The sequence below is a fragment of the Trachinotus anak genome, unplaced genomic scaffold (assembly GCF_046630095.1).
Source record: "Trachinotus anak isolate AG129_WGS33_773 ecotype Australia unplaced genomic scaffold, CSIRO_AGI_Tana_v1 ptg000008l, whole genome shotgun sequence".
NCBI lineage: Eukaryota > Metazoa > Chordata > Actinopteri > Carangiformes > Carangidae > Trachinotus > Trachinotus anak.
Genome location: NW_027273859.1, coordinates 12,830,707 through 12,974,885, shown reverse-complemented (window position 1 = coordinate 12,974,885; position 144,179 = coordinate 12,830,707). Strand labels below are relative to the sequence as shown.

General features: G+C 41.7%; 1 protein-coding gene and 1 long non-coding RNA gene across 18 annotated transcripts; both read right to left on the bottom strand.

The window, feature by feature from the left end:
- Window positions 1-9,120: 9,120 nt before the first annotated feature.
- On the bottom strand, window positions 9,121-48,138 carry LOC139623981 (uncharacterized). The gene is made up of 4 exons (XR_011691625.1): window positions 47,807-48,138; window positions 33,229-33,331; window positions 13,814-13,912; window positions 9,121-9,460 (listed from the first exon to the last, which is right to left on the bottom strand). It is a non-coding gene; the product is annotated as an uncharacterized lncRNA (long non-coding RNA).
- A 9,786-nt stretch (window positions 48,139-57,924) lies between these two features.
- mef2cb (myocyte enhancer factor 2cb) lies at window positions 57,925-129,051 on the bottom strand. 17 transcript variants are annotated; one of them, XM_071482687.1, is made up of 12 exons: window positions 128,926-129,051; window positions 128,771-128,818; window positions 120,599-120,728; window positions 96,564-96,791; window positions 86,884-87,087; window positions 70,382-70,519; window positions 67,607-67,796; window positions 66,780-66,827; window positions 61,282-61,454; window positions 59,687-59,816; window positions 59,151-59,286; window positions 57,925-58,841 (listed from the first exon to the last, which is right to left on the bottom strand). In XM_071482687.1, exons 4-12 carry the CDS (start codon window positions 96,615-96,617, stop codon window positions 58,493-58,495), a joined length of 1,422 nt encoding a protein of 473 aa, XP_071338788.1. In that variant the 5' UTR covers window positions 96,618-96,791; window positions 120,599-120,728; window positions 128,771-128,818; window positions 128,926-129,051; the 3' UTR covers window positions 57,925-58,492. The 17 variants fall into 17 exon arrangements, with proteins under 17 accessions (XP_071338788.1, XP_071338784.1, XP_071338786.1 ...); XM_071482683.1 differs by lacking the exon at window positions 70,382-70,519 and adding an exon at window positions 70,712-70,855 and having other exon boundaries at window positions 128,926-129,025; XM_071482685.1 differs by lacking the exon at window positions 70,382-70,519 and adding an exon at window positions 70,712-70,855 and having other exon boundaries at window positions 67,607-67,793; window positions 128,771-129,036.
- Between the last annotated feature and the right edge of the window lie 15,128 nt (window positions 129,052-144,179).

The window sequence follows — 144,179 nt, the reverse complement described above, 5'->3', positions numbered from 1 at the left end:
ACACATATTATTTTGAGACTTTTTTGTAATACAGGATTTTATAATTTTTTTTTCCTCAGTTTAGATGCACACCTGCAAAGATACAGAAACAACATTTCTCCCCATTTCTTTACGATTTGAGAAATCGTGAAGTTACAAAAAAAATATAACATTTTTGTGCACTCCATAATTTTGCACATTAGGACAAATATTACAGATGAAAGATGACTTTTAATGTCTGTCTTGAGGACACACAGACCCCACATCTCCCACCCCCTTTCCACTTACAAAAAAATGTTGAATTGTGCATGGAATTTGGCAAGAGGGATTGTCTACGTGTGTGTTGAGGTGGAGGGGTGGGGGTTTAAGATGAACAGTGGAATGACAACTCCCTGAAAGTTCTCAGGGAAGTGCTTGTGTCTGGCCATGGAGCAGGCAGCTGATTTGGGATAGGGTGTTAGCATAACAAAGGGCCTGAGCCTGTGAACTTGGGGCACCTTTCGACCCTGGCGCTCTGGGGATGAATAGTCCCTGGGCCTCCCCATAGAGCACCCCCATGGCTATCCTGATCGTGGCTAAATTGTTAATCAGGGTAATTTAATATAGTTTTCAATATGCCTCATCTCTCATCGGGAAAGCATTCACCGCCTTCTCGCCTTCCCGCCTAAAAAAAAGGCCCCTCTATTCAAACAGGCGAGACAGGCAGCTGCAGGTCTTAAAGGCTTCTCATTTGAAATGTTCGAACATCGACAACATGAAGGCCTCAGCCCAGTGTTCGTGCATGTGTGTTGCATATGTATTTGCTGTGTGTGCGTGTGCACTGGTATGAGCCACTCCTCTGTCTTTCCTCCAAACAAGAACATGGAAGACTATTCATGCATGTGTAAATCTGGAGTCTGGACACACATACTGAAATACACACTTACTGAATGACAGTGTATAGGTGAGAAAGAAGACAATGGCAGAGACAACATCTGTGTGCAATATCAAATGTGTACTTTGGCCTGCACTTAGAAAACGAGAAAATGAGACAGCGTCTTTAAGCTTTGACATGACAGACAATCTCTGGCTCTTTTCCTCTCTAACCTGGATCGGAGTGAGGTCACTGGGAGCAGTAACTCTTAGTCTTAGGACAGATGACGTCAGATCTCCTGGTGGCATCGTCCAGCAGCTGAGGTGAGTCATCAGACTCTGGGCCCTAGTTCTAGGTAGTGTGAGTTGGAAACACCCATCCACCCACACACACACAATCATACACTCTCACACATGCACGCACCTAAGGCCTGGGTCCTGACTCTACTGTCTATAAATACATACTGTAATCGAGGATGACTCAGACACTTCATGGCTCTCTGTGGGGAGGCAGAAGATGGAGAGGGGAGGACAAGGAGTCTGTAGGAACAATGGAAGAAAGCTAGCAAGACCCTGTGTTAGTGTGTACATTTTAGAGCCAAGCTATGAGAGAGGGCATGGTGGCAGAAAATGGAGGACAAAGAACATGATGTATTGAAACAGGCGATATTGATTAAGAATGCAACATGGCAGTCCGTTATTGTGAGCACATTACTGAGACCAACAAGTATGAATAACATAAGAGGTAAAAAGAGAAGAAATGCATCTTAAAAAATGGGTTGCATTTGATCTCTATTTTTGCATGTTTACAGCTTTGTAATTATAAACCACTATATTATGCTTTGTTACCTTTTTTAATAAATATGATTTTTTTTCCCTGCCATTGACACATCTATGAAGTGTTCCCAAGGTGTGACAGCCAATGAAGAAAGGATGCTAATAGATAATATATTGATGTAATTGATGATACAATAATAATATATTGATATCACTGATGGTACAATAATAGTTACACAAATTTTGAATGATCGCTTGTTGTGGCTGATTTATTAATCTCAAATATCTCCACTCTTCAAAAATTTCTCACCTTTTCAGTTACTGATAAGATGTGCGTTCACAACCTTTCTTTTAAACTTTTCTTTCCCTGGTCGGATAATCACTGTTGGCATGTAGACAATAGAACAGCATATTGATGCCAGAGTGCACACACGTATGTGCAAACACTAGCTAATTAGCATAACACCGAGCCATGAGCAGGCCATGTGCTAAAACAGACACTATGAGGAGTCTCAGGCCAGCAGACCGTGTTCCCTTGTGGGCCGTTGAATAAAAGTGGCCTGCTCTTGTGTACTCTGTCTAAGGCTGTATGTTAATTTTTATTCTGTGTGACTAGATGATAATTTATGATTAAATCTCCAGACTGCACCCCCAAACCCAAAATCCAGACATGTGTCTATGGGAACCAAGGACCCTAAGTCAACATTACACCAGACATATTCACATCACCCACACAAGACAGTTACACTCAGTTAACTTAAGTAAAATAAACCGGGGCATAATTTTAATCAGAGATTATTCTATTCTTTAACATCAACACTCATTGCAGCAATGTTCTCCAGAGCATTTTTACACTAAATAAACAGTATTTATGTGGTTTATTGTATTGATTAATTTATTTTAACAGAAAAGAAAATTCTCAAACTACTCATTGACATCATATCTCTAAAGTACGGCCTCCTTTTATATCTCCTCTGAAAGTCACTTACTGCTACGTACATGCCTGTGGTCCCAAGTATCGAAGTTTGGATGTCACACTGTTTGTTGTGCTGCTAGTATGACAGGAAATAGAATTTATCAACATGGAAACAAAGGTATTATAGGCCCCTGGGGGGACAGGGTCTAACTGGGGTCAGGACTGTGGGGCCTTGTCTAGACGGCCTGCTTTTGTGGTTGCAGGGTTTCACCCTCTATCTCACCCTTTCAAAAGGAGAACTTGACTCGTGTCTAGCTGCCGTGGGACTCAGAAACAAGGAGGGACACATGGAGACAGGGACTGATGAGACAGTGGGTCAGCAATGGACTTGGTAAGCTTTTAGTGGAGAGACTGACTATTTGAATATTTTGGGGTAATAAAACACCAAGGGGATTTTGAAATTGCATTTTTCATGTCATTTTTTATTTTTACCACAGCTCATTTGTGATTACTCTAATCCTGTGAATTCTTTTTTAATTATTAGGTTTTCTTTTTCACAGCATGGATTCACCACAAAATGAACCTGGCTGACTTCAGGTCTTCCTTCAAGGCTTAACTCGCTTCATAACTTCTGCATGGGTGCGCGTCACTCCAAACTGTTCCTAATACAGAAAATATCTTGTCATAAGGATTTAAAAACCAACCAATGACAATTCTAATACGCAGAAACACGAAAACACCCATTAAATGCCAAATTCAAATCAATCCCTCCTATTCTCTTAGCCGCTGTCTCAGTGCATGTGGAGGGTACAGGGGTGCTGCTGCGGGGCATGGAATAATTGAAAGGCTGAAGAAGAATACTGCTTGTTTAAACCAACCAGCTGGCAGTGAGGGCATGATGGGAAAACAAAGCCGGAGCCCCAGGAGTGGGTGACACGACATCACTAATGGTGGAGCAGAGAAGAACACTGCCTCTGTTTTGTTACCCCTAGTCCTTGTGACAACCAGCAGGTTGAAGATACTACACAGTGCAATTCAAGAATTTAAATCTGAAGTTTGCACAGCTGAACTGAGTTGGTTCACCAGGATCTAACAGGACTCTCCTGGGTGCTAGTTATTTTCTTTTTTATTATGGAAACACAGTATATTGCCAAACATCTGTGCAATTTAAAAATCTGTATCGAGGAAAATTTGGCTCAAAATGTGATTAATTTGTATTTCGATGCCATGATGGTTTCATAAGTGTTTGTGTAAATTGAATTCCATATTTTCACCACTGATATGGTTTTCAAGCTGCCTCAAATATATGATAAAAGGGCAGAAGGAGCACATATGGATTCATTTGCCACTGCACATGTAACAGAACCTCTTTATTTCCTCACTTCCATCCTCGTACAGTACCTATACACTGTAAATACACATAGCTGTGGCCAGTAAGTGGGTAGGTGAGAGCACAGATTGTAGAGAGTGCAAATAACCCATTCTATTTAAGCAATATTGAAAATCTGTGATGTTCCCTGAGACCCTTCCATTTCACACATCTGTTGTTTTTTTCTTCCTATGGATGGTAGTTTGACACAATATATCTCAGAGGTATAAGCTACAGCAGCTGTGAATTCCCTCAAAGCAAATCACCAGGCATGTCTTTCTCTTATTGACCCACATAAGGAATTCCCACCCACCACCTGCAAGACGGCGGCTCATTTTAGCCAGCAATAAATATCATGTTACATATCAATAAACCCATCAGAGAGGAGGGTAGAAATAGCAGGGAGGAAAAGGGGTTAGATTGAAAGGGGGATGGCTGTGGGGAATGAGAGAGGGCAGAGGTGGGAGAACGAAGAGAGAGAGAGAGAGAGGGAGCTAGAAGAAAGTGAAGGCTGCTCGTCTGTTTCGACCCTGTGGTCTTGTGCCTCCTGGGATAGCCGAATACTCTGTCAAGATCCCACACTTCAAAATCAATCACTCTCGACTGGGCACAAAGACAAAGACACACATGTGCACGCACACTCACGCAACCAAGCGCACATTCGCACAGCATCTTACAGGCAGTGTCTTCTGTCCTTGTCTTGCTTCAACAAGGCAACCTCAGCATGTCACGGCAGTGTGTGATTGCGGGCCGTTGTGATGTGATGTGATGATTATAGAGGAAGAGGGGAGGACGTCAGATCACCAACATTCCCCAAACTTAGGAGGACACACTGAGATGCTTTTGGGTTATATTACCTGTTCCATGAGCCAATCATGGAACAGGTAATATAACCCAAAAGCATCTCAGATGCAGAGGACATCTCTGTGATTCCTAACCAAGGACACATGTACACCAGGCGGTGTTGCCAGGGGGCACTCAATCCATTTGCAAAAAAAAAAAAAAAACACAACAGAAAATCAACAACAACAAAAAGGGTAGCTTATTTTCATAAATGATTGAAATATAGAGTTAAAAGTAATGGATAAACAGTTAGCCAAAAGTATTGGATAAATGGTGGCAAAGCTAAAAGTTCTTGACTAAACTGACGTAAACATTGACAGTTACATAATAATGCTGAAAGGATGCTTGAGTTCATCTGACAGGCCTGTGGAGGAATGGGAACCACGCACGGTAAGTTATTTTGGCTGATGTATCTGATACAGACTGAAAAGCAAAAAGGAAAAAAAAAAACTGTTTATCTGTGACAAGATTTTCATCTAAAAACTTCTGCTTTTTCAGAAAAGTCCTTTTCACCTCCACCAACCTTGAATAGTATAATCAAACTCCAGTTTCTAGCTCCTGATTTTGGTTGTGATCTTAAACATGCTGCTTTTAACACATCCCTCTATTGTACTTTACAGTACTCGAACACTATGCAGCAAGCAGCCACTGTGGTTCCCAGATCTTCTGAGGGAATAACCAGAGAGTTTAACACACACCAAATGAAGTTCCAGTAAGACCTCATTTTTCTCACTGAAGTTTCCAGACTTGGAGTTCTGTATCTTGTCGTCTGTTGGGATCACTGGGTGGATAGTACTTGTGAATCTTCTCCCAAACAAAATAAGATAACACAAAGTCCTGCTATCTGTAGATAAAAGTAAAATACTGTGCCGTCTAGTGGAAAAAAAGAGGAGGGAGACAAAAGAAGGAGCCAGAATGTTCTATCATATAATGGAGTTTAGAAGTTTTATTCTTTACTTTTCCTCACCAGCAGCTACCAAGGTCATGTTCATGGGCCAAAAAACACCTTGATGTAAAAAAGAGATTTTCAAAGCTGTGCGTCAATAGCAGAATTCTTACATTTATTTTTTACTGCCTTCAGGAGATCAATCCTGAGTAAGTGCCACGTAAAGTCACCTGAGATCTTTGTGGTTTCCAAATGCTCTTGGCTCAATTCAATTGTACTGAAAGATGTAGACAGCTGCATTATTATATCAGGAAGACCTATTCAGGCTGTGATCCATGCCTCCACATGTTTAAAACTGTCTCTATTGGATTTCACTACACATTCATCCACCAGCTGGGTAATACAATATATAATATCTGTGGTGAATATTCTCATTCTCCAGATAATTGATAAAGTATTTGTGTGTCTGTAGAGTATAAGTAACCTTAGGAATGGTTTTGCACGTTTTTCAGCCCAGGATCTGAATGAGAAATGTATCCCTGTTAGAACCCAGGCTCATTACAACATATTACTATTCTTGTCATGAAGAAAACAGAAACAGGTTTGCAACTTATTTTGGGCTCTGGCTAAGAATTTAACAAACCATGATCCTAACAATTTCCAGCTGTCTAGAAACTTAAATAGTTGAATTACAGTAATTATTTTGATTAAAAATAATGTAAGCTTGGCCTAAATAATGCAAACTTGTATTTCTACTCTGTGTAATGTGTGCATGTTTGTGTAAACTGACAAAGCTCACAGAAAACTGGTCTGTGACCTATATATTGTGTCCTGATTCAAACCTCAGTGCTTGTGTGAACATGAAAACAATGGCTTTGCAATGGTGTGATGTGCTTTCATAGAAAGAGATCGAGGCCACCACTCCTGTGGATATAAAAGTCAAAGAAGCATTTCAGCACTTGTGAGAGAAATGGTTTATTCAAAATAGTGCTCCAGCAGCTTTGTTATGGTGTAGATAGAAATAACATACAGACCACCGCATTCTGTTTTCATTGTGAAAAATGAAATCCTTACTAAATAAAACTACATTTGCACACAGTAAGATAAGGATTTCCTGCTGATGTTTGACCTTTTCCATGACCTCAAACCCACATAATGACACAGTATATGTACTGTATACACAGTAGTTATTATACTGTTTGTCCATAAACATCTGTGTACAGGATTCAGGCTCGACTGGTAAAACAGGACTCTGTAAACACCAACAAAGGGATAGAAATAAATTTTAACAGAATTCACTCTACAATAGAGGGGTTCCCAATCTACGGATCTGTGCCTGTGATTATGTGATGATTATGTGACTATACACAAAACTTTTTTTCTATAATCTTTACTTCTTTTAGACCTCTTGAGCCCTAAAGGGCCAAAAATAATTCCAATAAGTCAATCACAGTTAAACTCCTACAACCTATGTCAAGGGGTCACAAGTGAAAATGATTGGAAAAACCACTGACCTACTACATTACAGTATACATTACAAAGGCTTGTTGAGCTTATTCACCATAAGCTCAAGGTCAGTGTTTGTGACTCAGGCCACACCTACAAACTGTGAAACATTAACCAATGTATAATAAGTTTCTGCGTGTGCTCTAATAATTATTTTAGTATTCAAGTGTGTAATGGAAATGTTTGCCCTTTCATAGACATTTCATGACTGCCCAAAATGACATGATCATTAAGATTTAATGAGATAGAAATGAAAAAATGCTAATATAATTTATTAGCAAGAAATTTGATTTGGTGGGAATCTGAAACCTAAGGAAAAAGAAATTGAGATTGTGCAGCTGCGTCATGAACGACCTGTAAGCAAATACTCTCACCATATTCTTGTCAGTGGAGGTTCAGTCTTATACTGCATTTTGTAGGCACAACCTTGTCTGTTGTAACTACTTTTATCTGGATGGAAGTGACCTTTGTAGGGAAGGAATGCAATTTAAACCAAAAACACACAACAATTTATATATTCATTATATAGCTAATTGTTACCGTATATTTTCCACTTTAAACAGTCCCACCAGCACCAGGAATGACTGGATGTCTTGCACAAGACTTCATGTTACATCCTTCAAGTTGATGCCAAGACAAGTTGGAGCTATTTTAGTTCTCCTGAGACACTTTTTTTTTGTTGTTGATGTTTCTTTATTTTGCTAGTTACCTGTAGATGTGACACTGCTGGCTCCAGGGCATCCTTTGTCTCATCACAAAAGCCAACGGCAGTTGATACAAACATCATTGGACACTCTTGGAATACACACCATCTCACCTGTCACACTGTAACAATCACATCGACAACTTGGTGCAAACATGAGGTGCAAAAATGTACACAGACACAGCCATCAGCTTGGATTCCTGTCCCATACGACCACTGATGTATGTGTTTGTGCGAGCGTGCCTGTGTGTACGTGTGTGTTTGTCATAGTCTACGGTGTGTGTGAGTGGCTGTCTGTCTGTGAAGGGATAGGTGGAGGCTATCTTTCATCTCTCGCTGTGATCAGGTATTCTACATGATATGATATGATGATACAGGCCCAATTAAGGGATGGGGTTGTGTGAAAAATGTGATGACAGGGCAAGCGGAAGACTAGACTGTGATCTGACATCTGAGAAGGAGAGAAAGACAAGGGAGACAGAGGGAGCAAAAGAGAGAGAGAGGGAGCAAAAGAATGGGTAAGGGTGGGGGGAGGATGGGGAGGAGGGGTGGGACAGACGGGACTGAAAGACGGTTGTAGGAAAGAAGGGAAGAGTGATGCTGGTAAAGGAAATGAAGATGGGGTAAGCGTGAGAAAAATAGTGAAAATGAATGTTAAGTAGGGAGGGACAGAGAATTAATATGATTAGGAAGGAGAAGGGGAAATGGAGAGGCACATAAAGATGAATGGAGGGCGATGAAGGATAGAAGAGGGAGAAAAATTAGCCTTTTTTCCCATAAGAAATAATTTGTCAGAAGAAGTTACTACTTCCTACATTTGATCCTTCTTGTTGTAGTGTGAAACGAACTATAGGGAAACTTTGACGAGGAAATAAAAATCAGATTGTATGATTTCTCTTTCAAAAACATAAACCTGATAGATAGATTCATTCTACTTATCAATTATTGTTTCATATTTTGCACATAGAGTTACATTTGATTTGAAAGACACACAGTGGCACACCAAACAGTGCACACAGTGGAATCGAAGTGATTTTAAACAGGGAGGCTTCTGTCTGAAAACTGTTTCCTCCACGTTTCGTAAGTCTGTCTGAATAAACTACAACTGTGTCAGGTGTACGATTTTGATCGGAACGCGTGGTGCTTTGATCACACTGCCAGCTTTTATCAGCATGCGCACTCTTTTCACAACTAAATGGGACCCAATTATGTCAAGCACATTGTTCTTTACCTGGGGTGCCAAAGCACTGCACAGAAAGGAGGAAATAACTCACACTTAAAAACATCACTTGAAGAGAAAGAAATGGCTTTTATTTAGCTGTCAAAATATATACTTGTTAGACTCAATCAATTACATGAATTAAACACAAGTTTCAATGTGCAGAATATTTTCATCAAATTTTTGGAGGTATTTAAAATATATAGATTGATGCCTAAGGTCACAGTGGGTGTTGGGATTACTATTTTCAGGTCATTGTGAAGGACAGTTTGGTCAACAATCTTATTTAACCAGTTGTGAGAAATACACAAATGAACAGTACAGTGCAGGTCCAAGTGTTGTAGAGTGTGTGAGATTAATGAGCGGGCATCTTGTAGCTCCTCTCCAGTTGATCAGGATGACTCATTCACCTGAAAAACAGAAATATAAAAAATAATTAAAACAATTCAAAGACCAGAAATCTCATCTGATAATTTATTACATTGCATTACTTCAAAGCTTTATGGAAAACTTTAGAAACATGTCACCACCACCACCAAACAGCAAATTTGTTCTAGGAAAATACAGATAAGTTTAGTTTGCAATTAACATAACACTTCATCTAATATTCCAAGCTAATAGGGTCAAGCTGACACCTTACAGTAGCCTGTTAGTTCCACTTTATCCACAACAAACACATAAACTCTGTGTGTAAAGTTTGCCAATGCTACAGCATAGGGGACTGCACTTGTTTGTAGAGTTTCATCACATCCCAATGCAAAATCCTTGAATGAAAGGAGTTCAGTAAGTTGTGAGTTCCCAGTGTACTTGAAGGCGACAAAGGCCTTAACAATAGCTGCTGACATTAGTCCCCCTCATATCACACTGAACTTTCGTCCCATTGTTCCCCCTGCACTTCTCACATGTATTGTCTTACATGATATCCTTAGAACCTGATAAGACGCCCGCTGAAGGTTTTTGTAGCTGAGGACACAGGCCTGGGAGTGTCTCAGGGTTACAGCTGCTTATTATTCTCTAATAGAAGAGACTGGGAGACTGTAGGGTCCAGGGAACGCCTTATCGGATCCCCTTTACACCCAGCCTAACCTGGGTTACCTGCACCTCCAGCCCTTCCTCCATTACTCCCGCCATACCTGACACTCCCTTCCTCCAGACAGACATTATGGTATTACATTACCAAGAAACTATAGAGCTCGTTGACAAGCATGGGAGGTATTCTGGGGCCCAATGTGAATGTATAGGCTGTACAGAACAGCTGGGGTCATTTGAGAAAGTAAGGATGCCTGACTAATTCAGTTATATCTTCAGTGTATGGTGTCATTGTCTGCATCAGACAACAAAGACCGAGCAGTACGTCACTTTAGGATCCCATGATTTCAACTGGGGTGCTTCAGTTTAATGTATTTGTTGATTTATCTTGTCTGACACTTGAAATGTCTTAAAAGGGGATGAGTCCCTTGCAAGTTGCTATAAGTCAGCAACTCCCCTATGTTTTTTCACAATGCACAAAAGCACTATTTTGGCCAGGCTTTCTTCTACAACAAATTTCTCTGATGTTTGGCTGACAGTACAGAACAGTTCGGGGTTGGCAGGGGGTCCCTGGGCCATCAACAGCCAAACTCAGCCAAACTCCAAAAGATGAAGGGAGGTGGATTCGACAATTCAAGCACACCACCATGCATGCTCAGAGCACCTCAAGGGCACATGCTGTCTGCCTGGCCTGCCTGTCTATCTGTGGCAGCTGATCTTAGTCAAAGCTACATGTGCCTCTCTTTGCATCCTCCTCGTCTTCTCTGCTGACACTGCAGTTTAATGCCTATATGATGTCCGCAGTGTGTGTGTGTGTGTGTGTGTGTACATGTGCATGCGGGTCCAGAGCTTTGCTGGTATTCCTCAGTATCTCTGATATTTTGGTTACATCAGACAAAGCATTTGATAGTCACCAACTGGACAGACAGATCATAACTCGACGTTTATCAGGTAAATAAAATAGCTGCAACAATTGCTCTTTAGGGGTTGATCATGTTTTAAGCAAGCGGCATTGGCCGTGCATTAGTCAGTGATGTGAAAGCAGATGTTTTGCCTTGGACAGTTAAGGAAATAACTTCCATTCAGGACACTCATGCTATATTTGACCTCTTAACTTTTACAATTTACATACATTACATCTCCTAAATTTCTGAAAACCTGATTGTTTGGCATGGGAGTAAAACCCAACCTAAACCACATCAGTGGTATTATAGTTAAAGGTTATATTTGATAACAACACTAGGATATACTTTATACAAGAGCTATGAAAATCATCTCATCTTTTCTACATCTCTTGGCCTAAGCTTATGGGAGCTGTGGACTTTTTAGTTTGCTTTGTCATTGGCATCCTTGAACCTCTGAAATGGAAAACTGTGGAAAATTGCGCTTTAACTCTAACTAACTAACTAACTAACTCTAACACTAACGTGCATCTGAAACTATAGAAAATGTCCTGAAGCATTTTGATGCCTAAAAAAACGTTTTACATCATTCAAAATAGTGTTTCATCCTTTTTTTCCTCCTACATTTTCTCCAGCAGCCTCTCAGCTGTGAGGTTGCATATTTCACACCTTTTACAGCCAGTTAGCATGAGCCTGGAAATGTCCAGCCTCTCTTGCTTGGTTTCATTTGATAGGGCAGACGCCTGTCTTCAAGCTAGAATAATTGACAGACTCAGTAGCCAATAGCAGCACTTTCTCTGACTAAAATAATAGCTTCTTCTTTTTTTTTTTTTTTTTTGCTTAGGTGTGCCTGATCTGATCTGATCTGATTGGATCTTTGCAGGATGACCTCCAGTTTGTAGTCTGTAAGCTCAGAAAAACAAGCATACCTGATGATAGGCAGCTGGACGGAGAAACAATGTTTGAATTGTGTGTGATGCAAATAAAGATGCTTGATAGTCTGCAATGGGTTTCACATCACAGTATTCATAACTTGGAATACTTTTGTGAAAAAAACTTTAATTCTTCTTTTTTTTTTGAACTGGGGACCCTTGCAGACAAAAGGACTATAAATAATTGAGGAATGGAAAGACACGGTGCTGATAAATGTGAATGAATTATACTTATGTGCTTGTGGTTACTGAAAATGAACTGAATAGTTGAATTTTAGCGACTCTGACTGATCTAACCAGGCATAGTCTGTCAGTATTGATAAAAGTTTAAGCAATTACACCTTTGAAAAAAGTCATGTACGAGACACAAGAAAGATCACTGTAAACAAAGCAGGGCATACGCAAGAAAGAACAGTTGCAAAACTGGGAACTTTCATATAATGTTCACTGAGACTGTTCATATCTTCACTTGTTTATTCCACTCAAACCTGACCACTTAGCTCCTCACCTAGAACCTGCTTCTTCTGACTTACATACAGCCCATGATACCTGTACTGCAAGATGCTACTTATATTGTTGTTACACACAAGATGCCTTACACAACCCGTCTCAGTGAAGTAAAATTATAGGTGTGAACCTAGAGTCATCTTTTACAAAGGGGGCATGGCATAGATTTTGTAGTTTTGACCTCAGTGTACTGATGAAAAAACTTTTTTGTCTAGTCTAGTTTGGGGGATTCTTCAATGCCACTAGACCCAGATTTTTCCAGACCAGATCCGCAAACATGGATAAATGCTCTCCACCACAGTGCGCATTTATGTGGAAAAATACAGGAATTTTTGGGAGTGGTCTCCCCTCATCCACAAAAGAGGATTTCATGTCAGCGTGTCCTTTGGGAAATTGACAAAGGCAGAAAGTAGTGCCTGGTGTTGCCCCAAGTCTGATAACAGGGTGCAGAAGTAGTATGCCTTGCTCTCCTTCTGCTAACTACTCCCAATAGACTGCAGTCAGATGCCTCCACTCTCCATGAGGAGGCAACTGATGCTGCTGCTGATCTGCAGAGAATAAGACTTGACTGAAGCCTTTCTGTTGTGGAAGAGACTATTTATACAGACTCTGTGCCAGAGAAACATGATGCATACACATGCATGCACATGTGTACACGTTCAAACACGTGCTTGCACTATGTGTAACACTGCTTCATTTACATTGTATAATCTGGGACTGGGTAGGTTTGGACATATACCACTGTACATACAGATTCCAAAAAACAGACTGGGGGCAATAAATAGACACACATGCGCAAAGATATGACTGACACACACACAAACACATATCCCTGCCATCCGATTCTCTCCTTCTCCTTCGTTCTCTATCTATCTGTGTCCATGCTTCTGAACCTTGGGGAGACACATTCTTTTTCATCTGTCAGTACGGATGGAAACAGACATGTTCAAAACACACAACAATGGCCGCCCCAGCACCGAGGAGGCTCTATGTTTTGTATGCTTGAAGCACTGCATTATCTCCTAAGTGTCTTGCAACCCCAGTATAGTAAATAATGGATGTTCCCCTTCCTTCTGAAAAACCCCTTTTTCACTTCAGGGACCAGTCACGGTTTACCTGTATAAATGCCCTTTCTGTGTCTTTGGAGAAATGGATAGCACTAAAGGATGTGGGTCAGACGATTTCATTAGCACAGCTTTTCTCTCTGTGTCTTCTTCAATCAGCCGTTTGACAGAAGCAATGTCACTCAAAATGTCTTACAGACACTTTCATATAGAATTCTCTGAGAAAAAGAATGCAGAGCCTGCTGATCCATAGCAGGGAAATGGTGAAATATAGCCCATATAACAAGAGGGCAGAAACAGTAATGCTTGAAAGGAGAGAACGCAGTCACCTCTGAGATCAGCTGAATATCCTTGACATCTTTGGCCTGGGGACTCCAGTCATTATGCCATTTGTTTCTGGGTCACGATGTATGAGGTCTCCATCCAACCTAAAAACACAGAATAGGCATAATGTTTAGTGTTGTAGATGTATGTATACACATGTACTCTGGAGAAACATGCAAGGTATACATATCTATATACACATTTTACAGACACCGCATGGAATCAGACTTTATTAAAGGATGACAGTCATGTCTGTCTTATTGGGCATTGCTTTTTGATCTACTTCTTTTGCTATGCTTTGTACAGTTAAGCAAAACAGTAAATACAATTACACAGGGCTATAGTGTGCCAGTACATAACTAAGTCTCTTTGGTCTCCCTCCCCCATTCATGCAGAGGTTACATCGAAAGAGTTTCAGCTATTGTGAATTATTTACTTGATTCACTGTTCCGCCCTTTAACCCCTCAGCAAATGTGCAGGCAGTTGGGGTTAAAAATACTCTCCCATTGGAGCTGAGTTTGACTCCACATACATGTGTGTGTGTGCGTCAGTTTGTGTGTATGTGTGCATGTGTGTGGGCAGGGATGTGGGTTTAAAATATAAAACAGTATATAACCCATGACACATAAGGCACCTTCCATTCTCTCTCTCTGTCTCTCTCTCTCTTTCTCCCTCTCTTTTACAGACACACACACACACACACACACACACACAGGAACTCATCAGAGCATCATTATGTGGGTAGTTTCTGAGTGAGAATCCAGGCCGTCCCAGATGGGATTATTATAACACAGCTTGATCTGTGCAAGAGCTAGGAGTGTGATTGTGCGAGTCTCTGTGTGTGAGTGAGTGTTAGTGTGTGTGCATGTTTGTGAGACAGTGAGTCCTGACCTGTGCTTCATGACCCAAGTGAATGTGAGGGTGCACCTCTCTGTCTGTGAAAGTATAAAATATATTGTATAGTACAAGCATGAAACTGTGCCATGCTGAACCATTAGCGAGAAGGTGTTTTCCTTGACAACTGTGTCAAACTACACAAACTGGCTTACATTCACTTACAAGAAAGGATGTACGCAGTGGACATATTCATGCTGAGCATCTGAATCGAAGGCTGAAATAAAGGTGTCTGAGCATGTCTGTCTAACAGCAAACTGATTGAGGCTGCAGCAGCTCCTCGTCTGAGTGAGTGAATATTAATGTCACAGAGATATGTGGGCTTTAATGGATCTGCACACACACACACACACACACACACACACACACACACACACATACACACACACACGCACACACACACACCGACACCAACTCTACTTGGCCATGTTGCCGTGGTATGTCCCTGGCATGCAGCAGTGTTGTCATGGATACCCCCAGACACATCCGCCATCCCATAAGCGGGGGGATGCTGAGTGCCTCAGAGGGGCTGGCGCCGGTCCCCCTCACCCCTCCAAACCCTCAACCCCTATTCTCCATCCCCTTCCCCCCAAAACTGAATCCCTGTCCCTTATTCTGCCTGAAAACCTGCTCAGCCTCAATAAGGCTTTCTGCTCTCTCAACTGGGCAGGCCTGGGAGCAAACAGCAGCCTAGTGTTGGGGTCTTCCTTACTCTCAAGTGGAATGAAACGTAACCTCGACACGATGGAGAGAGAGATATAGACAGAGAATACCACGCCAGTACCAGTTTAATTCTTGTCTCAGAAAAGCTAAAAGAGATGTTGAACAGGGAAAATAATTGACACTTGGTTTGTGTATATATGTGTGTGGGTGTGTGTGTGTGTTAGCCCTCAGGGCTATGGTTAAGCCTGTAGTTCATCCTGAACTGATCCTTTTCATTAGCCATTATCAATAATTCAACATTGCACTTGCTTTAATGGTTTAATGTGGGCAAACCCTCAATCCACACACATCCACACTAACACAAACACACTCACACACTCTACTTAATAGCACTCAGTCTCTTGGCCTGCGCCCAATGTCACTGAGGTGAATATAGACGTGTAAACGTGCACATAACACAGTCAGTGCACCTAAAGCTTTCAAAGGTAAAATACCTATCAATCAGAAACCCCATTTTGCCCTACCAGGCAGGCATAGGATCCCTTGATTTAGAGAAGAAACCATTTATTATTTCCCTACAAAAGTCTGCTTTAGTGTATATCAAGTTATATTTGCAATAAAAAGGCATATCAAATCCTCTACTCTGAGATGAGGAAATGAAAGGGTTAATCTTTTATGACGTGTCCCCTCCCATCCGTGCTCTCTTTTGCCCTCCCTTTCATATTCTCCAGCATGGCTGTGCTCACTGCCTGCACATATGCTGAAAAAAATAATCCTCTTTGATTGGAAGGCTAATTTGAAGTGTCAATTATTCTTATGCAAATTAAGGTACAGTTTCTCACGTCTGAAATGGGTTGGGGGCACAGATGGGTGCATGTGTGTTTGTGCATGTGCGCTCACAAATCTCCCTCCAAATACATACAGCACCATTCCATCCCCCCTTCCAACTCTTCATCTATACCTCTTAGGGAAGAAAGCTGACATACAAAGACAGCCAGGCATAATAGGACGAGGAAATTTGCATGCACATTGTCTACACTGAACGGCAAACAGATCATAAATTGAGAGCACAATGCCAAAACAGTAACAAAGGTGTAGAACTGCAAGTCAGCGCCTAAAACATTCGACAATACAGAGGCATGGTTCTGTGTTGTAATGTAAATAATTAAATGATGTTGGGTAAACAGGAACACAACAAGAGCTTGGCTGTATCATGGGAAGCATTGTGGGCCGACAAAACAATTTACTAAGGCTTTTGTCACCTAAACACCTCTCAGCAACGTTCTCTTTTGCTATTGCCATACCAGAGGTGCAAGCAAGAAACATAATCCTAGTGTCTGTACAGAGAGAGACGTACGAGAAGATCCTGTTTAAAGAAAAAGGGAGTAGAATGAGGGAGAAATTGAGAGCAACAGCATGTGCCTAAAAGCATAATTTCGTGTCTAAGTATTATATGTGAATGAGTGCACGCTCCTCTTTATGGTTATTAAAGCCCCGGACTCAAATCTGAGTCTGGATGAGAGATTTAGACTGACAAAGAGAAACAAAGTGAGGATGAAAAAGGAGAAAGAAAAAAAAGACTCAGACACACAGAGGACTCTACAAATAGAGCCTGTTGTCTGACCCTCTCAGCTGATGTGGTGATTCAAGTAAAAAAAAAAAAAAAAAAAGGCTTTTCAGGCCCAAAACAGGATCAAACAACCTGCTGTAGAGTCTGGTTACACCATAACAATGGCTTACATTCACTCTCAGCCTCAACACACAAGCTTTTACCTCAAAGAGTGTGGAGGGAGAGAATAAGTCTGGTGTGGAGGGTGGGTGCACGCGGGTATGGAGGGAAGTATAGCGATATCTTAGACGATAATGGTGTTCAACAGATTAGATGGTATCAGCCTACCATGTTTGTTTTCAACTGTCGGCTTCTGCAGCTCTACTGAGATCTATGGTCAACCCTGCAGGCACTCTCAATCTCAAGGAAACCTTTAGATATTGCGGGCAAAAGTGAAGCACTCTGATAGCATTCAAAACTCTTAGATAAAGACAACTGGTGAAGAGAGAGCAGCTGAGGACAGATCATTGTCTACCAAATGAAATGCTGAGACATCTTTTAAACCTGCAAACCTTTTTCACAATCAGTTACTGTCTGACTGATCGCATAGAGCATGATGATGATGGACTTTTAATTGACTGGTGGAAGAATAAGTCGGCTTTTTACACTTCCAGTCATTAGCTCAGGATTTGAAACTCTGACATATTGACGGATTCCTAAAGGTATCACATAGCCAACTACAACAGCGGTCCCTGTAAGCTTCTCTGTCCACAGCAGACAATCTGATTAATCACAGACCCACAATAGACAGCTACTATCTGCTAACCGTCTAAGACCCTGCTTCTCAAGCAATGAACAGCGGCCCTGGCAATTTGTATTTGTTTTGCATTGGTTCAGTAGCTCTGGAGAAATTAGTATGCAGTCAGGGATGGGAGAGCTTGTCAAGATCAGGGGGAAATCTCTACCCACCCACTGGGTGGATCTACATTCATGAACAAGGTTGACAAGAAAGCTGACTAGTGTAAAGACAAGGAGCAAATAAAATGGTGGAGAACACCCTGAATATTCTTTTTCATATGAGTGCACCGAGAACACCTTCATAGACAGCACTGTTCCCTATCTGTCTGTCTTGTATGTCTGCTCAACTGTCAAGACACTCACTCTCTCTTTTTCTTTTTCACAACCTCTAGCCCCTTTCCTCTTTTCCAAAATTATGTGTCATGCACGTCACACTGCTAAGGCCAGTCCTTTTGAGGGTGTTCTGCTGGACCATAGAGCGAATAAACATCCATGTCAGGAGAAAGCGATCTGGGGCCCTTCTCTGACTGAGCCCGAGCTCTCCTGGGAAACACACAGCTCATACAATGGATAGAGGAGGCCTTTTGTTGAGTCTCTGGGAGCTGCAGGGCTAGCTCTGGATCAAACAGGGGTGTGTGTGTGTGTGTGTGTACATTTCAGCATCTCACACACGCATGCACTCACACATACACAAGTAAACCGCACGAACACACGAAAACACACACACACCTACGCCCACACATACACACACACACACACACACACACACACACACACACACACACACACACACACACACACACACACACTGAATCACAGACTTTCCCCATCTTCCCAAACTCAGTGTGACTAAGTAAACTTCTTCACCCTTTTGCAGTAGTTACCGAGAGCAGGGAGATGAATTTGAAAAAGCCAGCAGGAGAAGAGACAAGAGACAAAGAGGAGAATGGTGACGTAAATCTGTGCTGGACTGATTTAAACTGGTTTAGTGTCAGTCTAAAGGGGGTTTCTGTTGTACTATATACAAATCACAGTTCAAAGCCTGTGGCTGGGCTCCCTCCCGGGGTCCAAGGCAGGGAAATCCTGGAGGAAAGTGTCTAGTGCATGTGGGTAGCCTGTGTGTGTGGCACAGTTGTTTATTACATAGGCTCGAGACATTCCTCAAATATATGATCTAATATTGGCATGCGATGAGGGGGGAGGAGCTGCTGTTTGCACAGTGAATGCACACTATATACACATTTCTTAAATGTGTAGCACTATCAACTGTTATTTTACCATTGTCTAAAAACTGTGTTTATCATTGCTGGGTGTTATGAGCAAATATGGTGACAAAGCAGACAGTAGAATACAAAACTGCTACAGTTTCTCCCCTTATCCCAGCAGGCATTTTAATAAATTTCCATTCGAGCCACTGCCTTGCTCCTGGCCGTCTGCTCCTCGTGTAGGATCTATGGGAATTCTCCTCACAGAAATGAACTCACACCGTCTGACCCTATTCATCCCCAAGACTGCACTTTCCCTGGGACTCCCCCTTTTCCAGTCCCCCGGTTTCCCACAGACCCCCTCTCTCCCTCTCTCTCTCTTTGCGTCCCCCCCTTCTTTTTCCCTACCTTCCCACTGCCCCCTCCCCTCCCAAGTCTCTGCCTTGCTTTCAACTCCAATTTTGGGCACAATGAAGTTGTTCTGGCTGACAGTTTGGCCAGTAGAATAAGTGTTGTTTGAGCCTGCTGTGTGGCCCTGTAGTGGGCCCATTCTCCCCCTCGCCGGCTCAGTTACCAAGAGCCTTGTTGGTGGGACACGGAAGCCATCCGTCCCCACGCTCCCACCCTGACCCAAACGATTAGCCTCAAACCGCACTCAGGCTCACCTGCGCCTCCTCTTTAAACGCTGGTGTGCATGCATGGACATATGCACACACAAACACACTTAAAGCTGCTTATTATCTAATCCTCCACTTTACAATGAATAAACTTCTACCAAATTACTTTTTTGAGAATGCATAAAATCTTCAGACTTTCTCCCATCATGTTCTTCCTAGTGTCATGAGTTCATGTGGTTCTGTCCCATATTGCATCTGTTATGGTGCAGTCGCTGCTACACCAAAGCCAGGTTGGCCTGATTTACTCAGTTACTCCGTGTCTTGTAGGACGTGTCAGAAAGGATTCTGTATTGGGGTCAGCTGGAAAGACAAAGCCTGCAGCCCTCTCTCCTCTGTCGCTCTCAGTAAGCATCAACCAGCCTCCCTTGTCCCCCACCCCAGCCCCCCCCCCAACCCACTCCCTCTGTTTCTTCTCCACTTTTCTGTTTCTCTGTTCCCATGAGTTATCAAACAAATATAAAAATCCACACTATAAATATTCTTCTTGTGTGTATCAATTCTAACATGTACACACACAAAAGCAACACACACACACACACACACAGAAGCCATGACATGAGAAAGTGGCTGGGAGAGGCCCTGATGGGGGGACCATATGTCCAGGCGTTGTATATCAGTCGGCTCACCCCCAGCGCTCTGCCAGACCACCATAACTTAGTTTGTCTTCAGCACAAAGTTTGGTCCAAGCTTGGCTGGGTTCATTAGGAACCTATTCTCTGGAGCCAATGAAGCTCAACAGACCTCCAACAAAGGAGCTAATCACACCCACGGCTGCTGCTCTCTCTCTTTTCCTCACCTTCACTCTGTTTCTAAAAACTTGGTCTGTGCCGTTTCCACGAAATCTCACGAAATAAAACCAAATGTATGTAATCAGACCACACCAAACTATAGAAACTATCAACTACAATTTAAGAAATAAAGCACAATCTGTAGATGTAGAGCACGAAGAATAAATAATTACAGCAAAAGAGCTGCAGGACAGCTAAATGATGACACAAAAGTGCAATTGTACAACCTTTTCCTTCATTTGTGTCATGGCAGTCTATGGTATAGAAACATGGATAATTGTGTCTCCATTGAATATTCGCACCTGCAACTGTTTGTGCATGTGAGTGGACTTACAAAGTGTCATGTTCTCACCTGACAGACACTTTGCTGTCTCAGATGTGAGTGCTAGTGGGATGCGGTGTGTAGAGTGTACGCCTACCTAGAACATGTTGTGTGTGTGTATGTGTGTGTGTGTGTGTGTGTCTATGAGTGCATGCAGGATGTGGTGCACTGACAATGGAGAGCCCCAGGCAGCTGAATACTTGAAATGACCTTGAACCTCAGCATTCTCCATTCCCATGGCTGCAGGGACGGTGAGCATGTCTGTATGTTTGTGCTTGTGTGTGTGTGTGTGTGTGTGTGTGTTTGAGAAGAAGAACAATGAGGCTTGGTACTTTGTCTGTGCACATAATAGCTCCTCCAGAATTCACAGACAGTCAGGGTCAAAATATTTCCAAATAATTTATATTGAATAACGTAGGTGAGATTTTATGGCCATGAAATTTATAAAAAAAAAAAAAAGTTAGAACTGTTGTATCCTGTAACAAGAGAGACATTTTAAGACATGTTTTCAGATTATTGTCCTCATTAGGATAGACCTCATGTGTTTGTAATATCTCACCACATCAGACTGAGCTATCCACTGTCACGTGTGTGGCCCTCTACCTCCCAGCCTGCAGTGACTGTATTTGCTCACCCTGCATCCAGCAGAGCAAGAGACTAGTTCCATACTATGTCCCCTACTGTGCACACAGGGCTACAGGCAAGCATGAACATGGCTGATCTGGACATGGCTCAAACACACAGAACTGTTCACACAGGATGGTCCCAGAGCATACAAACACACATACAAACAGACACACACTTTTGTGCACACTGATGAAGAGGACTTGGTGGGTTAAGAATGGCGACGGGGGGCAGGGATGGCGAAGGGAGACCCAGCGAGGGGTGGTAAAGGCCATGTCACTGGGCCCTGCTTGGACACAAATGTCAGCAGCATGAATGCCTGCACACGGGGACCCAGTGGTGTGAGAGTACAGGAGATGATCAAGAGGAAACAGATAAAGAGGAGAGGAACAGACATTACAACCTTAAAACAAATGGAGCTACCTAAGGAGATAAAAGCTTAACAATGTAAAAAAAAAAACATATTTTGAGACCTGGTTTTAAGGTTTTAAATTCTTTTACATCAAATATTCGGGATTTAAACAAGACCAAACTGAAAGATGTAACACAGTGCAGGACACAGGCTGTGTCTTTTCATCTTTCATGTTTTGTGTGGTTTCAGAAGGGCACAAAGAGTTGTCAGAATATGATAAAAGCAACCTCTTTCCATGCAACTTATCTGAACACTGGTGGAATATTAATTGATCTGACACTCCTCATTAAAACAAAGCTGTTTGCAACATCAACACATGTGGTATTTTTTCCCCAAAACTTCACCCTACAGCCAGACGTATTACACAAACAGATGCAATAGAGTGTGCACCCCTCCCTCTCATGCCCTATGTTACCATCTCTGCTCCCCATCCATTAGATGTTGAACATTTCAACTTTCAAAGTGGAGAGCGAACACAATGCCCTCTGCAGCCTGAAAACACTGAATACATTATAAGCATTTTGCACTTGAATATTCTAACAGATACAAACATACAAGCACACATACAGTATACACTGAGATGCAGAGGAAAATATCACTTTTTTTCTCTCTTTGAAAGGTCAAAACACAACCCTGAACCATTCTGAGGCACTCTGAAGACAAACAAAACACTTCTACCCATGCACTCAGTGTTAAAAGAGATAAAATCCACTTTAAAGCTCCTCAGGTAACAACAGAAAGTATACATAATGTGACACATTTTCTATTCATCCATGCATTAGTGAAGAGGCTCCTATAGACAGTGCACGTGGACTGTAAAACCAGTAGCCTTGGATTTCATGTACCATGTCATAAAAATGTGTTTGTGCTTTTTTTTATATAGGTACAAACACCACGTGAGATTTAACTTGAAAATTGAAACTACAAATATATATACACTAATAAAAAGGCACACAAACTAATACTGTCATTAGGTTACACACAGCCAAACAGACAAAATTACATTAGCAATACCAAGCTTAGGATAATTAAGGGGCAAAATCATATATTATAATAAATAGAATAATCTATTTCAATTTTAGCTTCGGAGGAAGGATGAATGATGTATTCTCAATGTGGTGTTGACTTCAGCTCTGCAGTATTACATTTAATGAGGGTCTTAATGCTCTTATGAAGACAAAGGTTTTACAAGCGAAAAAGCAAAGAAAACATCTATTGCGCACAAAGAAGGAGCATAGATTATGGTATTTATAGAATTTCTTTTCTCTATTCATGTTACTGTATAGGCTATAGTAATGGCTGTCAACACAGAGAACATGGCACTAAACAAAATGGCATTATATTAGCCATGTTGTCAAGGTTAATGCAGGTCACTTTTCTATTCATCTAAAATTGCACTCTTCATTCAAAAAAAATAATTGGTGACATAACAAATGAACACAACTAAATTCTATTACTAGAAAAAATTCATTCACACAATTCAAAATATTCATTTGGCTTCTACGTAGCATGTGATCATGTGGTTGGCTGAGTCTGATGTCAACTGCTGAGAGGGAAGCTGCTCATGGAAATACAAAAAGGGTTTGTAAAATATAATGGTTGAACAAGTTTAACTGAATCATACGGTGAAGGTTAGGTCATTGGGATTTATAAAGAGATTGTGTCTAAGTACAACCACTACAATACATACGGCGATGCTGCTTTTCTTGTCAGCTTACTTTAATTTTTACATAGTTTTCATAGTTGATTACCTAAATTAATTGTTAAACACAATTGGGATATTGTCAGCGAGTTTAGTTGATCGGATCACTTATTACTTCAAATGCCGTATTTCAGCATTTCAGAAAAGTAAAAAATATGAATAACTGTAAGAAACTATTATCTTTTGAAGAAAAAGTTTTCACAGATTATGTAACAAATTGTGTTCAACATTACATTGTATTATGTTTCATGGAATAAAGGTAAATGCGATTGAAATACACACACACACACACACACACACACACACACACACACACACACACACACACGTACAATCTCCAGATGGCTATACTGTAGAGTGTGAATGCCCTGGCAAACACAGCAACAATGAATTCCCTGAACCCAAACCCGAGGCCATCTTCCGCTCAGCATGCACTGTCTTCAGGAAAAAAAAATCCTACATCCTGACTTGTATTACAATTTTTCCATTCTCCCCTTTCCTTCATTTCCCTTTGTTTCCTCCATTTCCAGCCTCTGCCTGGAGTCACAGCAAAGTTCCTTAGTGAAAGCAGTGTGTTCTACTCATCACCGACACTTTTACAGATCCTCAGCCAGACAGTGGTGATTTGTGCCTGTGTTAAGGCAGAACAACTCCTTGCCTCTTTCACGATATAGATTGCTGCCATTATCTGGAGCTATTCCTCTAGCTGACACAAAAAAAGAAGAAGAAAACATCAGGGGTGGTGGGGATGAAGGAATTTCACCAAACAGCAGTATGAATTGCTGATGGGACCTGAGTGACAATTTGATATGCAATTGCAAGGGTCAGTCACAGAGACACTGTCATGTCAGATTCCCATTGTGTGGGGCCAATCTTTAATGGGTACAATGCGTTGACTGAGGATAGTTTTCAATTGAGAAAGTCCAATCAGCATCACATCATTTTTGGTGGTGTAGCTGATGGGGACCATATCGGAGTGGGAGGGGATTTACTTTGGTTAATATATATCTGCAAGTACATGTATACACCCATTCAAACACAACACACTTTTTACATTGAGCCAGAACCTTTGACTGTAGCGGAACCTGACTAATATTCCAACTAACGTGGAGTGAATGTGGCGGAAATGCAAATTCAGCACTGTCCTCTTTCACATTGAGGAATGAAATCAAATCTTTTGTAGCCGCTGGGCATTGAGGGTGGGAAAAACAGCGAGGCGAGAGGGTTCTTTGGGTCACTTGTTTGGGCAGTGAATGAGCCAGTGCCCAAGCGGGAACGATGGTGTGCCAGTGGTGTGCTCTCTGCTAATTGATTGCCGCTACCCACAAGAGCATAATGTATTCTATTGTGATCATCCTTGGCCCATGTTCATTAAGCCAGGAAGCAGCGTGATCTTTTCTTTTTGTCTCGCTCCTGCCCCCCTTTTCTCTCCCCTGCTCCTCTCATTCCCCCTCCCAGTCCCCTGTTTCTCCTCTTCTCTCTGCCTCTCGCTCTCTCCTGCTCTGGATGGGAAAGGTGATGCAAAGATGGTATGACAGGCAAAGCATCCCTCACCATCCCACATGCAAAAACGGAGAGGAACAAAGGACAGATGGAGGGAATAGAGTAGGTGGCTGGTAAGATGATGAAGGAAGGAAGTATGGATGAAAGGATGAGAGGAAAAGACGGGGAAGAGAGCTGATGGCGGAGAAGATAGAAGGATATGGAAACAAGATGGTGGGGGAAGAAGACACAATGAAAGTGTGGAAAAAAAAGATGAGGATCAGAGAAGCCCCTCTCGCCATCTCCCTCCATCCCTCTCTTTTTCTCCACTCCGCCCCCCTCCCACCCAATCCTTTGCTCTAGTCAGGTTCCCACCCGCTCCTGCTCTCCCCCACACCTCTTCTTTTTACCCCCCACCTGCCCATCTTGCCCCTTTTTTACCCACCTCCCTTCCCCACTTCTGCTACTCACCCCATCTCTGGTTCGCCTCTTAATGAGAGCTAGCGGGACAATAGCACCATTGTTGCCCGTGTTTGGGAACCCTGGACTGAAACAATCGTTGTTTACCCAAGCAGTGGCACAGCCTGGACCCTCGCCTTCATTACAGCCGGGCCAAGTCTGATTAAGTCTGTTCCACAAGTGCTACAATAAGCCACTGAGCTGGCCACTACCATTCATCCACTCTCCTCCATCCTCCATCTCTTTCTCCAACACTTCCTCCTGTGTCTCTCTTCTGCAGTCATAATTTCGAACTGGATTCTCTCTGTATATTCTCGTCCTTGCTTGTAGATGCTCCCCCTCTGATTTACATATCATTCATCCTCAATCACCAGGAGAATCAGATTTACTATAGGAGTGGTACAAGACAGAAAGATAGAACAAAATGCAAAAAGAAACAGAGAGGAGATGGAGTGTAAATGACAAAGTAAGTGTCTAAAAATCATTAGTTGAATATGATCTATTTTCAAAATGACCTTCATAATCTAGGACAAAGCTAATTTCTTTATTTCTTTATTCCCACAAGGGTTGAACATGCTGCAGGCAGTGACAATATGACTGACTGCAAGAAATAAGAAAAAACTCTCTTAACATAATGGTCTCAGATCATAAAAAAATTGGCATGGAGGTAGTGTTATCAAGCTGATGCTTGTGGCAGAGACGCACTGAATCAGTGGATTGAAAGCCTTTTCACTCAACCATATCCCTCAGCTCTGTGGCTTGTAACAGAAGTATGCTACCAGCATTATGCAAAACAGCATCATGAATATGCGTAATTAGGTGGGACTGGTGTAATTTTTCTGGGTTATGGGATGTGACATTTGTGGGGCAGGAGCATACATCAGCGTAAGCACGACTGACAAATGCATAATCCCTTTCTCTGCAATGAGGCATTTTACACTTTGCAACACAAAATATACTGTTTGCATTCATACACTTAACAGCCGAATGCAAGAATGCACAAAATCATCCAGATGAACATCCACACATACACAGGCAAACATCCGTACAGTCACACATGCATAGACATGCACAGATGGACATGTATGCAAAAGCACTGTGCATATGGCACCAAGAGAAATCTGTGCATTTGAACACAGACATAAACTCGAGATCAAAGTCCAATTGTTTTAAAAGCTGTGTACGAGTAACACATCAACAGAGAGACAGATAGTCAGAGTACATTTGTGTTTACTCTTGGAAAAGGAGAAAATAAAGGTAAATCTATGTCTAAAAGTAGAAGACATGAGAATATCAAAGGGGCACAATTACTAGGTAATAATGGAGGAAACCTGAAATAAATAAAAAATAAAATAAAATATGGCCCAGCCTTGGAAGGCAGAAGGACACAAAGGCTGCTATTGCCAAGCAACAAGGTTAAAAGAGGACTGCTACGCATGAATGTTTAACATAATATGCTACTAGATATCAGTTGGTAAGTAGCTTTAGACGTTGTTGTTAGTGAGCAGGAAACACAGCACAGTTGATGAGCAAGTCTCAGCAAATTTCCCTCCACACTTAACTACACTGTTGAGAAATACCTGGAAGATTCTTTGCTTCCATTTTTTTACATCATTGAATTACTGAGCATCTATTATAGCCTGATATATAGAACGTTTTTTCCCTTTCTTTTTTTTTTTTTTGCATTAGTATTCAATTTAGATGAACCTTCAAAAGAACTGAACATATGAGTGCACAAATAAGGACAGACACATGGGCATAGGTACACTGACAAAAGCATCTATTAATAATTGGATCATATTCTTACACAACCAGACACACACACATATGCGCGCACACTATCAACACACCTCTCTAGCTCTTCAGAGAGAGCCAATTTATAGATACTGTACTGAACCCCCCCTCACCACCTCTCGTCTCTCTCTTTGCCTTGCCATGCCCCTTTCCCTTTCCCCATTCACCCATACAGACGTACACACGTGCACACACACACACACATACACACACACAGGCACGCACAGCACCCTGCACAATCCACCACCCTGCCACACATACCGAAGGGGAGGACACATCCCTCATAGCACCCAGGAAATTAACTTGACATTTGATGCAGACAGAAAAAATATATTTCAGTGGGGGGAGGAAAAAAAAAAACAAAGTGTACCAAAGCAGAGATAGCATAAACCCATCCCTTGTTCACCCTTCTCCACCCCACCCCCCTTAAGCCCAGGGACGCATTCGAGGGGGATTTCAGCGATCTGCATTGCAGACGCCACTGGGTGCCCACGGAAAAATGAGCTTCATCTTTTGCCTGTCCTTCTCAGTGTATGCTGTCTGTCCCTCTTTGTTTCCATCCTTCATGATGCCGGCACTCCATTTTCATATCCACTTCCCCTCCCTTGTTTGTGCCTTTCTGTTTGGGAGGAAGTTGAAAAAAAAATAATAATAAAAATATATATATATATATATATATATTGGAGTATTGGAGGATCATTTGATGGTGCATGCGTATGAAATTAAGGCAACACCCTTTAAGCCACTCCTATCGAATACAAAATTTCATTTTGTGAGGATGAGGGTGTTTTAAATTACTGCTGTCGTGCCATTTATTTCAGTTTAGCATTTATCCTGGCCACTGATACACACTAATATCCCTTTGTTGAGTTATTACATTTAAACGGCTCTGTAAATCTGGGTTAATCACTCCACATTTTACAATCAATTGAGAAAAGAAGCAATAAACATCCAGTGGTTGTAATTTTGTACAAAGCAATAACAACAGTCGCTCCTGTTACGCATATTGCGGTGCACCTACAATTTCATGTGAGCAGACTAGAAAATCAAGTGCAGTGTGATCTTGCATATGTTTGATAAGATTAACGATCGCATCAAAGGCCTCGTGGTAACCTCGGCATGGAGCCCAAACACCACAAGCGAGAGCAGGCCACAATTAATACATCATTATGCACTGCTACAGTTTATACCCATGAACACACACAACACACAGCAAGACCGCCGACCAGCTAGTGTCTGTCTCAATATCCCCTGCATTAGACATGCAGGAATGTTAACATCATTATGCACAATTGTGAATGTCTGTCTGAGCCCTCCCCCTTTTCTCCCCTACCATATTGTGTCTGCGGTTTAGTCCACTTGTATGTGTGTGTGTGTGTGTGTGTGTGTGTATGTGTGTGTGTAGTGTCTGACAGAGGGCGGCATTATTTAAATATGATTTTTTGTGCATGCAAGTTGAGACAAATTACTTATTGTTGTATGGCTATGAGACTCTGAGAATGTGATATTGTTAAACCATGTCTACATTAATATCAGCATTTTGTCGAGGGAAGTGATGCTGCGTGAATTAATTTCATGGAAAAAAATATGTGCTTTGCAAAATGATTCAATTTATGTATAAGGATTTTATTGAATCATTTTAGAATTTTTCTACGAATTAGGATTGAGTGAAAATTTTGAATTAATTTGTGATGAAACACACTGGCATATTTTATAACACACACACACACGCACACACACACACACACACTTTAGACACTGTTGTATAATGAATTATAAAAGTAATTATATATAATTTAAGATGGAAGCAAAGTGGCTTTTAACTTTTAAGTACTCAAGTGAATCTTTTTGCAGTCTATGCTGATGCATTTGTGATAATGCAGTAGCCCTACTAGTGCTTTAAATATCCATGGTGAGAACCAAATCAAATATCAAGTAAAATAATACAAGCATATTTTTCTTTTTTTTAGGCCTAGAGGAAAATTGAGGCTGACCTGCGTTGTCATTACCTAATCCCCCAGTAACTGAACATAATTATGAAAATGTCACATGTTGGATAAAGCTGTTTTTACTGGGCGGGCGAGTAGCAGAGGTGTGACTTTCATTAGCGTTGCTATTACTAATATCTGCTCTGCATTTCTCTGCCGTCAAAATATTGCATCATCCAAACACACACACACACACACACACACACACACACACACACACACACACACATACATACATACTGCAATGCTGTTAACAGCTACTGTGTCTTAGAAACCCCTCTGTAATGAACACCATGCACTTTGTTGCACTAAAACATAAATAAATAAATGAATAGATAAATAAAGCACAGTTTCAATCAAAAAGGAAACGATACAAAGCTACACATTATTCAGGAATTGCGGGTAAACAGATCTACCCAGTATTTGTAAGCTGAGAAAATTCTACAAAGTCTCGAGAAGAGATTTAGAATCAGATTCAAAACCAATATACATTCAGTTATCTGCCACAACTTCAAGGAAGATTGTCCAGCAAGTGTTGTATACAAAGTCCTCTGCTTATTCAAACTCTCCTCCTGCCACCTTGCTATTCCTTGCTGCCAGCGATTTGCATTCATTTGCATGATTTTACGATGTGCATATCCTTTGTTCTGACTGTATGATGATGCAGAAGAAACCCTCCCTACGCAGCGCTATTAAACAGCCCGCTGAAAGCTACTTGGATATTAAATGGAAAAAAAACAACTAGTTTTATCTGTTTTAATTATAAATTGATAAGACGAGATTTCCACAAATACCAGTCTCATCCCCGGTGCACCCATGATAATATGGTGCATCAGCATGAGGGGGGAAAAAGATGAGTATGTTCTAGTTTTGTGGAATTTTTGAACAACCATGGAAAGGACATATTGTGCTATCGCTAAGAGGCATGAGCATCTGCAATATATAGCATGGGGAAAGGATTGCATCCAAGCATGAAATATGGAATTACTTGACAAATAGGAAATAGGAAAAATTATAGAGGAAAACTAAATCACTAAAAAGAAAAAAATATCTTTCACATATTTTACAATATTTTCATAAAAAAATGTATTATTTTCTCCCTCAGTTGCCTTTCTGGTTTTAGTCATCATTTATAATTGTTTGCTATTGTATTACCTGATCATAAAGAATTAAGCCTTTGCATTTACAAAGCAATCTCTACTGTGCAAAACTGTCATTTTGACATTTGTGAGTGGACCCACTGCAAAGCTTTCCTCTATGCTGGCATCTTTTGTTCCCTGTTGTTGTTTTATCTGTGCACACAACATGCGCACACACACACTCACACAAACACACTGATGCTTTAGCACTCCTTAATCATGCAGACACAAGCAGACGACTTCATTAATCGCTGTGGGCTAGCACTGATGATACAGAAGCCGGCCTACAAGACTGGAGGGTTTATATTCACAAATATGGGCGCCACACTATAAGTACTTACTCCCGCTGGCGCCCTAATAGCAAGCAGCTGTACAGCAAATATGCATGTCTAACAGATGATTATGAGTATAGCATAGGAAATGAGGTGATGCAATGTAAACAAACTGTAGAGCAAACATTGTTGGTTTCTGTGGGTGCTTATCTTCATATTCAGCAAATAGTACTGAGGCAAAATTTACAGTATAAATGTTTTGTGTTTGTCTGAGCTGTGGAAATATTAATCATGCCCATAGAATTTTTAATATTGAGAAAAAGAGCTAGTGTGCAGGAGAGAGGAATGTAACTATCCAAAAAAAAAAAAATTGTTGTCCTCATTTCAAATGGAAACATTTCCTGATATTGTCAAAGTACATCTGCATCTGCACAGTCGGAAAGCTTTCCTTGTTTCCTGTTTCAGCTTCATGCCCTGCCATATTCTGTAAACAGGCAATGGCTGATGGGCGTTTAGATGTTACTTGTAAAAAAAAAAACAACTATCTTTCAAACTAAATAATTCAAACTCAGATATAGAGGTCTGATGACCCTAACACACTTTAAGGCTGGGCTTTAAGCTTAGAGCGAGGTCTATCTAAGGTGATCATTTTGTATGTAGAGAAATGTTTGCAAACATCCTCAACAGAGCTTATGTTTACTCTCACTCATTGGATCATCTGGTGAAAACTCTTACCATTGAAACGTTCAGCAAAGTGTGCCATGTTTAAAGCTGTTTACCCTCCTCCATGATGCGGTGACACAATTCTGAAGTCTCAGGTAACAACCTCTTTTTTCTCAAAGGGCCAATGGTTTTCACTTTACCCCCATAACATCTTTGGTTGCCCTGATTAACACTATCATGACACTATCACAAAAAAGCAGTAACTCCTAAATGCTGAGCTGATGTTATGTTGAACAATACATATACAGTAAATACAAAACGACGCCAATATTAAAGTTAGAAGTAACTGAATTTGATCCAGTGATATGGTGGCGAAAGTCTTAATACTATACAGAAAAGTAATTTATGGAAATGTACTGCAGAGACTGCCATAATACACCATCTCTCTGTGGTATAGTCTAGATGGCTACACTCTTCAGCGCTGACTTCTCCTACCTAGTGACTTGCCCTGCCCTTCTAATTGGCCCTTCTGAGCAGTCCACCAAATGTGTGTGAGTATTGGGAGTAATTAGGACGAGTAACACCACTGCACACTGATGCCCATGGGCACTGACATACCACCTCACTTCTTCACCCCCTTATTTTTTTTCTTTTTTTTTTTTTTTTTTTTTAGCAACACCAAGATATAAACTTTTAACACTTAACACAGAACATGTAAAGTCATTGGGCTTATTTTCATTTAGTTTAAGTTTGTCACTGTGTGTGGGATATAGTTTTTAACCATCAAGAGTATAAGCATGGCATAGGTATCAACTGCTACTGTATATTTTCTGCTGACAGTGACATGTCAATCACTGTAGCTAGTTATGCACGATGTTTACACCTAATATCCCAACACTTTGCCTGCTGTCTTTCAAGAGGTCACCTAGACATAAGAGGAATGGTGTCAAAGCTGAAATGAAGACAGCACAGATGGAAATCTGCCGTTGCTGCCAGCTAATATAATAAATATTTTCCTGTCACGAGAGTAAGCTCAGCTCATTAAAATGTTTGTCTCTCTTCAACAACATAAAATGTCATGTCTAATAATGGCTGGGGGTCTAATTGATAGAGCAAGATGCCCTGCACGCAATGCAAGCAATGCCATGCAGAGCGGAGGGCAATTACTGTTACTGCATGGATATCAATGGCCAGAGGAAATTTTTGAAATCACTTCCTGGTTGTAGCTCTTGTTGGTGTGTGTGTGTTGTGTTGTTGTGATGATGAACAGTGAACAGTAACCTCTGTTTCCCCTGTGCTTCTTGTCTTTGGTATGGACCACAGGGCAAAGGATGGGTCATGGGATTTCATATCGCCCACAATCACATCGCCTGAGCTGCCTTCAAACCACTGTTATTCTGTTTACTGTGTCCTCTGGACCACTACTAACATCTATGCCTTTTTCCAACACACACATAGGCTAACTTTGCCGCAGGCAAACAGACACACACATCAACAGAGATGGGCACAGAGGGGAAAAAACACTCAGTCAAAACCCCTGCCAACAAAGAAATTTAGCTATTTTTGACAAAATTTCCGACACTTTGTATAAAATTTTCAATATAGAGTGTTGGAAATTCATAAATAAATATCAAAAGCTTTAGGAAATCACATTCACTGTGCTGAGTAAATAATTAGAGCAAAAATAATTTGTGATTTGAAAAAAGGAATGAAAATAAAATATCAGTAATTCAAAGCCTTTGTAGAGTGAATTTCACTGAAATGTTTAGTCCTTAAATTAACAGAGGTCTCGGACAATCCATTAACTGGGGAAAATGCAGTTTGGGAGTGATTGGACTAAATTTAAGTTTTTTCTGCCAGGTACAAAAATGGATAGGAGGCATGGTACATGCATAGTGCCATCGCATCTAGCCTGTATAGGCTAATGCTACACACACACACACACACACACACACACACACACATTTTGGTTTATTAACCCAAGCTCACCTCATGTGGGTCCAGTGGAGGGCAAAATCTCAGAGATTTCATGTTGACCTCTTCTTTTTGCTGCCTGCAGTCCTCCACAGCTCCCTTTCTCCATCACTGAAGCCTTAGAAGACACACACACACACACACACAGGCAGGGAGTGAGTATATTTACCAAGAGGTAACCTTTACATGTTGAATAACTCTTCTTGAGCAAATCACAATTAACATGTTCCCTCTAAAAAGAAAGCAAGGAAAGCAAATGCACAGTTATACGGTAGCAGAAGGAAACAGAGGTATCATTTCCCATAGCTAAGTTTACTTGCAGGAATTCAAATTGGCAATAACTTTGTGCAAATGTCGTCTCAACCTTTACACTTTGCCACAAATAGCAAGTCAAACTTGGGACCTTTATGGCACATGAGCAGCTGGTTTATGCATCACTTGAAGGTCATGCGAGTTGTGTTTTTTTTTTCATACTGGAAAATATTAATAAGAGGTTTTGTTTAAATGTTAACCTAGGAGTCTAAATTTGATTTATTGACGTATAGATACTTAAATATCTCATAATAAAACTGATAATTGTGGTTTAAGTATTGAATTCTTCCAGAATTCTGGTGTGTGCTAACACTGTTTCAGCAGCCATGCTGTTGAACCCAGCCACCCTTGACCTCTCACTCCTCCTTTCACTGGTGGGTAAGCCGGTCAAATGTCAAATGTGAAGACTAAAGAACAAGGCCATTTGAGGTCAAAGGTAACCATTATAGATTGCAGCAGTTTATGGTTAGTTTGAGACCTAATTGTTGAGACCTAAATGTGGTGGTGACTCATTAGGAGCATATATACTGAACATACTGCACATAGTTTCCTTCTTCTGGTCTCTTCCCTGCTGTGCTCCCAAGTGATTGTGAGGCTCTTCTGGCACGTCAGTCTCAAACTGACAGATGCCACATGTTATCAGAGCTTCATATCAGAGCACACGCATACATAACCACACACTTGCACTTGCACTGTCAGGATGCTGCATGGCAATAATCAATAATACAACCACACAAGATTCTTATGATTTCATTCCCAATTTTATTGATGTTTTTATTTCATCAAATACAAACTACAAAAATGCATTAAAGTCAGGAATCGTGTAAAAACACATGAATGTCAGACAGCCATCACCTATATATGCAATTAGCACGTCAGGAAACAAAAGAAGAAGCAATAAAAACAGTTAGGATATCTTTATACAGGGAATAGTTCTCATACTCCCCATTGCATGTTCAAGGCTGTTGTGAGTATGTCTTGCGGTTGTGTGACAAACCAATGTGTGTGTGTGTGTGTGTGTGTGTGTGTTTGCCTGTATGTGTGTCTCTAGCCCTACGGCAGGGTTTAGGGTAACTATACCGCACTGCCCCCCCCACCTTCACCCCGTTCCCTTTGCGGCTTGTGTGGCTTGTCTCATCCCATCTCCCTCCTGCTCCTCTATCTTCCTCCTCCGCTCTGCCACCCCACCCCACCCCCGCTATCCCCACCACTACTCTGCTTCTCTGCCTACATGTGTGTGCAGGGTGGGTGGGGGTGGTGGGGGTACACCGGCGACGACAGTGCCAAGAATCAACCCCCTGGTTTCTCTGAAGCTGCAGTGTGGTGATGCAGACGATGTTAAATCTTATGCAAATTGCACATGTATACATATCACATGCAATCACACACACACACACACACACATACACATATGTGATACAAGATAACATAAAGAGGAACATATAGAAGACCTACAAGGATTGTTATTATACGGTTTAAAAATAGAAATCATATTTAACTGAGCTGCACTGATTTGAAATGTAGTATAAGAACATTAAAACTAGAAAAACTATATTGATCTTGACTTATAGGATGCTGTACTGACTATGCCTCACATTCTCACATTGTGTGACTCGTCACCAATTGCACCTACCTATATGACAAAAAGAAGTATTCATAGAACAAAAGCATTTCCTTTACGAGAGGTGTGTCTACTCTCCACCCCGGTGGCTTACAGTGTTTCATTATCCAAAGTCGAGGTCTGCTTTGCCACCCAGCTCCCCCATGCTGCCTGTCTCATTTCCTACCGGTAACAATCCATTAGCCAACGCCAGGCTCAGACACGCAGCCGTTTAATTATTCTCACTTCTTTGGCAGCACGCCGGGGCGTACCACTCATCAGAGGAAACAGGGAGTTAGGGAAGGAGAACAGCTGATATTGTATACGTACTTTATGCATGTAAAAAGGGACAACAGGCTGACTATGCAAGGAGACACGGCTCACACAGACATAATTTCCACGTACCCCTTCACACACTTCTAGTATACAAACACACTGGCTTCCAGATGAATACGTACACTGCGATCTCTACAGAAGCAAATTTACACACCAACGACCAGTTTCAGCAAAAACTCTAATTGTGACAATATAGTCAAATACTTCAGATAACCATACTTTCCTAAATGGGGGAATTTGTGTGTGTGTGTGTGTGTGTGTGTGTGTGTGTGTGTGTGGATGCAAGAAAAATGAGGACGATGTGTGGTATAATTCTTCTTGAATAATTTCCTGTGCATTCTTCTTCATGCTATGCCTCAGGAGCACTTCAGGATGAAAGGGAATGCTAATGCTGTGTCTGTATCTCACTGAACAATGTGTGTTTGTGCACTGTATGTGTGTACGTGTGTGTGCATGTGTGTGTGTGTGTGTGTGTGTGTGTGTGTGTGTGTGTGTGCCGCCTCACTAACCACATTTATGATAATTAACAGATAGGAGAGGTCAGCCACAGTATGTGTATGTGACAGTGAGAGTGAGTAAGAGAGGAGACAGAAAAAGATAGGGACAACAGTACTGATTTACATACACTGGCGATATTGCCATCGACTTCCTTTCTTCGCTCTAAAGCATTTGTATTGTCATTTTTGGATGTAACAGTTTTAGGAAAGGTGCCAGCTATACTCTCACAAAAAGAGCAAGTTTTATCAGTAAGTGTTCACAGGAGGTGGGATTGAGCACCATTATTCTTACGGTTCATGTAATGTACACTGACACATTTGTGACATATACAATGTGCTTACTTTTATTTCTGTGATAGCTGGGACTTTAAAGTGGTGAGCTCTGGTTTAATTTACTGTTTAACACTGTAAATTAACACGTACACAGATGCAACTTGAAATACTTATGTATGCTGTGTGTCCCATTACAATGTTTTCTCAAACTGAAGTCGGTAAAAGCCAACATACATATCATTTCTCAGGCTAAAAATACATAGAAATGGTCTATTGAAATTCTCTAAACATTAGCAAATACCAGTTTAGATCTAATGAGCATGGCGCTAGTTTTAGCGCACCTACCCAATAAACGGCGAGCGATAAAAAGCTTAATGCTGGCTGATCTCGAAGGTGACAGTAATCGAGCGAATTAATACATGCAAATGAAATGCTCAGCATGCATAGCTAGTGTTGACAGTAACTGAATAATTGACTTTCAGAGCTCTGTGTTCTTGGCCACATACCGCACAGAAATTTGTATGCATTAATGTGTATGCATGTGCATGTCTATGCCAGCGGACATTTTAAGTCTACCCTCCTCACACTCTCACTACTGCCAAACGCCTTAAGATGGTGGCACCTTGAGGCAGAGAGAGACACTCATAGAGAAAGCCAACCTCCTCCTCCCTTTCCCCCTTCTTCCACCTCGGGTCCTCACGACAACACAGGACAGGCCCCCCTTCCTAACCCTTAGCCCCCCTAATAAATATTTAATTCACCCCTCTCTAATAAGGATATTAGGCGAGTACACCCCAGCCCTGGCATATATGCATGAGTCCTTTCTCATCAAATTTACATAAAAGGGCCAGATGCTAATGCGAGCGTAGCAACTACTGCTCACTATTCTATATGCGCTGGTACTAGCTCCCTAGTCCGAGAGCCCATATAATTTAATTGCCGAACAGCATATATTTTTCAAACAGTTCCCCGTATTCAAATTGCATCTAGGCCTCAATACCATGCTTTACAAAGAGCCGAAAGACGGGCATATTTTAATTGTAGTGGCGGCACGTCTTCAGTATTTATGCTTATTTAATGTTTTCTGAAGATCTTCCCCCTTTACAAACCCATACATAATACAGATGTGCTTATGCATAATATGAAAAAAAAGAAAACATCTGGGTGTTCGGACAGTGAAATCGAGGACGTTGCATTTTATAGAGGCAGAGCTTGTTCAAACATTAATTACCATTTCAACAATAAGAGCCAATTAAGGTTTGGAAACTGAATTATGCTGATAGTATTAAGAGTTTCCTAATGGGAAATTGAGAGTCAATGCAGTGAGAAACAATTAGCATTATATTTTAGAAGCAAGTACCTTGATATTGACAGATCCTGTACATATATTGAGTGTATTGTATAGAAAAAAATAATGTCCAGCCCACTTAAATGTAAAGTATTGCGTATAGCACATTGAGACTGAGTGCCACGATTTTTGTAATTAATAGGGAATGAATAATGCAGTGACATGAAATATATTATTTACATCCTTTCATCTTCGAGGAAGATTCAAAGCATATTTCAGATGCAATTATACTAATTTATTTATAGTGCATAGTATTTGCATAATCAAAAGCCAGCGGTGCACAGATATCCTCAAAGCCAGGCTGACAGCCAGCTTTAGACCTGTAGTACAAAAATAGCATTTATGTACACAGCCTTATTGTGCACTGCTGCTGCCACAGTATTGATATCTAACAATGAAAGTATATTGTACTAGCTGGTAGCATTATTATAACAATTTAGGTACGAAGTGTACAATATGGCACTTGCATTGTATTCTACCCAAAGTCATAGAACTTTTGCAGTTAGATTTTGTATTGAAATAAAAGCAGCATATGTTGACTGCAAATATCATCAAATGACAATTTGTATTTTAAATCTTAAATTTTGGAGTATTAAAGACATCATTATCAGATCACACAAAATTGCTGTACACATTGTGATTCAACAAATTATTTTAACAATAACAATAATCTGTGCTCACTTAAAAAAAAAACACTGATAAAAGACAACCACTATATTATCTTAATAATGTGTACAGATTATCATGACTATATATATATATATATATATATATATATATATATATATATATATATATATATATATATCTCAAATAATAAAATGGCCAATTATTACCCCCAAATCCAAATAGTTACAACATTGTAGGATAGGTTGACATATCTAATAATCTCCTTGTTTGATCTTTTGTTATTCTTGGCTCTAGATTGAGCCTTTTCTTTCCAAACAGTGATCAGGTTCTGTGGTTAATGCTAAAATATTAGAGAAATGTTGGGGGTTGTTGTGGCAGACTACCAAGCATACTTATGGAGCTCTTAGATTAATAAGACAGGTTTGGGCAAAACATGGACTGAGGTGTTAGCAGTATCAATTTTGGGAAAACCAAATTTTCACCTTACTTCAGTTTTACATGTTGCAATTGTCAGTTTGATGGACAATTAAGGGAATAACAACAAGCTCACCATTTTAAATAGGCTAACTATATTTATAGAGACTCATAAAATTAGTCTTAGAGCATCTATGTCAGGAAAGTAATGTTTCACTGACAAATTACCTGACACCCATTTTTCACTTAGTGGTCACAAGTTTCACTTTCATTTTGTATTAGTTGATATGATTATTTGATAGAAATTATTTAAATACCACAAGAACTGAGTAACCTCATCATGCCAGGTAACAATGAATCTACGCCATACAGACAACACAACTCTACCACTTTCAAACACAATCACATTATGCCACATGTGGAATAGATCTTTGACAATAGGTAACAGGGCAAGGTGTCTGTCCAACATGTCGGCCATGCATATCTATGCAGTTAGCCAAAGGGGAGGGCCATACAGCGTGGCAGAGCACAGCATGCCCGCTGCTCCCCACAAGACGCTCAAGTGGCCATGCATGATGTCATTAAAAAGGGCCCAACCATGACATTCCTCAGTGGATTATTGGCAAGTTATGGCTGGCTGGTCTGTTATGGTGTGAGATTGATCAGATCCCACTTAATTGGGAATGACACCATTAATAAAGCCAATGACACCTATTTGGTTTTTGTGTGTCATTGTGTGTGTTGAATGTACAATCTCAGACTCTGTTTTGCCTTTTATATAAACCACAGCCTCAGACTCTCACAGTTCATTAAGCAGGTAGATTAACGTTATGACTTCAATTTTTAGAGGAAACAAGAGCAACTTTTACTGAGTCAATTAACCAATGATGCGGCGGTTACTTGGCAGGAAACCCATTTGAACACTATAATATATGTCTACATTGACAGAGAGTAGGTGGCATTCTAGCTTCTTGCATAGAGCACACATGCACTGTCACACCAACACACACACTCACAGAAACCAGGAACCTGTCCTGCATTGGCAGGGGCTGATGCTGCCATGCGCACGGTGATCTCACTTACCGTTGCCGTGGCGACACCAACCAGAGGGAAAAGCCTTGCTGTGTGTGCGCATGCGCGTATGTGTGAGTGTGTGCCTGTGATTGTGACAGCAGCTTGAGCTGGAGGAAGAGGAGGAGGAGGAGGAGGAGGAGAAGGAGAAGGAGAAGGAGGGCCTGCAGGAATTCACGTTGTGCCTGGCTTGTTTAAGGTTTATGCCTCATTCACTTACCACCTTTTACCAGGGGAAATACTGAACTGGCCCTTTCAATTATCAAGGCAATAAATTCAGCATGGCTGTGTCTTTAAAAAACACACCAGTGCTTTAATAGGAAAAGGGACAGCATAAAGGTGTGTGTCAATTAATTTGTGTAAGCTATATCATGAGACACAGACAAACAGGAGGGAAAACATGCAGGGCTTCATGCATACATTGCTCAAACACGGATAAGCATACAGACACATGCAAGCATGTATACAGCATTCGTTCATGAAAGCTCCACCACTACTGGCACACCAGTACTCTTATGTCTCTTTAGACAAACAGCCAAACTAAACTGCCCTACTACCAGCTGGTATTGTTGAATTCTATTAGTGATGAAGAGCTAACTCAGACTATAGGGGTCATCTGCTCATCAATGGGTGACGGTGGCCTAGGCTTGCTCCGCAGCCATGAATGCACTGAATTCATTACTCCTGGTGCACAGATGGTGTCTGGCTGCCTGTCTCAAGTTCAAGTTCATGTCCAGGAGACACGCACACACACACACACACAGGGAAGGAGAGAGATATGGCCCAAGCCAGACAGACAGACGTTGTTGACTGAGACACAGCTATTGTTCCCTTTCATTAACATGATGTAGTAGCCTCACTAGCTATCCAAGATGCCTAGGTCAGTTAATTGCGGAGACAAACGCACAGAGAAAAACATACACGCATGCAAACACAGACATACATATGTAGATGCACATGAAGCGTCTAACCCCATCATAAGCCTCAGCAGCATGGAAACAGCCCTGCATATCTGCTCAGTGAACCTGGATATAATAGTTTTGACTGTAGCTGAAGATGAGGTTTCATTGTAGCTCAGAATATGACAGCACTTCCTACTGACAAAGAAGCCATATATCTCAATACTTTGTTATTGCAAAAACAATTTGGGAGTGGGCCACAATGAGCAACAAAAAATACAGCCATGCAACACATATATTAACAAATGGCACCTGTACAACGACTATATTCACAGCCTTCACCTGGGCCGACACATATTATAAACCTGCTACTGCACCTGCCATACACATCACACAGAAAGCACATGAAAACCCCGGGCACGCTCACATAAAATATGCTGATTGCCCGTCCAATGAATATGAAAACACCTTCCATGGTCGCCATGGTTTTGTTACTCAACAAATCACGTGACAACAATGGCTGTGGCGCACTGTATGTGTGAGCGCAGAAGAAGGGCACAGCCAAGCGCATAGTCCCCATTTAGAGGAGGAAGGAAAGGGGTCTGTCACCACCCATTTCTACATGCATAGTCAAATCACACGCCTGTATTTTATACATATATATGGAAATGGGGCCCAGTGGAATGAATGGCAGGTTCCGTTCTTTTTCAGCAATGTGCTTATATGGCAGGAACACTTCTATTAATAATATAAAAGCATGCTTTTGGCCACCTCACACATTAGAAAACACGACTCATCCTCATTTATAGAGATACAGCATTTACATAACATCAATGCACCTTTGCACTATCAGGTAAGTGTGGACTTTAGATACGGAGGCCACATCGTCATCACAGATAGAGAATACAGTTCATTATTTTAAGGACTCATGGCAGCAGTGGTTGTCAGTGTTCATAAAAAGCACTAATGTGAACCAAATTGGTGAGATTTACTCAGTCTCTGGAGACAGGCAGGCAGTAAAGGCCGTGCAATCCTCCAATGCAGCCCAGGAAAACTGAAAGTGGCTGAGAACGGACATGTATGCAAGAGTGTTTTGCAGCTGTTTGAGACATGTGATACTGCTCTCTCCTGGCAACACTACATCTCAGCATTGAATTGCATACCCTATTGACTGAGTGGACCTCTTTTATTTGATGCATTCAATGATGGACCTAGAGGAACGAATAAAACCTGAATACATCCTAGTTTATCTTGTGCATGCTAACATTAGCCTCTTACCCTGTTAAAATATATTGAATTTGATAAATATAGGATTCAATATTAATATACAAGGGCACATTTTGTCTCAATTTCTTGTCTACATGAAGACCTCGTGAAATGAGCCACTGTTCAAGAAAAAGCTTGTGGAAAAAACATAATGTAAAAGAAGCATAGTGGATGTGCGGACATTTGGTGAATGATATGGACACTCAGTGAATAATATGAGCTGGTGGCTTAGTTACAGATCCTAAGGTTTTTTCCTACTCTGAATTGACATTTAATGTTGCCCCCAGACTTGAAAACAGTGTTCCCTTTCATAAAGCTAGACAACGATTTCAATCGACTTAACTGGGGACAATAAGACTTGTTTTATTCACCGCTGCTCTGGCCAAATTGTGTTCTCAAATTTTCTTTCGGGCAAACGACCTGGTATTGTATGCCGTCTTTGACAGGGGCAAGGAACAAGAGACACTAGTTTTGTCTGACGGTGTGAGAAAGTCAGCAAGAGACCTTTTCACCAAAGGCAGTGTTGAATGCAGCCACTGTGGCTCTGTTTAACACTGCACTTGAATAATCCTCAGTTGCAAAATAGCAGATTTCTAAACATATGCTGATCTTGAACAAGCCTATAACTTGATCAGATATTTTGAAACCTGAAAAAATAAATAAAATAAAATAAAATAAACACACAATACACACTTTGAACCAGGATACAATGAGGATAAAATTAACCTTGTGTCATTTAAATGCTCGGGCCTGCTTTAAACACATGGCCTACACCAGAAACAGCCTATCATCTGACAGATCCAGCAGATAGTCACTGAGTGGACAACAGTCACCTATAGCTGTGTTTATGGGCTGAAAATGCTCAAAACTGTGCAACTCAGCTATAAACAAAACTTCTTATTACAGTGTCATTTTTAGGTACCCGAAGAATGCATCCCTATTAGTATATATATATATATATATATATATATATATGTGTGTGTGTGTGTGTGTGTGAGAGAGAGAGAGAGAGAGAGAGAGAGAGAGGGAGAGAGAGTGTGTGTGTATAGGGCTTCATGCATGCGTATAATTTTAAATGACCCTTTGATTTGTCTTTAAAGTAGCCTACCCTGTCATATTCCATGTTTCATACCACACTTTCATATTGTCTATAGCCTCCTGATAATATAATCTATACAACCTTAATCTCAAAACGGTCTCCCTTCATGGTCAAGTTCAAATGCAAACAATGCACTGTGATGTCACCCATTCAGATGCCCCAGACTTCTTCATGCAACATTATCTGCGCTATTACTAATTCTCAGGAGAAGTACAACGCCTGGATCTGCGCGCTCAAGTGGGGCCATGCAGGATTACAGAGTTGCAGCACATCCCTTTCAAATTCATAAACCCGCATAGTTTTAAGATAATGACCCAAAGTCCTCATTATCAGTACAATTGGCGAGACATTACGCATTCAAGACCGTTACTACTCCAAGTTTAGGAGCGCCGCGTCGGCTGGGGCTGGGAAACGTCGCCTCTTTCTTTGGGGATGCAGATGAGTCTGGTGCACTTGACGTCTTTTCATGACCCCTGTCGCCCCCCCACCCCCCTCCCAGCCCCTCTAGGCCCTCACGGCGCTGTCTGTCATATTGGGCCCGGGCATGGCATTGCCACTTGCCCCACCGAGCGTGGGAATGGGATCGTCCAGTCGTTCACATCTCCTGCACTGCGGTTAACGGAATCAATTAAGCAGACCCGACCCCCCCCAACCCACATCTCCCCAATCCCCTCACTCACTCACTCACTCCCTCCCTCCTCTCCTCCCTCTTCTGCCACCTCCCTCCCTCTCCTAACCCCATTCCCCACCTCTCTCTCGCTCTCTCTCTCTCTCTCTCTCCATTTTTGTCAGTTCAGTATACGTCCTAATTATGAGCCCACTGTTTGGGATGCCGGCGCCGTTTCCTGGCCGGACTCGATCATGCTGAAATAAGAATCATGGAGGCGCACACGTGGGTTTCTAAATGTCACTCTTTCATTCCCGTGAAAAGCTCAAGATGAGCCCATGATGAAATTTCATTCAGATCAAATAAGATTTAAAACCATAGCTCATGTTACAGGATCAAATAGGCAATAAATATTAACATGCAATATGAGGCCTGAAGAGAAGTTCACTGTGTGTGTGTGTGTGTGTGTGTGTGTGTGTCAGAGAGAGATTGAGTGTGTGTCTGTGTACATGTTTAAATGTGGATGAGTGCGCGCTTGCACCTGTGTATAACACTAATGTGCATTATGCTTCCTGAAAAGGTTATTAATTAAATTAAGGAGTGCACAGACAGAGCTGTCCCTCCCTGGTGAAAACATGTACACTGTGGGGGGAAAAAAAATCACAACATAAATCAGATCAAAATAAACCCAGTTAGATGAGTAACATCTACAATCTCAGGTCCATGATGGGAAAATTGAGTAACATGTCATGAGTCCTCCACAAGTCCTCGACGAGTCTGGAAGTAGTTTTTACTTTCGGTTATCTAGCTTTATGACGAGCAGAACACTCATACAGCTAGATAACCAAAGATAACAACCCACTTCCCAATCTTCAGCAATAATCCACATGTACATTTCTTCTTCCGGTCTCCAAGTTTCCATCTCTCAGAACTCTCATATAAATTCAGTGAAAGTCATCAGTGTCCTTTTTTCGTGTCACATTGTGCTTTATATTCCTTATATTCCCTTTTAGCCGTCGAGGGCCACTATTGCACAGCCTGAGCTGTTACACGCCCGGTGTGAAAAGGCGGCAATTCTTCGAAAAAATGATATATAATCCCAGTGTTAATGTCATATTCACTTGACATTAACCAATATTACTGAGTTGAAGGAGGCCTTGAAAATCGCGGGTAAGGTGCAGTCATCCTTGCACAGGGGCCCTAATTTGCAATGCAAATAGCTTCAATCCCACAAAAGGCTCTTTCGCCTCTATTAAGTCGTTGTGGCAGTAGCAATAGATATCCTGTGAGGCCGGCGGAGAAGAAACACGGTAAAGAAGGGGGGAAATCCGGTTTCCTGTGGAAAGTGCAATAACAGCACAGGGAATTACGACGCAAATGTTTCGGATTATGAAGACAGGAGCTTGCTTTTTGGCCAAAGAGTGTCAAGTTGTCCGTTCACATCCAGAATGTACTTAAGGAAAGATAAAGCCGATGACTCTGAGCCAGAGGGTCCGTTCTGCAGGCTGCATGGTCGGTCGGTCTGAAAAGAGTGGGGGAATAAGGGCCATCCCCAAAAGGATAGGGGGGCTGGGGGTGGCCAAAATATGGACCAACCCCGGTGAGGTCAAAGGCCTCGGACCACGACAATGTAACTGCGGTGATGTCATGAAAGAAAAAATCGCAAATGCACCCTCCTATCCATGCTCAATCTCCATCCATTACACAGCGCGCGTTGGAATAAGTCCGCCTTGCAACGACTAGTCTGCACGCCTCCTCTCACACAGGGATGAAAATGGATGGCAGGGAAACCATATGTTTTTTTTTTTTGGTTTTTTTTTTTTTTTACACAGACTGAGAGCGATTCAACTGCTTTTAATGCAAGATGCGAGCAGAAATAGCAGCAATTAAACAATAAAAATGCAACAACTCAATGAGGAGAGCATCCTGGAGCTGCCTGAGCGCCAGCATCTTCTGTCTATCCACCGAGGGCTACGTTTTCTATTCGCAATAACACGCTTCTCGCTTGCTTAATGCTCTCCCTCCTATGTGAAGCGCCACTGTAGACGTTGAATTGCTCTCACGTAGTCGATTTTGCGTCGAAATCCTGACTGGCTTCTTGTGTGTGTATATTTTTTTTTTTGTCATCGTCGCATCCGAAGCGTAGACTACAATGGTATTCAGGTAGGCTGGCGATGTCGCCTCCCGCGAAATAAAGCCCATGCAAGCGCTGCACCCAGTAGGCTTCGTGTGTCAAGCCGCGCACTTTTCCACAGAAATGTAAGTAGTTAACCGACAGCTCAGCACAAATGGGTCAATATATATAAGATCTTTGTAAGTGAGTCAACAATAACAGGCAGAGGAACATGTGATGGATCATGCGCAGGAGCATACAACTGCAGGTTAACCGAGCCAGTTTGTGGTAGGTTTGTGCGCAACTTTGATTCTGTTCCGACCATAAAACACTCCCCGTTGAGGCAAAAAAAAGTTATCCTCTGACAGTGATTGACTTAATTCATGCGTGTCTGCATGTGAGTGAGAGCGTGCGTGTGCGTGTGTGTGTGGTGGAGGGTGTGGGATTGGAGGGGAGGTGGGGTGGGGGGGGTGGGGGGGGGTGGGGGGGGTGTTGGGGGGTACGACAGGAAAAGTGAACTATCAGGTGGTGACAAATTAAGACCGTATTATTTATCAATGGCATCATCATCATCTTTTTTTTTTTTTTTTTCTTCAGGTGTCCCATTCACTTGCTACAGTTTTAAATCTGGCTCTCAAATTTAGGCTACTCTCCCTTTGTCGGTGGGAGGGGCAAAGCAGAGGTGTTTTAATGAGCAAATGTGAGTCACAAGGCCTGTGCATTTCAATAAGAGATTACTGTAAGCATCAGTTTTCCCATTAAATGCTCACAGTCGCAGCTATTCCATTCTAACACCCCCCCCCCCCCCCCCCCCCCCCCCCCTGCAACATATGACACAAGCTATCAGCCTGGATCTTGTCCTAATGTGACTTGTACGATAAATGCTCAAAATCCACTAATTTGCGCACACACACTGCTGATGTCTTTATTTCTTGTAATGCATCACCAAATTTTCACACATCTACAACCATCCTGCTCTCCCTGCCCCCGATGTGGACTGGATGAATAGTAAACTGTAAGGCCAGCTTGGTATCGTTAAGATCAACATTATAAAGCACACCTCATTAGTGTAAAGGAGGCTTCAGAATAGGCCTCCCACACAGAGGCCACGCTTTAAATGCATCACACCATTTTTTAAACTTACAACCTGCTGATCCTCTTGAAGTTATAATAAGATGTGTTTCCGTGAAGGTTAATGATACAATGCTGAGAAGCCAAAGAATATTAGAAGGGCGCAATTCCATTCGTATTATCAGCGTTTTATCGCTGGAACAAACGATGCTTCCATGCGTAATAACGCACAAATAAACAGGAGAATGAACGCTTTTGTTTTCAAGACATTGTGTGACGATCTTGATGACGTTATTCATTCAATGTAACGTTCGCCTTTTTACGTTTGTTTCAGCACAACAGTTCAACTCTTTTACAGAAGAAAAAACATTGACACAAAATACATTTTTGTGTGATTTGCGGTGTTATAGGTCATTTTTTAAATTTCTCAGAAATTACCTCCAACACATCGCTCCCGAAACCACACTTCTCACACTGCACCTAGTTCACCCAAACTCATACAGACAGTGTCTTCGCCGGTATTGAAATGTGCTTTATGTAGGTCTAATAATAATAATAATAATAATAATAATGATAATCTCAGTCAACACCAGCTTTAAGAAGATGCTCGTTTTTTAAAACCACAGACGCTCTATTGCTTTAGGGATGCTGCCGAATAAACCCTAAAGTGAAATTAATTGCAGAAGGCAGAATATTTAGTTAAGCCGTCTATAAAGTGGAAAAATTGAAAGCATTCATTATTAAAACACACAATCAAAATTTGAATTAAGTTACCGGTCAGTTGTAAAAGGTGCCAAAAAGGTCTAATCAGTGCGCCCTAATTCCAAAGTGTGTGAGGAAACATTCACAGTGACAAACTTCACATTTCCGTCTAAATACGTGGAATCTCTCCACGAATCTTCAGTCCACATCAGCTCTTAACAGACCAACACACATATGCTACCATCTATTTGTCATCGATGTCTCCACATTTAACTCTTATGCTCAGGGAGACCTTTACGCACACGATCGCCGCTGTACGCAGCCCATTAAAGCAGGCACAAAAAGTTACACTTACTTCCTAAAGGTGAGTCAAACCACTGCAATCGACCAGAAAGCGTCCCAGGTCAGGAGAAGAACAAGCGGCGTTCAAGCTGGGTCCGTGTGCAGCGTGATATGGTACATGTTCCCCTCAAATATCCCAGCCGTATTATTTGGTGGGGGGGTCATCACTTTAAAATTGCCGCTAACACTCAGTAGCCTGCATTAGGCGTGCTACAGCTGCTCTGTGCAAAGCATGAGCATATCCCAAGCACATGATAGACGGAGAGAAGGAGAGGGAGGGAGGGACGGGGAGAGGGAGAGAGATGTAGGGAGAGAGACAACTTTCCCATAACGTCTAAGCACCAAATAGAAAAGTGCATGCACAGTTGAGCTCTCAGTGTGCAAGTTTCCACCCCCCTCCCCACCCTCCACCCCTCTTGTTGGTGGTGGGGTGGGATGAGGAGGGGAGGGGTGATGATGATGATGATGAGGAGGGGGGTGCTGGGGAGTGTGTGTGTGTGTGTGTGTGGGGGGGGGGGGGGTAAAGTCCATCCTTCTGTGTGAGGAGAGGACGTGCTCTGAAATTCAAACAAGTTCCCTCGGTTCTTTTGTTGCACGCACGAACTGAGGCAGCATTGTTCGCGGTCTGGCTCGGACCTCTCCCTCCTTTTTTCCCCCTGCCCAGGTTACGAAGTGAGCCTCGCAGTTGGGTGGTAATGAATTTGCTGCAGGCGCTTCGCTAACACGTTTTGACAAACGGAACGCATTTACCGGTTTACAGACAGAGGGGGAAATGATTTGTTACATGCAATTCCCAAACTAAGTCTAGAATGAGGTCAATAATAATAATAATAATAAAACACAGCACGTTAAACTTCACTCCAAATGTTCTGATTGGATCTGATATAGGCCTATACTGGACTTATGAATTCACCTTGCTCCCAGTAGCCTAATAAGAGGTAATCTTATAAGACTCACACGCCCCCTCCCGAACTGGACCCCCCCACACACACACACTAACACACAGCCTATGAGCGAGAAGGGACAAGAAAGATGAGAGGAATTTTTCACATAAAAAAGTTGAGGTGACCTACTTGTCAGTAGCCTAAAAGTAGCCCGTGTCTTCAGCTAATTCTGTTGGTGATGACATAGTTTTGTTTTTTTTTTTTTTGTTTTGTGAATGTGTTAGAGTGCACGACTCTTTCTGCAAATGGAGCGCTTTACTCTGCAAGAACACCGCTTTCCCTCTGTCTCTGGCGCAGGAGCATCAGTCTACCTGATCTGCTGTTTTCACTGGTCTCAATATCTATTTCTTTTTTTTTTTTTTTTTTCGTACAATATTATTTTTCTGAATGTCTCAAAAACGGAAAAGGAAAAAAGAACAAATGTCAGAAAAATCATCATGTGACTTCAAAGACAGCTAACACAACCTCTCTCAGATTACCCCCCACCCCCTTTGCCTAATTGCAGGCGTATCCATTACATTCAACCGGATTCACGTTTTAGTTTAACAGCGAGGGCACGTTCAATGACGTAGACAAGCATATCAGCTACGTGCAGCCATATTTAAATACATCAAGGCAATTAGCGCATCAAAATATGCAAATCCCGCTTACTACATAGTCCTCCCGGCCGCAGTCGGAGTAATTTTCCCCCCAGCCAGTTCTTGGGTGTTTGATTGCCGTTTTGAACGCCAACATAGCCTTTGTTTGTTTGTTTTGTTTTGTTTTTTTTCCAAGAGGCTTCGTTAACGTGAACGGGACAGAAGGGGAGACATGAAGAGAAGGGGAACCGTGGCTCCTGCGTGGAAAACCGCCCATGCGTAATGAGACGACCCGCTCCGCCATTCTCAATTCTCCGACGCCGTTGGCTCTTGTGTGCGTATTATTTTTTAATATTGATGCATATTCAGTGGGTAGATTTGCATTCCACACTTCTCGCTCAGTGTTTATTTCGCCGTATGTTTTTGCATGACTTTGCGCCTGGATAGATGTGAAGCCCTTGTTTAGTCTCTTTCAGCGGCGACATTTATTCCCCTAAAATTTCGCCCTCCACATTCGAATCGCGGGATAATACGACACCGACCGACGGTACCGACGCGATCGTTATGAACTCCCCTCCGATCTGAATGATGTAAATCGTCGATGCCCCTTTGAATACTCATATACAGCACGCATGAACAAAGAGCTCTCTGGTGGGCAAACAATAGAGGAGATTCAGAGGTAACACTGAGGAGGGGACACTTTCAGATCGGGGCTCACAGCAACACAGTCTGTGCGAAAACTAATAACACCAAAAAAAAAAACAAAAAAAAAAAAACCAAGCTCTCCTGGCCAGCTTGCAGGAGCTGCAGTGACGCAGCGCTGACATTTAGGCAACAACTGCTCCTCGAGGGTCCGTGCACGCGCGTCGTGGTGCCAGGCAGGAGCGCGCGCGTGCACGTGCAGTCCAGAGAAGCAGACCTCCAAATTACTGCATGATGTAAGAAATAATAGTGATAATGATAATGATAATGATAATGATAAGACAGGCGTTCCCAGTTGAGCCTCTCAACTTTGTTGTTTTTCCTCCTTTCACAAGAGCGCCGCTGCAGCATCTTCATGATCCTCTGGTCCCAAATCAAACCTTTCGACTCACCTCCAGGTGAACAGAATCCAAATCACGCCGCCGCCGTTATACCCGCTCCGGTGTGTGGTTTTACGCGCGACCTCTCTGTGAAGTTGGTGGGACGTTTTCCAGGAGGGCAAACTTTCCGCTAGCGGCCACCGGGCTACTCCCCCTCGTCATTGAACCTTGCTCTTAAAAACTGCCCGTGGCTCGACACCAGTGGTCAGGCTGGCTCACGTAAAGATATTCAAAGCCACAGGAGTCCGTTACCCCACCTACAGCATGCTGCGCTCCCCACGCCAAAAAGTCACTTTTACTCATTACTTGCTGTAAAATAGGATATTAATGTTAGGATATGACCTCACACAATGCTGTAGGTTGCTCCCCATAGGCGCTTAAATACTCAAATCATCATCCTCTGTTGTATTGGCCACTTTTTCCTACCATCTCCTAAAATGTGTAGGGACTGTACTGAACTGTAGCCCGCATATCTTCAAAAATACAGACAACCTGTCTCCTAAATAACTGTCGATGTATCAATGGTGTTTAGTGTTTCACATTTTGTTACAGACGAAATCAAACGATAATTCTTCCAATAAGGTACAGTTTATTTTAAACGACTGGTCGATGCGAGGGGAAGCGGGGGTTTAGAGGTTGTTTTTAGATGAAAACAAAACCACTGTATCCTCTTATTCTTTCGACTTGTGAGTGTAATCACTAAAAAAAAAAAAAAAAAAAAAAAAAAAAAGAATCAAGATTGAGTTATTCGTTAACAACACTTCTTTCTGGGAAAGGTAGACCTGGCCTTTTATTTGTGAAAACTGTGCATACATGCAGTGAACAGGTCCAGAGGGGACAGCAGTCCGCTGCTGACTGATCCTCATTTGAATCAAGTATAGGAGAGAAACCTTCATGGACAGCGGATTACCCTCCTGTTCCTGCTGATACAATAACGTGAATTTGAATTTAATATAATAGGCTTTTGTGAATATACAGCGTCAGGCTGCGTGTTCCAGTAAAAGAAAAACAACAGCTTTACAAATGACCAAAAAAAAAAAAAAAAAAAAAGATCAGATGATGTGGATGAAAACAGGAACAAACAAAATAAAACACTCTTTAATTGGGCCTATGTTGGAATTTCAACTTTAAAATGCTGTTTTACTGAGATGTGATGTGAACCAATAGCTAGCACGGCCACCAGCTGATTTAATCAGATAGCCAATTCATTTTAAAACCAGGCAAGCAAAATAAGCGTACGCCTAATTTTCTTTTTAGAAACATCAGTGAGCCAAAAATCATATATCAGAAACACGTGTCGTTCCAATTTTAATCCAGGCAGCAGCTTATGATGCAGTTTGTGATAGGAGCAGATGAGGATTGACTGACACTGGTATTTTTAAAGAGGTGTAATGAAACAAAGAACCAGCCAAGCTATTTTTCACTTGCATACCTTTACTAATAAAGAGGAGCGAGGTGTCTCCTGCGCCGCGCACTTAGGACATCGTTCCCCCCTTTCAGTAACAAGGCTTCTACCTATTGTAGAATTACACAACTTTTTGTGTATTATTATTATTATTATTATCATTATTATTATTATGCGATTTATGTTTTTACTTTCATTACATTACAGAGTATCCTTTTTCTTTTTTTTTGTAATCGGATATCAAATGTGTAGATTTAAATGATGAGGGCGGTGGGAGGGGAGGGGTTGGGGGGGCGGTAGTTTATCTTTCACTTACCCTCACCTAAGGGAAAAAAAAAAATGTTGGTGAGGCAGCTGGAAGAGCACATGGCCTTATTTAGGTCTGGTCGATCTACATGAATAGCTTTGGAGACAGAGGATGAGGATGAGGAGGATGAAGGTTGGGCGAGTGTCGCCTAGACGACTAAATGGTGACATCTAGTGGCGATTTTGGAGAAAGTTGATGATGGGGAAAAAAAAAAAAACCTAACCTACCTAACCCCCCCCCCCCCCACCCATCCACCCCAGCCGTCTGAGCTCCCGTGTTTAAAATGACATGCACATGCGCCATCTTGAAAAAGATTACACAGTGAGTAAAACTTAAATACCCACCGCCCAGTTCGAGCAGATGTTTCACCTCACTGACGTCTGATGCTACAAATGCGGCAAATGTAAAATTAAACTGGAGTGAAAGCTCAACGTATTAATGACAGACTTCTTCCATTGTCCGAAGTGGCTTTTATTTGATCTATTTTGGTCCCAGTCCTAAAGTTGTCTAGATTTTTTTAAAATTCGAATTACTGTGCTTGTTTTTTTTTCATATACAGCCCACTCGTTGTTTTGTTTTTAGTTTCTTTTAGTTTTTGTTTTTCTTTTCTTTTTTTTTTTTTGTTCTTTTGACCTTACTCCTTTTATTCGCCTCTTATCTTTAGCTTTCAACAAGACATGGATCAGACTGAAACAACTTGCTTGCCAATTCGAACGGTGACGTGTTTTACATCAGTCTGACCTTTGGAGAAACTGTGAGAACTGTTGTCACAATAGATTATTTCTGACCGATAATAAATGATATTGCATCTACTGTGACTTTATAAGCTTGCTTCACCTCAGGCTACTGGAATTAATCCTTCAAATTCACTAAAACGGTTCCAGGCTTAATGTAATGAAGCAATAGAGTGTGGCCTCATTAAAACCTGCATAAAAAGACATTTTAGAAGAAGTCAAATAGAACTCCCTGCAGGAATGGGGTCCAGATAAATACTACAAACCTGAAAACTCGTTGTTCACAGATCCCCTCTGACTATTAACCCGTTACAGCAATGTCGTGTAAGAGAACGAAAGACTGTTATAATAAAAAGAGAACGAGAATTAAAATGCTGGATTGGAGCCTGTTGTAATTTGAGGCTTCAGAGTGTGAATTAGGATTTCGTTATCTTTGTGCACACAGTTTGCGACGGTACAGGCGTGTTTTTTTTCTTCTTCTTCTTTTTCTTTTGTAGTTACATTAACTGTGAGATCAAATAAAACGCTGCCCGACATATGCAACGTTATAACACGACCTTATGACACTTTTTTTTTTTTTTTTTTTAGCTTTTGCCTTTTTCCTGTTTTTGAGCTTTTTACAAAGAAAAAAAAAATCGAAGAAGATATAGTCTATATAAATGTATTCAATACCTTTTTCGTATCTAAAATCTAACCACCAAATTATAGGCTGCGACTAATTTAAGTGTAACAGTGTTGCTATAAAAAAATCACAATTTAAAACGATTCAAAGAGATCGCCTACAATTAAATAGAGCCTAAATATAGCTACATTTGCTTCATCTCACGGGCGGACCTAAATTTACAACAGCCTGCTTAATTACACTTTTTATCATTTAGTGTAATAAATGGGACGGATGGAATTAAAGAGGACAGGCGTCTCCTCCAGTTCCCACACATGACAGCGATACTGAAACGATGAAGCAGTTGAACGTACGTCACTTCAAGCTCGGTTTGTTTTCCCCAGAGTCAATGTGAAAAGCACCTTTCAGTGATACGAACTTGATATTTCAAAACGGTAAGTTCTTACGTATCCCGAACTCTAACGAAAAAAAAAAAAAAAAAAACATCTTTATTATTATAGCACTATTTTATATATATTAAAAAAAAAAAAAAAAAAGCTGCAATGGGGACAAAAATCGAAAAAGGGCTCGAAAAAGCTCGCTACGGAATTTCAATTATTTAATTATTTATTTCCTTGGACTATTTTTTGTTTGCTCGTTTGTTTTTAATCTTTATCCACAAGTGTTAAGACCTGCACTCAAATGAAACACCTGATGATTTTTAGGCAAAGAAAATTATATGTAGTATGTAGGAAGGAAAAGAGAAATACGAAGGCCTGCAGAGAGACGCATTAAAACCCCTCATGGGGGTGTGTCTAGTTTTTCTAATCAGTGTTTGTACAGTGGCAACGTACTGCAGCTACGTCGTCATCCCGCGATAAATGTGAAACTTCTGTCAATGATTATTGTGTTTTCAAAAATCAGAAATTCGTCATCCACTGCCTTTGTAATTTAATACACAGTTGTTGTAGCTGTGACAAAGCTGCAGTCCAGTTTCTTTGCGCCAGACATCCCCACGATTGTTACACGGAAACCAGAAAAAACAGGAAAGAAATGATGGATTTTAGTGAATGAGCTGTTCCTTTGGTCATCTTTCTTTTCTTTTTCTTTTATTAAGGAGAGAATGACGCATTGAGTAGGCCCATAGATCGTGTGATGTGTGTGTGTGTGTGTGTTAGGAGAATTATTTACATCTTATTTGTAGGAGCAGATCAATGTTTAGATTGTTTGTGAACAGATGTTTGTTTGTCTTGAAGATGTGCACTGTAGCATAAGTTAGAGATGATGCCGATGTAACTTAAGTGAGATAAACCTTGGCTTTAAATGTCAAATAAATGCCTTTTGGATGAATATTTATGTTAAGGTGTCAGATTTATTTTAATACAAAATGGAAAGAAGCAAATGAGAAAATGATTGTCATTATTTTAATGTAATGAATTTATATTGTGTTGAAGTGAAGCTGCTATTTCACCATGACTTCCATTCATGGAAGATTTTCATGTTTATATGTCTTCTTCTCTTTTTCTTTTTTTTTTTTTTGTTTGAATCTGCACAGTATGGAAGTAACCACTGTTTTGGGATGCATGCAGAAACAAGTCAAACACAATGAAATCACACCAAGTCACATCAGGATAACTAAGAAAGCCAGTAACTTTACTGAAATCTCTGCAAAATACAAATAGCCTTTCCCTCCAGCAGAGGAGACTTTTATTTCATCCCCATACGTTTTCACTACATACAGCTGAATCAAGTCCCTTGAATTACAGAGATATGGATTTAATTTAATACCATCTTAGTCTTAAGTGGCGACAAAGGCCAGCTTGTGCCGCTGAAAGCCGCTCTTGCGTTCCAGAAAACATTAGTTCCAAACCTCCCCATTTTCAGGTTTATACAAGCTACATTGATACTACAGACTGACTTTTTAAGCATTTTAACATATTACTCTTTTTTAAAAAAAGAATTCCTTTTCAGCTTTTGAATACAACTTAAATAAACCACAAACACGGTGGAGCAACAAAGAATCCCATGTGAATATTGGGACCTTCAGCAACGGTATGTTACTACACATGGCTGTACAGGTGTATGGTCTCCCCTTTGCACTGCAAGTGACTTATCAAAACATCAGCTGAGGTACTGTTTGGGTCAATTTTGAGGTACCAACATTGAAGTCTACTATAATAATGACAAAGAACAACTGATCAACAGATGATGAATGGCTTCCAATTTAACAAACACAAAAAGAAAAAAAAAAAAACCATACGTTTCTTCATGTCTTTGGTTAGAATTATTGTCAAAACTACAGCACTCTAATTAACCATCAGGACATGATGGCATTATTTCAATCAGTGAGCAAGTAACAAGTGTATAATGTGCTTCGATCAAGCAACAAGCACGCTGTTCACATGATCAGGCCTGAATGATTCTGTTGATTTTCAGTGAATTTTGCATTCAACCTTTTCAATGCAATGCACAGGGAGAGAAACGAGCAAAAAAAAACAGGTAAATAACCAGGGTTGGTGCTGACAGTACAGCTTGATAACTAAATCTACATTTGACTGAAATTGAAATGTGAAACCAATTGTACATTTCAGCAAATTCTTTTATTGTGTTGTTTCAATGCTTGCAAAAACCATAAATGAATGTGAAAATAAAAGTTGAGTTTACAACACAGAAATGCCACTGGCTTTGGTTTCTCCACACTTATGCTGCCTGAAACATCATGTATATTTTTTTCTCAACCTTTTTGTATTGAATTAAAAAAAAAAAAAAAAAGAGAAGAACACCGTTAGAGAGGCTCTGCCCCTGTTTGACTACACAGACTGTATACAGTAACAACAAAGTGAACCTGCATGAAATATGCACATAGAAATATCATAACACTTAAGTGACAGCAGATACGGGAGTGGGAGGCAGAGAGATATGTGGCTAGTTTCATTGTTTAAAAAAGAGAAAATCAAAACAGCTATTTATCTAAAATAAACAATTGTGCTTCTCCCATATACCAGCATGATCAATTTGTCCTTGTGTATCTGACGCTGAACTGTCAGTGACATGTGGTAAATGATGTGGAACCCTGTTTTGAAGAGTGGAACATGAGGAGTCACAGGATGACACAGGATCAATTTTGGTTCAGAAATGATTAGAGATAATTAATCACAATGCACTTGCAAAATTCTATTACACAAATATGATTCAGAGGAAAATTGTACAGATTGAGTCTGGGCTTGAACGGAAGCTAAGACTGCAATGAAGATTTGAGGTGGAACAAAAAATTGATAATGTCCAAAACATGTTTTATGAGAGTAAGTATATCAAATTAGATAATTAAGGTTAGAATGAAATATATGATGCATAAAAATCCATCTAGACATGGACTAAGGGTCGGTCATATCTCCTCATCAGTGTGACAATCATGTACATCATGTGTCAGCGTTTATTCATCCCCGGTTCCAGTCTTGTGACATTTTCCACTAACAGGTTGTTTTTCAGCATTCAGGCCTGCCCTTTCCTCCATCACACAAACCCTGGCAATGCTTTCCAGCTGGTTTTTAAGGTTCGACTAAATACACCCCTGAACAGCACCATTCAGGGCTCAAAAGAAACAAACCAGACAATATGTGCAACTGCACATAGAAACTCCACTAAGAAACCAACAAAAATCATTATTATATATATTTATATATTAGAAAGCTATACACAAGCATGTTAATTTCACAGATTTTTTTTTAAAAGATTCTTAATATTACCATTATTATATATAATTAGAAATACACGTTTAAAAACAAACCTCTACAAAGATAAAACAGTTCAGCAAAGCATTGGATCTCAGTCTGTTTTTCATGGCTTAGGGCCTCAAAGCCCTGTCATTTCCCCTCTGGGTGAACTATCCATCTCTTATTAGCAAAGCTATCAAAAAACACATTCTGGCTTATAGAAACTACAAAAAGCCACAAAAATGCTTTGCATTGTATTCCTTTCATATGAAAATATAAGCAAGTGTATCGTACAATTGTTTTTTATCTTTCCTTTTTTTTTGTTTATTAATACTGAATAGTTAATACTAGATCCAGAGTTTTGTTGATTACACTAATGTAGCTCTTAGATCGAAGGGTGGTCCTTGCTCAGCTCCATTCTTTAAGGGGAGCACTAAAATCATCAAAGGTTCCACACATCTAGCATCAGATTTGCCTGTTTACCTGTACAATCCTTCAAAGGTTGCATAATAGCTTTTTCTTTAGTGAGTAAATAAATCTTGTAATGTCTGGCAACTTTTGACCCCTGCCCTTCCCCCCTTGACCCTCTATTTACATAAATACGTTGAACCTGCAACATGACATCATCTAATGTTAACACACATTTTTGCAAGGGAGAACTGCAGAGAAGGTATATAGCAATGAAACTGACACTGTACACATGTATTGTTTGTCCAACTCAAGTGCTAAGGTGTTTTCCACTGGACACACTCACGCTCATGTTAATGTTTTTTTTTTTTTTCTTTTTTCGTTTTTTTTTTTTATCTCTAGTCACTGATATATCGCTGAGGCAAATTGTAAGTACGTTTTATGAAACAGAGTACCTGACTATTTTTTTTGTTTATTTGTTGATATGCATATATGTACACAGACACACACGTGTAAAGATATATGCATACGTGATTCTTTTTATCCACACACAATACAATTTATGCATAGTTCCCCAACAAAAATACCCCCTGATCCCATCCCAATCAACACCCACCCTCCCAAAACCCCATTATAACACCCCACTGGTTTATATAATGTCAATATGTATAGCACACACACACTCAGCAAAAAGAAAAAAGAAAATAAAAAAAGAAAAAGAAATTACAAACAGATTTTTGAAAAGGGTTGTCCCTTTCCTTTCCTTCAGCGTTAAAGAGATAAAAGGAGAGAGGCCATGGGGTTGGGTGGTGAGTGACTCGTGATATCGAGTGAGAGGAGGAGGGAGCTGACTTGGGGGGCATCGTAACGCTGCGTTGTCGGGGGCTCAGGGCAACTTGGGGCACTGCAGGGGAGAGGACAGAGCTATCATGTCGCCCATCCTTCTGACAGGCGCACCCGTTTGATGGAGGGGCTCTCGCGATCATCCAGGGCGGGCCGGGCCAGTCCCAGAGGTGAGTGGAACTCATTCCTGTGCTCATCACGGTCGCTGCCCTCGTGGGAGCTGCTACAGCTGCTCAGGCTGTCAACAGGGGAGCGTCCCGAGTCCTGGCGGGACGAGGGGTTCTGGGGAGGTGGTACCCCGCCACCGTAGCCCCCCGGTGTGCTGCTGGTGCGATCTCTAGGAGGAGAAACAGGTTCGGACTTGATGTGCAGGCTTTGAGCAGAGGGCAGGGAGAGATTTGAACCCTGACATAAGTGAGAGCTAGAGCAATTTCTGTAGGAAGGAAAGGAAACGCAAGGGGTTACAGAGTTACAGAGCAAGAAACAAAGTGATTTTAAAGTCAGTCTGTCACACGCAAACATGACATGCATCCAAGTACACATACACACATTCATACTCATGAAAACAGGGAGGTGTCATATTTGTGTTGGATCTTCCACATGAAGGTTGAAAACAGTGGAGGACTCTCCAGATTTCTTAGTGTGCCATCTCAAAAAAAAATATTTTCTAGTGATAATTCATGTCCTACATCATGCATCTCACAACAACAATATAACCTCAGATTAAGTCCAGCCCACTCACCCTAGCTGGCTGAGGGCTGAATGCTGCATGTTCTGAAGGTGTTGCTGTTGCCACCCACTCATCGAGCTGAGGTGAAGGGAGCTGCCACTGTTGAAGCCAGACAGGGAGGAGAGATCTGCACTATTCAGGGAATACTCTGCGTACAAACACACAGGAAAAGGAAGAGGAGGAAGTAGATTATAGGTTGTTCAAGGAAGTTCAAACTGAAGTTGTAAAGAGAGTGCATCTCTGATGAAAGCTGCTTCTGTGTCTGTGAGTGTGACAATAGCACCCTCTGCTGTTTGACAGTTGTACAACACTGAAAAAACAGATTTCAAAGGCAACACATTTACTTGAAAATGATTAAAATTATAATTTTTAAGGATGCACAACATCAAGAACAAAACTAGAATTGTTGGGTTATATGGGCATTGTACAGATATTATGTAACTGAAACTGAACAAACATATACAATGTAATTACAAAGATTGTAATTATTCTGTGTTAATGGAAAAATTACAATTTGATATATAAAGAGCACAAACTGTGGTACATACCGGTACCATAAGAAGCAGAGATGGCAGATGGGTAACCACCCATGCCTTGTCCTGGTAGAGTGGGAGTTGCTACTGATACCACTGGGGTGGCCAATGACTGAGCAGACTGAGAGTTGTTTATTCTCTGGTTCTGTGACAGAGGAGGGGAAGACACAGAGAAAAAGAGAGATTGCAGAGGCCTGAGAACATGATATCAACTCCCAGACAAAACAAACAAAAAACTGCAATAAACCAAGAAAGTTTTTTTTTTTTTGATTTTCTTTCATTTCTTTCTTTCACTCAACAGATGCTGGGAGAATGAATGTGATGCCAACTTCTGGGGAAATTAATCACTTGACATGCGGCACGGCTGAACCCTGCCAACCCTATCATTTACCACCCTTTCCAAGGGCCCACTGTCGCTATAGTAACACCATCGGTCTCCACGGCAACGCAGGGTAGCGACGGCAAGGGAGAGGCACTTTACTGTGGCAGAGGGGAGGGTATGGCAGAATATAATGGAGGTTTGATGCAAAATGAAAATGTACTCTTCTGATGCCCTTCAGTTCTACATCCTGATTAATAAATGCTGTGAGCTGTATGTGTACAGCGCAACGCTCTATATGCAGGCGTAAAGAGAAAGGGAATGAAGGGAGGAGTTGATACTCAAGGGCTGAGGCAGAAAAGAGGCCAGGCTGCTCTTACTCTGACACACCACTGGATGGCACTATGTGCCCTCCCAAAATGTCATGTGAGGCGACATTGGTGGTTTCAGCACACTCAGCAACAATAAAGGTGAAGGTTATGCTGGAGTTGGGACCACTTTCCTTAAACTGTATCTGTATCTAGTCGTAATAATCTCAGTAATGATAGAGGTTATACTCAGGTGACAGCACCACTCTCAGTTCTACAAGGCGTATTATGCGCTTGAGAACTACCTAAGCAAGTTTCTGATCAGAAATTATTTAAAGTTTCCGATTCTTAAGACCCTTTTAAGGCGGTTTTGATTTCTAAATTTGAATGGCAGTCTGACTTACCAATAGCAGATCGACATCCTCAGACTGACGGCATTAAAAGGGGAGGGTAATAAATTCAAATTAGTGAGTGTAAATGAGAATAAAGAAGTGCTGGTGGATATAGGGATGGAGGTGCTGTAGGACTGAGGCAACGGAAGCAGAACTAATGTGAAAAGAGGAGGCTAAGAACTATACTAACTAAACACATTTTATTGGAAAGACGGGAAAAAAGAAATATCAGGGCCTTTAGTATAAGCGCCAACATACGCAGACAGACACAGCAGAGGGAATATATCTGACAGCATATCAGACTTGGGCAAAAGAAACTTCTAAAGACAGTTGTTGGTTTAAGAAGCTGCCAAGGCACATGAGAAAACAACAAAAATGTCATAGGCCTAAAGTTAAGCTTATCACAAACATAACCTCATCAACCCAAGTCTGATATGAAGAGATGAAAGCAGCAGAGAGGACATGAAAGGAATTAAACGACAGTAAACAAACCCAAAAGACCCCCTATAGGGAGGAAGATATACATTAGGGAAAAGGGGTGGGGAAAGGAGGAATGATGACTTGAAAACAGGGATAAAAAAAATCACTCACGATGGAGGGCATGTTGTTCTTGGCGCCAGGAGGGATGAGCACACGTAGGTCAGGTTTGCGGTTGTTCATGCCTAAGTTCATGGGTGGGGGAGACTTCGCCTGCATGTTCTTGTTCATGCCACCTGGAGAGACCAGCAGACCAGGTGAGTTGCGATGGTTCCCATATCCATTTCCTGAGAGAGCAAAGAAAGGTTGGGGAGAAAGAGGCAGAAAGACATTAAATATATCACCATTCTTGAGTTGTATTTGAACCAAAGGCGAAGCCACATGTTATTAAACCTGTTTCAAAAGTTTAATGAATCTTGGAAATCCTGCTGTCTATGATGGCGTCGCCTAATTAAGAACTACAGGAATCCATTTTCACCTTCTGCTCATTTTCAGTGTTTCTGTCTCATATCCACTTCCTGTAGTAGAAATTTTATTAGCTCACCAGACTGAGGAGATTTGTAAATGATGGTTCGTGAAAGTGGTATTCGCTGGCAGAGCAGATACTCGAACAGACTACAGACTACTGTTTCTGCCTTTATGATCACCACTGTTTGTTTGGCAGCCATACAATGAAGGCATCCACTTGAAAGGACCTCACCCTCCACCTCTGTCACTGTCAGTTAAGGCTACATGTGCCCTGCAACAGCCAGTGAATAGTGTAAAAACATCTAATTACGGGCAGCAAGACCACAGAGGGATGGGACCCATCATTTGGCCATCAGAGCTAAACACATGAGCGGTTCCTAGAGACAAAGACCCTGCCTTGAGGTTGCCACCAGATCTACATTCCCCTAAGTACAGAGGGCCAAGTGCAGCACCCATTTCTCCCTCAAAAACCGGTGGGGCTAAATCCTAGCAACATCATTAAAAAAATGAGAGTGGAGCATTCTTGCAAGCAACACAGTCTTTGTTTCTAACCCAATCCCGCAGGCTGTTTTTCCCCTTACTTCTCCTTCCTTCTTCCAAGGGGTAGAACACAGGGCACTGTGTGGACGTTCCCACTTGAAAGACAGGCAGGAATTATACGTTAGACATAAATGAATTTCCTAATCATATACTCCAGGGGAAAATGAGTCGCAGATGTCTTCCTGGGCAATTTCCCTCGCTGATCTTTGTTTAATTTGAGAGCGAGGTTTTTGTTGTTTGGAAATGAAAAGTCTCAAAAGCTCAATTTGAACAATCTGAAGAGTAAACGACCGCTAGCGGTGAGAGAAAATGAGGCCGTCTGACAGAAAACAAGAAAAACAGTGTGTGTGACCGCGAGTGTGTGTGTGTTTGTGTCTCTGCTGGCATGTGCAATATGGGACAATGTATAAGTTGATGTTAACTGGCTTGAGTTTGTGTGTTACTGTATGTTTTGCTATATACTATTTTGCATGTGCATGTTCCTCTATGAATATCATTTTTGTGTCACGCTGTAATAGTACGTAAGCACAATATGACTTGAGACTCTATGAGACATGCTGTATGACTGCTTATGTGTGAGCCATGCATATGGATGCACGTGTGTGTTTTGTATTGGACCCTCTTGGTTCCAGTGTCAATCTCACATTAGCAAAGAGGCAGCTGCCTCTTCAGTTTTCCCGCTCTCTCATTCTCATGGCTGGCCCTTTGTGAGATTGAGTGGGTGCATGTGGAGACAGATGAATGAGACCTCACACACACATAAAGCACACACACACAGCACACATACACACACTTTGGTAAATAACCCAGCAGGAAGTACATCAGTGTTTCTGTACAGATGAATAAAAAAAGAGACTGAGCTATAGAGAGACATTAATACACACTTTGGTCAAGATGACACGGGTTTCATCTTGGTGACAGTTAATCAGACATCTGTGTATTGCCACCCTGTGGAGATGGCTGCAGTCCAGTCAATTATGTGCTAGATGACTATGATCATGAGTGGCATAGGCCAGCTCTTAAACACTTCAAAAGTAAAATCACGAGCTAATTAAGCTAATGAAGCAAGAACTGTGACTCAAATCTTTCTATTCTGTAGCTTGATCATCCTGATTTTAGGACAGTTGCATTGAATAGCGGTACAAATACCGCTTGACTACTATATCAGCTGACGACATGATATCCAGACTTCAATTGCACTCTCCTCCTCTAATGCTACTTTGCACGGTGAAACTGTGGCAAAGTCTGGCATCAAACATTTAGAGGAAGTACCAAAATTAAACACAGCCCAACCAGGAGTCTGTTTTGCTGCTGTATTAAAGTAACACATAGAGAACAACATCTGATCTGAGATTCAGATAAACAGCTTTCTGCTATTTCTGAGTTGCTGAGGGGCGGCTGAGGTCAGAGCTGATGGATTGCAATCTGACTCTATAGGTGCCATGGTTATAACCTTCAAGATGCATGTGTTTGACAAGCTCCCCCTGCCCAAGTGTTCGCTCTCTCTCTCTCTCTCTCTCTCTCTCTCTCCCTCTTACACACACACACACACACACACACACAAAGGAGAGGTGTGGTTAAACTCATTTTACTGTTGCTGAACAAATTTCTGATGTCCTGTTGTGGTCTAACAGGCGCACTCCATTCTATTCCCCATACACACACACTCTTCCGTTGCGGTTTGGCCAAATGTGCATTCAACCCTGAATTCTCCAACTGAACCAAGGTGTCACACTCACGCTCACAACTTGTACAGTTGGTGTGAGGTGCTGCCAAGATTAAAACACACATTGTTTGATCTGCTGAACCTGACTTGTCGTCAGTTATTGATGGCGTGCTTTTTAACTTGCACTTCTATGTGATTTTGACCAGGGATGTCTTGAAGATGTACCTTGTATGTAACTCATCTGATGGAATAATTGGTGTGTGATCAAGGTGAGAGGTGACGGGAGTTTCTTGTTAATTCCTCGCAGTGCTTTCGGAGTGCTGATCGGAGAATAGATGACAGCTACATAATTGCACAAATGGAGGTGGGAGGTTTTCACAAGCTGGACTTTGACTTGCTCTGTCTGTCTCCTCACCTCACACTCTCTCCTAGCTAGCGAAGGAGTTGACAGGTTGAAGACATACCGCATATAAATGAAGGAACATACAAACTTCCCACAATATTATATATAACATGATGACTCAGCCTTTCAGTAACATGCACTGTGTGCACTGTACTAAAATTACCTGGGGACCTCTTGTGATTCAAAATTTACCTCCACGACTGGGTTTCCTGCAGCATATTTGCACAGGGTAAACAAAAAGTCTGTGTTTCAATCATATTTACAGGAAATATCCCAATGATTATCTCCAGATATGATTGAAACGTAGCATGTTTTCATGCTAATGCTGCAAAGAAAGGGCACTCTCAAGTTTGCATTTTCTACAGGGGAAATCAAGTACCTGACATGCTTGGCGTTCCAGTCATGGAAACACTGTTGCTAGGGAACTCATAACAAAAATGGACTTTTGTGTATAGAAATGTTTTTTATCTGATTACAACTTCATGATTACGAAAAATTGTACACAAAAAAAAAGTAAGGCTCTCACATGAAATACGTCAAGTTTATGAACAGCTTGTGAAGTATTAGAAAATGTCCACATCAGCCAGCCATTCAATTGGTCATTCATGTACTATTCACCAGCTCATACTGAGTCCCATAGCATCATATAGCTACACAAGTCTACTGAATTTGCACTACAGATTCTGTCCAGTCTCTATTTGCACTGTTACCTTCATCACTGTTCACTTGAAAAAGGAAAAGAAATAAAGCAATCTTTTGAGAAATGGAAAAATATATACAACAGGGACAATTCAATGAAATAACAATTCAGACTAAATTCAAGTTATTATGGTTAAATGTGCTAGGCAATCAGCAGCGGAGGGATTGTGGAGGGAAATGTCAGATTTTTACAGGAATCCTTCCAAACAACAGGAGGACTCCAGGTAATGCTAATCCCATGTGAGTTGGGCTTTAAAAGCTGTCATTTTCTCTCTTTACAGACAGTGGAACCATGACATCTAAGACTCAAAGGAGGTGTTGTGTTTATGTGCACGTCTGAAACACATACACGTACACACATTCAAAGAGACACACATGAGGCCCCCCCCCCGCCCCCCCCCCCCCCCCCCCCCCCCCATTTCACTTACACCACGCCACTTAAGACACTCATACACAGGCCAGACAGCTATTGTACAATCAGCTTATCAAAACATACGGTGAGGAGCAGAGGAACATTAGAACAGTCCTCGTGGTGCCACAGTGGCTGGGCCACCTCACACTGAGTCACTTAGAGGAACATCATTAAAATGGCTGACCAAGTTCACAGAACACTTCCATCTGTGTTCCCCCACTGTTTCTCCTTTTGCACACATGCTTCCACCATCAGTGGATATTCATCACTGGGGTTACCCCCCCCCCCCCCCCCCCCCCTTCTCCTCCACCACGCACACACTCTTTCTCTCTCCCCCTAGATGAGATTTAAGAGAGCTTTGAATGGAATCTTTTAGCTCCCACATGACTCTGTCTCAATGTCGTGTTTTTCGCTGCTGCTGAGCGACGCACAGCTCTCACAGAGTGCCTCTGTTCCTTCAGCACGGTGACACAAAGGCTACATTTGAATCATGCTCTGCAGCACGCCGCCGACAGAACACACGCCACAACAAACGGTCCTGTTGTGTGTGTGTGTGTGTGTGTGTGTGTGTGTGTGTGATGAGTGACCAGACAGAGAAACCAAGCATTGACCCCTTGTGATGGAGCCCTAGGGGCCAGACAAGGCTGCCCAGCTGTGCCCCACTGACCCCCCCCCCCATTCTCCATTTTTACACTCTGCACTGTATGTCAAGGCTGTAAAATTTAACCCTTTAAATGGGAGTTTCTTTGCCATAAACTTGGGCTTGACATGTCCTCAGGGATAAACCCACTGACACACAGAAGCTCACACATAAGATTCCTTACACATGTTCCTCAAACATGGGTCGCTTCTCTCTCCATGGGATCATTATTGCATGGTGAGCCACTCTAAACACTGAATTAGTTTGGTTGTAGACATATGATGGCAATTACTGTGCAGCAAGTTTGTCTGGCAAAACGAGTTCCTCAAAATATGAGCCATGGGTGTTGTCAATTTGAATTTATACCCCAAACCAATCCAGAAATAAAGAAATGGCTCATCGTACAGGGAAACAGAAAGAAATGAACTGTACGTTCAGCATCTCTTATATTTACCTGTCAGTCAGTCTGCTGCTCCAGTATATAGTGCAATTTTATTTCTGTTTCCCCCCCACTTGTTCTAGCGTTTTATAGCTGAATGCAGGCAGGATGTTTCACAGCCCCAGCACTGCGCAAACATTCCCAGATGAACTCCACGACCACTAACATCAACACATCATGGACAAAATCTCCATTTGGGTTTGGGTTACTATTAGTCATGCATTTTATGGCCCAGAGTGGGTGAGTGGGTGCCCTGTGTGTGTGTATGTGTGTGTGTGTGGGTGTATGTGTGTATGTGTGTATGTTAGCAGACATCTGTGTGTGAAAAGAGGAGGCCATTCTTACCAGCACTGGTGCCTGCGCCAGTGGTGAGGTCAGCACCCATGAGGCCACCTGAACGATGGAAGAGAGGCAAGAGCAAACCATTAGAAGATAGACACCCACATTACATCCACTGTGCCTCCTGTCTCTTACCTTGCTGACCTTTCAGAAACTAATTCAATTTAATCACAATCCAGTGCGTGTGGTAGTGTGTGTTTGTGTGTGTTTGTGTGTCAATGCATCATATGTGTTCGGATAAACTGCTTCCCACTCAAACTTTAACACTTTGAGCAACTGGACACTGCCAGTTGATACATTATGCTGCCGTCCAAGAAAAATCACACATTATTATTTTTAAGCCATGTGAGGTGGAAGAGTGGGAGGGTCCAGAACGTGTGCGGTTTGGTGTGGATGCTTCGAGCGCCAAAACTCATATTTAGTTTATGCTGGCGCTTCTAGCATCCAGTTGTAATGACAGGGTAAGGGTGTGGGCAGCAGCCTGAGACCAGAGGGACAGAAAAAGGACTTTGGACAACAATAACAAACCAATAGGCCTGATTTGCTTATGTCACCAGCAACTCAATGCCTATACATAGGGCCAGACATCCCATGTGTAGAATTTCATGCTAAATCAGTGAGACCGTGGGCTGGGATTTAATATGGTATTAAATCATCAACTTACTTTGAGCAAAATACTGAGCAGGCAATAAGTGCCTTTAATGAGCGTAGCTCTCAAAAAATAAATCGAACATTTGATATGTTTGTCTATTAGCACGATGCACACAGCTGAGAAGATAGACAGATGGTATAACAGCGTGTACATGGGTGCATGACTGCAAGTGAGGTCCTACCTGTGTTACCTGCACTGGGGGGTCTGTGTGTAACTCCAGGAGACATGCTGTTTCTCTGTAGGCCATGGTGTGCCAGTGGCAACAGGTTGTGGTTGCCTAGGGAACCACCGGGATGGCTGTAAATGAGATTGTTCTGGTTGCTAACGGGAATGGACACGGACATGTCGTAGTTTGATGGGGGCACGGCCTGCTGAGAAAGGGGGGGGGGGGGGGACACAAGCACGAGTTTGATTAGACTAAAGACACCAACAACTGCAGTGAGTGAATAAAGTGAAACAAGGCCTTCGCGTAAAGGAATGGACACATAAAGAGAGAAAGATATGTGACAATTGAGAAACCCTCCAGGAACACAAAGGCATTTAAAATCCTTTGAGTATCTACAGTGTTACTCCAGAAGCAATCGCACACAAAAGAACAGACTGACACAGCCAAGTTCAAAAGGACAAATGGACAACTAACAATAGACAGCCGTGCATAGCTGAGGAGAACAACTTCTTAGAACAAAGACTAAAAATACAAGACAGTATGGATGGTGCAAGGGAGCATTGCACAAAAACAAAAGGGTTTGCGACTAGAAAACTGAGAGTTACTCAAATTGGCCCCAAGATGATATATGGGCTAGCAATAGTTTGTTATTCCAACTTGATGTAGCATCGGTAGGTTACTTTGGAGGCTACTAATGTCTTTGTGTGAAGGACTCAGGTTTTGCCCCTGACATGTTGTGACATTTGTTATGTGAAGGCAAAAAGTTGACCCGTGGAAATTTTGTGCTGTGACCACTGCCTTTATGTTCCCTGAAATATATTCCTGGTATATTACATTAAAGAAATAAGAAGGCAGTGGTTTACTGGGAATAGAGCCAATGGCATTCCACTGTTCTAAAAGAGCTAAAGATAATTCAGTTTGTCTTCACCTCGCTAAAAAAAAATCAGCAGTATTTCTTGCAAAAGTAGCTTCGAGACTGGACAACTGAATGCAATTAGGAATAATTTATTTTTCTGTCACATGGAGCTAATGCAAAGTGTTTTTAAGTGGCAGAATCAGATCAGTCAGCAGTCTCATCAGGAGCATGAGTAGAGGTAGCTTGCTGACCCCAGGCGTCTAGTTTGTCATGTTTATTGTGTCACTTGGCAGAGGGGCTTAACCTTGGGAGTGCCCTGGAAGTGGCTGATCCTGCATGTTAGCTTTAGGAAGTAGAAAATAGGGCCCTAAATTACTGCCATGTGTCTCAGAGCCATGGAGTGAGCGCATCACAGGGATCATCAGCCTGGCTTACGTGGAAGCGGGATATGTGCCGTAGCACTACTTCGTCCTCTTCAATTTTCTCCCCTTCGCTAATGTTCCTCTTGCAAGCCAGACATTATTTCAAAGTACAGAGCCGGTTACTTTAACCATATTTCATTGTGGGCCTCGGCGTGTTTCGCTTTTTACTGCAACTTTACGCAGGAGTGGGCTAGCCAAAAGCTATGGATGCTTTCTTTTATAACCAGTGAGGGGCTGTCTCTGGTTCTGTTTTATTTTTTGAAGACTTTGAGTAATTTCTTCCATCTTGGATTCCTTGTTGGAGTTTTTTTTTTACCTCATGACTTCTCTGTGCCGTGTTTTCTAAGAGCGGTGGATCTGTGTATGTGTGCACATTTGCGTGTACACACACCCCATAGCTGGGTGTAAGGGCCCCGTCTGTAAGCTGTCCTTAAACTGGTGCCATCCTTCCTGTTTTCACTCATCTTCCTCCTCCGCCTCTCCCCACAGTCCCCTCAACAGTCCCCTGCAATCCAGAGGCTCAGTGCTTGGCAGCCACCCTGACCACACACCGAACTGCCACTTGTTGTGTGCAGAGTGCCCCCCCAGCTCCACCCGACACCACCCCCCGCTGCCCCGCCCCCCCATCTCCACTCAGCTCCGATCCCAAACCCACCCCACCCTACCCCACCACACCACCCCAGCTCACCAACCCCTGCCTTGCTTCTAACCACATCTCCCCTTGCTCCATGCGGCTTACACACTACTGTTCTTCTCTGAATTATCTACTGTGGAATTATGCCTTTCTCTGTAAGACTAGAGCGCTAACCATTCCAATATGGTGCTTTCTGAATGAAGGGCATTCTGGCAGCTGGCTATAGCTCAGATTCTTCAGTGAAATTAACACTGTATAATATAAATGCAGCAGCTAACATGTCTTGAAATATCCACACCCGCTAACAAAGACACCTTTAAAGAGGCTGTTAGCCTACTGAAAATTTTCAGTTATTTCGGAAAGGAGGAGAGATAATTGAATTTGGTGAGGCACGGAGATATGTCTGAGAGTTTGTGAATGTCTGCTGATGTTTCATAGCCACAGTGTCTGTCCTTGTTGTTGCGGGTGACTGAGCGCTGTGTTTTGGTGCAGGAAAAGGAAAAGCACATGCAGACCACACCTCCCCTGGGAGCCAGGCAAGGCATTATGGGTAACGGGTTCAAGGTGGGAACCCAGTATGGTTAAAATTTGTCATGAGCGAAAGTCTGCAATTACTATAGCGAAAATGTCTGCTTGTTATGTCAAATTAGAGGATCGCTCCTCAACTGTAATCAAGAAAAATCAAAGAACTGTAATTTTTTTCATTGTAAGTATACAGTATAATCTCACTCTAGTCTTACTCTCACTCTCACTCTCACTTTGTGTATTTAGTCTGGTGGCAAACAATGGTGGTTAGCCGGGTTAGCTCAAGAGTTACTGGCCAGTCAGCATTTTGTTAGCCTGCTGAGGATGCGGCGTAGTGTCAACCCAGTACTTACAGGTATCTTATGAGTTTTAATCATGTGATCAAACTCCTCGTTAATCTGTTTGTATTTCTCCTCAGTGCGTGGGGTGAGGATGAGAGCAGACTCGAGCTCCGGGCTCTCGCCGCCTTTGTTCTCCTTCTTGCTCAATGCCTGCCAGGTCCCACAACCACACGGAGACGGACGGAGGGAGACACAGATGAAGGGACGGAGAGATGGGTGGTAGGAACACATGACGAACACAAGGAGACAAGGACGAGGCGACAGAAAGCATAGAGGGGGAAACAAGGAAAGAGAGGAAAGAAAGGTGAGAGGAAGGCTCTGGGTTCAATGAGAGGTACTTACACACAGTCTCTGTCTGCTGATCATCAGATCAATGTCCTCGTTTATTTTCCTGTACTTGTCCTCGGACTCGGGGCTGTGGCCGACCGAGTCGTCTGCGTCGGGGTCAGGGCTGTCACAGCCATTTAGGCCCTTCTTTCTCAATGTCTGCAAACAGAGCAGTTGCACAAAATAGTTGAAGGGCTTTGGGGTAGGGAAGAATGACCCAGGTGAACAGCTTTGGAGGGATAAATGGTAATGAACTCTGAGGAGGTACCTTTTAGAATCGATCCTGACAAAAGATGAGTCCAATTAGAGGAAGTTTGGAAAACGTTTTAGGGATTTCTTTAACAGAAGTCATTTTATCTCAAATGAATAGATTGAAGAGATTGAAGTGCTTTTTTCTCTGAGAAAAATGGCTCTGTTTCTGAGAAATTGTTCTCCAAAGGATCTTTAACCTTTTCAATGATTCATTTTGGCAGGCTTCATTCTAACCTCCAACAACATGGGGTGACACAAGGATACACTGGCTGCTTTGTGAACAAGTAAACATGCAGCTAAACATTCAAGATGACAAAAAGGATTCAATCGCATCCAATAACAAACATAACAAATGATCGAACTCTTGACCAAATGACAAATCATGGGACCTTGAAACCTCATAATTACACAGGAAAGGGGGAAGTCATAAAAGTAAAACACATTTTATAACCATAATCATCAGTGGATTGTGAAATAGAATTAAAATACAGTAGAGGTGCTTGAGTTCATGACTGTGGTATATAAATGTGGCAGTTTCTGTTTTGGCCACCTGATGGCCACCTGCCCCCATTAGAGTGGCCAGAAAACAGCAGACAGGCAGAAAAAAAACACACTCTCCACTTGCTCACCACTCCCTTTGAGTGGAAGAGAGACACAGACAAAGAGAATGAGAGATAGAGAGAGAAAGAGAGAGAGAGAGAGAGAGAGAGAGAGCGGGAGAGAGAGAGAGAAGGGGAGAGAGGGAGAGAGCGCAAGCTGCCTTCGTCCTTTTTTAGATATTGTTGACAACCATAACAACAGGGATAAGTTTCAGAGCACATTACTGTGTGTGATAGCACGAGGGTATGTTTGCTTGAGCAAATAGGCAAGTACAGATAGGTGCTGTGTTCATTTGCCTCGTAAAGTGAGAGACAAAGACAGAGTGGGAGAGAAGAAAAGTACAGTAGCTGACAGTTAGAGATCTCATCAAAGGTACCCCCCCCTCCTCCTCCTCCTCCTCCTTACTCCTCTCTACACCCCTCTCACTCTCCTCCTCCCCCCTTCCTTCTCTCCTCCTGGCTTTAATAAAGGGAGATTAGTCTACAGGAGGAATATCACGGGCCTGCTCCTGTCTGTGCAGTCGTCGCTTCACACTGCGCTCTCCTACTTTCATCTGAAGCTCCATATCAGACAGACGTAATTAAATTTACTTTAGCACACCCTGTATTTGATGCTGATCAAGTGTGTGTGTGTGTCTCTCGCTCTCTCCTTCTGTATATGTTGTAGTGTGTGTGTCTTCTGGAGTGAGTGTGTGTGTGTGTGTGTGTGTGTATGTGTGGGAGGGGAAAGAGGGGAATGAATCTGTGTTTGTGTGTGCATGTGTGGGTGTGTGAGAGTGGGTGTTAGCGTCAAGAAGAAAAAAGAAAGAGAGACTGAGCGGGAGAAAGGAGGAAGATAGATGCTAAGATAAGTTAATCTCAGTGAACTTCTTCCTCTCATTTGTTTGTCTCCGTCAGTACTCACTCACGGTAGAGATACGAGTGCTAGCTACTCCATCACAAGCAGCAGCAGAAGTGACAGGGAGCGATCTGCCTGCTTAGAAAACAAATAACAATCCAGTCATCTCTCATGTCAGCACAACAAAGGCCTGTTTTGAGTGTGGTTTTAGTGAACTTAGAGGGCTTCTTTTGTGTGTGTGATAACTGTTTGATTCCTGAGGCGTCTCGTGGCGAGGCAGCTACTGTAAGCGTGTCAACATTTGCTGGCTCTCCTCTTCTTTCTCTGAATCCTCACTTGGCCTCTAGAGTGGAAATCTGGAATTCTGAATTTGAAAGCATCCCTCACATCTTTTGACAGTCTTCAGGAAATCACACCAAACAAATCAACCATGGCGATGCAGGAGATCTGACTTCTAACAGACCTACAGTGAATCAGGCACTCTTGCTTTATCTGAGGTGGATGAGTCAAAAGAACAAAGGGGTTGCAGAGGTTTAGCATGCTGTCTTTTTTGGCAAAGGCGTGAGATGTAAAATATCTGGTATTTCTTTTGTGTAGATTCATTCTGGCCTTGGCGATGCATTATATTGAACTGACAAGAGCTGAACCACTGGCCTTTTTTTGTTCACAAGAGAATGCGTGCAAGGAAAAAAAAAACAACAACTTTTCCTACTTGCACAGATTTCCACCACCTACCACCACCAGCACAGACTGCATGAGAGATTCACTTCCATTCTGGGAAGAATAGCAGCAGGGCATTGCTGGGAGAGGGGGACGAGGGCTGGGGTAAAGGTGACACCCATATGGGGCAACTGAGCTGATGGTCTCACAGGGGGTTGGGCAATGGTTGCATTGGGTGTTGAAGGGTTGCAGGGAGCCAGGGCATGAGTGTTATATGACTTTGAAGCATGTGGCCTAGGCTTAGCTTTCCAGCAGGGCTCAGCACATTGAGGGTGCGGTACAAGGGCACTATGCTGCTCATCCCAGTTATGCCCACCTGTTTAAAGACATCACACCTGTTGCCAAAGGCTGACACACAACCCAACAACCAATCGGATCTGCTGGTGTGCTCATAGACCCATAGAAGGGCCTCTCGCTCTTGCACTCTCCACCTCACCACCCCTGCCCACCCTACTCTTGTCACACTATATATTTTCCCCTTCTCTAATAGCCCATTGCTTTATCTGTGCCCTGAATTTGTTATGGACTTTACAGCTCTGCTGCATAGAGTCATCAACAACTCCAAACAAGGCTTTGAGTTTGTCATCCAGTCACATCATCACTATATAAGACAAATCAAAGATGTACAGTTGGGTCCGAAAGTCTGCAACCACAGTGTCTCAGACTTTTGGGGCAACACTGTATATTTCAAAATGACAGAGAGAATAAAGATCGTTGGAGTTGCTACCCCAATGCTGAAAGACACAGGGGTTTAGGTATGAAGAGCCGGTATGAAAAGAGAGTCTTTGGGGAATATACTAATAGGATGAGGATTAAACAAAAACGCTTTGGAGCCGTTCACTTGTGCCAGGAATTTTATGCACAAAATAGCCACCTAAATTATCATACTTATAGGAAAACAGTCAATTTTTGAAGTAACTAGGATTTTCAGCCTGAGATAAAATGTTCATTAGTTTATTCATGCAAAACTATTGCTGGCATAAAAGGAAAAGCTTTCATACAGCATTATTTAAGTTTATAGTATTTGCATTACTGTTTATAAAAGTAACATTTTCACTATTAATTAATGTTTTGTTTTGGAATTATCAGAATGCCAGACAGTTTATTTTGAAATAAAAAAGGAAACAAACAACAAAATGGAAAAGAAAGATTAAATGTGAACATACCACAAAGTAAGAACCTAGTTGATAAGAGAAAGAGATTGATAGAGAAATTAGAATGAGACAGAAAAATGCTATGAAGCCACGAACTGTACTAAAGTGTGAACATTCACCGCTACAGAGCGTGAGTACAGTAAATATTAGTGACGGGAAGGAGAAAAAGTATGACGACAGAAAAGACTGCAAAAAAGCTGTGTATGCTTGCTTGGCTCTGTGTCTTTCTCTATGGCCCCTTTGGAGGCTTGCTCCTAATTAAACTCCTTCTTCATGATGCTCCCTCATGACTCGACTTGTCACAGGGCCTGTGTGAAGCAGGCGCAGCATAGACACGGCGTCCTACATACTTAGACACCCGTCTCATCAGTACCCTTCAGCTCTGCACCCTCAGCTAGGCTGGCCTGGACTGGGCTAGAGAGGACTACAGTGAGCAAGGCTAAGTAAGGCAACCCTGGGCTAGATTGAGATAGTCAGATGCTATCTCAATGGCTACACTGTTTATTGCTTGGAGTTAAATATTTGAGGTTTCTGATGTTTTAATTGCAGGAAAAAACTCCATCCTTAGTTTGGGGTGTGGGTGATAACTTCACGGAGCTGTTTAGTAAAACTGTGGAGGGTATTTGGGTGTGAGTTCTGGGTGGCCCCAGGGGGTCTGCTAGGGACAGCTGACGCCTGCCCAGAGCTCCTGCCATACCAGGATCCGTCTGCTCGGCATTCTGCCACCCTGCTCACCCTCTCTATCCCTCTATCCGTCTTTCTGCCCCCATCTCTCTGTCTCAGTCTGGTGCTCAGTCTGTCTCTGTCTCCCTACCTCTGTCCTCGTCCCCTCATTTTCTGCAATACTAACACGTTTCAGCAGAAGCTGAGTCAAAACATTGTTGGCTTGATGGGTACATCTTTATTTCTGATAGGCTTAGGCTAGTTGATGGGTTGTGTTTGGAAAATGCTTCATTGCTGACCATTCCCCTCTGCAGTTATCTTGGCAATGGCTGAAGGGTATGACACATTCAATATTGTGTTTATGGCTATTGGCGACAGCCAGGCCAGTGAATGTTTCTCAGTGTCTTCAACCCAGTGGCTGACAGCATTAGTGCAAAAACCCTCTACAAAAACAACCAGTTTATAATAGGCCTTTTATATCTTTGCCAACACTGTATGGTCTTCAGAATACACTCACTATTGTAAGTAAAACCAAGACTTATGAAAGAAGATAGTATATTTCTAAAGGACAAAGGGTTTTCCCCAATAAATTCAGCAGTTTATGGTTTTGCAGTATATTTCAGCAGTTGATGGAAAACAAGTCGCTGACAGACAAGCACAATATAAAAGCATTAATAACTAGGCCACTTATGGTTAATCATGTTTGCTGTGCTGTTAAAATATAATAAAACAGCACTGAAATGAAAAGCTTTTTTCTAGCAGGGTCTCGGCCTCTGTTTGTCACAATATCAAGAGGAGATGGACTGATTCACTTTGACTATCAGAGACACTCCTTGAAGACATGAAATGTACAAACCTGCTTTCAAAGTGTGTGAGCATTTCCCTGGGCTGGGTATGACCACAGGGTGCACTTACAGTTTGCACTAGAGACTTTCCAGAAGCTGGTTTAGGACCCAAAAGTGAATCACAACGGAATTTAAAATGGCTCCTAAATAATTTTTAAGAAAATGTCACTTAAAGCTAGGGGCTGTGATAATTAAATAGCCTTTTTTTTTAATTCACACAATCTACGAAAGTACACAGTTCATTGTCATTGAAAGGTCTTTACACTAAATTCCAAACCAAAGGTTTAGATCCTGATGATTTTGTGTGGAAAAGGTGACAAAAGGAGGTAAAGTTTGGAAACCCACAGGACAACAGGGAGCTCCCTTGCTCTTACCAGTTGACAAACTCAATTTCATCAGAGCAGATTGGTAAGGAGCAATGTGGCTCAGTGTCAGTAGGGGTGAGGCAGCGGGGAGAAACACTGTCCCTTCCCATTACAAATAACAAGATGGAGGTGGTCACAAAGTGGACCTGCTGTGGATTAAGACCCCCCAGCAACACTGTACAATGAGCACACTGGTGGCCTTGCTGGCAGCGGGAATAGGGTAATAGTATGTTTGAAATGTGCTCTCATTCTCCTTCTTTCTATTCCTTTTTGCTGTCTGTCTGGCTCTTTCTTACTTGCTCTCGTTTTTTGTCTCTCCCCCTCACTCACTCTCTCTGTCTCTCTCGCTCACTCTTTCTTTCTCTCTGCTGTTCAGAGTGGAGGGAACATCAGAGGGATCAGGCTGGCTTAGCTTATTAGAAGCAGATGGCAGACCAAAGGCAAGAAGGCCACAGTTTCATGAAGCGTGGTTTGAACATGCCAGGACCATGTCGAGGGGCATGCCCATGGATGACGGCTACATGGTGTGTGCAAGTGTGTGTATGTGTATGAGTGAGCATTTGGGGGGAGATGGTTGATTTTGTAGGTTACCAATCTGAGGAATGGGACCCCCAAATCACAGTCTGTCGCTGCCTGTTTTTTTTTTTTTTTTTTCAGTCATCATCTGTGCATCCCTATGCACTGGTTGAGGCAGTGATTTGGTGGCTTTGAAGCCCCTTACTCCTGTTGCCCCGCTGCACTATAATCAGGAACCAAAAGCTGGCGCCTGGGATCAATCATCCCTGTGCAAAGTGGTCATGTGTTCAGGAATCGCGCTGGCTAACTGTGTAATTAGTATCTGTCTAGGGATTACTAGATTGACTAAACATTAAAAAAGGGACTGAGAAGTAGAGCAAAAATAGAGAAAAGTGTTACAGTAAGTGAGAAAGACAAAAAGAGAGGGTGCACAACAAGGTGCCTCCACATTTCTCCAAACTGTGGCATGGTGGTGGTACATGTGCTAAAATCACCATTAAGAAGAGCCCACTGCAGACGAGAGCCCACTCACAGACAGACAGTCTTAGCTAGCCAGTACACAGCACAATACCAGATGGTGCAGTGTTTCCCATATGGAAGAGACACACACTAAGCACATGTCAGAATCCAACACTGTTTGCTACCGCAGCATCCCAGCCCTGGGAACAAAGTGGTCATTCAGACTAGTCACTACACTGTATAATTACCCAGATAGACATTATCAGACACAATGCCAGCTCAGTGAAACTGGATAAAGAGGGCACTTATGTCTGCAGCCCCAACCTACCCATCTTTCATCCCGTCTACACACCAGTTGCATAATACGTCTCTATTAAAATGAGAGAAATGGGAATGTGTCTTTATGTATTTCTGATTCAACATAAAAATCAATTTGCCAAGGCTCAATTGTGTGTGATCCTTGAGATCCTTGCTTACTTGCTCCACACAACGTAATGCCATATAAGCTGTTTATGTAATGTCACACATGTCACTGTGACATTATCAATAAAGCTTTTAATTACATACTTTAATCATCAGACAGGAACAGTGTAGCCTCAGCTAAATGATTCCTGTTCTCTTAGGGCGACAATGGGTTAAACTTCAAGTCCTCCTCCAGCTACCTTCTATCCCTTCTTTGTCCCCGCACGAATCGTCACTTATCGTCTTTTGTCTCTCTGTCTCTTATCGCGTGGTGCCACGGCAGGAAAAGGGAGCCTGAGGGAGGCCTTGAGTAACAATGACCAGCCGGTTGACCTCTATACTGTGACCTTGAGTTTCCACACCCTGCCCAAAGCAGCAATCATGGGAGGGGAGTGGGGTGAGGCCAGGGGGAGGGGAAGCTCCAGGCAGGGCAGGGAATGCCATCTATAAAAATAGATCTTCATTATTCTGAATTTTCCACAAATAGTTTCAAAGAACAAGGCATCATTTCATCTTAATGGCTGGCGTGAATTGTTTTGGGCTGTGTAGTGGAAAAGCATTGCCTTTTGGCAGCGTGGCCTCAGAAGTGGCCTGCCTTTTTCACCGCTCCACACCACAGGGACCACATATTGGCACATTTCAAACAGTCTATTTTTAAAACCTCCTTTTGTTGTTGTGTGAGTACCTCAGACTTCCGCTTCAGTATACTGACCTTAAAAAAAACACCTCTGACAGAGATCCAAGTGCTACTTAGTTTCTTGTCTGAGGTTCTGCTTTTCTGGGCAGCAGGCGTTTGATGTGGAGTAAAATGCTGAGCCTGTAGATCATATACATTATCTGTCATCTTGTTTTTAGCCTGTCTTAAAAAGTAGAAGAGGCATATAGTCTATAAAATATGAACTCAGTTAACTTGCTCTCTTTATGTCTAAGGCTGGCGCCGCAGACAGATGTGTTCCAGTGTGCCAGCCTAAAACTTAGAGCCGACTTCAGCTGTGTGTGTACACTAACTTGGTCGTGTGAGGGTGACACCTCTCACAGTTTGCCGCTTGTAACATAGGCAGACCTGTTGATTAAAATGCACTGAAATCTACTGACATCAATAATGTAACTTTCCAGAAACTTATTTTCCCTGAAATAAATAAAAATAACAAGCCAGGAAGTGTTGGGGGAGAAAAACAAGGGAATTATTATGAGACTTTTTTATCCAGGGGATCAAATGTTTATAGGCGCTGCAGGGTCTCACACTGATGGTCTTATGCATGTGGTCGCCGAGGGCAACTCTTCATGGTCGATCATCAGAAAGAGAAAGAGAGAGAGAGAAGAGAGAGAGAGACGGAGGCTGAATGAATACCCTGACAATTCGCTTACTCACTCCTCTGTCTCAAAAACAACCCCCACCCACCCTAGGAAGAAGGGGGGGGGGGGGGGGGGTTAAAGAGAGAGCGCGATAGAGAGAGAGAGATTCCAAGCCTATTCTTCTACCCTCTCCCAATGAGGACCGCCAGCTAGGCAACTATTTTTAGCTTCACCACAGACTATTTTTAGACCACTACCACTTTTTGAGGCATTTATTAGAAAAAGAGTACATCAAATACAAGAAGATGGAAGTGGTTGTTTTGGGGATGGTGATTTATTTTGACCATCTAACAAACTAGTTTTTATGTGGTGAGTTCAGTACATTGTTGCCAATCACGCGGAAGTTTGGGGGAAATATAGTGGCTAAACATGCGTATATTTAGAGGAAAACATGGAAACATGGATCACTATTTCTCACTTTTTTGCTCTCTGCTTCTTGTCTTATCACCTTTTTCTATTCGTTAGAACACTTTTCTATCCGAAGCTTCAAGTCTAAACCGAAGACGACAGAGAGGGGTGTAGACAGGAAAAGGAGGAGGACAAAGACATGTCTCTGTTGGGGAAAGTTGTGACACTGTGACCACCAGAAAGCCAGTGGCTTCATACCCCCTCACTTTTTGGCGACTTTATCATGTTTTAGATTTAATTGTAAATGGCTCAAATTGCCAACAATCTACACTCAGTAACCCATAATGATGAAGTGAAAACATGTTTTTAGAAATGTATTCAAAATGAAAAACTAAAATCTCTCACTCGCAAAAGTATTCAGACCCCTCATTCAATAATTTGTAAAAGACTCTGGCAGCAATTATAACTTTAGCCCCAGTCTTATCTCGTGCACTCCGGACTCAGCAGGTTTCCTTTAAGGATCTCTCTGTATTTGGCTGCAATCATCCTTTCCTTAATTCTGACCAGTCTCCCTGTCCCTGCCATTCAGAGGCCCCCCCACAGTATGATGCTGCCACTATCATGGTTCACTGTAAGGGTGGTATTAGCCAGATGATGAGCTGTGTCTGGTGCACTGGGCTTGGAGTTCTGCCCAAAGAGTTCAGTTTTGTCTAAATGTCATTTGGCAAACTGTCATTTGCCTTTTACTCAAAGTGGCTCCCGTCTAGCCACCGTACCATAAAGACCTGATTGATGGCGTGCAGCTGAGATGGACGTCCTTTAAGCAGGTTCTCCCATCTCTGCAGAGCACTTCTGAATCTCTGTGAGAGTGACTCCCTCGTCGAGGCCCTTCTTGTCCAGTTCCTCACTTTGGCTGGACAACCAACTCAAGGAAGAGTCCTGGTGGTTACAAACTTCTTGCATTTCACAATTATTGAAGCCACTGTGCTCCTGGGAACACTCAAAGCTTCAGAAATGGATTTATCCCCTTGCCCTGATCTACGCCTTGCCACAATTTTATTGCAGAGGTCTACAGAGAGTTCCCCCGACTTCATGTCTTGGTTTTTGTCCTGACAGGTGTTTGTCCTGACATGCGTGAATTGTAAATTGTACCTTATATAGACAGGAGGGTGCCTTTATAAACCAGTATATGTCCAGTCAATTCAGTTTGCCACAGGTGAACTAAAGAATTGTAAAAACATGCTTTCACGTTGTCGTTATGGGTTATTACGTGCAGATTGATGACATGTCTAATCAACTTAAATTCAAATCTACAACACAAGTGTGGAAAAAGTGGAAGGATCTGAAAACTTTGTGAAGTCACTGTACATTATATGTTGCTTTTTTTCCCACTAACCTTTAAAATGTTTGTAACTCTGTGAAAGACTTCCAGAGTCATTCTTGTTAACACTGTAAACAGAAAGTATGAACTGGAGATGTGTGTGTGTGTGTGTGTATGTGTGTGTGTGAAAAGTTAGGCTATCAATAGTGGTACAATTTCTCTCGCCCACTCTTCAACATGTAATTAACATATACTCAACCCCATAAACAAACTGCAATCTTTTTTCTTTCCTTTTTTTTTTCTTTTTGAGGATGTGCTGTATCATGTATGTGGGCTGTCATCAGAGTCTTTGTTTTAACAAACTGCTGTACTGTTAGCTTGCCAATGTCACAAGGTTAATTTACTTAGTCAGTCAAAGCAGCTTCAGACCTTAATCCTCAGCTCACAAGGAAAAACAAGCCATGTTGCTGATCTCTCTCTTCACTAGTAAACACTGAGGCACTGTGATCGCTGTGGCAACCCCACCCCCTTCCTCCACCCCACGTTACACCACATGTACCCTATCCTAAAACCTCAAAACGACTCCACATGAAATTACTCTGGACAACTGTAGGACAGGAGATATGATATGACTCCCTTATTTCTCTTGGATGCGAACACATGTAAAAGTCATAGAGGATAAATTAGTGAAGGCATTCAAGCCAGAGTAATTATGCAGCCTTTGAGAGGCATGAGAAGAAGTCATTCAGTGAGCTGATCAACACAGAAAACTCCTTAAGGCTAATGTTCTCCATGCTGTTTAGAAACCAAATAAGCATATAGAATAGCACACATGCTGGAAAATATTTTCACAAGAGCGAGGCAGAACATTAGCACACTGGCAGTTCAGAGAGGGAGATCACATGTTCTGTTGACTTGCAAGAGTTTTATGAGAAAGCAGAGAAAACAGCATTTAAATGAATAAAGAGGGACTTTTTTTAGGTAAATGACAGTGAAATCAACCAAATTAGTCTCTGTAGTATTTAGAATGTGTGGAAAATCACGTTTTTTTTTTTTGCCAAATGAAACAACATTGTAAAGGCTTGCAATGACCCCCGCCCCCCCAACCCCCCACTTTCCCTCCCTCCCTCCCTCCCTCCCTCCCTCCAGTGGACTGTCACTGGGCTGAAATCACACCTGTGCTTCTCACACATCTCGGCACACGGGTGAAACATACGCCGGGTGAAACATGGTGAGGGAGCTTTGCTGAATCTCATTAGCCAAGCGGGTAGTCATTAACAGAATGACCTTTGGAAATAATTACCAGCCTTCCTCCCTCCATCCCTCTTTCCCTCCCTCCTTCTCTTCTCACACTCATCCATCCCTCTGTCCCTCCCCTTCCCCCTCTCATTCAGTAGTTCCTTCTAGGTGAGGACAGAGGGAGAGAGAGGAGGGAAGAAGGGAGAGAAATGAGTTGAGGATAGGTGGGGAGGCAGGTCCCTGCTGCTGCTGCTGCTGTTTAAGATTACAGGGTGAGCTGAACTTTGAGATTAGGTTAATCTGCTGGAAATGGGATTGGCCAGCGGCCTTTCTTCTGGTTGGTAGGCAAGCAGGCAGGTCAGCTCAGTACCACGAGCCATGTGCCATTCCATGTGATACTTGAGCCAATGGCATCAGGGTGTGCTGTGCTGGCTGAGGTCATCACAATGCCGTCAGCTCTGCAGGGTTCAAGAACAATTGTCACCATGCGTGTATACACGCATACACCCATGCAGTGTAGCCAGGACACACTTTTGTGGGTGTGCACATAAGCTCATCAGCTTTTATCATATACGCATATGCACAAAAACATTATAGCATCTTTGTCTCCTTCTAGTCAGGTATATCCAGGCATTGAGGGGATATAGCTCCCTATCGCAGCTCGCTCACTAGCCCTTTAGTTGTTTCACAAACCTGTGTTCTTTGTTTCAACAGAGGGGAAAACAAACACATTGTGGAACAGGGATTTGGCACAGCCCAAGTGTGTTGTTGGATTTGAGGCTGTTCAATCACAGCAAGAGCCAGCCAGCGCTGCTTAGGTTTGGGCTTGATCTGCAATCATCGGGAGGGGAAAGAAAGGACTCTTTCATGTGCTATTGCAATTAACAACCCCCATACTGACATAATAAATCACCAATAAAAGCTCAAAGTGATTATTCTTAAACAAGGAAGAAGGGAAAAGAAGGGAAAAGGAGAGATGGATCTATTCTCTTGTCATTTCCCAACACAGCTTCCCATTTCTCCTCTAATGCTGTTCACATGTCCAGGAAACTGGCCTGGCAGACAGCAAGTATAGGAAATCTATCTGCGTGTTTGACTGTTTTATCTGGAGCCAGACTCAGAGTGTACTGTAGACCTGCCAGGACAACACACTTGGACCCCGTTTGGACATCCAGTGCTGGTGGATCACTGGATGATCTGTGTTTGCTTTCATCCGGCCATGAGAGCCTAGATGAGCTTAGATGTCTCTTTGAACAATTAGCATTAATTAAGAGGACCTCCCCACTTGTTTATGTAACAGCTGATCACACAGTGTAGTACATGTTTTATTACAGCCACTTGGGGGGAGTTTTTGTGAGTATAGGTATCCCACACGGCAACATGTGTGTGTCTTGTGATTAGATGGAAGCATTCACAACATTAAAAAACCATGTCCTCAGTTTGTTTCAAAATTGTCACTGTATTTATCTGATTATTATGGGTGTCTGGGTGTCATGCATTGTGAATGTGACAATAATAACTTGTAGCCGTTTTCAATTGGCAACGCTTCTTTTGTTTCACCACTTGTGCTCAGAGGAGGGTTAGCTTTGGTTCCTTGGTCTTTTGCTTTCACAGATATTTGTGGAAGTGTCATTCCCAGCTGAGACGGTTTTCAAGTGAGTCATCAAGACCTTCTTTACCACTCCTCTCTCTATATATATCCCTCTTTATCTGTCTCTTTCTGTCCCCCTCTTTCTGCCTCTTATATACATACACTAAATGACCCATACATGAATTCAACATAATGCAAATTTTTTTTTAGAGTATACTGTATGTTTAATGAAAAACTGGATGAAAAAAAAACAGAAAAAGAGTGAGGGAGAGAGAGAGAGAAAAGCCCTCCAGCCTCTTGTAAACATGCTGTAGCTAGAGAGGCTGTGCAACGCTCTCAGTGCCACTCTCTCAACAACGCTAATTATCAACCAAAGACATGCTAATTACATAGAGCTTTATTGCTAATGTAGCAGGCCTCTATGCCAGCCGCCCACATTCTGAGCTCCGCTCCCCTACCTCTGCCTCTCCTCCCACTACACCTTCAGGCACAGCAGAAACAGAGTAAGAGAGATACATGCATTTCTGTGTACTTCTAAAGACCAGAGCTTTCTACAAATCTGAAATTAGATATGTCACATATTAGATGGCGTCTTTAAAGTCCTATTATTCCTTTGTGGGGGAACCTAGATTTTGTCATCAAACCTAAACCCTGCCCTTCATCTTGTTCTTGACCTCCTCCTCATCATCCTGCCATCTCAACAGGAAGTACACTTCACTCCTGCCCCTCCCTCCCCCAAATTAAACGCGCAATCACCCATGTTCTTGCACCTGTGACGTAGCCTAGCAGCAGCACACAGGGCCTGGCGGGAGAGATCCAACCCCCCCAGTCCCCCTTGCTCCCCCTCCCTAAACACACACCCTCCTCCCATCCATGCTAAACGTGCTAGTGTCAGCCCTGTGGCCAATCCCGTTAGCACGCTGCAGCTAAGGCTGAAGGCCTCTTCAGATCGATTTCTCCCACTGTGAGTCGCTCAGAGAAATGAGTCCTCCAGGGATCACAGTGTAGGTAGTGCTCCACAGCACTCTCCCCCACTAGGCTCTTTAGCGTCTTCCCCTGACACGGCTGTTTACACGTTAGCCATCCTCTGCTCTATAATGGAGACACAGTTAAAGAGAGAGCTTCAAAGCAGGCGGCTCTCGTCACAGGCACTTGCTGAAACATGTGACGGCTCTCTTCATGGGTTCACCTGGGGCAGGGTAATACACTGACTGAAGGGTGGCTGAAGGGCTTGGTGCATAAAGGATACCAGTGCTTATAGGCACGCTGGGAATATGAGTAGATGCTAAATGGGTTAATGTAAATGATATAATGCATAGAGGATTATCTTTTATCCCTTCTGATATACTTGGTAACTGAGGATTTCTAACAAGCCTAAAACTAAACATTGGGCACACAGCGTAGATGTATATAGCTTTGCTGATTATGTAATGTTTTAGCGTAGCACAACATATTATAACTATGAAAAAAACGATTTCATGTTTGTTTGTTTTTTTAAGAATTGAAGCTTAAAATGTCTCAGTCTTGACTGCATTTATAAATCGAAAAAATAATAATATAATATGAATTATAGGAAACGAATAAGAGCAGATGCTGCATTGCAAAAGCGAATAAGTTGTTATGTTGTGTCTAGTAGATTTATTTGTGCTTCTAAATGCTGTCCATGATAATGGACCCAGTCCATTCTCTTTGTTTTCATCATAAAGGTTAGCCATATGTTGAGTGCTGCATCACTTGATGTATGAGCTACATTAACACACAACAAATTTGACTGCACCAAATGGAAACTGCGGTGGCACAAAACCAATAATGTCAATAGCAAACCACTGTTTAGTTTTGTTGCCATAAATTTATTTATGCTGTATAAAGGAAGAGAATAATGCAGGGCTACATTTCTCCAAATGTGGGAGACATTTATATCATAGTGTATATTCAAATGGTTTGTAGTCAGGGGCAGAGTGCCATCTGGAATAGGAGTACTCCCTGTGGGCCTGTCCACCCGTGGGCAGGCAACAAGCCCACCAACACCCATATGAAAAGATAAAAACATGTCCTATGCTGTTTCATCCTGTGTTAGGGCCCATAGGTGTGTGTGTGTGTGTGTGTGTGTGTGTGTGTGTGTGTGGGTGCGTGCGCGCGTGCATGTGTGTGTGTGTGTGTGTGTGTGTGTGTGTGTGTGTGTGTGTGTGTGTGCGCGTGTGTGTGTGGGGGGGTGTGTGTGGGGGCGTATGGGGCACTTTTCTTCTGGTAAATTCAATTTTTAAACTCTGATGATGACAGAGTTAAGTGTGTTAAGTGTTTTGCATACATTTTGACCAAGCTGACCTAACAAATTAACATTATGCTGCCATCAGGTGCCTGTTGAATTACAAACCAAGCATGCATAAACAATAAAAACAAGCGAGTACATAAGGACACAGTTGACACACTTTTGTGTGACCTCTTAGCTGCAAATATACATGTCTTACCACATATACTGCGAAATCCAAATCTATTTTCAAATATTTCTAAAACTATATCTAATAATTGTGTAAAATTGTATCTGAATCATGAAATATAAACAACTGGCAAATATTTATGTAATGTGCACAGCATCTAGATTTTTCATTATAATGTAATCTGGGTTTGCATATTGCATATACTCTGTGACATTTTTATACTTTGATCATTTTTATTCCTTAAACATTATGTATGTATGACAGGTGCAGTTTAATCAGCAAGCAGCAGTGTGGCGTGAGTGTAAATGTATGTGCGCAAGAGAAAGGGATAGACTCTGCTTGAATGCGTGCATGTCTGTGTGTGTGGCCCACCAGGTTTGTCAGAGCTCCAGTGTGAATGTTGCATAACAGGTTCACGTTGAGAGCTTAAGGATCCTGGAGGGTGCCAGCGTCATTTCCTGCTTTATCTACCTGCCTACTGGCTGGCCTGACAGCGCTGTTTAACATCGCCTTGAGCCACACAAGCGACATGTGTCCAAAGTAAGTCAGATCAACATCCTCCTCTAAGAGGCACATCAATGGTGACATGACACCAAGGGCAGGGGCTGGTGATTACACACCACAGGGGACAGTCTGAAAGGTCCAAATCAATACAGGCTCTAAAACATGCCTCTTTTATGTTACAAAGTATACACAACACAATTTAAATAAACATATTTTCATGAAGTTAATGACTTACCGTGAGTCTTAAAGCACTTTTTAATTTTCTGAAAGTGATTGATATTGTGACTGAACCCTTAGGTAACAAACTATGTGAGCAATTATTTCTTACACCATGCTAGGTGTGAGGACCAAAAGAGAGAAGTAAGGGTTGCTGAATGAGTCACGAATGCTGTAAGCATCTGCCTGCTTGCGTTTTCTGTATGTTTGCATGAGTGTGCATGTGTCTGTGCATGCATGTGTGCTCCCGTGCAACTGTGTGCGCACGCACGTGTGCCGTCTGTGTTTTCTTGTAACTTACCTCCACAATATCAGAGTTGGTCCTGCTCTCATGGGGCTCGTTGTACTCGGTGTATTTAAGCAGGACCTTGTCCATGTCTGTGCTGGCGTACTGGAACAGCTTGTTGGTGCTATTGAAGATGATCAGGGCAATCTCACAGTCACACAGCACACTCAGCTCATACGCCTTCTTCATCAGGCCAAACTTTCGCTTTGTAAATGTCACCTAGGCAAAAAAGGTGAAAAAAAGGATAAAGATTAGCTGAGGTAAGAACAACGTATACATAACTGAGATTTATGTTCATACATGAATTTTCAGTTGCATCCTTATGATGAAATCAACCTGTCTGATTTGAGTTGTGATAATCATTTAACTGCAAAAAAAAAAAAATCCCCCACCCAAGGCCTACTCACTTAGTATGCAAGAAATAAACAGAAATCCGACATACTAACTTTTCCTCTTTAAAATAAGCAGTTCTCAGGAAAACAGCATTAAAGGAAAGTCTGCTGATGGTTCAGCACCAGCTGACTCTAACAGTCCATCCACGATACCAGGAAAAAAAGAAGAAAAAAAGAAGCTGGGCTTGCATTTAAGGAACTGAAAATACTCTGTCTCAGACAGATAACGGTAAGGAAGATCAGTTATTGCTTGTACATCAAAGCGTGCAGAGGTTCATCATGGAACATGTGTCTGGTTAAATCGTGCCTTTCAAATGGTTTGCACAACAGAAGTGCACATACCTATAACTATTTTAATCTTTAAAAAATACTTGAGACATGCACATTTCTCACAGTGATATTAACCCACATTGTTCTGCTGCCCAATTAACTGCCTCTCATAGCGAATAACAAGCCACTGATATAAATAACGGATGGGTTCCCTGACTATGCTTCAAGCTGTTTGTGAGCGCTCAAATTGTGACAATGAGCTCAACATAAACCACAAAAATTGTCCTCTGTAATGGGACTTTTTTTTTCTCTCACTCTCTCTGTTTGTGGGTAGGTGCAAGTGAGGCCCAAGACCTTTAATAAGACAGGCATACAAGTGCCCACATTGTCAAAATAGAACAGCCTCTGCTCCTCTATTGTTTGGATCAAAACTGGAGCAGTGAAAGTGAGTTAATTCCAGTGAGCTGCACCTGGTTTCTTTTCCAAGCCATGTGTGCAAGCACTTTGGCTGTAAGGGAAAAAAAATAGAAAACGTGCCTCTGCCAGCTTCCCTCCCTTTTTTTTTTTTTTTTTTATTGAAATTTCTTTTATTTTTGTTTGTTTTGTACTATGAGTATTATCTGCATTGGAGATCTGTATTGACAAAGCTTTTTACTAAGAGGAAATAGTGCCAGAACTGTGCCCAGCTGGTAGCTAATGATCTCAGTTTGTTGATTAACTGCATGTTTGTCTATTCTCTTCTGACACTTAAGTGGGCCAAAAAATACAGAATGAAAACTCTTTGCTCTCAGTTAAACATGCTCTGAAAGCATGGATAAAGACAATAACTGCAGGCTGTATTGACCTTTACAAACAAGAGATCTCTGTGTGTGGTAGATCAGAGTAATGCATGATTTGTAGCATAAATCTATCACGCAATGCCCTTCACATTTTCTCTTTACAACTTCAAACCCTGAAAGAGGAGCTAGGGCTGAATGGATATTGATAGATAGTTTTGGATTACCTGAAATCATATCTTCCAGGATGCACCAGGGAAACTGAATATCAAACTATCCCTCACCTCTCTGTCGCCCTCTCTACTAAGAGTGGGTGGAACCTTGCATGAACTGCAATATCCTGGACCAGCCCCCCTTAAAGGTTTTGCAGTGATGTCACCGCACCATGCCAATCTGTCAGATAACTGAGGCTGAAATCAGAGACACGTACGTAGTTTTGACTCCTGAAGAACCAGTGTGTGCAAAGTCAGGTTCTGTACCTCGACACAAACACTCATCTGATTCATTGACGACACAAGGAGAAAAAGCTCCCCTGGGTTCTAAATACCATGCTGACATTTACATTGTGAAACTGAAATGTGAAAAAAACAAGCCTTATTCTTAACGCCGTGAGATCAAAAGGCATCTTGTGACAATAAGATTAATTGTCATATCCAACCAACTCTGAGCTGTACCGTCCAAAACTGAAACGTAAGCAGCTTAAAGGGGTCTGCAAGCCTTAGAGCTACAGAGCCACAGCACAAGTCGTACATGAGCGCGTATGTAAGATGACAGGACTGTAGGACATAAGGTCAAAGCAGACTATTCAGGAACAGGACATGTACAGTGTTGTCTTCCCCTGGTGTTTTGATGCAAGGGGCACCAGGGGCAGACGCAGGACACAGCTAGCTCCTGGCCCAGCTCCGTTATCACCCACTCACTCAGTCACACACTCTGCTGGGGCCATTAATGTTTCAGAAGGTGGCACGTGGCACACACACTGGGCTGGCTGTGGGTCCCAGAGGTCCACATGCTGGCTCGGTTCACTCACATATTAGTCAACCACTGGCACACATCAGTGTGTAACCCCATACACACACAAAGCAGTGTAAGCTAGTAAGCAACTTTGAAGATGAAGAAGATAGATGAAGAATTCTTCATTGGCCAGCCACAGCTGAGGCGCCCAGGGAGAAGTTGGGAGGTGAGATGCCTTGCCCAAGGGTGCTTCAGCTGTGGATGTTGGCCACATTTTTTCAGCCAGTCCAGGGACTCAAACCAGCAACCTTTTTGATACACTCATTCTCTGCTTCTTATTCCAACATGTACAAACAAGGGCAGAATCCAATCAAAGTTGTCTTGAGCCTCACACTTTAAAAGAGGATCTGTGCATGCATTTATAATTCACACATAGACTGACTTGAACAACACCACAGGCACAGAATGAGTGTGATTACAAAAAGCCTTAACTGACCAAACAATAACACCTACATAAATATCACACCACACCCCCACATCTCAATCTGACACGTACAACCTGCTACCTCCAAATCACATATATTACTAATGCCATGCGCACACATCCATAAATACACAGGCACATATATACAGTGCATGCCTGCTTGAACACATACCTACACTTAAAAGACAGTTGGCTTGCACATAAATGCTATCTCGATGGTAAATACTGGTGAAAACATCATGTGGGATGTGCTAACTTGTACTGTGTTTCATCTATGCAAGTCTAATGTGCAGTATTCAGTTTCACTGACTGAGGTGACTCTGTAGTGACTTCATGGCCTCACATGATGCCTCACATGATGTGACCCTTTCAGCCCATCAACATTCACGCTGGTGATGTCACCACTGGCCTTTCCTGTGAAGCCTTAAAACAGCTCTCTCAGCCCACACAGAGAGGTGTAAACTAGTGCACTTTCAAGTGGGTAACAGCAGATGCTATGAATGGTACCCCTGATCTACAAACATGTACAGATATATGACAGTGTCAGGCTCTGAGTGCTTTTCGCAGAAGATAAATGTTTTTTTTCGCTTTACTGAAAAGCTTCTAGTTTCTAATTTTATTTTGTTCAAGCACCTACAGTATAATTGTGATGCTTGGATTAAATTGAGCAAGAACAATTGCTTTCTTACTGAATGAGTCTTTGCCGTTAAACCAGAAAAACACATCGTAAGCCACCCATGTGTCAGTGTAGGTGCACTCTTTGTTTCCTTGGTCAGTGGGTGCTGTTAGGTACACAGAGAGCATGACACACAGACACACATGCACAATGTTTTTGTCCATCTCTGGTAATCATTGAGGGAAAGACAAAATCGTGGCATAATGGGACACTTAACTCTCAAGCTATCGTTTTATGCTTCTAGGACAGTGTATGAATTATTGCTCTGCATCTACAACAGAAAAAACAAATTTGCCTGAGCATCTTAAGTCTCCTTGAATATTTGTGCTTGACAATGTCTTTTAAAACTCACCAAATTTCACAACAAACCCTTAACCTTCTAAGAGATTACTCAATTATGGAAAATCTCATGGCCACAATAAGTAAGTGAGTAAAAGAGAGAGATTCCTTCTACAACTCTGTGAAGGAGAACAAAATACCCTTCAAATAACCCCTGAAGGAACGTTATCTTGTACAACTCTCAATTACTTTGGTGCATAATGAGCACTAACTCATAGTGAACATACTTTAGACTCATAGTGACACATAAGCTTTACTTGTTCACCCCTATCCTCCTCCACAAACCCCATCCCAAGAGAGATTCAGACACATGCACACACAAATGCATTCAGGCACACACCCCTGCAAACTCCCAAGCACGTCACCATCACGTCCCCTCTCTTTATTTGAATTCTTTGTGCTTTTCTTACATCTTTCTCTCTTTATCTTCATTCTACATGTGTATGTTTGTGTATTTAGATTAAATTATATGTATGCTACCACTGGAAAATGGCGAATAAAAAGAAATAAATAATTTCTAAAAATGAGATAATCAGCTTGGCTCTACACAATTGACCTGTCACATTTCCTCCAGCAAAAAAGGAGAAAAACGCCCAGGATAAACAGAGGGACGAGAAGAAAGGAGGGATAGTGGCTGACTCTCTGCCACATGGGTGAGAGGGGAAAGAGAAAGAGGGGGAGGGAGGGAGGAGGAGGAGGGAGAAGAGAGGGGGCGGACGCACAGGAAGCACATTTGTATGCATTTCCTCTCATAACAGGAAGAGGCCAGTGGCTTCCCCTTCACAATGGCTTCGCTTCTGCTTCCCACCTCCTGCCTGCTTCCCTGGGGGAGGAGGAGGTGGAGGAAGAGGAGGAGTGGAGAGACAGGCACCAAAAACTGCTGGTTAGCAAACCAAACATGGCCGTGCATGCAGGGACACACACACACGCGCACGCAACCGCTCACGCACACATAGATGTCAGTCAGCTATGGAGCTGCACGATTTGTCTTGAGACAAACACTTATCCCATTGTCAGGGGCCAAGCAGGAAGACACGGGCTTACGCAAAAGGAATAAGAGGAGCCCAGGACCTGGGCCTGAACTCTGCCTCACAGCCAAAGAAGCTGTTAAGAGGGGTATTACGACAAAAGAGGCTTTGTCCTACTTCTAATATATGCTATGCTCTTCTCTCTCCTCAAAACCCCACTTATCATCCTTTTTCAGTGCGCCTTCATTATACAGTAGGAACAAGAGGCAGCAGACACCAAATATTTCTTCATTCAATGTCTAAATCAAAAGTGTCCACTTTGGGTAGTTAAAAGCTAATCTGAGAAACTGATGGAGGAGTGTCTTAATTATGCCAGTTTTAGTTATAGCTGCATGTCTTAAAATAAATACTAGTTTAGATTGTTCTTCTTACCAGATCTGGTAATTACGTTTCAGTACAGCACTGAAATGGCTGGTTATGCCTCCTTCTCTGTATGTTCCTGTTTATGCTGAAAAACCGCAACTGGAAAAGGATATGCCCGCTGACAAAAGAAAGTGGATGTTACATTGCAAGGCCCAAGTTAGTGGCCGGAATGACAAAAATAACTTTTGTCGTGGCACTAAGGCCAATTTTCACTTTTTTAAAAAAGGACTTTTTTTCTTAAAAGAACCTGCTTGGTTTGAATTGATTTTCACATAGATTGTATGTCCCAAAGCTTCTAATTGTTGCAGTGATTTCTGCAGCAAGAAGACCCTATTAACCTCTGGTTTCACTAAATGAAGTCATCTTATGACAAGCACAGCTCAGAATTTGCTCCAAGCAGAAGAGAAAAATGGAGATAGGATAAAAAATTCTGAGCCAGTCCCTCAAAGTCATTGTTAAAAAAGGAGAAAAAAAGCTAAAACTGGTAAACATATTTTTATAATCAGATATTTGTATTAGAAATTTCTCACATAATATCTCATTTAAAAAATAATAGAAATGCACATACATTTATTTTAGAAAATAAAAGCCCAACATAATGAGCTGTATAACAAACAAAGGAAAGAAATGAGAGGAAGCTAGAAACACCATTAGGACTTTCTAGTCTGGGGGGGTGGGGGGTGGGGGGCTGGTAGAGTTGAGGTGAGAGAGCAAAATGAACCATGTGAAGAACATGTGCATGAGAAACAAAACAAGGGGTAAGTAGAGAAGGCAAAAGAGAATAAAAATACAGGAGAAGGGAGGTGTGAGCTTAGTGAGCCCTTTTCAGGTGAGGTCTCGCAGCGCCGAACATATGACAGAGAGGAGTGCCACTCGCTGTGGTAAACGAAGGAGATGGTAGAAGGTGGGAAACAGGGAATCAGAGGAGGGGTGCAGGGGTGAGGAGCTACCCTGTGGGCCTCATTATTTTCCTGCTGTTAATTTCACTCGCACATTTTCTCACCCCAGTGCTGTTGATTGGAGAGAAGAATGCTTTGTCGTAGAAACAAAAAGACCCCTTATTTCAGCTGCAGCGCTGCAGTTTAAATGGTGAGGGAATTGAGGAGACGTATGCAGGAAGACATAAAAACACGTGTCTTTTTTTTTTTCTATCTTCCTCCAGCCAAGTATGTGTTAGTGTGACTGTTGTTTGTGGGAGCTGGGAAATCCTGTTGTTTTACTTCCTGTCACTGATGACCTGATGCATGTTTAACCTTTGGCCCTGGGTCTCCTCCCCCTTGGAACCCACATGTCCCACACATACACACAGATTCGCACAAACAAGTCATCCTAAATTAAGCCCACAGAGTGTACTGGCTAGAGAGGTAACACTAATTAGAGCCAATTGCAGTAAATTAGTCGATCCCCAAGACCGACTCCAGAGAGATAGATGTGTTTTAGATGTGTTTACAAGCGTGCATTTGTCTACGCTGCACAAACAAGACATGAAATGCACCGTCTAAGTATTTATCTGAGTGTATAATCTGTTATGTCTCAAATCTATGCCCGTGTGTGTATGAGCACACACACCTGTGCATGTATCTTGTACTGTACTGTAGGCGTGTGTACTTGTCTATCTGCGTGTGTGTGAGTGTGTGTGTGTGTGTGTGTGAGTGAGTGAGCTGGGGCAAGAGAGTCTGCTCTCTGTGTGCAGCCCATGAGTTTATGGCACAGGGGGCTCTTTCATGTGCCCGAGGCTGGGAGAGGGTCTGAGTGGTCGAGGGGCTTGGAGCCAGGGCTCACACACTGCTGCCCACTGTCCAGAGCTCCGGGCAGCCAGTCAACGCCAGGGAGGCCTGGTCCTTCTGCCCCTGCTCTGGGGAAGTGTTTCAGGGCCTGGGGGTGGCAGCCCAAAGTGGCCGCCCAGAGAGAGCCAGGCCCTGTGCCCACTATGGTGCTGCCGATGCAGGGGGGGCAGGGGTGGGGAGGCAGTGCAAACCTGTAGGTGGCAAGGTAGCGTTGACAGCCACACAGAGTGGTGCCACTCCAAAAAGGCCTGCAATATGAAGTGTGTGTGTAGACTCAGGGAAAAATGTTACAATAGCTTTATATTGTTATTTTCGAATGAAACAGGTACGATGTCCTGTTTTATACAACTTTATGAGCTGTTATTATATAGATAAATAATATATTCATATTATGTTGGTCACATGTAACTGTCACTATCACTATGTATTTTGTACAAACCATGAAAAAAATATCTGTTAAACACAAAAGACCACAGATGAGCTTAAAGAAGACGGCAAAACTTTTTAGACATAAAACAGTAAAAGTATGTAAAGAATTTGTGGTTGAAAGAAACACTATAACAAACTCCTCTGGTGTTTATTTGGCTTGGGCTCTGGGACATTTCCTCAAAAAGGAAGTGAAAATATGCAAAGCCAAAGCTTCCGTTTTTTTTTTTTTGGTTTTTTTTTTGTTTTGTTTTAACCAGAAAATTTAAGTTTGCTGTCTCTGTCTTTGTCTTGTGATCCACCCCTACAAGAAAGTGGTGATGTCATTTATTTAGGCCATAGGTTGAATGACACTGAACGGCATGTGGTACCCTCCACAAGACTTCATGACATCAGATCCAATAGGAATAGTTATTAGATTTAAACAACAACTAAAAAAGTAATCTATCATTTAAGAGATCAAAACAACAAAAATCCAGTGATATATTGATTTTCCTTTCCCTGAACCCTTTCTCTCTCCTCCCACTGCTCGCCTCCCTCCTCCTCTCCCTGTAAGTAAAGCCCGGATATCTCAGGCATCGATTCCCCTCAGGTGTCCTTCCTGTCTCCCTCTTTCCCTCCTTATCCTCAGGAGCCGGAGTGCTTGGTGCAACTGACTGGCCCAGTCTAAGGTGGGATGAGAGAGAAGGGCTGAGATAACAGTAAGGAGGAAGTGTGGGTGCTGCTGCAACACGATAGCTTCAGTCCTCATCTAAAACTCTGTGACCTCCTCCTTGCTCTTGCTCTGTCTCTCTGTCTGTCTCACTTTCAATAACAAATACGTGATTTAGAATATGACCACATACTGTCACACACCCTCCCTGCTTTTTCTACGTGTCTCTTTATATGTATCTCTCCTTTCTGTGGGCCAAATCTGCAAATTTGAAGGCACCCTGTGTTTGAGGTGAGCATGCCATGTATCAGTAAAATCGGGTAATTACTGAAAGTTTCTTCTTTATCCCAGGTGCACTCACTTTCTCACTTCCTTCTCAGTATTCTCTCGTTACTTGCCATCACATTTATTGAGATCTGTCAGGACGGCGGTCAAAATCTGCTTCAATTACTCCTCCAGTATGGCCCAATCGATTCCAGGAGCCTCTTTATGTCACTTTACACTGGCCACAAATGACTGTGTCTGATAAAGCGCACTGTGAGAAATTGTTGCAGAGCATTATTGTGGATGTTGGATGAGGCAAAAGCAATGAAGCTCGCCTGTGTTCAGAGAAGGTGTGTGTGCCTGCCTGTGTTTGACCTGTGATCCAGGGGCCACGTTAGCAGCGTATGGATCCAATTGGGCTGCCAGGAAGCTGACAAAGTGTCAGTGGTCAGTCGTGCCACAGGAAGTGATCGATTGTGGGCCTCGAGGGCAGTGAGAGAGCTCCGTCTCTATCTATTTCCTGCCACAGAGCGTAGTGTCTGCTTGAATCACGCTGTCCACAATTTATTATGTCACTCTCAAATACTGCCAGCTGTTGTTAAAAGGTGTCCTGCAAGAATTCCTTTATTGTTAGGTAGCTGCTTGACCTGGGGCTTTTTCTTTCAAATTAATGAGTCAGTGATTTAAAGAGTCACTTTTGTGCTATGCAGAGGAAAGCTACAGCAGTCCTATGGTTAGTGATTTTGCTCAAGAAATATACTGATTCATTGTTTGTTTCATCTCCACCCTGTTGGCCCGGTCAGACCATCCCATCTCTGTTTGGTTGTTTGTTTATATTTTCTCCCACCCTGCTTCTCCACTGCTACCACCCTCTGCCCGGTAATATTCCACTGCCAGTGAGCTAAACCGGGTGGCATGGTGTGAGAGGTTGGGTGTGTGAAGGATGCTTCAGCTGTGTGGAGGCCGCAGCAGAGTGGATTTTGAGAATTACAAATGTTCTTATGCAAGTCCGTTTTAAGACACATGCTCCTCAGATGTGTTTGTTGAGGAGACACAAACCTGCCATTATGAACCCTCCTACCCAAAGCAATAACTTTGCTATCCCCGCACACACTCCTCTGTCCCTGAGTTCACATATTGCCCGGACTCCCAGAAGACCTTCATTGTTGAGGGCTGTGTGGGGTGTAGGGTGTTTCTCCTACCTCCCACCTCCCCCCCAACACCCCCACCCCTCCCCCCCTCCACCCTCATACTCATCCATCCTGCCATCCCCCAGGGACTTACCTGTCTGTTGCGTTCATCCATAATCCGCGTGATCTGAATCTTTTTCCTCCCCATCGTCCCCGTCTCTTTCTTTCTCTCCTCTTTCTAAAGAACTTTATGCTTTCTTCTCTCTCCTCTTTCTTCTTCTGTCTCTTCTTCTTTCCCTTCACTCTTCTGCTCTTCCTTTATCTGTCTTTTTTTTCTGCTTTCTATTTGTTCCAATCAACTCAAAGATTCCAGCATCCGTACCTGCAAGAAAGAAGGGGGGGGGGGGAGGAGAGGATAAGCATTAAATGAAATGAAATATGGCAAAATACTGAGAGAAAAAATTATAAAAGTGGCATCATGGCAGCCACAAGGGAGGGTGAAGAAAGACAAAGAATCTGTCAACAATGTTGTGAGAACTGCTGTGTTTTTCACTGTCGATATCATGCAAATCAGTTTTTGCATTTTTTTTCCCAGGCACCGACTATGAGAGGAGACAGCGCTGTCAGGATCTCGCCTCGTTCACAGAGAGTTTGACAGTGTTTTGGAAGTGCCGCTAACTTAAACGCTCTAATCACCAACACTGTAACATTACCTCCAGACTGAGAAATACATTTTGTTTCTTCCCATGAAACTGCACTGTATTGACAGTGGAGCTGCCAGACACAGCTTTTTCTACTCTATCTGCAGCTCATCTCCAAAATGGCAGGCATGAGTTGCAGGATAGAATACAGATGTAAAACCGAGCTCAGTCTTACCATGTTCTGGCAAAACAAAGCCAAAAGAAAAGAAGAAGAAAAGAGAAAAAAGTGCCAAGAGTGATCTTTTGAAACATAGTAAACGGACGTTTCTTAGAGACAGAAATCAAATAAAATTCTAACTTGAACTTAATCCAGCTGAAGATACTGCATGTCAGTGAGTGCATCTGAGGAGATTCTCAACAAATGCACTTGTGCATTCACTTGTGCGTGCACAGTTTAGTGTGTGCGTGTACCTGTGTTTCATGAGTGGAGGCCAGCAGCTGATGAGCTGGACTGCATGTGCGAAGAAGAAAGCTGCGCTCCAAAAAGTTTGCGTGAGTGAGCGACTGTGTGTCCATGTGTGTGTGTGTGTGCACGTGTGTGTGTGTTCGTGTGTGAGCTTGGCTAAGCCAGAGCTCCAGTGCATCTCTCCAGAGTGCTAAAGTAGGCCAACCCAATCTATCTCAGGGAGGAGCAGAAGAACTGTTGTTGTGTTTTCTTTTGACAGTAGAGGTGATAACGTCCCTCGTTATGCAAATGAGCATCCCATTATTTAAGCTCAGTGCAATGCAGGGGAGCTGTCAGCGCCGTCACATAAAAAAAAATCTTCCATCTACCCTGCCTTTTTTTTCTCTACTTTCCCCTTCTTCTCTCTTCTCTCCTTTCTGAACCAGATTTCCGGCACCTGGCAGCACAAGCATCAGACATTGATGTGGAAGACGACACCGCATCACCAAAAGACATGTCAGTCTCAGTCTCTCTCTCTATCACTCTCTCTCTTCTCTCATACACCCTTGCTCTCTTCCTCGCTCTCTCATATTCTCTCCTTTGCATGCTCCCACACACATACATGCACATTGTAATGCACTTCCTTTCCCCTTCTTTTTTTTCCCCCTAACCTGAATCCATGTATTTATTGAGTAACATGCATGAGAAAGCACAAGAAAGCTCTAAACCCCTGAGGTGAGTGCAGCACATTTCTATGCACTTGACCTCTTTGTGCTAGAGAGTAGGACATTGATAATGAAAGTGCGTAATAGGGACATCCTGGCACAGTAGTAACAGTGACAGACTAAGGCCTGTAGCAGTAGTGTAGAACTGAAGATCTTTTCATGTGCAACAGAAAAAAACATTTTGTGTATTACCTGCTCAAAACCACAAAAACATTTTCTAAATATAATTAGTTTTTAAAAAATAACATCAAATTGATCATCATGTATATTATAAGATTCTCTGCCAAAAACTTCCATTGCACAAAAATGTAAAACAAAGTGACACAATACAATTTGAACAATGATGAAATGCATGACAAAAAAACTTCCTGAGTTGATGGTTTGGAATACGCCCACTTATGGAAGAAATGAGATACAGACATAAATGCATCATTTGGCAGTTAGGACAGCAGCCGGACTGCACCATCATAATAATAACAAGATCTAAAATAACTCTGTGGCAGCTCTGAAGAGGCTATCCAAAACATTTTAGCATTGCTCTGCGCAAACACACCCATCCACAGACAGAAAAACAAAGAGCTGCCCTCTGGAAGAAAACAAAGAGGGATGTTGTCAGACAAACTAGGATTACAAGCCAACACTAAGGCGCTTGGCACAAGACAGCCAGACAAGGATATCAATCAAGCCGGCGCACCTCAATCACAGGCTGACAGCATCATCCCCTCCCAGTCTTTGTGCTCAACACTACCCTGCCCAGGCATCGCTCCAAACAAGGAGGCGTTACCTCTGTGATCCCTGCCTCCTGGCCTCCACCTCCTCCTCATTCCTCCCACAGCTCACTGAGCAGAACTGAACCTCTCAATGTCAACACCCGCTGGGGCAACACCTTAGGCCTTACGTAACATTAATGCTAAGACTAAGCCCGTGTCCTGAACATTTAATCCCTGCATTTGGCTCCCAGCACCAGCCAGCGCTCCCTGAGGTGAGGATCTGCTGCCGCTTAGCCCCGTGCCTCCCCGCCTCAGCCGCCCCCCCCCCCCCCCCCCCCCCCCCCCCACACACACACACACACACACACCTCCTCCGATCCCTTCTCACTTATGCCTCCTCTACCTCCTCCTACACAACGACGAAAGTTACCTTCCCTCCGTCCCCACTTCTCTCCCCCCTTCTCCTGCCACCATCCCCCACTCTTCCTCACACCCGCCCCCGTCCCATATGAATGCCAGGCAGCTCCTGGATAAGAACTGAGTGCCCACCTCCTCATCAGGCTCCCTTCCCTCTCCTTCCCTTGTGGTGAACAGAGCATCAGTTAACAGATTACCACTGAATCACTCAATCCAATTAAGCCTCATGACGGCAAGACAGTGAAGTGGAGGGAAATGCAAGAAACAAACACGGCTTAGTGAACATGGTCAAGTGGCAGAGGGCAGTAATCCTCAGCAGGAATTTTTCACAAGCAACTGACAGTTGACCTTGAGAGGGCAAAAGAGGTGAGAAAGTAACAAGAGGAAAAATTAAGACACTGCGCGACTGAAGAAAGAACTAACAAGCTTGTACACATTAAGCCAATTTACTAATCCCAAAGTAAGTTGTAGGGAGGGAGGGAGGGAGCTGTGGAAAATGAAGAATACACAAAAGAGTGTCTTTATCTTCTCTGTGGAGTCTGACTAATGCTATGCCTGTGTTCACAGTAGGCTGGTAACTGGAAGGAGACCGGAGCAGGCGACCGCTGAGGTCAGAGAGCATGTTGGCACCAAGCAGCCAGAAGGACGATGGTTGCTCCTCTGCTCGCTTTATATCCTGGGTCATAACTCTCTATGCTTTGAGTTGGTAAGGTGACAATGAAAGAGAAGGAGAGTGGATGGAGGAAAACAGAGAAATGGAGAAAAGAGAGGGAAATGGAGTGAAGCATAAAGAGGAATCTTTTGAACAGGCACCAGGCCTCTCCAGGGGGAGGGGAAGAGCTGTACCCACGACCCTCCCATCTGTTAAGCAGACGGACGGAGAGAGAGGGAGAGAGAGAGGGGGATGAAGGTTGGGGGAGGATGGGAGAGATGGAGAGGGAGCAGCGATTCAGCACATAGATCTAATGAGCATTCTCTCTCTCTCTGTGTGTCTCAGAAGTGGAGCTGAGAGGACGATGAGAACATATACACTCAGTGCACCACAAGGCTTGATTCTAGGTCGCCTCTCTCCCAAGTGTTTAGTCACTAAAAACTAATATACAGCACATGGCGCTTTTTCACATTCTAATAGACGGTCTGTAGGGTGCTTGTTAATGTGGCTTTGTTATTCAGGACAGACACTGAAGACGACTCCTTTAAATCAAGGGGGCGACAAAAAGAGGAACTTTACCTTGACTCATGCTCGGGACTGATTTGTCACATTGAAAGACAGCTGCAGAGTTGTGTTTGTAAACTCAGAGAAGGGACATTACAGTAACTGAGAAGAAATGCGCATGAAATCTAGTTCCAAGAACAAAAATTGCGTCCATTTAGCCACCGTTCAGAGAATTGTTAGGGAAAATGTTCAAAACGAAAGCGCCATTCCTGCAAGTGCAACATGTGCAGAATTCTGCTGATGCTGATATTCTCAAATCCTAATTCTACATGTTATAGCAAATTGGGGAAGGTGATTTATCGTGACAGGATTGGCGATGTTTTTCCAAGAAACCCCACCTCTGCAGGACAGCCTCAGCTCATGGTACATCTGCAACACATTTGGTAATAGCATGTGTCCTGAAAAAAAATATGTATATAACGCCAGTATCCCCTATCCTCCTAGGAAATGTGGTTGTAAGGATTTGAAATAACATATTACACTGCAGTAAGTAAACCTTTTAGGAGGTGTATGGTACATTAAATAAACGCTCTCTCTTTTTAAATAAACTCCCATTTCCTTGAAGAGCAGGACGAAAAAAAGCGCTTTAATATAGTTTTCCAAATACAATCTGAATGTCAGTACACACTCACAGTGCCCCATTTTCACTTGAGCATTTCTGTCATGTAGAAGATTTTTTTTTTCCTCAAGTACATCATTTTTTTCAGACTAGATTGTAGATTTTTGGAGGTTTCTTCTTTGTGTTTTTTTTTTTTTTTTCTGTAGCCATGTGCACACGTGCCTTTATACATGTGCATGTGTTTATGAGTGCATCTGTGTGTATTTGTGCTTTCGATTTGGAAATAGTGGCACACAGCACTGCATCTCCTGTAATGGATGGAGATGTACCAGCAGAAATGAGAGGAGGGGAAGGATCAAGCAAAGGAGCGAGTCGATGGCCAGCCAGGATGGGAACAGAAAAATGTGTATCAGTTCTCATTGTGCCTCTAATGTCATTACAGGCAGTGACTCCTCTATGTGGCACGCCGCACTCCCCATCTGTCAGAGCAAGATAGGCAGGGTGACGAATGGCTATCACTGCTACTTCCTTCAACCCTCACCGCCCCCACCCGCCCCACTCTAATGTCTGTATCTTTTTGGAGTGCTGGGGGAGAAGAGTGACCTAAACCTGGGCGGTAGCCCATGCGTAGGTGGGCCTCTATGCCTCTGAATCTCAGCAGATATTAGGGCTAATTTAACGTGTTAGCAGCTAAAGAGATTAGCAACATGTACATCTGGGGATTAGAGTGATAGTGGTGGATCATCTTATAATGTGTTCTTTCCTTTTTTTCCCAGTGAGCATTATAGCTAAACTTGAATTTGAGAAGCTGCGGTGCGTGTGTGTGTGTGTGTGTATTGGAGGATATGTCTTCACCTGTCTCTCTCTATTAGCTCATGGTTTAGTTGGATCATTAGCGAGACAGAGACGGTTTCACATGTTTTCTATTTTCAATCTCTGTGTGCCTTAGAACTGAGACACCTGTCTATTGACGAGGAGGAAAGTGAGCCAATAGCCTGTGGTTGGCACCAGATTTATAAGTGTGATTGACATTATGGAACAAAGTGTATTGTTATAAGTAGCAGCTCTGGTGCTACAAGATGAGCTCTCAATTCCCCGGTTCAACCAATTTCTCAACTTAAAACTTCATACTTCAACTTTAAACTTAATTGATTTTCAAACTAATGAGACTCTGCCAGCGCTGTTTCCCCTCTTATCCCTCAATCCAACAGCTCTGCCCCCAGGTCTTGGAGGACAGAAAGACAGGAAACACACTCTCACACACACACACACACGGAGCTCAGCGGAAGGATGTGACATCAGCAGACACAGACAATCAAAGGTGCTAAAGGTGCTTCCTTCACCAAATCACTCATATGTTAACAGAGCAGGATCCAAAACCAAATCACCACTCTCCCCTTTATTCCCAACGGCAAATAAAGAGAGCAAATAAACAGAAGCCAAACACTTTCTGAATATCAAATATTTTAACTCCCCAATACATATCCTTTGCTTTATTTGATTTATAAGAGGATTCCTAATCCAAAAAAAAAAGAACTTTGCAAAATTGTTTACCATTAACCAATAAACACATACTGGAAACACTGACTGGGAAACTGGGTTGAAAAACATTTGTTTATTCTGCCTAAATATAAATTCTATTAACTTTTGAAATAATTAAAGTACTGTTACTGAACTTAGAAAAATGTTTTGTAAATTTAAGTGTATTCTTTGGTAATAGATCCCTGTGATGGGAGATGCACAATATGAGCTCACAATATCAGCAAGAAAAGCATTTTAAGTATTTTCATACCTTTTCCTTCCAATTCATGGAGCACTTTAGCTGCACAAGAAACTAAAACAGGAACATTTTTAAACTAAATTACATTGCTTCCACTTCACCTGTCTTCAAAATGCCTTAGAACAGAAGCACTGATATTAATCTATCAGCTTTTCATCTGAAATGTAAACGTATAGAAATCCTCATATACTTTATTTAAATGTATGTATTGTATTTAAAAAAAAAAAAATATTGTGAACTCAAACATTGGATCAGCTTATTTAAATGCTCAACCCCTGAGAATCCACTCAGGTGAGTGTTTTAAGATTTTGATATTTTATTGTGCGTTCAGACATAATCATAATGAGCGGAAGAGCGGAGCCCTGCCCTTCGTTTGGGCAGCTGCACGTCTCACTCAGCACCAGCAAACAGGGGCCGCAGTGGAGATAGGTAGCCATCCGTCACAGCCAGTATGGAGACAGGTGAGAGCCATCTTTCCATAGCCCATTGCTGACTTCCCCAAGGACAAAATGACTTGACACAATGTGTCAACCCCCCTCTTTGAAAGGGGGCCAAAGGCTGTAAAGCCGCAGCTGCTAGGCCAAAGGCAGATGAGCAAGAGGGCACACGTGAAAGCGAGGTGAAGCTAGACAGGGACAGGGAGAAAGAGTAGCCTTCATGGTTAAAAAGGCAATCCCTGTTGACTGTCAGCAGCTTTTTGTTGTGACAATGTCTTATATAGCCGTGAGTAATAAACAAATAAACTTAGTGGACCGCAATGACAAACTTGCCACACACATATACCCTTGTGCCAAGCTGGAAAAAAATGGTATCAGAAAAAAAGGAGAAGAAAAGAAAAAGCAGAAGCAAAGGCGAGCCACAATTTGGAGAGGCCCCGGAAAGGCTGGAATGAATCACCATTTAGTGCATTCAGTCTTTCCGTGGCATGAGCATAAGGAGGGGCAATGGACGCATTCAAGGATGAAGTAGAGATAGAAAAGATATCAGAAGAAGAAAAAAGAATCAACTTAATAGAGGTGACACACTACAAGGTGGAGTGGAGTTTGGCAGAAGGGACAAAACTGAGAGGTAGTGAACTGGTTTTGAATATGGAAGTGGTGCAGGTTGTGGTGATACACACACATCTGATGTTTAAACATAAATAACCTCACTAAAGTTTCACTTTATCAACACTGTCACATTTTCTTTCACTTCTTCCTCTCTCTCCCTCTCTGTCTCTCTGTTTCTCTCTCTCTCTCTCTCTTTCCAGTCATCATAAAGTCATGTACAAAGCTCTGCCGCAGGTCATGTTTTCCAGTGAGTGTAAACCACTGTCTCAATTCGCATGCCCGCAGCACCCAGGTGTAACCAACTGCTGGCAGTAAAGGGACGGGAACAGAAAATGAACACATGGTGCGCGATATGATCACGCGCTCATCTATAGGTGCACACATAAGTCATTCCCTGCTTATCTATTATATTGAATGTTGTAATGAACAGTGAACCAATGCCGTGGAATTGCAGTATAAACCCTTCAATGAGCGTTCGCAGCCCCCACAGGAACAGCCGGGAGTCATGTCACTAAGAACACAAAGCACTGACATATTCACCCAATTATGTTCCCTGCCGAGTATGACAATGTCTCAGGATGTTAGCAATGTTCTCCAGTGGGGGAAGAAGGGCAGATTGTGTGTGTGTGTGTGTGTGTGTGTGTGTGTGTGTGTGTGTGTGTGTGTTTTCATGTCAGAGGTTTGAAAATGAGGCTAAGGACTCTTTGCTACATGGGCCACACTTGCTTATGTTCAAGCACAGTAAACTTCACAGTACTCACATTGCCATGACCCCCCCACCCCCCACCACCACCACCACCCCGCACTGTATCAACACCAGACATCATGGTTAAGACGATCCGCTGATGATTTCATCACACCCCCACCCCTTTACTCTTTCTCTTTGCCACAGCATTCTAATCACCCTAATTAAAAGCTTTGTTCATTTAGAAATCTCTGATGACAATTTGTTTCACTCTACCCTACAGCAGTGGTGGCTGTGAAGAGAGGAGAATTAAATTTGATCTTCTGACAGCAATTATTAAATGCTCCCTCCTGGCCTCAATTAAGGCCTGCAGGCTAACGCTAACATGGCTAGCCCTCCTGCAACCACGAGGCGCCGGCTCACTTCCTTTTTCTTCACCAGCTTCATTTTGTCATCCTTTTCAGCATGTATGTGTGTGTGTGTGTGTGTGAGTGTATCTGTCAACTCGTCCGGTATGGAAATGTGTGCTTGCTTCTGGGTACTTGCTGATGGGAAGAGGTAAATAAAATGATTTCCCTTTTTTGACTGGATTTGTTGTAACTAAGTCAGCATGTGGGGAATGGAAGACCTACAAGGAAGTAGTGGAATTCACTATTTTTCCTTGTCTCGCTTGTTCAGCAAGTTTGGATTCCACAATGATACCATTACATCAAGTGATTATTTTTAAGTTGAGACCATAGCAAGAAAATACTGAAGCTTCTAAATTGGTGACATACTTTCTCTTCTCTACTTCTCTACTGTTAAGACTTGCTTCAGTGTGGTGAACTTATATACAGCACAGAAAAATCAATTTAACGGTAATTTGTCATAATTACCATGTATCACACTAGGCACGCATAGGTTCAGGTGTAGCTGCGTTTATGTCTTAAAGGGATAAAATTAACTCTTAAAAAACAAAAAAAATTTACAAATTGTAGACAGTGAGCCCTCTAAACAACACTGCCTCTCCCTGTTGTTGTGACACCCCAACAGCAGCACATGTCATGGTCGCAGCCTTGCTGAGCTGAAGTGAGAGCCACAGCTCTGCTTTGAGTCTATGCACAGCGTGTGGGTAATTTGCAGAGAAGTAGAAGGTTGCACACTTCAACAAGGATGTCCTTCATAGATTCGACCTTCTGTTTTTTCTTTTCTTTTTTTTTTCCTTCTTCCTCCGGTCCCTGTGCTCTGCTAGGAAACCGAGTAACCTAGATCGTAGAGTAGGGAGAGAGAGGGATTGTGACGGAGAAAGAGAGAGACAGAGAGAGAGACTGAGCTAAAGAAGCAGTAGGATAGACTGAAGGTAGACCGAGTCAGACTTCTCACCCCACCAAAGAAAAAAAAAAACTCTACTAGAATGATGTCATGTTTACTCTTCTTTTTTTCTGGTTACCACAAGCTGATTGTGCTGATTATTGGTGAGCATTGTTTCCCTGTTGACGCTGCGCATCATTAAACAGAGATTGTTCCACTGTTAGTGTTTGTTTAAGCAAGGGCGGTATAATGTTTCCAGGCACTGTCTCTTCACCACAGATGCACACACGCGCACACACACACACACACACGCAAACACACACACACACACAACATAAACTTGAGACACAAGTTGTATGCTCTGCATCTATAATTCATGTTATTTCTGTGCTTTGTTTCAAGTCAAATTTAGTTGCTTTCAAACATAAAGAAAACCAACAAAAATCAAAAAGCAATATATATTGAAAACTTTCTCAGTCTCTGTTATGGAAAATGGATGTATACATATATAAAAAATATTTCAGCACATAGCTTGAACTCCTCTACTCTCACAGTGCTTTACAGTTCCCAGAGGAGTGCTGCTGGGGTGTGGGGCGTATGAGGCAAAGGTTTGCACGGAGTGTGGAAGGCGTGTGGCGGCATACGGTACCTACAGATCAGCCTCTGTTTAGGGGAGTGGCCCCACCAAGGCCAGAGCCGGGCCAGACCCAGTCCAAGCCTCTCATTAGTCATCGGCTGGGTGCCGCTTTCCTTTTTGGAGTGGTTAAGGGGGAACCGGCGAGGGTCTGGCAGTTCCACTGTACTCCACTCCCAGCACCATCACAACCCGACCTCATCAAAGCGAGCGCTCGTAATTTGTCACAGAAAGCAGCCAATTAACATATGTTAAGGGAGGAGGGAGGACGAGAAAAAGGGAGGAGAGGAGGGGAGGGCGAGTGAAAAAAGATAGCGTATGATTAAAGAGTCTGCACAGCTGCACAAAATCAAGATGGCAAAGAGAGGTTTGAAAGAGACCTCAGACCCAGTAATCTGATAAAGCTTACTGTTACTTAACCCCCATAAGCAGGAGAGAGAGAGAGAGAGGGAGAAGGAGAGAGGGGGAGAATGAAATAATAGAGACAAACAAATATTAAATTACTGCTGTGAAGCTACAAGCTTTGGCAGCGTGCCTCTGCTCTCAATATGTGGCTACAGTGAAGGCCACTGTCGCACGGACATGACCCCTCTCGCCAAAGCACTACTGCTGTTGGACCACGCTCTATTTTTAGCTCAGCGCTCACCATTGTGCTTGACGTAGTTCACAGTTATGCTAAAATCTGCCAGGAGCTTTTTTTTTTTTTTTTTTTGCTTTTTTTTTTTATGCCAAAATTTGAACGCCTGGTACACCGCAGCAATTTAGCTCCTTTTTCTCATAAAACAAAAAGGCACTTTTTCATTTATTTTTCTGTCACAAAGTCTCTAAGACAAGTTGCTTACATTCTGACTTGTTTGTTTGCTTTCAAATTCTTGTTCCTCATGGTTGGTTTTTAACATGGAGTGTGTGGTTATTTATGCATGTGCGCACACCTGTGTGCGTGTGTGCGAGACCGTGTGTCTGCGTGTGTGCATTTATGTGTCTCTCATTGTTGATGTTGTTGTAGGAACATCTTGTGAAGTGAGTTGTGTGATATCTTGCCTTGTTGTTGGATACGGTGGCAGGCTGAATGCATTAGCAGTGCACGCCGATGCCATTCTGTGTTCTGTTGTCTCTCAGCCACCTCTGCCTTGTCTCTCTACAGCGACTGATCACACGGGCTGACAAGCAAGTTTGGGTCTTCGTCTGCTGCGCCATCCTTCGCTACGTGGGCTGCGACTCTTTCAGTGAGCAAAATAAGAGAGGCGGTGAGGAAGCTTTAAACAAATTTGAGTGATTTTGGAATTGTACGTCAAGTCGTGGGGAAATCCCCCGAATAAAAAGGCAGCAAACTTGAACAACAATTTTATATTCCTAATAGTTATTTGAAATCATTATAAATAATAATAAAAAATATTATTATTGTTATTAGCAGTAGTATTAATAGTGGTCATATTAAATGAAAGTTATTTTGACTGAATGGTTGAAAATGGAAAGTAAAACCACAAATGGCTGACAGAAAAGCATTCCCTACACTATATATAAATCATGACATGTTTCTTTTTTCCTCCTCTTCCTCTCTCTTGCACTCTTATCCTTACCATCTTGCATCAATCGTTATTTATTTATTTTCCCTATTTGGGAAATAAAGGGCTTGAGTGGAGGAGTGAAGGAGTGGGGGATGGAGAGACGGCGGACAGAGGGGGCGGCGGCAAGTTGTGTTTGGTTCACAAGGCTCGCTGCTTGGCTGAATTTTTCTCTTCTCTTTTTCTCTGCGTTGCGAGCTGGTGGTTCAGTGAAGGACCTGGCTGCCTGGAGTTCCCCCCACCAACCCCCCCCCCCCCCCCCCCAACACACCCCTCCACTCAAATCCCTCTGCTGCGAGCACAGCTGCACCGTTCACATAACCTCGCCTGCCCCCTCCTACTCCCCCCACCACCACCACCACCCGCCACCCCCAGCTAATGATAGCAGAGCACGTCTCCTCCACAAGGCAACAGCTTTTTCCACTTCATGTACATACACACAAACTTGGCACACATACACACGAGAGCATTGGACACACACACACACACACAAACTAGTGGGCACATCATATCCCCTTTCCTTCTCTTGGTTCCTTCCCTTCATTTTTTCTCATATCATTCAATTTCTTCCCCTTCTCTTCACCCTGAGAAAAATTCCCTGGTCTTATGACCCAAGGAAGGCCTGAGAACATTTGCCCCCCCCCCCCCCCCCCCCCCCACACGCACACACACACACACACACACTTAACCCACTCCTCCAAACTCCCCGTTTTTCTCCCTCTGTACAACTCTGCACAGCAAGTGACCTGCATCACAGCTGTGTGTGGGAATTTGTATGGGTGGGTGTGTTTGTAGGGGGGTTGAGTGAATATATGTATGTGCACATACCTGTGTTCACACTGCATATGCTGCGTGTACATCGCTGCGTTACTGCATGTGTTATACATTCACTTTAAGTACATATTTCTGTTGCGTGTGTGTATGTCTGTAGCAGAGGGGGAGGGAGGTGAGGGCAGCTCTGGGCTTCTGCTGCGCCTACTGTGCATTATCCCAAATAAACAACTCATTACACGTGTACTTAACCAAGGGGAGCTGGCGAGCAGTGGAAGCTAATCCCCGTTATCATTCCCACCGTTTCTCTTCCGATTAGACTACAGGGAAGAGGAGCCCAAGAAGGTAGGCTGTTCAGCGCAGGAGGAGGAAGAGTGGAGGAGGCGAAAGGGAGAGAGAAGAAAGAAAAGCGTTTGAGTTTACTTCCCACAAGTGCCTTTCTTACTTATAGTATCCTCTCTCACTCTATCTTTTTTCTCTCCCGCTACCCTCTTGCCTTCTCTCCTTCCTTCTCCCTGTGGATTTTGCACTGCTCTTCCTTGTTTTCGACCATCTCTCAGAACTGGGTCATCGACAGACTGTGCGGCAGCATTTTGAAGAACATGGGAGGGAAAAAAAAAGCGTGTTCTTTCTATGAGAACAATCCAAGGCTTCTTTAACAAGTAGCCCGCTTATCAAATTAAGCTGTCAAAAGCACATTAATAACAGGCAGCACAATTCCCTTCACAGAGAAAGGCAGGGAGTGGTGGGGGGGGGGGGGGGGGGGGGGGGGGCACATTGAAAAAAAAAAAAAAAACGAAAAAAGAATGATTTCTCTTACGCTGTGTAAAGACACAGTCCACCAAGGGCAGTAAAGCTTTTCAAAGATTTCTCCCTCTCTCTCTCTCTCTATCTCTCTCTCTCTATTCCTCTCTCTGTTTCCCTCTTTCTTTCCCACTCTTTATATGATTATGGGGCCTCTATTGTGAGGGGCCAAGATGCAGAGTGCCACTCATTTAGAGCCTGAACAATGTCTTGGGCTAGGACTAAGATGCAGCAAGGATACAACAGACTCAAACACTTGTGCTAGGTGACAGTTAAACAGATAGAAGAACAACTCTCTGTGAAAATGTAGACTCAAGAACAAATAATTAGATGGTTCAACAAAGGGACATGATGCCTGTTATCTGCCTTCATAAGTGAGGCATTTAAAATTAGTTTGACCCAGGATAATCTAAACCTTTTCATAAATAAGTGTTACACAGACGTCCTACAAGTCAGTTTACTATAAAACCTAAAATCATTATCAGTGAAGGAATAGTTTGTGGCTTTTTTTTTTTATTATTTATTGAGTCGTATGTCATTCCAAAAACTCTTACTACCTTCAGAAATTATGAAGCCAGATGATCCTGTAGGAACGTGGCTGCAGAATGTGAGGGGAAACAGTGTACAGCAGTAAGGCAAAGAGAGAAAGATAACGAGATGCCGCAATGAAATTAACAAGACGCCTCGGCATACAGCGGAGAGGAGAGAAAACCACCCTATGACCTCACAGTCATAGACTAAGTGCCAAAAAAACACAGTTCTCAATTTGAAGACATTCTCTTCTGTTGCCATCTTGACACTCCTCTTGAAGCCTTATAGCCTGCTCAGTATTTGTAAAGAGAAATTCACTTGTAGTCTTTTTTTAATCTGTACTTTACAAAATCTGACAGTGTCAGATAAGGCTGCTCATGCTGAGCTGCAAGCCCTTTTGTCTTGTACTCTAGAGACTGATTTCCTCACACCCTCAATTTGAGTCCCATCCTGTTTGCTCAGCCCCTGAGGGGGCTGCTCTGTCGTAGCCCGGAGAGGGCCGGCGGTGGATGGATGTGACGTGGAGACGCTGGGAGTCTACTGGAGGGAGGCTGGAGCCATGACAGGTATCCCCCCGCACTTCCTCAGCTATTTATAAAACCACGAGTCCAGCACGGGGCCAAAAATAAGACAGAGGCCATTTTTATCCCAAATCATAAAGGCGGCTCACTTCTTTACTCACACACTTAAATGCTTACACACACAGACACAAACACCGGGATCAGAAACGTCCGACCTCACCATACAAAAATTATTAACAGACATTAACAAAGTGAAAAACTCCTCACTAGACAATGAAACCATCTCTGTCCTCCTATTGAGCATGCTCAAATGTGAATATCCCCACACACACATATGCACAGCAGACAAAAGTCAATATCAAGGCTGAGCTATTTCTGTAGAGAGCACTATTTAGGAAGTGTGGGCTGGGTGCCAGTATTCTCCTCAGTATCGTCTGGGCGTCATTGCACTGCTGCTGTTATACAAACTCACCTCTTTCCTCTCTCACCCGCTCCTCACCCTTTCTACCCAACCCCTTGTTCCATTGTCAGTGCTCTCTCTCTCTCTCTCTCTCTCTCTCCCTCTCTCTGTGTTTCTCTTACAAACACACACACACACACACAAGGTTATTTGTTTTTCCACTGGGTCGAACCACAGTGCCAGGTGAAAGCATCTATTGGCAGGATAAAGAGAGTGGCTGGTGTGAGATCACAAGGCCCCACTCTGCCCAGCAAACCTTGAAGTGAAGCGCTGGGCTGGAGTTTCAAACAAAGTGCCCCCTCATTCATTATACATGCAACTGCACTGAAAATCTCCTTCCGCAACACCATCTCTTCTCCTCTCTCTCTCGCTCTCTCTCTCTCTTTCTCTCTCTTTCCCTCGATCTTCCTCCCTCTCTCCGCACATCGTCCCTCTCCTTTTTCTCTCGTTTTTTCCAGACAGAGCATCCATAAAGTATGAATAAAATTAATGACATCACGAGCTGCACTTTGGAAGAGCCACTGTAGGAAAAAGCCATACATCACGGAGCAGAAGGAGCCGGGCCGAAAGAAGTGTTAAAAAAAATTGACTGAGTGAGAGAAAAGGGGTGTGTGTGTGTGTGTGTGTGTGTGTGTGTGTGTGTGTGTGTTTGGATGGTGGGGGGGGGGGGGGTTGCTTCACCCTTTTCCCCCCTCAGGGCACTTCATATTGCTGTACGTTATTGCGTGTTATTAAGTTTGATTTCTGATGCACTTTAGCTGAAAAGTTTAAACACAATTCATTTTTGTCTTTCTCTTTCTTCGCGTGGCTGCAACGCACTTTTCTTTTTCTACACTTCTTTGTCCTGCTTTCTCCTGACTTTTTTTTTTTTTTTTTTTTTTTTGGTCAGCTGAGTAATGTAAGTGTTGAAAACAGTCCTGTGCTGCGCATTATTTTACAGGCTGGCCTTTGGTGTGGGAATGGCACAGATGACAGTGGAAAGGAACACTGGTGTGGACTTTGGCAGGACACCGCCTGGTTAAGCTGTGTGCTCTGCGGAAGAGGGAGAGCACTGAGCGTGGATTCTTATATAGCTTTTTCTCAACTTAGACGGTGTTAACAGCATTTTCAACAGCACGCTCCCCTCGGAGTTGAACAGCAAACGTCCTGATGTGACAGACTTTGCCCGGATATCTGAGACGCTACGGTGAAAAACAAGCATTGTATTTAAGACTGTAATATACCTCCTTGGAGCAGGAAGAAGAGATAGATATATCAATCGTGCTGCCTGTTATTGGAAATTTAGTGTGACACTGTTTCATTACAAGAGCAACATCAAACAAAAGCCTGACTGGGTAAAATTCGAGTCCTTATTCCTCTGAATCTAGTGTGAACACAAGATCTGCTAAAAATACCCGATAGCAATGTGAAGCTCAGCAGCAGCAGCAGCGTGGATGGGGAGCAGTGGCGGCAGCGATGCAGATTGTGGCAGCCGAGTGAGCAGGGGTTTCAGATGGATGTGAGCTTGTGTGAGGCCAAGGCACAGAGCTACCTCTGTGCGTCTCACCGGACTATGTTGCAGAATGACTCGGCTATGTTGCAGTCGTGACAAAGATAAATTACAGCCACTGGAAAACATTTCTACGTTTTTTTTTCTCACTCTCTACCCTTCTCCACACCCCTTTTCTTTCAGTTTTTTTTTTTTTTTTTTTTTTTTTTTTTTTGGCATTGGGTGTAGTTCATATATGTGCCACACCAAAGAGAGATGGTGAGAGGGGGGGGTCTCTCTCTGAAAATATATTAGGGGGTAAGAAGTTGCCCCTCACCGTTCACAGGTCAGGTACTGTGTTTAATCATGGAACATGTCTTGCGTCGCCAGATTTATGCATGTGGACAGCAAACACTTCTCCTTCAAACTAACCCCTAAAACTCACTAAAAAGGATTCCCAGTTAATTCTGGACTTACCGCACAGCATGTTTGGAGCAGGTATTACAGATACACACTGTAGCCTATGTGGTATCACTAGGCTGACTGTGCTGTATGGATTCTGTCTGCTACACTGATACTGAATAGAAATTAAAAATCTCACATGAGAGCAACTAAAGTAAGTGTCTGATAGGGATACCCATCTATTAACATGTTAGCCCTCATTTAATTCTCATTTTAACATGAAACATCAAGTCCTGATGCTGATGCTGGGGCATTCAGCCTGATCTGAACCATGCAATGTTTAGACAAAGAAATGCGAACTCGGTTCTAGTCTAAATGTTTCTCTTTGTCTTATCATTCACAATCCTCCGCTCCCTGCACTCCTCCAGTCTTCTTGCCTCCAAAGACTCTCTCTCTGTCCAAATATTTCAGGGAGCAGGCCTCAAATATGGTGAGGTGTTTTGGGTGTCTCTTTAGGTGGGCTGCAGCTGACACTATGATTTTGTGGCCAGCACTGCTGAGCACAGACCACCCAGCAGGCAGCTGCTGCCATAATGACCAACAGGCCAGGCAGGAAACGGGAAACAGGAAGAAGAAGGCAGGACATCCTGTTCATCCAGATCAGTGTGTTAAACATGACATCACAAAGGCATCACTCTTTAATGAAGAATACCTGATCCGAGGCCAAATATTCTGTCGCTCTGCTCTTAACTCACCTCAGCTCAAATAGATTTCTATCTACGTTTTCTCTCTGTGTGTGTTTTTCTCTGTCTCTGTGCATCTGTCTTCTCAGTTTGCCTTTTCAGCCCTCACACTGACACTGTTTTCCAGACTGCTCCATCATCCCAGACATCAAATCCTACCCTCCTCAGTGCGAGAATAAAGGAGAAGAAGAAATACACGCATTTTCATTTGAATATACACCAGCAACAACCTCACAAAACTCAGACAAAAAAACACAAAAGCACAAACATTCTGACGCACAAACAGACGGAGACAAGACACAAACTTGAACGCACGCACACACATACACACACACACACACACACACCTCCCAGACACACGGCACATACTGACAGACAAACACACAAAGAAACAGCAAACACAAAGCACAGCACAGCCAGAAGTCTACTTTATGCAGAAATATTCTAAAGTGTGTTTTACAATACAATTAAACATCAAAGGCTGATATATTCCTCTGTGATCTTTAACACCCCAGTGAACAAACCCCATACACCCCCATCCACTTACAGCGTACAGAGAAAGTTGCTGAACGTCACCGCTAATTACTAGATAGAGACAGAAGAAGACTTTGCATCATTATGCATAAACCAGGACATATTCAAATATATGCATTCAATCCACTATAAACCATTCAAGGACTGTGTTATTTACTTTAGATTATTATTTTTCAAGTTTTATGAGTAATTGCAGCTCTTATGAAGATACACAGACTGGGCTCCTAAGGCAAAGAAACATTTGGGTAAACATTTCTAACATGCACAACAGTTAGGACAATGAAAGGAAGATCTGTTCAAAATGAGTAAATAAACACATGGTGAGGTTGAGCCCAATGCTTTTCATTGGCACTATAAAAATGTATAAAAACGAAAAAAAAAAAAGGAGACTTTTCCTCCCATGTTGCAAAAGAGGGAACACCTGCCTTGTGCAATAAACAAGAATACAACAAGCCCTTGAGTTATTATAAAACTTAAGTATTTTCATCTGCTTATAAACAGGCAAGAAAAAAGTTACTCTAACCAAGAGACTGAACAGTTCCACATTATTTGTGTCAGATAAATTCTCTAAAAAGAGAGCTTATCTTTTATTCTTTCACATTTGGATTTTAGGTGTGCTCTCGAACATTTATATGAAAGCACCACAACCAAAATGTACTGTAGTATCTCCAGGACATACAGGGATGTCTCTTGACGGTTTAAGATATTATATGCCTCTTATATATGAGGTAAATATGATTCTCTACAATTGACTCTTATATTACCTTCTTCTCTGACCCAAAGGGCATGAAGTCCAATTACAGTTCTTCAATATCTACCTCCAGATCTTGCCAACCTGCAATCTGCAAATGAGTGTTTTACTGATGTTTAACTGAGCAAACTCTGCAAACCACTTCCAAAATATTTGAAACCATTAGTGAAAAAAAACTTTAAAGCATAGCAAAAGGGGCTATTAAATTATTTGCTTAAACATAAATGCTTCTGATGTTTCCATTAAGAATAATGTTTTCATAGATCTGGTTTTCCATAAGGGGGGAATCTTGAAATGTGGCTTCTGTACAGTACAAAATGTTTATGCTATCAGGCAGGACAGAGGTATACTTTTACCCCTTCCTTTTTCAGGGATGCCACAAATTTTACAGCACTCAAAGGCTGACTCTCTTTCTGGTCATGCTTGTCTCAACCTGCCAGTAAAACTGAGTATTCACATATTTAGGGCCATTATATTAGACATTTATGATTACAGATATCAATAACAGTCCATCATATGCTGATTTTGACTGAGTGCTTTTAAAACACATGGCAAAATCCTAACCATGGCACACGATGTGTCCCTTTCCTTCACTTAACTAAAGCTTTACTGAGCCCCTGGTGTACAGCAAAGTGCCCTGACAATCGGCTCAATGCTCTGGCCAATCACAGGGACACGTGACCTTCTAATCCCTCTCTGTGAGAAGGGTAAGAGTGTGTTGTCACTGTTGGTTTTGTGAATCAGCACCCAAAATCCCAAATGATTTGTCAAGAGGGAGAGGTCTTAAGAGAATAAGAGAAACAAAGGCAGCGCAGGCCAGATAGTGTGGGTGTCGGTGTGTGCTTGTGTGTGAAACTGTGTGTGCCTAACATGAAGACAGAGAGAGAGAAAGAGACAGACCATGCTTTTGTCTATATGCATTGGTGTGTGTTTGCGTGCGACTGCATATGTGCAGGCATGAATGTGTGTGTGTGTGTGTGTGTGTGTGTTTGTGCGTGCGTGCGTGTGTGTGTGTGTGTGTGTTTGTACAGGGTCTCTGAGATTACAGAGCTTGGCTGACAGAGTCCTCTGTGTGTAATCGTGGGTCCACATGCGAGCGCTCACCTTCCTCTGAGCGGATTAACCTAACGCTAAATCCCAAGAGAGCAACAGGCCAGACAGGCCACACAGAACAACTTCATTGACGATGGGCGGAAGAGGGAAGGCCATGTGTAAAATCTTTTTATAGACTAATATACTTTTATATTTTAGTAAACAGCTCATATAAAACAGCATGGATTAATATTAAAAGTAATGGGACAATGCACAGGACACTACATCATCTTAAAATGTAAAAAATGTTTCTTAAATGTTGCATATACTTTATTAAGGCTGTATCTTTTTTAAACTATAAAATGCAATCAAGCAGAAAATGACTTAGTGTATAGAGTATGCTTTTCATAGAAAAAATTAGGTCAATACGCTGCAGTAAACATCAACACTTAAAAAACCTTACCAGAGTGCCTTCAAAATATTTCACTAATAAACCATAATTCTATTTTAACACTTCTTATATATCTCAAAATATGTTGTAAATATTATATTAGTTTTATTAAGTCTGAGAAACCGCAGCTATCTCTACATTAACAGCATTTTATAAACTAAAATTTATTACAGTGATAAAATTGCTGTTGATAAATTGCTTTATAGCAAATTGACAAGAAATTGTGTATAGAGATTTACTTTTAGGCTTCTGTTAATGAGCATGAGTTCCATGCACACAACCTAGACTGAACCACAATCGGTCTAAATTAAAATGAAGTGTGCTGCAGTAATTTTAAATTTTACTGCCATCCTTAGTGCATCACCACATGTCATCAGTGGGCCTCATGTCCACACTTAAAAAACAAATAAATGTAATTTTATTTCAAAAGCTGCAACCTGTGAAAGTTGCCACAGGTTAATTATGGTGTCATTATTAATCCTCTTGACTGCAACAGGTTCAGTTGTGCCACATGAGACTGAACTAGACTCTCTGTATAAATATATTTTTTCTCACTCTGGTGAAATTAAGTCTAAACACTGTCAGTCTCAAAGTCACAGAGAAGAAATCATAATTCAGCTTTAACCTTCTGAAAAACACTGATTTACAGTACTGTTATCACTGTGTCTCTGGTCTGAATGAGTCAACGTTCAAATAGGTCTGTTCAAACTGTGTTCTTCTGTATTCTAGCATGGAAATGATTTGTTTACATCATTCGGTATTTTCTAATATATTTATGAAAGCTGTCTATGTGCAGGTTATCCTGATTTAATGTATATCAACACAGGGTAATTGTTATCAGTGCACCTCAGTTTGAAACTACTAGTGAAGAATCACAGTATATATATATCCACAACGTAAGGCCATCTTATGTGTAATGAGTTTCCCTCCATTCTGCTGCTTTAAAGGAGCAAACTATCTGAAATATCAAAACTTCTCAACTACATGTATTTTTCCCTTTGTCTTTCACTGAGTTTTTTTTTTTTTTTTTTTTTTAAGTTTCTTGACATGTTATTTAGTATAAATACACGCAGCACGCAGGCTAAACTCCACGTTTTAAACTAATAGTGTAACTTTTCATGCGCCATCCCATAGCGCAGAACAGCAGAACATGCTATATCATGTTTATATTAAGGAGGACAGCTTATTCAGTAGCTGTGGCTTTGGGGCTGTGCGCCTGCATGTGGACACGAGAAAGCTACACAAGGTCGACTCAACAGTCCCACTACCTAAAACACGAGCCAGACCTTGACACTCCTAATAGACCATAAAAAGAAATTTGATGTCAGCCTGTTATTACACGACATAGTTGTCAACGCCATAAGTCGATCGAGGTCACAACAAATCAATAGACGCAGTTACTTTACTTTGTAGAAGGGGCAGCGCGCATCAAAATAGACCCCCAAGTTTCCCTCTGGAAGATTGAAACGGAGATCATATGATGCAACGTGTCTTGTGGATGTTTACGAGTGAGTTGTAAGTGGTGTGAGCGCGGTACTTACTTTATTTCGCATGAAATCTTGTCCGGGTGAAGTGACAGACACAACAAGCGGTCCGCCGGTTGTCTGGTCCGGCCGATTGACAGGAAGGTTGAAGCCGCTGCTTGATGGGGACGGACTTCGACAAGACGCACTTAAAATCCAGGAGCGCAACTTAGCAGAGGACGTCGCCGGGAGGAAAAAAAAAAGTAACCTACAGTAGGTGGTAGGAGTCTCTATAATGTCAGAGAAAACTACTCTCTCTCCTTCTCTCTCTCCCTCTCTCTCTCTCTCTCTCTCTCCCTCTCTCTCTCTCTCTCTGATCGGACAGTGTCTGCTCAGGAGGCGGCGAGGACGCTTCTCCTGGTCTCTGCGAGGTGCCGGTGAGCGGAGAGGGACCCGGTGGAGCGGTGTCGCGGTGCTGGTGCTGGTGCTGGTGTACTGCTGGACGTCTGGAGGTTGTCGGTGATGTTGAGGGGCTGTTTCTGTTCCTTCCCACAATCCTGACCGAGTCTTTGCCTAAACCCTCTCCTGTCTTAGTACGAGGCGAAATAATCGATTTTCTCTCTCTCCCTCTCTCTTTTTTTTTTTTTTTTTTTTGACTCCTGAAAGGGGGCGGTCTCACATTTCCCAACTCTACTTTAATGAAAGAGGCACGGCTCTTAATGCGTTATTATCGCGCCGGCCCCCGATAGAGTGGACGCACAATTAACTGCTCAGAGAGGACCACTAGAGGAAGATGATGGGGAATGTGTGCTTTAACTAATGGGGCAACGGAGAGCGAGTTAAGCGTCCACAACCGACTTTAGACAGCTAAATCCCTGCCGCCAAAAGTTGATGTTTTTGTTCTGGCAGATGTAGTTTTCCTCTGTTGTTTCATGCATGTCACATCAAATGGCAAGTATGCTTAAAACCTTAGCCAGTCTTGCCCCAAAAAAAACTCAACAGGATAGAGCCTACTGAAAAACTACTTATTTCCCTCGTTTCAGGATGTTTTTAGAAACACTGAACACCTCTCCACTCGACAAAATGTCATAGTAGAAACAGCACGAAACAGCTCCATGCAAAGACAACGTGAATCATCTCACCCCACTGTTATTTTAAGGAAGATGAGCTTTTAAGGCTCATTATTACATTAACTTGAATGTTTCTTGCAGTGCGATAACAATAAAAAAGTCGAATCATCTCATATATCTTGTTGAATGACCCCCAAACAATGCAATCATTCAATTCTCAGCTAATTTCTTCCGTGTCTGTGCGTATGAATGCTGCCTCCTTTTTCAGTCACTACAAACTTTCCACCTCCTGCATGCTGCCAATCATTCTCCAGGACCCAGCTATCTCCCAAAGATAAGCCCTGACACAGACAGAAAGCATGGGGGAATTACCAAGCCTCTATCCATCCAGCCAAATGATTTCAAAACATCCACTCTATTAGTGTGAAGATAACAATTAGAACAGCAAGTTTGCCACTTCAGATAAGACGCAGACAGGCAGAGCAATGGCTTTTTGTGCAGAGATGTATCCCTGATAGGCCTTGTAATACCACAGTTCTATTATACTCACATTATATGGGGGCCGTGTCATTTTAAAGATGCTTAATCTTGAGTGAAGCCTGTTATACTCTTATATATCACCAGGTCTCACTTTTGAGTTTCCATAAATCCCTCTTCAAATATTCAAATAAAGACAATATACAACCCTAGGTTTTGGTAGAAATGTGTGTCTGAGGTCTATTCTAGAAAATGTTTTACAGTTCATAATCCTTACCATTTCCATAAGAAAAAAAATTAGAGGACAGTGTTTCCACTTAATTTTTTCATTTGTCATGGTAAAAACAGTTTTGTTGAACTTTAATCTGAAAATGTTAGTCCAAACCCACTTTTTGTCTAAGTGCAAACAAACAGCAAAGTGTTTCCCTCAAAGTTTCCCTTTACTTTTACAGTGCGTGCCTGACAGTACAGACTGCAAGTGTAAGTGGACACCGAGCAGCACCCTTAATATCTCCCTTCCCTTTAAGTTCACCTGTGAAGCATAAGCCATGGATGCAGCCAGCCACCCAGTCAGTCAGTCAGTCAGCTGGGGTAAGAAATGGCGGGACATGAAATCAGTTAATAAATAAATCAAGCTGGCTAATCTGCTTGACGGGTGAACATTACAGCCTGTAACTGAAGCCGCTGGTGTCTGATGACTCGGGATACCACCTTCACATCACCTGACCCTTTAATCTTTAATAGCATTTCCTCTGGCCCCCCGGACCTCCATAATAATCAATAGGGTGTAGTCTGTTAGACACAGTGTGTTCATAAATGCAACATGGCAGACATCAATGGCATCACATATCAGAGTGTATGCAACATACAGATATGACACCCTCAACAGACGCAATTTGCTCCGTTCAGACCTTTTAACATGTGATACTGGCCACTGCATTGAAGACTGTCGCTGACATATAGGCACCTATGAGTGCTTGCGTGATTGTACATACCACATCCAAGGTTCTTTCGTCTGTCTTCGTGCGTCCCCTCAGTGCCGTAGCTTTCTTTGCTGCCTATCAGCGATTCATGGGAGAGGTCCTTACAGTGTTCACAATGCTTGAGGTTGTCTTTGGTTGGCACCTGGGAGGAGAAGTAACATAGGGAAGTGTGAAGAGGAGAAGAGAGAGTGAACCTGCCAATGAAATGGTAATTGTTTTCATGTGTGTGCACGCACCTTGCACATACTGTAGTGTGCAGGGTCCATGTTAATGTGTGTGTGTGTGTGTGTGTGTGTGTGTGTGTGTGTGTGTGTGTGTGTGTTTAATGGCCATATGAAATACAGAGAAATAAATGGGGGGAGGTGGATTGAATATATTTGAATTGTGAAAAATCATTAAACGAGGAAAACACTGGCTCATGCATATTCATAAATGACTGTCTGACTTGTCTACAGGGATGAACTTATAGTGAAGGCGCACTAACAGCCTCATCCTATGCTCACACATTTAATGCAAAGCAGGGAAGACCTGCTGTATATTTTGCTCCTCCGACTACTGAGTGGGGGTCTACATCTAAACGTAAATTTGGTAGAACAGCTCAAAGCATTATAGCCAGATTACTATTACATTTGTGTTGTGTCATTCAGAGTGTGTCACTGCTAATTTAGAGTTACACAGTGAGCGTGTGCAAACAAGATGAGAAGGTTAGATATTGTAGGTTGTGGCATTTGTGTTATCTTCAGCCAAAGTATTTCCTCCTTGATCAAAACAAATTAGATTATTATTCTGTTGCCATGTGAAACTTCCCCAGTTCAACTCATTAGCCATTGTCCCTCCCACCAAATCCTGAACTTATGTTTTGAGGGGTTTGAGTGCATGTGCATGTGTGTGTTCAAGTGTGGGTTGACAGTGTCATCAAAGCCTGGTGGAGAAAAATCAACAGTTTGCCAAAACAATTATGTAATTTCAAATATGTCACAGTGTGTATACACACACTTTCGGCTTTTGGGTAAATGCAATTTCGTGAGGTTTGGCATGAGCCGTGCATTAAAAGAGAAGAGAGGAAACTGCGACTGGATGTTAAGTCAAACACATAAGTGCGGTTTGCTGATATTGATCTTGCTTGGATTGTTTCTTAAGCCTCTGCTGGCAGTCACTTCACAGCATGTGTCACACACACACTCACATGCAGAAAGGCTCTTCTGAAAATGTGTGGGTTTTTTTTTTTTTTTGTAACGGAGGGAGAAAGAAAGGAATGCCTCTCTCAAGCAAAAGATAAACACAAACACATTTCCAGGGCAAACAGGAACAGCCCGGGCTCAGTGCAATCTGTTGTCGATCCTGCTCACGTGAAAACACAATCTGCCTGTCACAGTAGATGATGTTGTCAAGCACTCTGCCTCACTGCTCCTGAGAATTACCCAGCTATTACAGAAGCTCTACGAGACACATGGAGTATTTGTTGTTGTGTCGAATATGTCTGAGGATGCTTCCAGCTTTATTTGGTATTTACCGCTTTCAGTCATTCTTCCTTTGTCCATTCCCTAATGAATTTGAGAGACATTTGGTGTTTTGACACGAGATTGACACTACATGATTTGACGACCAAACTCCTCACAGGGGGTACAGACAGACCTGCAGGCCAATTTAATTCATAGGCTCAGCTGGGGATCTATAGATCTTACTTCTGCACGTGTATGTGTGTACGTATTTGTGTGTTTGTCTGTCTTACAGTTAGACTGATATGAGTGTTTGAAGGACAGTCCCAATGCCGATATTTTTAGACTTACGTCTCAATACATTATCCTGAAAATTGAAATTAAATATATTATGGATGGAAGAGCCTATACAAAAATATTTTAACCATAAAATTTATGCATAAATGCATTAATAAAATGTCATATCAGCAATAGATAAGTCCAGCTAACATTTAAAGGCCAGCATTAGCCTGATGAATCATGTTCCAATACAGTGTAACCATGATCCATGCAACTGTTATTTTATATAATCTGAATGCTTCTTTCTTTTTTTTTTTTTTTTTTTTGCAGAAAATGAATATATTTAAACCTACCCATCTTTTTCATTAATTCTTTGTTCAGGCTGACAGATGATATCCACAGTGTACAAGACTTGATCAGCCCGTACATCTGGGTTCTGATGTGAAACAAAACCATACCTGCTTCAGAAGTCATCTCACACTTGTAGGAGAGATGAGAGACATTTCCCTGCCGATCTGCGCTTGGTCTTTGTGTAAGTCATCCAAAGCGTTCCTCCTTATTAATCAGGTTTATAATGAAACTCAGAGGGCAATATCACCAGTAATTATAGTCGCAGGAATTGTACCACTGTACAATATAATTACGAGAGAAAAGGTGAGAAAATAACTTAATTAACTGAAATCATATGTCCTCATATTGCAAAATATATAAAACAAAGAAATTCATGATTCTGGGGAAGTATTTATTTGTACACTCAAATGAGCTTTTGTAATATAAAGGTGCCAGTCCCCTTTCTAAATTCAGCTTGCAGGTAATATTACTATGATAATTCTACCACTGAAAGAAAGTAGGAGAGACAGTATGTTCATACTGTTTTTGACTCAAGCCCATATACTCTTCATCTTGTGGTAATTACCTTATTATATATAAATTTAATATTTTTATATATATATGTGCATATGATACTGTGAAAATCTTATACTTGAATGACAGCACATTAACTACATATTAACTACTTTGTCAAATTAATAAAGTAAAGAAATCCCTCAACAATCAATTGATTTGGACATTAAATGATCTCACATATCTCATAAATATGAAGCAACCTGAGTAACTTCACCTGTTACAGCTCTGGTCAGCCGTTATTCTTGTTGAAAAAAAAAAAAAAAAAAGCTATGTCCACTTATCATCATCAAACCATACAGAGCGTTAATTTCCAACACAATTTTTCTGTGTGTGGCTATTTACTGTGTCTGGCCAACATGAAAGTCACTGTACCATTCTATACACTTCCTTGTCCTCACAGATTGAGAGCAGCACTCTGTTGGCTCAAACCATATAAAACGTGTTTGAAGTTGTATGCAATAATACCAAAGGGGTTCTGAAACTGTAATGGCCACATAACGACCCTTTACTGAGCAGTGTCAAGCGGCAGACAACTCTGCTGATTTGCATGTGTCATGTTTAACCAACAGTATTCTGTCTGTACACCTTTTATGCATTATGGATGAGGCACAAGCTGAACAACAAGCTCTCCCTTTGTTCTGCCTGATGCTCCAGTTACATCATAGGAAAAGCCCCATGGTCCTATGACTGCACTGACTGGCTGGGACACAGCGCTGATGGGCGAGCTGTTGATCAGACCTGTTGCTTCACTTTGTTATTCTATCATGTACACGGTATGTGTACACATACATATAAACACACATACAGATAAACACACACACTCACACCTGGTGCCTTCTGGGAAATTCACACTGATCTTTGTGCTGGAAACTTTTGACATTTTGTTAAGATGCATGAGATACACTGAACTTAACTAAGATGATTGATTTGTTTATTGAGAATATAAATGAGACTGTGGCAAACTTTTTTTTCTTTTTTTCTTTCTATAGATCAAGTTTAATTCAAAGACCAAACTCTGCAAGCGCTCATTTATTATCGTTCATTAATAAACGATAATAAATGACTTCCATGAGTCAAACATTCAAAAAACATTTTGTAGAAAGAGCAGCTGTTGACTACATATATTATTTGATTATTCAGGCTTGATATCTGCAGATTAATTAACTTGATGAAACTGTCAAGACTGCTCTCTGATTTTACAATCAAAATGCTTTAATGTTATCTATGTCATAAATGATGCCATCAGTGTGCCACCTGCTACATAAGAAAAGCACATTGTTTCTATAGAGCCGCATTCAGACACTGCTGTGTGGTGTAATGTGCTGCCTGCAGGGGAGCTCTGCATCCCTCTCGCCACAGAATAAACTGGTTTATCGCATGGGTTAAGTGGAGGTGTCCCCCATTCAAAGTTTAACCAGTATTTCTTTAACGCTACATTATTTTTATGCGGTGGACAATATGATAATATTTTCATTTAAAGGAATCATCTAAACATTTAGGCAAAGTCATTTTATTTGAACATAAATTAAGTATTAGTAAACATCATCCCACATGCAAACATTTTTAATTATATTTATTTGAATTTGCTCCTTTTTTTAATCATAATCCCTGATAATGGCACTTCTCTCCCCTATCCTCCCTATTCTGTGTCTTCTCCATGCTGTAGCAAGTGTAATTGCCACACTTTGTCTGTATATCAGGGACTCAAAGTTCTCTTTGTCTCTACTAGAATGCTTCATGTGAGGAGAAAAAAAGCAACTCAGTTTCTGCTAATGATTTTTCCTCTTTTTGAATGGTTGGAAAGTAATTCCCTATGAACTGCTCCAACATAGGCACAGTTATTTCATTGTTCTCGCTGCCCTTTCTCTAATTGTGCCCATAAAGAGGAGATGCCAATGTTACTTTTTTTTGTCTCTATTTGAGTGGTGCCCACTGGTGTTTCCTGAAGTGGTGCTAAAGCTGAGTCTGTAATGTTATTAGTGTTAAATATGCAGCAAAAGAATAGATCCTGAATTTGAGCAAGTCCCATGATCAACATGCGGAAGTTTAAATGATACAAATGACATAAACTAGCCAAGTTTGGTTCATAGTTACATATTTATATATATATATTTCTCACCAGAAAAACCTCTTGGACTTCTTGTGACTGTGTGAATTAAGACAGTTGTTGATTTGGGAGGAATGGTAGCGTAACATGTGACTTTAACATAGGAGACCGTTATTTGTTTCCTGTTTCCTATAACTGTTAACACTGGTTTCTTCTAACCATGACCATGATCGTTCCCTAAACTTAGGCAATAGTTCTTTATATAAACTCAAACCACCATCTTTCCATAACTTTAACCAAGTAGGTTTTGTGACTAAACCTAACCAAAACTTAACCATAATGGTGTCCGATTAAAAAAAAGTCACAGGAATATGTTGTATAATGTGCAATTACAAAGGCACTGACAAACAATGTTATCCTGCTACAGATCCAGCCTTTTAAAATATGTAATTGATATAATTTTGATATCACATCCTCTTGCAGCTGTTGAAAAGAATCGGCCGATTGATCATGTCATAAATAACTGCCAGGTCCATTCGTTGTGAAGGTGAAAGGGGGATTTCAGACTATAACAGACTAAAGTCATTGCAAAAATTCTAATGTCTGTGTAAAATATGCTTTTATTCCCGACCAGTAATGGGAGCTCATTGATTTCAGATCAGGGATTAGATAACACAAAGATCTGTCTAGGCTGAGAAGTAGCATCAACAAGACAAGATCACAGTTTTTGTTTTTTTAATTGTACTATCCACTACTTTATTATTTTATGCTTTTTATCACCATTTTACTGATAATACTGAGCATGTTTGAGTGACAGGGGCCCAACCTGTATGTTCATACATTAAGCTGTAGCACAAAAGCCTACAGTCATCACTGTTTCCAATTCCCATAGTAACCATTACACAGCAGAAGTCCCTCCTGCAGCTGTTGACCTCAGCCAATTCCCTTGACAATTAAAGATCACTCAGCATGGCTGTGCAACTTCTCCCACACTCTCAACAAGCAGCTGATAACATCTCACTGTGAAGAAAAGCAAGTGGAGCGGAATATAATGTGTGTCTAAATGAGGGTTCCCCAGCTCTGATGTTTGATAGCGAGGCCTAGCGACCATAGGCGCAGGCCTGTGTTACACGGTGGAGCTCAGCAGACGAGCGGCAGCGTCTAAAGCTCTTTGTGCCTGCAGGATCACCCCGACTCATTCTTATTCAGACATGATCAGAGGGGAGGCAGGCAACTGAGATTAGCTGCAGATCAAAAGAGCTGCCTCGCGCCAGCACTCGTGTTTTGTAGATTTAGGCGGCCCCGGCGCTCAGGCGTTGTATAGTGGCGGCGGAGCGTCATACTGTTTTCTGGCCTCAACAGTGCTCAGGGGGGTAGATGGAAAGAGAGTTTTCAGACAGGAGGCCAGACTGCTGCTGGAAATCATCCAAAATTAAATAATAAAGATGGTAGAAGAGAATGAAAAGGAAAAATAAGAGCAAAATTACAATGCCTTTACTGTAAGCCATTACAGTGGAACAAAGATACTTTTGCTTTACATGCCATCGCAATTGAAACTGCTTCCATATGTGTAATAGGTCTTGGTTCAGTGATAATTTGTTTTAAAAATGAAATGCTCTTTCTACAGTAACATCTTTGGTAACTCAAGAGCATCTGGATGAGTGGTGCCCACCAAATAACCATGGAAACTAACTACCCTAAGTACTGCTGTTTTTCTGTCAGCGGCTGTTACAGAAAAAAAAAAAAACAGCAAATTACTTCTATGCTGTATCTTAACCTTACTATTAATTTAAAAGAAACCAAAAAAGCATATCTGCATTGAATTACATTTTACTAAAAACTGAACAAGCTTTTGTACTTTATTTTGAAATGTCTGCGTATCCTAACCATGAATAAAAGTTGATTTCATCTATGTCCACATCTAAGACATTATCAGTGAAGATAAACAAGCATCCTGCCCAATTCATACTGCATAAAGAACAGCAACAATGAAACTAATAGCACAGAGTAAAGGTGAAATGACAGGATGAGGTGAATTTCAAAGGCAGAGAGGCAACTGCGTAAGAGTGCTCTCCACCCTACAGAGAAAGAAAACAACGCATTTCCTCAACTCCACTGACCATCAAAGCCGTGGAATTCAGGGGCAGAAAAGCTAATAAGTGAGGACTGAGCGGTTCCTGTAAACTGGGTCAGAGTTTCCCAGGTTCTGCCTCTTTGGGCTAATAGCAAGTGGACAGTAACTCTCCCCAGGTGTAAAATAAGGGACATGAGTCTGTCTACTTATATCTATATATATATATATTTCAATCTGTTTATTTCCTCTGATTTGGTTTGTTACAATTTTATTTGTGTCAGAAAGGCTGTTTTCTTTTTGATCAACACTGTTAATTATAGTTGGGGGGGCATATTGTATAATAAATATATGGGATGCAATATAAAATCAGAAGAAAAAACGGCAAAGTAAAGAGTATAAGGATATCAAATTCAGGAATAATACTTCTCTTATTTTATCCAAAAACTACAGTTAAATGTTGGAGGAAAATATCCAACAGAGTCATTCACCACTCATTAAAACCGAACAAAGCCTGAAAGTCTTAGTCTGAAATTCCATTAGGCTGTTTTTGGGACAAGTTCCCTACAGTAGAGACCTTAGTTCTTAGGTCTTCTGCGAACCCTTCTTTGTTCATTTAACATGACAAAAGTTTCTCCTTTGTTTCAAAAGTTTGCCCAATATGTCTTAAACACTGAACTGCGCGACAAATACTGCTAAAGAAGTGTGTATTTGCCACTAAGGTAGCTACCTTGAGGGAATGAGTCATTTCTAAAGCAAACAGCATGTTAAAGCCATGCTCTTTTTTTCTCGCTGATAATTCCAGATTGTGCAATGAGATGTTCTAAGCAATTACCCTTAAAAGTACCAGTAACCTAAACTGACTGTGAAGAATTAGAAACAGAGAAACAACACACTATAAAGTTCCACTGTAGCGACTTAAACCATTTGTCTTGCCTCGGAGAAATAAAATGTAGACTTTAAAAACTTAAACACACACAGTTCCAGGAGCCTCAATCAGCTATTCCCCAAGTGCTCCACAGAGGTGATTGGCAACAGCTGGGACCTGACTCCTCCTTCAGCAGTGTTAGAGCTTGTCTGGTGTCTTTCTACTTTGTCAAGAGCAGGAAAAACTCAGAGTAAACACCAATTAAGTGTATCTTTTGGCCTTTTTCAGAGTGGTATAGTCATTTCTGTTTTTGGCTGCATGACAAAGGTATCATTCACTAACTCCAGCGAGGCAATAATGACACAATTAGGCGTCAGGACTTCAAAATAAATTTCAGAACAGTTCAAACTGAGCAGCTCAAATATCAAAATTATGGCTTAATCTGTTAAACATGTCATGACCCACTGTGCAGAGTGTGGTTTGAACTCCTGACGGAGACAGGTTTTCCACTGACAGAATGAGTTTGAGGGGAGAGGGAAAAAAGGAAGGGAATAGGTTAACTGTGAAAACTCACCCGTGCCGTTTCTCTGCTTCCCCAGGAAGTTACACCCTGCAGCACCAGCTGAGGCCCAGCTCAATCAAAGAGTTCAAAAATTTAAAAAAGAAAGAAAGAAATTAAAACAAAGGAGATAATTGACAAAAAGAAAACACAAAGTACCAACAAACTACCTAAAATAAATGTCCTGCATGTGATAAAGCCAGACCAGCTGGCTTCGAATAGAAACCCCCGATTTGGGTTGTGTGTTTGCCCCCGATCGCTGTCTGAACTGAAACCAGGTCTGGTTCTTTCCAACTACCCCCCTCCACCACCACCCCTAACCCTCTGTCCCAGCTGAATCCACCTGCCCCCATCACTCCTGGGTAAATTTAGCCTTCTGAGGGATCGGTGACAACCCCCCTTCTCTCTCTCACACACACACACACACACCCCAGACCTTTGTCAGCACTGGCATATATGCCCTGGATTATTGCCCCCCAAAGAATGCTGCCATCTTCACAGTGGCAAAAAAAGACATCCCTCCCCTTTCCCCCCTTCACACATCCCTAACTTCAAACTGTATGGATGACATTCTTCTCACTAACCGTGATCTTTTGAAGCAGAATTGTTCCAGGTGGAGCTACAGTAAATATTCATACTTTACACAAACTTTAAATGTTTCTTTAACCTCTGTAAGCATTTGACAGAAAAGATGCCACATTAAATGGGCCAGATCTCTAAAACTTGTGTTACGGACAATCCCAGATTAAGAGCTCATTTAAACATTATTATTTCTCTAATTTGTTGACCTAGGGTATCACAGCTGCAAAACATATGAAATACACTTTGCTGTAACAAATAATGTTACCCCTTTCATAACCAGCATCAGCGTAATCTATGTGAATCATAAATAAATTATCCTCTGGAAGAGATTAACTGGCATTGATAGCATCTTGTCAAATGTCAAAATACCAGGTGCAGTGGTATACACCTATAATTTGGTAATTATAAGCTCATTTAACTAAGTATATCTATGACTAAAATCCGCCTACAGTCTTGTTTTTTCAAAGAACTGCAATGTTCAGGAAATGTCATTTTTTTCCTTTAATACCTGATAAAAATCATGCATCTCCATCCAGGAGAAAAGTTTCGTGAGCCATTTCTCCCTCTAAATGATACATTCAGTAGAAGGTAAGTATCAACAAGCTTAAATCATAATATCCTCTGTGACTGTTTGCACATTAGCAGAGTTTTGTGGAGGTGGCATAGATGTAATTATATTTTAAGTATTTTCCAGTCAGGGTCTTATACCTGATGCCAAAATCTAATGCAGATAATAACACTGAATGATACAGACAAATTAGTGTTTTATATATCCTTCTTAAATCAACCAATTTGCTAATGTTGAGAAGGAAAGATGAGTAGAATATAGATTGGTATTTTCCCAGAATACATCCAAAAGAGGAAATCCACCATTGGTGGAGATAAAACAGTGGTGTTCCCTTGACGATAGGTATTCACACTCTTCTGACAGTGAAATATATTTTGTATTGATCTCGTTGTATTGTTTACATGTTTCTGGGCACAGGTAATTAACTAATGCCTTTATTTTTGGAAATTTCTGTCACCATGGCTACCTGTACCCCTATACATTGAGGCATTAGTGTCTGCCCAGTCTTTTTTTGCGATGACCTCACTGACAGGAATTCTGTAATCTTTCTGGTTGGGGGTGGGGAGTGGTTGATGGATGTTGTTGGGAGTTAATTTAATTATGACAAACCCCAGATGAGGGAGAGATTCAGTGTCTTGATCAAAGTAACTTTAACATTGTGACATAATCTGTGATGGAGCCACAAAGCCGAGTTATTGCTTTTAATACCACAGAGCCTGAACAATACACAAGCATTTTCATGTACAGACAGCCACATTGTGCTGGGTTCATTTACTGGCTTGTATATTTTGGCCATAGACTTCCTCTGAAAACATTTTAGCTCTCGGAGCTGTGGACTAAGTGGAGGGACAGGGGGCTGAATCCTGGCTGTTTTATTATGGCAGGGTATGAGTGTGGCAGGGTCATGAAGGGGAAACCACAGAGCAGTAGGGCAGTCTGTAGCACACTGTCACCCGTAAGAACCAGAAAGGTTAAACTTTAAGAGTTCATCCTGTCCAAATCAGACGAGGACTAGCTAGTTCATATTCACTGTTCGGATTGCATTTAGTGTAGCCCGTGTATTTATATGCGTTCATGCATTTACACTGTAAGTATGGCATTCACTCATTAATCTACATATGTGAGTTCTTGTGCATGTTACTGTGTGTCACGGAGGGTGCACCTGTGTGTCCTTGCAGTGGTTCATTACACTGTGGGCTATGCCAGTGGTGAAACACAAAGTGTTCTGTCAGCTGCGAGGTGACAGGCGCTCAACAGGAAACGTGGCATGGCGTCTCCTCTGAAAACTCCTTTCACTCTGTTTCATTTTCTCTCTTTTTTTCTGTTGCTTTATCATTAAATCATCAACAGAAAATTAAAGTAATTATTGTAATGAACCCACTGACAGGTTTATGTAACTTTGGGTGGATTTATGAGTGCTTTTATAACAACTCTACAGTAGACTGGGGCAACCCTACAGTCTGGCTTGGAGCTGATGATTATAAGAATCACTTTTAAGAATGCATGCATGTGTAGCTGAGTTTTCGAAGTTTCTTTTAAATGATAATAATGCAATATACCATTGTAGAAGTTTGATTTTCGGTGACCCGTGGCGTGTGTAACCCAGGAGGATCGTTTCTACTTTTGCCTACAGTGCACTGCATGGCGTGAGCTGACTTCAGCGTGTCTGCCCAGCCCTCTACTCCACACAAGGTCGCTCTGTGTGTGTTCGGCCTCGGAGAATGAGGGGAGGCCACGGCGCACAATCACCACTAAGCACATACCTTTCTGCCCCACAGCCCCACCAGCCCAGACACAAACCCGGGGGCTGTATGTTTATCAAGCGTCTCGGGGTAAGACTGCTGATTTAGGACCACTGCTAAGGTCCCTTTAACCATCATTTTCATTGTGAATCACTCTCAGTGAAAAGGATTTGAAGTGCTGACTTTAAATGAGCACTCCCGATCTGATATGCTTGATAAATGCCAGCCCAGGCCTTTAACCCAGCCCGAACCACAGTAGATTAACGAGGGCTGACCGAACCGGGCCTCTGGAGCTCTGTCCTGATGAGCTCTGTTGGTTTTATAAGAGTCCCCCTGTGACAGGATCTGATAAAACGCAGCAGGAAGGAGGGTTTGAAAGAGAGCTGGAGAGTACAAGAGAGAAAGTTTGAGAGAGACAAGGACATAGAGAGATTGAGAGAGTGCGAGAGTGAGAGAGCGCGTACACACCTCAATCCAAAAACAATATTTTGACTGAAACCTTACCCTCTCCATCTGGCTCTTTTGAAGGGTGGATTATGACTGGTGCCATGGCTAACTCTTTATCCCACACTGTTTCTTCTGTAAGCCCAGTCTGACATTTTTCCTAAAGGACAGTTGTACAGGAAATAAATGTAAGTCCTGTGACTAATATCAGGCATTCAGAATATAAATCACACACACTATGCATATTTAATTGAATGACTATGAAATAGATAAAGATATAATATGATCTTTCAGATGCAGAATTTACTCAAAACCTAAAAAGAGAAATGAATTAATATATCTTCATACATAATCCCTGTAATCTTGAAATAAATCAAATAGCATTCTGGTCTAACAAACATATTTTTCCTTCTGTTTCCCTGTCTTCTCTGTCCTCTGTTCATCCTCTCTTGTGCTACAGAAAAACAGAAAGCATTTTCAGGTGACCATGGTAACAAAGCAAAGCACTTAGCCTTGCACTCACTGCTCTGTGTTCGCCTTAACTTCCATATGAATCCCTCTCATGTTTCTATCTCTCTGTTTCCAGGGAGTGCACAGTGACTCTTTTCTTAGCCAATATGATGTATATATGCTACATAGAAATATAATAAAAAAATAAAATAAAAAAATGTATTATACGGTGCTTTCTGAACTGTGCATACTGTGATTCAAACTATGGCCTAAGGCGCCATCTTTAAAGTGACGGGCGGTCCAATTGAAACGTCAGCCCCATATCTGCAATTTAGGGGAAACGTCAAAGATATTAGCAAAAGAGTAAGAAAGGGCAAAAATAGGATGACTTCTTGATTAACCACATTTCATAAGCTTTCACAAGTAGATTGGACTAAACTCGCAATCTCAAAAATGAGCACTTGATTAATATTCACGCTTCAAGTTTTAATAATTGACGTTGGATAAAGCACAACCACATCATTCAATTAAATCTCAATGCTTTAACTCTCATTTTCTCCTCACATTGCTCTTTGAGTGCTTTCACCCCTGAGTAAACCTCCATGGCAGATGTTTTGACTTGAAAACCAATAGGAACTGAGACAGTGATAAACTTGTGATGCCATTTGAACCCAACTTAACTACACAGTGTAACATGTTCAATAATACCATATTAACTCAGTATATGATCCTGACTTCCTTTGAAAGCATGCCAAGCCAGAAATTGCCTATTAGTGTATTATTCAAAGTAAGGCTATATTTAGCATCGACGCGTAAGGAGTTCATCCTTAGCTTGATGAATCACAGCATTACGACTATCACCAGATATGTTTGTGGCGTTATTGCATTTGACTACACTTAACATAAATTGCATTTTTTTTTATGTAAACATCCCCTATAGGTTATTGAAATATGAATAAGACAGTAAAACAAAATCTATGGAAAATCTCACTCTCTTGAATTAATCTATGTTTTAGCATTTTAGGATGAGAGATTAATGTTCTTTTCACAATTATTGACAGACAACACTTCTATCTGAGAACATCTCATGTCTTTACATGTACTGACAAAAATAACAAATCTTTTGTCAACAGTTAACATTTAGCTTCATCAAATGTCATTTTTGTTTCACCCTTTTTGTATAGTTTGGGGAAAATTGAGTATATTTTTTGTTTAAGCAGTGGTAAAAACATTTACATTTACATGAGCAGAGTGAGGAGACACAAAATCACTGGTGATATCTGTTTGTATTATGTTATCCTGCTTCACGGGTTATTGACATCCTCTAAGAGGAAATCATTTGCTGTCTTGCTCTTTATTTCTCCTTATTACACATCTTTCTGGAAATTCACACTCTTTCAAGTTTTCCAACCTGTTATTTCCATGTTTTCTAAAACTGATATATCATTTTCACTGCTCATTTAATGGCTGAGTTAGTAAACATCTGATTAATGTATCACCATCAACAGCCAAGCTTTTTATTTTTTTCCTCTGTATTTATTTGGATACATTGCTTTTTTTATTGACATGTCACAGCTCAAATGGAATAAAATGTTTAAAAAAATGTCTGCACTTCAATCTGAAAAGAATATCTTAGATATTTACTGATGTCACTTGACAAAATATGTATGGGTAGATTTGGTGTCATTAGTACAGCGTGGTACCGTGGAGTCTAGTAAGTTATGTCAGGCTTGTGCATTGAAGGGTATATATGACTTTTTGTCAAACTGTTAGGAGTGGGTAGGCAAATTCAAATTGTATTTTCATTGGCATTTGAATCAGAATGAGCTATGGTAAAATTGTAGTTTCGGTCTTGCACACACCTTGCAGCATTCACAGTAATGTAAATTTCAAGGAGCTATTGTCAGTATTTGTTGTAAGTGCAGTGATATCAGGCTCAGGTAGAACCGCACTTCGCTACGCCCTTTGAGATAATGATGACAAATGAGTGTAACACTAGCTTATGTCAAATGTATGACATGAGAAAGTACAGTGAAACAGCCACAGCCTGCAGCTCACAGCAGACCAAAGCCTGAGGGAGTACAGTACTTTGGTGCCCAGGGAAAACAAAGTCTCAGGCCAGAGGTTTAGGGTGTTGCCTGGCTCTTCTGTCAACTGCATTTAAGATGACAGAACACAACTCTGAGGGGAAAAAGTGATATGTCAGTTGTTTCATTGTGGCATATACTGTATGACTGCCACGCATGCAACGGACTGAAAGTCATAACTTAGTTAAAAAACACAAAGAATTTTAAGGAAGTCAATGCTGAAATTGCTGAAAAAAAAAAAAAAAAACACCCACTACCCTTTAGTGTTGGTGAGTTTTCTTGATTAAGTGGAAACTGGGTTTTTACTCATGCCTAACCATTGTATAGTCATATACTTTATGACTATACAATGGTTTGGCAATGTATGTATAAGAATAGTTTTTTTTCTTTTAAAAAGTAATAATCTGTAAGGAAAACACTTTATCCGAAGGACATCATTAGACACAATCTTGTACTGAATACAACTAAATAAGGTGGGACATCCCTCCATGTCGGGCCATGTCTTCCCTGCACTGCTGTATCTTCGTCTGATTTATATTTATATTTCTGATTTATACTTCAGAGCACAGTGTGATATTTCTTAAATTAGCGTGTTCATTAAAAGGTGTCTTGTTTCTTCCATTAGATGCTGTCATTGTGGTAGTGCTGTAATCTGTCTGATGTAAATCTTCCCTGCTTTGTGGCGGCTCTGAGGAAGGAACTCCACAGGGCTTATATTCATGCCTACCAGCCATACATTCACACATCCTGATAAACGCACGCAGGCAAAGACACACTGAAGCATTTACACAATACACATTCAAGCTCATACAGAGCACACAGACCCATACACAGCGAGCACACATATGCATACATTTGCTGACACTGTATGCATAGGTTCACAGAAAGAGTGAAAGACAGTAAAACTTGTCATCTACCTGTCAGGAGCAGTAATCATTTCAAAGTGTTTCTCTCTGTGGTCTCTGCCACACGCCCTCCATGTTGAACACTGGAGAAGAATCATTTAAATGTCTCCCAATCAGCCCTTTTGCCATCCTCAATTACACCTTTCCACTCTTACATTTGTATAATTTGCTAATCTAGCTGAGGCGAGGGGCTGTCAAATGTACCACAGAAAGCAGCAAAGCACTGGCAAAGACTGACAGATGGATCTACCAAGATGGAGAGCTATGTCTCTGGATCTTCCATATGCCCTGGCACTGCTGGGGGATTATGATCACATCCGGCTGGATTTTTGCTATTATTATGGGTTGTTTTCTGTCTGCTAACAACCACGTATTTCATTTTACAATAAAAGTAGAAATACAAGATCAGGATGAAAAAAATTGTATTTTATCAAGTTGCACCAAAAGTGATTACCACGACCAAATTCTTACTAGGTTTAACAGTGGTTTAACATTTCACAGGTTGATGAGTTATTCTGATCTATGAACTACTGAGTGATTACTTACAGTATGCTCTCAGAACTCACTCTGTATTGATTTTCTGTTATTTCACAAGTCTTAGTACCTTTGTGTAGAAACAGTAAGGGGTAAAAGCAGTTTTAAAGGGCAACTCTTGGTTGAGCTTAGATTCTGGGAGTTCTGAGTAGATGGATGTTGAGTGCCAGTATAAGCCTGAGTCGTCACCCATTACAGTATTTTAGGCTAAAGTGGCCAACTGTCCACCACTCTCCTTACTGAAAAAAACACCTAAAAGGACAGTGAATGGTGTTAGGTACATCTTTCTTTCTTTTTTATTTCTGGACCTGAAATCAATTTTAAAAAATGCTGCATGACTAAATATGCTTAAGTCATATTTTCTCATTTTCAATAATATTCAAATTTACTGTACTGTATATTTGCATATTAGAGCTGTCAAGATTCCAGAAATTTGGTAGGCAGTACCAATACCAATGAATATCCACACTTCTTGATACCAAATTCAATACCACAGCAAGAAACAGAAAAATCCATTGGTCCCATTCTCAGGGACACAATATCTTGACAGCACTTCAAATTTGGTACACGCAGACTCAAGGATGAAGTGATTAGATTTTGGTCGTCAAAGGTCAAATGTCAAGGTTAGTGTGACCTCACAAAACACTTTTTAGCCATTACTCAAGATTTAACACAACAATTTCACATAATTTCACACAAATGGTTAGTATTTTATATGACTGGATAAACAGGGATGTAATCTGAATCTATTCTTAGTGGTGGGGGCGTACGACCACAAGTTGCGTTGCTGTACACTGCACTTGCTGCTGCCATTCTGTGTATCGCTGTTTCTACGTACAGTGCCTGCCTTCTTCTTGTCTTCAAGTTTGATGCCAGACTAGATCGCTTGTAGGGTTATTATACTGCCTTTGTCAGAATCACATCTCCAGTACTATGATAGCTATGGAACATTCAGTACCTTCAATGCAGTAGAAAAACCGTAGAAATAGTCTCACATTTTTGGAATTTTGGTCTCAACTTGGCACCAAAATGTTGGTTCTCGAGACATCAGTGGTGTATATTCACAAGCAAATAGAGAGATAGAACAAATAAGCTAGGACTGAATCTGTAACAGTTACCTGCAAAAAGTTAAACTTTCATAAGCATCATTAGGATGGATGAAAATGTAATCAGTGTGATTGCCTGGCAATGACAATGTAAATAAGATTTTAAATGCTTCTCCAAGGACAGAAATAAGAGATCAGTGGCAATCACTGCCACAGTAATTTTCAAAGATTGGTCAAAGACACACACACACATAGACTGATTAGTTAATGCAGCTTGTTTTTAACAAATGTGATGCTTCAGTTCTGCTGGCAAATCAAACAGCTTTGGCTTGTGGTTTCAGACTCATTAGACTAGATCTAAGAAATCTTTTAAAATGGAACATGTGTCCTTGGTTTTGGCTCAAACACCTGATCCAATCCATCAGCTCTCAGAGTGAGTCAGAGCAAAGACACATCGAGACACATTCATCTGCTCTAAAAGTGTTAATGGAGAAATAGACGAAAGCTTTCATTCCTATGGAATGAACGCAAATATGTGTTAAATAATATACATACCTGCACATTGCAGGTGCAGTAACCTTCGATAAAACTTTTTGAAAGCCAAAAGAAAGTATGATCAAATTTTTTCTTTACAGGTACAGCTTTGCTGCTCATTATTATTTTTTATTTTTCTGGATACAGTGAAGACATCATTGTGTTCCTTAGAACATCTGCTGCATTTAGCTTTAGACACACTGACACAGTATGACTGGAGGAGGAAGGTAGAAGGCTTTTATGAGGTGTAAAAGATTGAGATGCTGTACTGTAAGATTTGTTGAGCCAGTATCCCCTCTGAATTAGAAACAAAACTCAGTACAACTGTGTTTCTATTTTCTTCGAGCAGTTACAGCTCCACTTTAAATGTTCACTGCAGCCTTAAAATTCTGACTACATGCTCTTGCATCAGGATGAACAAATGGTGTGTTGGTTGTATCCTGCTTGTATACTTATAACTGAATTGATTAATTAATCTTTCATTCAAATGTTCTACACCCTAAAGAGCAAGACACTATTTACATTACATTCAGAAGCAAGCGAAAATTAAGTAAGCAAGCAAATATACTGTGCTGTATCCATGTGTCAAAATGTATACCAGACATAAATCCTGACAAAATAATCACACAACACTCTCATGCCTTTATAATAAGATTTGACAGTGAAAAGCCGTACACTGCATGTAAACATGTACAGCCGAATCAAACAGAATAAATAATAACTTGTTGGCAATAGCATGTTCATAACTTAGAATTTTATAATTCTTTTTTGCAATTAACTAGTTTGTAATAGAGGATATTATTCTTCAAGATACTTATCATTTGGCTGATGTACCCTCAATACTAGACATCAGAGCCACTGTAGCTGCAGCAATTGACAACAAATATCTGTTTCTTGTAAACATTTTTATCATCATTATTCAGTGGGGTCTGTGTATCCTCCTGAAAGTCGAGGACATTCACTGATACTCATACAGCTTTCATTTTTTCTCTCTGAACTCCATTTCCTTGTGACTTTGATGAGATTCCAAGGAGCAGGATACAACACATATGTGACAATTTAATAAGGCAAACGTGTGGTCTCCCCATACGAAAACAGCCCTTCTTTTGTAGCCATCTGTTTAGAGTAGTTTAAACCAATGCTCCTTCTTATATTTAGTGTCATTCCTCATTTCTCACAGGCAGTTTGATATTGCTGAGTGACAAGTATAATTTTGCCAAGGTCTGTGTTTTGGTTGCAAAGTAAACAAAACAACCGAGGATATCTTTACCTTTGGCTCAAAAATAAAAGGCAGAATAGGAATGAGTAAATGGAAATAGTAACAAACATTCAACAGCTGTATACAATGCATCTGTAGCCAATGAAAGAGAAATGGAGAGAGAAAGACAAACACTGCCTGGGGCTATTTCGCACAAAGCCTATCACTTCAATGTTCTCACCCTCATCAAAACTTCCCACATTTACTCCTGTCCTCAGATCCAGTACACATGCAAGCTCTGGTTATCTGATAAATAATGCTTCCTGTCATAAGCTTTCCATGTTGAACAGCTTTCTGTTTGAGGACAAGTGTAGCTGTGCAGATTTTCCCAACTGGACTACTGACAGACACTTGCACAAACAGAAATGCAACACCTCTGCATCAGATTCCTCACGGCTGAAGGAAAGAGCACGAGAGGGAGTGAGAGGGAGGGAAAAACAGACATAATGTAGGCACTGATACATACGTGCTGTGTATATGCATGTGCGGATGTTAGATGATGTTGTTACCTGTCTATTGAAAAAAATACACATCAGTGCACTGATGAACATTTTGTTCTCACACTGTTAAAAACACCCTCGACTGGCAATGAATAAGAGTCAATCTGTCAACACTATTTTCAGACTCACTCTCCTGTGTGTATCAAAACTAAACTGGGCTTTTCTCTTAGAAACCAGAGGAGAAAGTCGACACAGATCACACAATATAATCTTTATATTTAAAGACAGCTGTACTAAATCCTTAATTGAAAGTAGGAATCAAATGTACCATGAATGATCTCCTTTACAAGTTTAAGGCAGCACACAGAAATGTGAAGTAATCCAGTGGAGCTGTTTTATGTGTTAAGGCGTAGCGCAGCACTTTTATGCTTTTCCAATAATGTAAAATGACACCAAAACAGCAAAACCAATGTTTAACACTGACATGTGGAGGCTGAATATTGTTCTTTACGTGAATTTTACATTGCAGGGTAGTCATAGTGACTCATCGAGCAACTCAGTCTCCTGCTGTTTAGCACAAAACCTGTCAAGTGGTGTTTTCTTTTTTTTTTTAATCCATATATTCTTAAGATTAATTTGCTGTTCAACTCAGTATCAAAATAATGTTCTAATTCCCAGCCAAGCTAAAAGTTTAATGTTTCAGTAATGTGAACAGATTTTCAAAACAGCTTTTTTTTAGAGCAGGCAGTGGCTCTGTCCACTTCCATTCCTTCCCTCAGAATGTAAGAAAAGAAAGCCCAAAATGTAAAGACATGTCTTTGACTAGCTTGTTCATTGAAGCCATCAGTAACAAGTGCGAAAACCATGTCACTTTTAGTTTAGTGTGTGAAGAGGAAAAATGTCAGGTTTGCATCCACAAAGACGTGAAGCAATTGGCAGGTTAACAGAACTTTTAAAATTTTTGCATGACCTGGTTTACCATCCCCAAACATACTGCTGTCTTAAATTTGATCATCAGTGGCATGTAATTGTGTTTGGGTTGTGGATTTTCACTTTACTTTTATAGAGTTTTCAGCTAAGTCAGTGTTATTTTTAAAGGAACAATTGAGATTTGCCACTCCCTCCATTCATTGCAAGCTCCTCCATCCATGTAGCTTTGCAGAATTGGGTAAAGTTGGAAGTGGGTGGAGTTCGATGTTACAACCTAACAATGCAACCTCCAAGGCTGAAAAATGAAGCCAGCATGGAAGGTACCAAAAACTGTTTTTTGAATTGCCATTTGAGGCTGGCTCCAAAAGCGAGGTCAATAGACTCCCACTTTAAAATGCCCAACATTACAGCAGAAGTGAAAATGTTTACAGCCTGGTTTTAGCCTTTATTGGTAATTTCCCTCTTCATGACAACTGTATGTGGGGTGAATTTTTAATAATTGAAGGCATGCTGCTTTGAGTGACAGGTGGGTGAGCATATGCCTACACCGAAGCCTCGGCACCACACACGCCCCTCTTCTTTGCCCATTTTTGGATTAGCTGGGAGGTCAGCAGAGTCAGACACTACCAAGATGGCGACGGCAGAGCTGCCACCTCTGATCTTCAAAACCGTTCTTCAGAAACCTACGGCTGACATTTCAGAGGCTACTTTCATTTTTATTTACAATCTATACTGTACTGAATTGTAGTTTCATCTGCATATTGAAAACATTTAAAGCTCAACAAAAGCTGTGTCTGAGTCTGAAGTCTAGAAGTTTATCACTGGCCACTTTGTAGAGTCCAGTATATTAGAATATGCTGTGGCTTGCGCTTATGCGCATATAGAGCAAGTAAAATGCGAGCTGTTATGCTGCCTATGTAGATAGCTGGAATTGATTAAAATAGGAGCATATCTGCTCCATCAGAGAAATTTAAGATGGACGAAACGTAATAATATGTAATTCTTTTACTCACCATGAGCTGTCTCCATCCATCTTAATTGCTAATACTTCTAGCACTTCTTGTCTTGTATTTTAGTTAGCGTGATAACAAGATATCCTCGGCCCAATCAGACTCCACTTGCTGTCTTTTCTTGGTGTGGTGCTAAAACATGCTACAAACATAGGGTTAATGTGGTTTTCTGTCCATATTCCAAAATCACATCACATCTGCTGTGCTGGATATTTGAAATGTCAGTGATGCACAATGCTTACATAGTTAAATTACAGCATGTACAATATAATGAAATTCAAGTATGGAAGAGCTGCTAATATCCTACAGCCACAGATGCTGATCAACTCACTGATCACTAAATAAAGGGAAGTCTGTACAAAATGTGCATTCCCCACAATGAATGCTATGAGGTTATTACATTTACATTTATATTTGGCAGACACTTTTATCCAGAGTGACTTACAAGTAAGATACAGCACTCAAGCTTGAGTAGAGTCGGAGAATTTGGAGTAGGCAGTACCTATTGAATCTGTCTTTAATAGAGATCAGGTAAAGAAGTGCACAGTAAGTGTGAGTTTGTCATGTTAGGGTGCTAGAGGTGTTAGAAGAGGAAGTGCTCACGAAGAGAAGAGTCTTCAGAAGATTCTTGAAGATAAAGAGGGACGCTATCAGTTACATGACTATAATTTGTTACATTGTTTGTAAAAAAATTCACCATATAATAATATTAATATTAATAACCTGAACTAACTTGTATTTTTTTTTTCTTTCTATTGATCTCTTAGATATTTTGGTAATTTTTGGATGATGACATTAAAAATAATATGGAGGCGCATTTCTTAGCGTACTAGCATTTTGATACTAAATACTGTATGTGAAAAAACAAACACAAACACAAACAAAACAAAAAAAGCACAAACAAATTATCATACTGCACAAATTTAAAAAGCTGAAAGTCATCTGCCAGTAATTGTCTCAGCAAAACTTCCTTCTTGAGCTGAAAAGCAAGGGCTTGGACCTCCACTGCTGCTGATAAGGCTTTGTGTGGAGTTAGTTATTTTTTGGGGGAGTGGTGCAACCCGACTAAGAGACTTTATTGATTCAAATTAATTAATCCACTTACTGAGGAAGGGGATTCTGTAGCTCTGGAGCGACTTAAATAGACCACACAAATTAAACTGTAAATTTGTTGCCTTTAATGATATTCCCAAGTAATTGAATTGCAGAAATGTTTCAAAATATGTGGCATTAGCATGCAAAAACCATGTGTTTCAGCAATGGATAACCCAAATAAATTTGATATTAATTAATTTTTGATACGGTTCAAGCCTATTTAGTGTGATTGTAATTACCATCTCGGCGGTGAAGTAAATGCATGTGGGTTTACTGAGGAAGAGCAGATAAAGCTAGTACAAATTTATGTTTTAGATATTAGCAAATCATATACAGAAAATGTATGTGAAAAGAGGGTTACTTGTGTATTTATCACTTCAGTTTATATAATAATAATTATCATTAACATGACATTCCAACAGTGTTTTGTTCAGTAGTTCCTCCGCTGTACACTGAAAATAAAACCCAGTATTTTTTTTTACAACTTTTTTATGTATACACACACACACACACACACTATATATATATATATATATATATATATATATATAGATATGAATTTGGTCTAGCTGTAAAGTTGAAGGTGTCCCATATTGCTGCTGTTCCTCTTTTTTCCTCCCTAATACTTTTTGACAGCCGTACCACAGCATCCTTTGCTAATCCCAACAGGAAAAGCATAGATTAGACATTTTGTACCTGCACAGATGATTTTACATGCACTCCATGACAACTGCCACTATCCATGCCAAAAACGAAAAAGTGAAAAAGATAGACACGGTAGAAAAATAAGTACGACATAATTATCCCTTTCTAATTTACCGAGTGAAGTTGGTGGGATAATTGATGCAGCGCTGTTCCTCGCACATCTGTTTTCCGTGACACATGCCACAGTGTGTATAGGCATCTGTGTATAAATGTGTGTGTGTGTGTGTGTGTGTGTGTGTGTGTGCGTGTGAGTGTATATGACAGTGTGCAGGTTTCCCATGCTTCCGGCTTGAGACAGGTGAGAGTGCCTTCACACCTTTGCTGTGGTTGCTTTCATCACACTAAAATACACTACACACAGACCAGTGACACACACTTTAGTTAAAAAAAACATCTTCCCACCCCCATTGTGTTTATGAATTCAGTGTGCATTACATATATTGTAGAACTTTCACTGCTGTTCCATAATGTACACAAATATTCAAACTCTGCAACCTGAATACATCAAATATTTGCAGTCACGTATAATCTGCCACCAAAATTTTGTTTTCACAACTCTCTCAGTTCCAGCAACAAGAGTTTCCAGCAACACATCCTGCAAAAACGAGCTCACTGTGTAACTTGTACAGAGACCACACATGATTTCAACAAAGGGTAGAATTCCACACCATCTTCGACCCTTTCCAGCTCTACCTGTTGACACTGTATCTACTGTGCCTGCACTGATCAGTCATTCAGAAAGCACCATTAGCATGCCATAAAATTGTTAATATTCTCATTCAAAGTATAATTTTCACCCAATGGATGTTTTGACTCCTTGAATAAATTCATAATAGTCATACAAAATCATTCCAGTGTTACTTCCATGCCACCAAAATCCCATCAAAATTCACACTCATAAAGCTTAATCTTGCTAACTGGGCACTCATTCATTTCTGGGCAGGCAGGAGAGTTGGCACCTCTTTACCTTTTCAAAGAGCTTTTTATGTTCTCAGAAACTCATGATTGGTGAGATTTGAGTGTTTAGCGTGGGTCATATCTTTCTCCTGTATGTGTTACAGTTTTCCCTGGCAATGCTGCTGTTGTCTAACGTA

Bases quoted from the DNA above. Each gene is read 5' to 3' on its own strand.
- mef2cb (XM_071482700.1), bottom strand. From the start codon at position 96,617: ATGGGGAGGAAAAAGATTCAGATCACGCGGATTATGGATGAACGCAAC. The intron at 87,088-96,563 runs GTAAGTCCCTGG...TTTTTTGCCTAG, and splicing joins TGGATGAACGCAACAGACAG to GTGACATTTACAAAGCGAAA. The intron at 61,455-66,779 runs GTAAGAATGGCC...TTGCTCTCTCAG, and splicing joins TGGCGCAGGCACCAGTGCTG to GAAATGGATATGGGAACCAT.